Source organism: Mobula birostris, chromosome 6 (assembly GCF_030028105.1).
Source record: "Mobula birostris isolate sMobBir1 chromosome 6, sMobBir1.hap1, whole genome shotgun sequence".
Lineage (NCBI taxonomy): Eukaryota > Metazoa > Chordata > Chondrichthyes > Myliobatiformes > Myliobatidae > Mobula > Mobula birostris.
Window position 1 is genome coordinate 61,862,960 of NC_092375.1, and position 144,179 is coordinate 62,007,138.

The following is a 144,179-nucleotide window of genomic DNA, read 5'->3' on the forward strand; positions in this document are numbered from 1 at the left end:
CTACAACAGATTCGATCTTGTTGGTTCTTCACGCAACCCTGGACCATCTGGACAGCAAAGTAGCAAACATCAGGGTGCTCGTTATCAATTACATCTCGGCATTTACCACTACTTTCCCCTCAAAACTAATCAGTAAATTCCAAGACATGTGCTTCAATATCCCCTTGTACAATTAGATCCTGGATTTCCTCTCTTGTAGACCCCTGTCAGTTTGGATTGGCAAAAACATCTCCTCCACAATCTCTATCAGCACAGGAGCAGCACAGGGTATGTATTCTTAGACCCCTGCTCTACTCGATTTACACCTATGACTGTGTGGCTAAGGACTGCTCCAACACCATATGCAAGTTTGCTGATGACTCCACTGTTGTGGACTATATCAAAGGGGATGATGAATCAGTATACAGGAGGGAGATTGAAAACTTGGCTGGGTGGTGTAATAACAACCTCTCACTCAATGTCAATAAGACCAAGGAACTGATTGTAGGCTTCAGGAGAGGGAAACCAGAGGTCCATGAGCCAGTAACCATCGGCAGATCAGAGGTGGAAAGGGTCAGTAACTATAAAATCCTGGGTGTCACTATTGCAGAGGACCTGTCCTGGACCCATCATATAAATATTATTGCGAAGAAAGCACAACAGTACCTCTACTTCCTCAGGAGTCTGCAGAGGTTTAGTATATTACTGAAAACCTTGGCAAACTTCTATAGGAGTTTGGTGGAAAGTGTGCTGACTGGCCACGTTATGGCCTGGTATGGGAACACCAATGCCTTTGAGCAGAAAATCTTACAAAAGGTAGTGGATTCGGCTCAGTATATCATGGGTAAAATGTTCCCAACCTTTGAACACATCCACATGAAATGTTGCCATAGAAAAGCAGCATCCATCCTCAAAGATCCTCACCACCCAGGCTATGCTCTTTTCTCACTGCTGCCATCAGGTAGAAGGGACAGGAGTCCCAGGACTCACACCACCATGTTCAAGAACAGTTACTACCCCTCAATCATCAGCCCCTTGAACTAAACTAGATAACTACACTCATTTAGAACTTTATTTCATGCTCATTACTTACTGCAATTTATCTATAACCGCATTTGCACAGTTTGTTTACAGGTTACAGTTACTGTTCTATAGATTTGCTAAGTATGCTGATAGAAAAAGAATCTCAGGGTTGTATGTGGTGACATGGATGTACTCAGATAATAAATTTTACTTTGACCTTTTGAACTTCGAAGTAAGAAACAGAGAAGTGATAGCTGGAAGAGGTAAAGGACTGAAGACAAATTAATCTACAAGAAGAGGACAGTGGACCATGAATGTTTCAAAGGTTTCAAAGGTACATTTAATGTCAGAGAAATGCATACAATATACATGCTTTTTCTTCACAACCATCCATGAAAACAGAGGAATGCCTCCAAAGAATGAATGACAGTTAAATGTTAGAACCCCAAAGTGCCCCACCAGCTCCCCCCTCCTGTGAGTAAGCGGCAGCAAGCAACGATCCCCCCTTTCTCCACTGGCAAAAAAAATGCATCAGCAACCGCCACTGAGCACTCAAGTGTGAACAAAGCAACAGCAAAGACACGGACTTGCAGTTACCTCAAAGACTACATTGTCACACGGTATTCGACATACCATAGGCTCTCTCCCTCCCTAATATGGGAGAAAGAGGTGTCTCCGTTTCACAGTGAGAGGGGAGACATAATAAACAAATCACTTGTTTACGATGTTAAATGTCCGTTGTGTCACTCTTTCTAAGTACTGTGCCCAAAGATCTTGGGTCTCTGGGCACACAGCCTTAGATCTTCCATCTCCCACAACACATCGATCTGCCAGGACACTGACCTTCAATCCGCGCGTCTCCAGAGCCACGAGATCTTGGCCTCTGAAGACGAGCTGAACTCTTAGGCCGAGCCCTTGGTGTGTCGAATAACGGCCAATCATGAAACCTCGACGGCGGGTCCCGTTCCCACAGAGAACCTTAGACAGCATGTAACTCCAGGTCAGGGTCTTCAAAAGAACACTGAAAGGGAAAAATAGAGATATTAAAGATAGAAATAGAGCTGCTTCCGAAGATGCAAGCAAAGGAGTTGCCATTAGGTGACATTAACCCCCTAAGCTTCTCAAGTTTTGTACATCTTCCTCAAGATTTCCAGCATTTGCAGCATCTCTTGCGCCTACAATGTCTATTTAATTTGGTTTTAGTTTGACAATATTGTTTGAGTGAGTAAAGTTGAATTTGCTACCAATAAAATGCTTTTCTTCTGTACAGATAACATTGCTACCTTTAAATTTCAAATGAGCCACAGATCAGGCAGTCAAACTGAATCTTGCACTCTGTTCACAGCTGGACAAACTTGTCTCTTTTCGCACAAAACTGATTTTTCAGAGGAATTAATATGCTAGGGCCTGAAGCTAAAATGTATAGCATTGCGGGAAAATATCTATTGAATCAAGGTATAGCTGAGAGAAGATTTTAATCTACTCCACCTACTGGAAGTTGAACTGGGATGACTTAAAAATGGAATATATCATCTTGCTGCTCTTTGTTTTAATAGCCAAGTGCAAATAAAGGTCGGAGGCATCCCCATGAAGCAAGTTTCAAATTTATGCAGACTTATATTAATGAGATGAAAGAAAAAATATTCTCTATGCAGGAAATCTCAAATGAAAATAGAGAATGTTGAAAATGCTCGACAAGCAAGACACCAATTGTGAAAAGAGGAGTAGAGTTAATGGTTGATGATTTATCTTTACAAACTACTGGGTATTTCTAACATTTTTCTATTTTTACATCAGTGCGCTGGATATTGCCTGCACTTGACTTCATTCTTCCTTGGAACTGACAGCAACTTCCAGAATTCTGCTTCTGCATTGTTCAGAATAGGAAGTACAAAGCTGTTGTCAATAATTCAGATCAACCAAGAGAAATCAATGGATAGATGGACCTATCAAATACTTGCAAACTAGTCTTCTTGTAAAATATCCTGAAATGTTATCTTTGCCTGTATTAGGCATAAATTAATTTTTAATGGTGTATTGCTTCAAAAATAGTGTTTTGTAGACCCCCTGGCTTTCGCATCTAACCTTTAATATAAGTTGGTCATTTCCAGGTAATATTTTAAATGATAAATGATCTTAAATAATAAATAATATTGATTATTTTATTGTCTGATTTTTTTGATATTTTAGCTTCTACCATGTGTTTGCTCTAAAAATGATTTGGTGCTTTGTAAAATGTTTAACATATTAGCTAGAAATTACACTGAATTTCTTTCTGCTTTGTATCAGTGCAGTTAGATGCATGAAATCTTTTGAACTGATAGCCGTCAATAAATGATGTCAAGAAAGAACAAGTCTTCACCACAAAAACAGCTGGCATTTTGCTTCTGCTTTGTGTTAGTCAATGCCAACTGATTTTGCATTGACACCAATATTCAAGGCTTCAGTTCGTGCCGCAGTTCCATCAGAGTTTATCCTTTATCAGAGATTTATGTTCGTAATCTAGGCTGACAATCCTGAGTGAGCGCTGCAATATTTGAGGATTTTACCATTGAGATAATAAACCAAGCCATTGCTTGCCAGTTCAAATAAACGTTAAGCCTTCGTTCGGGGAAGAGCAGGAAGTCCTCCTTGACAACATTTACTCAATCAATAGAATTAAAACCTGATACAATAGCCGTTTCGTTGCGCAGTAGAACTTTCCTATTATAAAATAGCTGCTCTATTTTTGACTGTGTTAGAGATGGCAGATCACTTTGAGATGGTTTAACGTGATGGAGAGAAATTCATATTTCATTTTAGGAGCTAAACTGTGCAGGAGTATCAGCTGCTGATTTATTCATCTTTTCGACATTAAATTTGATGGAGTTGAATGTGTGGGAGAGTTTATAATCAGTGGCCAAACACTTGTACACATTTATTACTATAAACAAAAGTTATTTTTAAGCAATATTTTATTAATAAACATATTAATTCATTTTTATTGATGCTGTCTCATCTTTATAATTTTATGCATCATTACATTTGACTACAAATATATATGGCTCTCACAAAGCTTATCAAAAATACCATGCATTGTTTAACCAGGCAATATTTATGTTTACATTAAGTTTTGGAAGGGACTGTTGAGGAGTATATAATGGGTATTAGCACAGGGAGAACAAACTGCAAAAAAAAAACTTCTATTCACAAAGCCAAGCTGTCAGAAGGACAGATAGACTGAAATGGGCATTGCAGCATCTGACTTAGCAGTGGAAGAACAAGAAGTGTCCATATGTTGTCCAGTCATGACTGTCAAGAAATAGTGAAAATTAATGCCAAGAAAATGAACAGAGAAGCCAGAGAATGTCTTACACTGCAGGGGTTACTCATAATGATCACCTCTTGGCATATTAACATTCAGGTCAGAAACTGTGTGTGAGTGTGAAAAGTAACTGCTCATGAAGTACAATTTGTATCAAAGGGCAAATACTTGAAATTCATCAAGATTTTCATCATAATTTCAGAGTTTTGCTCCAAAATCTTTGGCATCTTCATGCGGACACTTAAGCAGCATGTGAGGCTCTTCATTCCTTTCTGGTTTAAAATGATCAAAAATGCAAGGGAAAGGAAATGACAACCTTGTAGTTTATCACTCTGACATTTTGAACCACATTTTCAAGTTTGATGCAATATGCAATCTGTTTATGCATTTTGCTTGATTATTTAGCACAGATTTATTGGAAATTACATAACTATTTTCATACAGAATTATAAGAAATATTCATATTCCAATTATCTTCTGATGTATTTTGTATAATGTCCATAAGGTCTAATTCTAATGACCGTTCTCAATACAGTGAGTGAAAAAGGCAGGTTTAATGAAATACTGATGCTGCTGAAGGATCAAGTTTGAGCCAAATGGGCAATGTTCCATACTTCAACAGCTCAAAATTATGCCAGTTGTTCCTTTGCAGAATATCACACATATTTGTCTGGTTTCACCCTGAGGGAATTGAACAAAACTTACACATATACTGCCATTTATAACCTCAAGTTTTCTCAAAGCACTTCATAAACAATCCAATACTTGCAAAATGTACTTATGTATGTAAGACATAATTGGTGTCAAAATGGTTGTTGTGATGTGTCTAGTGTGGTAGTGTAGTGGGTAGTACTTGTCACTCTCACTTTCAGTTTCCACTGCTGGCTAGCAGTCTCACGAAAAGGAGAGCTGAATGTGTAAGTCTCTCCCTGCCAGTACCTAGTCTCTCCAACAGCAAGCCTCATGTAGTGCCTCCTCTCTGGCGACACAAGGAAACTGAACTCCTTTCAGATTCAGGCTGAAGTACAGAGGATTAGGAGGAGGTCTGGCCCCTGCACACATAACACACAGGCCTACTGTTGTGTGGACACACCTTGGTGCTTGTGACCAGATCACCAGCTATGGGTAAGTAGTCCCACTCCCTTGTGGGCAGCCTCAGGAGAGACAAAGGCTACGGGAGTAAACTCAGACAGCAAATCCAGAGTGAAGCCCCTAAGGCGGTTGGACATCATTGAACATCCTTCTGGCAGCTCCTGCAGCTAAGCCAAATGTATTGCTTCATAAGCTTTCCTTTGGACCACACTGGTGAGGCTGAGAGGAGGATCTTGACAACTGGGCATCTCAGGATCTCCATGCTTTCTGCCCAGGCTTGTGATGACCATCATCATCACCCATTGTCCTTCGAGACAGATGGATGCCAACAAACCAACCAACCAACCATGTAAGGCAAACGACACAGTGGCAACATTCCACAAACCACACCAGGATGAATGACAAAATCTTGGTCTAACTTTGAAATTTCTCACCAACACACACCTTATTTATCAGGGTAGCTTCAATTGCTAACAACATTCTTTCTGCAAATATCATTGCCTGATCTAACCAGAATCTGATTTTTTGAGTTGTCAAGTCCTGCTATTCACCCTGCACTTTCATGTGTTTGCTAAAACGTATATGTTTTTGGATTTTGATATCATTATTCACTGATCCCCTTGTTACATAGAGCTGTGTAACTGGCTGGGAAGCTGTGAACTTGCTTCATGGTACTTATACATCAGTATATGGATGCATAAAATACCATTTCGTTGTATTGCTCCACAAAAAATTGAGGTGAAATTCTATCCTCCATTTGAAATGCTGGTCCTTTTTTGTGGCTTAAACTTCCACAATGATATTAGTTTTGATCCAGTAATGATGAAGAAAAGGCAGCACATATCTGAGTCAGTTTGTTGAGTGACTTGGTGAGGGGTATATTCTTAGAAATTTTGGTTTCCATAATATTTTATAAATAAACCATCTTGGAGATATTTAGTACATAAATAAATATCTGTGGAATTGCCTCTGAGTGATTTGCACCACTCACTCTGAGCCTTGTTATTCCAAGTCCACATTCACTCTCCTGGTGGTCAATGTGTTTCATCTTTGCTGCAGCAGCCATTGAAAATTAACTGGAGTACGCATACATCAATCCACGCACAAACATGCTACAGTTAAGAGGAGCTAAATCTAGATGGAATCATATGATGGTCGGACTATTCAAACACTTGAATCAGACTAAAGTTAATGGAAATGCAAATTTTTCTGAAAGGAAAGTGTGAAAACATATCGATCCAAATTGTCCCACTTCCCAAACGGGTCATGTTATAAGGACTCCTGTTCTATTAAAGTGAAAAACCAAGAACAGCATAATTTGTTTGCAGCCTCAGGAACAATTGGCTCTGGTGGCAGCTTCACCTTAACAGCAACTGTAACATGTATTGAATCTGGGAGAATTGCCCTTATATTCATTGCAAACAGATGCTCATAGCATGGGTGACGAAGCTTTCAACATGGATGATTGAATCTATTTGGCATGGCATAAAATATACCCCCTCTGGCTGTCAAACACACAGATATTAAGGAGATATCCATTATGTTGGTAGCAGCATACTATTGAACACCTCCATGAATGCAAATCTTCAAAGACGCCACTAGCATAATATACATCATTAGCAAGACCATAAGAAAAAGTAGTATAATATCATGAGGATAGGATTTAAATATTTAACTTTCCTAGTTTTACTATGCAACTTTACCATCTCTTCTCATTAAACTTTATACCAAGAACTAGTAACACCCAGACTGATGCTATTTCTAGATTTCCTTTTCCAAGAATGTTAATAATGCTTCCAATCCTCAGAGGCTGCTATAAATGAGATCGTAACTATTGGTTACTGGGACACATGTCTTCAGGCTTTGTGTTTTTTATATTCTCACAAATTACTGGTTGCTCACAGGATAAGGCCCAGAGCACATAGAGTGACAGTGAGACATGTTTGCAGCATTAGTCAGATGCATTAATTAGATCCTGAAGTTTACATGTCGCACATCTGTAAACATGCAATGTGGTTCTGACTCTGTACCATAAATTCACAAAGCTCATTTTTAATCACTTTTAATCTCTTTTTCAATTGGGGGAAACTAACTTTATAACTAATAGTTTTATGGGAAAATGTGATTTTTCAGAAGTGTTCTTTATGGAAATATAGTTTTGTTAGTAATGATTTGAAAGAGCACACACTGCAATGCATCTGAGATAACTTTTCTATTGATATTCCTTGAGTAGCAAAGACAACAGTTAACCAATAAAAATATCCAAATAGTCTTTAATCCAGCACTGGAGTATTCAGTATAAGTGAAATACAGCTTAATGACCATTGTGGAAATTTGAGATTATTGATTAATCCCTATATGGCTATCCTGTCCTGTCTCTGTTATGTTGACCCACTCTACCACAGCTTCATTTCACTTACACTTAAATTCGCATCCATGCCTTCAGCATCTCTAAACTTAATTCATCCAATGTGCTAGTCGATGCGCTCCTCATTCACCCTTCTGTAATTTAGAGGACATCTAAACTTCGTGCCACTCACTTAGCTTGTTAATCATTATTAAGTAAATACCAAATAATATCTCTATCTTTTTTTGAATTGCTGCATAGACTTATTCTTTTGTTGTAATGTCCTCTAGTCCTGCAACCTGCTTGAGATATTGGCACTCTTCCAAGTCTATCTTTGGATTAAACCCATGTTTAATTGTTCCATCACTATGGTTATGCCTTTGGTTCGCAAGACTTTACTTTCAAAACTTTTCAAATGTGTCTGCTGAGCTGATTTGTTACTTTGAAGCTAGAATTAGAGATTCCTGTTACCTACTGTCACATCGATTTGATTCATCATTTTTTAAAATTTCGAAATTAATTTCTGTATTTATGCATTATTCCCCTTTTCACTGCTGCCACACTGCCATGCAGAGAGGCTGCCTTACAACTTGCAAGAACCCTGATTGCATGAGACTGCTGTTCCTTTGGGATGGCTTCTTGCCCTCAGGAAGCTGCAGAGTGGTATGGATATCACTGCAATGGAAGAAACATATATGCAGTCATCAAAATCAATCTGCCTTGATCTCCTGTACATGTGAAGGCAGATGTGTAGGTCACGTTACAAATTATTGGAGACTGCCTGAGGAGATCTGCCCTTTTTATTGCTTTGTCAGATAGTGATATTTAGAACTTTGTTATCTTCTGAATGTGCTCGTTAAGACAATGCATAAAGCATCAAAACTGATAGAAGCTGCACACTCCGACTTCTGTTGCAATTATTTCTACCGGAGGTGATAAAATTTACCACTGCCTTGAACTTTAGTGCAATTGGCTCCTTTTAAGTTGCACCAGGTGAAGTATGACATATCAGACAGTCTGCAGAGTTAATGGGTTATTGGATTTTTCCACAGAGAGCAATCAGCAGAAGGAGCAGCCTCAGCACTTTTCCGAGTATTATAGTTGAGAGTGTGTGGGGCCTAATCGGTAGAATCTATTAGACCATATTAGATCCTTTCTACAATGCTTTGGACTTCATGAATATGAAAAAAAGGATTCTCGTCAGTGTTGATCAGCTCTGTAGCATATTGTGCAATGGTTGTAATGGAATGATGCTAGATATTCTAAAGTTTGTGATAATGCATTAACCTGCAGCAGCTAACAGCCCATCAGCAATTTAATGTGACATGAATATGAATTCTCAGAGAGTATGGTGTACCAGTCTTAATTTATTAGTTTAAGTGAACAGGTTGTGGTTGTATAATGAGGCAAATTCCCCAAGTGGCTGATTACCATACCGCAGCAAAGAATGTAAAACTTCAATTCGGTCGGTATCCATCTGCACAAAAAAAAATTAATAGTTATTTTAGATGTATTTCTAGATCATTATCAAATATATTTGTGTACCAGCATCAGAGCTTTGCTGAAATGAAAGGCCAGGAGCATCCAGTAATCATATTAACTACAGTGCCTTGAAAAAGTATCCAGCCTCCAACCCTTTGTTCACATAAATGAGTATTACAACCAGGGATTTTGATTAATTTAACTGAGAATTTTTATTTGTGAATCATATGCTCCTTTTTTCACAGTAGAGCCCAAAAAACAGGAAAATTGTATAGCATGAAAATCTAAAAAATCAAAAACTGAAATGTCTGCAGTTCAAAAGTATTCATCCCCCTTTGCTCAGAGCTTAGTTGAACCACCTCTCGCAGGTATTACAGCCTTGACTTTTTTGGATAAGTCTACATAAGCTTTGCACAACACGATGGAGTAAGATTTGCCCATTACTCCTTGAAAAATTGCTCAAGCTGTGCCAGGTTACTTAGGGAGTGGCAGTGAACAGCAATTTTGAGGACTTGCCAGAGATGTCCGATCAGATTAAGGTCAGGACTCTGACCGAACCACTCAAGGACATCAATTTTCATGGTTGCTCTGGCAGTGTGTTTTGGGTCACTTTCCTGCTGTAAGATGAAATTCCTCCCCAGTTTAAGCTTTCTGGCAGAGGCTAGCAGGTTTTTATCCAGAAATCTCTGTATTTAACAGCATTCATCTTCCCATCAATCCTGACCAGATTTCCAGTCCCTGCTGCTGAAAAGCATCCTGATAACATGATGTTACCTCCATACTTTACAGTAGGGACGGTTTTACCTGACAGATGCGCAGTATTAGATTTACGTCACGTGTACCACTTAGTGTTGAGACCAACAAGTTCCACTTCAGTCTCATCCAACCTCAAGGCTTCTTCCCACATATATATGGTAGCTTCTAAGTAACTCTTTGCAATATACTTACAGGCAAAGATTTTTTTTTTAGCCAGGGCTTCTTCATTGCCACTCTTCCATAAGTACCCTTTTTGTGCAAGGCCTTGGAGATTGTGGAGCCATGAACTTCATCTCCAGCCTCTGACTCATGCAGTTCACTCAAAGTGACTGTTGGCGTCACAGTAACCCTCCTTAAAAGTGTCATTTTTCTCTGGTGACTAAGTTTAGAGGGACAGTTCAACCTAGACAGTGTGGCTATGGTTTCATATTTTTTCCACTTTTTCACAATGGACTGTGCACTGAGCTCCAAGGTACGTTCAGTGCCTTGTACCCTTCCCCAGATTTGCATTTCTCTATTATCATTTCCCTAATGTCTTAAATGCATTTTTGCCTTCATTTTTGTTTGGCTTTTTGAAAATCTACCATACTGTTGGACCTTACAGAGAGAAGGGGCATTTATTTCTATGAGCTCATTGAAAACAGATGATCCTCCAATTACCAACACCAACAAATTGGATGAGTTTGTAAGATAGTATTGCACCTGAGGAAAGCTGGCATAGTAATTACAAAGGGGATAAATACTTTTTCACCTTACATTTTTGATTTTTAATTTTTAGTGAATTGTTGGCCATTTTAGAATTTTTATTGATTTAACATAATACATAATGTTTTGTACAGTAGCTCAAATTTACATTTAGAAAAGGAGACAGTAAAATGTGAAAATAGTTGTGGGGGCTGAGTACTTTTTAAGACAATGTAGCTAGCTTTTCATCTTCAGCAAAAGATGCAATCACATACATTTTCTACACAAGTTTCGAATGCAACTCTAATAACTTATTTCCTCGATAAAACTTAGAAATGCAGAATTTATTTAGTTATTTAAATCTTACATCCATCCCACAATGTGAGGGAGGAAAAATATTTGCATTATAACTCTATTGCAATGGATTTAAAAGTCTAATGGCTTGTAGAAGGAAGCTCTCCAGTAGCTTGTTGGTCCTGGCTTTAATGCTGTGGTAGTGTTTACCATATGTAAGCAGCTGAAACAGTTTATGGTTGGGGTGACTGGTGACCTGATGATTTTCCAGGCCTTCTTTCTGCATCTGCTGCTGTAAATGTCCTCAGTGGAGGGAAGTTCACATCCACATATATGATGGGCTGTCCGTACCTCTCTCTGCAGTGCCCAGCAATCAAGGTTGGTACCGTTAGCCTAATAGGCAGTGATACAGCCAGTCAGTATGCTCTCAATGGTGTCCCTGCAGAACGTCTTGAGGATTTGGGAAACCAAGCCGAACTTCTTTAGTCACCTGAGGTGGAATTGAATTAAATTGACTTTATTACTTACATCCTTCATATACATGAGGAGTAAAAATCTTTATGTTACATCTCTGTCTAATTGTGCAATGTGAAATGTGCAATTTATAGTAATTTGTAATAAATAGTATAACAACAGGATAGTCAATATAACATAGGAATATAATTGCATCAGCATGAATTAATCAGTTTGATGGCCTGGTGGAAGCAGCTGTCCTGAAGCCTTTTGGTCCTGGCTTTTATGCTGCGATACTGTTTCTCGGATGGTAACAGCAGGAACAGTTTGTAGTCGGGGTGACTTGGGTCCCCAATGATCTTTCGGGCCCTTTTTACACACCTGTCTTTGTAAATGTCCTGAATAGTGGGAAGTTCACATCTACAGATGCACTGGGCTGTCCGCACCACTCTCTGCAGAGTCCTGCGATTGAGGGAAGTATAGTTCCCATACCGGGCAGTGATGCAGCAAGGATGCCTTCAATGGTGTCCCTGTAGAAAGTCCTTAGGATTTGGGGGTCCATACCAAACTTCTTCAACCGTCTGAGGTGAAAGTGGCATTGTTATGTTTTTTCACCAAACAACCAGTATGAAAAGACCATGTGAGAACCTCAGTGATGTGTGTGCTGGGGAATTTAAAACTGTTCACCCACTCAGCACCAGAACCATTGATGTCAATAGGGGTTAGCCTGTCTCCATTCCTCCTGTAGTCCACAATCAGCTCCTTTGTTTTTGTGACATTGAGGGAGAGGTTATTTTCTTGACACCACTGTGTCAGGGTGATGACTTCTTCTTTGTAGGCTGCCTCGTTATTATTTGAAATTAGGCCAATCAATGTAGTATCGTCAGCAAATGTAATTAGCAGATTGGAGCTGCCGGTGGTGACACAGTTATGGGTATACAGAGAGTAAAGGAGGGGTCTTAGTACACAACTCTGAGGGGCACCCGTGTTGAGAGTCAGAGGGTCAGAGGTGAGGGAGCCCACTCTACCACCTGCTGGCAATCTGACAGGAAGTCCAGGATCCAGCTACACAAGGCAGAGTGAAGGCTGAGGTCTCTGAGCTTCTTGTTGAGCCTGGAGGGAATTATGGTGTTGAATGCTGAACTCTAGTCCAAGAACAGCATTCTCACATAAGCATCCCTTCTCTCCAGATTTGTCTGGATGATGTATAGAGCTGCGGCTACTGTGTCGTCTGTTGATCGGTTGTGTCAGTAGGTGAATTGTAGGAGGTCCAGTGTGGGGGTAGCCTGCAGATGTTGTCTTTGATTAGCCTCTCAAAGCATTTGTTTATTATTGAGATGAGTGCAACAGGACGCCAGTCGTTCAGACATGTTACCTTGATCTTTTTAGATACAGGGACAATGGTGGATGCTTTGAAGCTGGAGGGGACTCTACACTGGAAGACGCTGTTGTGTTTTTCTTGCCACGAATTCGGTGTGTACAATCCAGGTGAGATCATCGGTGATGTGTATATTGAGGAACTTGAAACTACTCACCCTCTCAACTGCAGACTATTGATGTTGATTGGGGTGAGCTTGTCTCCGTTCCTCCTGTAATCCACAATCCGCCTTTTTGTTTTTTGGCCATTGAGGGAGAGGTTGTTATCCTGGCACTATTGTGTCAGGGTGTCAACCTCTCCTATGTAGGCTCTCTCATTGCCGCTAGAAATAAGGCCAATCAAAGTTGTGTCATCTGCGAATTTGATCAGCAGATTGGAGTTGTGTGTGGCAGTACAGTCATGGGAGTAAAGGGAGTAAAGAAGGGGACGCAGAACACAACCCTGGAGGGCACTCGTGTTAAGAGTCAGAGGGGCAGAGATGAGGGAGCCCATCCTTACTACCTGTCAGCGATCCGATAAAAAGTCTAGAATCCAGCTGCACAAGGCAGGGTGAGCTTCCTGTAAAGTCTGGAGGGAATTATGGTGTTAAATGCTGAACTGTGGTCCAGGAATGGCATTCTAATGTAAGCATCCATCTTCTCTAGTTGAGTGAGGATGGTGTGTAGTGCTGTGGCTATAGCATCATTGGTAGACCAGTTCTGTTGGTAGGTGAATTGTAGGGGGTCCAGTGTGGGGAGGTAGCATGCTGCAGAGGTAGTCCTAGACCAGCCTCCCAAAGCATTTGCTTTTAATTGAGGTGAGTGTGACAGGGCGTCATTTGTCCAGGCATGCTACCTTGGTTTTCTTAGGTACAGGGACAATGAGAGATGTTTTGAAACAGGAGGGAACTACAGAGAGAGAGAGGGAGAGATCGAAAACTTGGCATTATATGAACTTGTGTCTTTTGCTTTCACTATCATGCTATCTTTTCTTGGCCCTTGAGGGAGAAGGAGGTGAGGTGGTTGCTGTTCAATTCACCAAAAGACCCTTAGATAAGCTTCCTGTAATGACTAATAAACTGATATCACACTCACCTGGTATCTACCTTTGTCCTGGATTAGCATGGGTCATTTGAGTGGGGCAGCAGGATGGCGTAGATTTGGAGAATCCATGTTTAACTGCTTCCTTAAGCCATGTGAACTGAACTGATTGAGATGTACAATACTCTGACATATAGGGAAACATGAGTTTCCCAGCACTTGGCAATGCTTCAAGATGAAGGTTGGTAAATTAGGATAGAGATGAAGTTCTCCGTAACTTCCGCAACCTCCAATGGGATCCCACCACCAGGCACATCTTTCCCTCCCCCCCTTTCTGCTTTCCGCAGGGATCGCTCCCTACTCGACTCCCTTGTCTATTCATCCCCCCCATCCCTCCCCACCGATCTCCCTCCTGGCTCTTATCCTTGTAAGCAGAACAAGTGCTATACCTGCCCTTACACTTCCTCCCTTACCACCATTCAGGGCCCCAGACAGTCCTTCCAGGTGAGCCGACACTTCACCTGTGAGTCGGCTGGGGTGATATACTGCGTCTGGTGCTCCTGATGCAGCTTTCTATATATTGGCGAGACCCGACGCAGGCTGGGAGACAGTTTCGCTGAACGCCTATGCTGTGTCTGCCAGAGAATGCAGGATCTCCCAGTGGCCACACATTTTAATTCCATGTCCCATTCCCATTCTGATATGTCTATCCATGGTCTCCTCTACTGTAAAGATGAAGCCACACTCAGGTTGGAGGAACAACACCTTATATTCTGTCTGGGTAGCTCCAACCTGATGGCATGAATATTGATTTCTCTAACTTCTGTTAATGCCCCTCCTCCCCTTCTTACCCCATTATTTATTTATTATTCTCCCCCTGTTTTTTCTCTCTCTGTCCCTCTCACAATCACTGCTTGCCTGCTCTCTATCTTCCTCTGGGCTCTCTCCGCCCTCCTTTCTCCCTAGGCCTCCCATCCCATGATCCTCCCCCATCTCCAGCCTCATATCCTTTTTGCCTATCAACTTTCCAGCTCTTAGCTTCATCCCTCCCCCTCCTTTCTTCTCCTATCATTTCGGATCTTCCCTTCCCCCTCCCACTTTCAAATCTCTTACTATCTCTTCTTTCAATTAGTCCTGACGAAGGGTCTTGGCCCGAATCGTCGACTGTACTTCTTCCTATAGATGCTGCCTGGCCTGTTGCATTCCACCAGCATTTCGTGTGTGTTGCTTGAATTTCCAGCATCTGCAGATTTTCTTGTGTTAAAGATGAAGATTATTTTCTTAACTTAGAGGATTGTAAATCTTGACTCTTCTCTTCCCTGAACTCAGCTACTGAGTGCATCTAAGAGTGGGGTGTAGAATTCAGAACACAAAGCTGGGTTAGGGGATATAGAGAATCCACAGGTAAGTGGACAAGGTCCAGGATAAGCATACTCTTATGAAAATTAGAGCCAGGACAATGGGTCATGTGGTTCACGCCTCCTATTTCTTGTATTCTTAAATTCATGTTTCTGCCAAATCATGTTGATGGCCAGTGACTTATCAATGGACATTATATATCAGAAATAAGGGCCCTGAAGCATTCCCTCTAGAGATAGCTTCAAACACTTGTCTAGTGTTATGTGTTCAGACAGGACAGAGTTACAAACGTGGGAGCTCACACCTATAATATCAAACTGTAGATTATGCTTATAAATCTCTGCGCCAGCCTCAGTGCAGGTAACTTGACAAGATTGCTGTACTCCAGGAGGAGGGGTCATTACTATGGTCAGAGGCGCCCCCCCTGCCACTACAGAGCCTGACAGAATTGACATCAGCCTTTGAAAGCAGTAAATCCAAGGTATCTTCAAAACTAGAATCCCTCCATTCATGGTTGGTAACATGTATAACATCATTAATAAGGTTGATGTAAAAGTTTCATGAGCTAACAGCTCACAAATATTTTGAGATTGCAGAGCACTTTTTCATACATATCAAGTTTGAAATTGGCTTAAACGGTCAAGATGTTGTGTTTAATGTTTGTAGGTGCTCAGGGTACTAATTCTGCAGTAAGGCTTGTTGTCTGTAGGGATACAAAATAGGGAGCTCCTTTAACAGTGAAGGCTATGTTGCAATATGCAGGTAGAAGGTTAACAACTGATGGGCACGTCCCATGTTAATTGCAGATTTCCCAGCCAAAACTTCTCACTTGCTGCTCATCATCTTCTTCCAGCTGATATCATTATTGTATCCAACTTACAGGAAATTGCTTTAAATCACTACAAGCAAAAAGAAGAATAATCTGAGCAGTAATAAAACCCAATAAAACAGTTGCCTTTTCTCGTATAGTGTGTCCCTGATGGCCTTCTATCATGAAAGATTATAGGATGTGAAAAAAAATGGGAGAAAGCTTACTAGACCATGCTGCATCACCTTAGTTGCCATAAGAGAATTAGCTTGCTGGATATATTAAACTCTGGAAAGAATGAACTGAAATGTGTGACGAAAGAAGTGGACCGTGTCATTGGGATAGCTAATTTGAAATTAATCAGTTAAGTCAATAAGGGAACATTTGCACATCATGAAGGATAGTTGGGTGTAAAGAAGTTTTACTTCTCCCTCCATTTTGGGGTAAGTTCATAGTTCATCTAGTGAGTTCAAAGGGGAGTTAGTCAACTTCTAAAATAAGTTTAACATTTCTATGTACAGTTAATATATAGGATGTTGAGAAATGTAACCTACAGCTTGGTTGCTAATGTTTCCTTGAATTTGTTAATAATTGCATTTGGGTGTTGGAGAATTTCTCTGTATTGTACTTTTTCTTGACCTGAAGCTTTTTAAAATTGTTTCTTTTTGATTCTCCCATCAAACTACAAGGTTGCTGGTGAGGGTCTTGTTTAGTTGCTACAAACTGAATTGACCAGAATTGATGAATCAGTTGAATATATTCATTTTATCCGTTTGCAATATTAATGCTTTTAGTAATGTTGAGTTCCATTTGCATCCACCAAAGGAAGTGAAGGCAAGAATGTCTGTGCAATGATTTATTTGAAAGGTGGCACTTTGGGATCAGGCAGAAATTTAGGTTGTTTGTAAATGACTGTAATTATCTTTTTCACTGCTGTATCATATTTACATGTCACATGAGATATTCAAATCGAAAAGGAGACAGATCGCAATGTCAATTAGCAGCTGTACTTAAAATATGCTTCACTGGACAGACTGTAGAATATAAATAAAATGAATATTTGTATGCTATTTTATCTCATTAAATAGAAATAGGACTATTGAACACCACAGTAATATGATAAACACTGCATTAAGAAAAAATTAGTCAACTTTCTTCATGACTGATGAAATAATTCAAGCTAATAAAAGACGACTATGCACTCTATCACTAGTAATCACTTTGTTTTGAACTTTACAGCATTTTACTTGCAGTACATATCTTCAGTGTATGATGGAGCTGTTTATCAGCAGATCCCCTATCGCAGTTTTAGTTTGATATGTACGAAATGTTAATTACAGTGTTTCTGCCACAGTTCAGTCACACGCACTTTTAATTGTGCAATTTACATACAATTAAAATACCACAGCTGTTGGTATGCTGTAATCTTTCTAGAAGGTTGTATTTTGGAACTTCCAGTTAAATGTCTACTTGCACATATGACAGTTATATAACTGCATAGTATAACAGTATATTAAATAATTACATAACTGAAGTGTATTCTTCTGATGAATAAAGTGAAAATCACATTTTGACTGTGGAGTAAGTGCAGGTGACAAGCAAATATTCAATGTAGGGTAGTGGGAAATTAATGCTATTTAGGAGAAAAATGTCACTGCAAAGAGATAGGACAGAGTATGATGTAATACCCTTTCAGTACACTGGTGAAGGTCACTGCAATAGAAAAAAAATCAAATCAACTACAATCTTTGTACTTTTTCTTCAAACCATGTCGTTTGTCCATAAGTTTTAGAGCTCACTGCATAAACGTCTCCAGAGTTCCTGAATTGCCTCAAAATATGACAATACATTAATATCATCCTGCCTAAGGGTCTCAGTCCATAATGTCGACTGCATTTTTTTCCCGTAGACGCTGCCTGGCCTGCTGAATTCCTCAGGCATTCTGTGTGTGTTGCTTGGATTTCCAGCATCTGCAGATTTTCTCTTGTTTGTAACATTAATACGATTAGTTTTCTTCTTGATATTTATTTGACTTGGTGCATTTGTGATTTACAGTATATTTCTCTTTAAGAAATTTACATACCTACTATTTTTAACAAGTATTAAAGCAAGCAAACTCTTCTGTAGTACAATAGGATAATGACTTTGTTATATTAAGGATTAATTTAAGTCTTTCCCCTGTGGTGTTGCTTCTGAGGAGAAGTAATAAAAAAAACTGCACAACTCATGTTTTATCTTTCTCACTATTTTCTTCACTGCTGCTTTTTTTCTCTTTTTTTCTGAATGCTCTTCAGGCACTGTTCTCTTTGTGCAGTCTATCTGTCTATTCTTTTGCCGTACATCTCCCAGTTTCTGTGAATATAAAACTTGATTGTATGCATTTATTGCTGTACTGAATTTCAATTGTTCATCTGTTTTGAAGCACAGAGCACTGAGAAACTTGATAGGGGATGGTTTGATTCCCGAGTGGGAAATGAGCTGAATGGAAGGGCAATTTGCTGTGACATTACGGAGGAATGGCTGGAAGGTTTCAACCATAAACATTGTGTTTAACGTTACCTAGTTCATCTAGAATGCTAAATACAACAATGACATCACCTCTTAACTCTTCTGATTTCAGTGAGAACGTACTCAATTTATGCAATCACTCTAAATAAACTAATTTACCAATTCCCACATGTTATGCATATTGTCAAAATAGTTAATTTATTGGTTCTGTGATCTGGAACAGGAAACTATGCACATACCAATAATTTTTTTAATTGTGAGGATTATCCTTACATTTTGACCCATTCCTAACTTTATAATCTTATTTTGTTTTAATCATTTCTACTAAACACTTGTTGTTAAAGCTTCTATGGTGGCAACTAGTATTTTGTTTCTTTTTTCGTTTAATTAATAGTGTTTTCCTGCATATTTTTTTCCCCATCCAGGACACTACTGGCTTTTCTGTAGACATTTATCAGCAGGGGAGCTCCTTACAGAGGTGCAGCTCCTGAAACCATGATGATCTTCATTTTAAATTTCTAACCATCATTGCCTATTTCAGTGTCTGAGTAAGATGTCTTTTGAGGCACAGGATTCAGAAAAGCAAAATCATTTTCTGTTCAGATCTTACCATCTGCAACAGAAGGGCAAGATTTTTGGCCAGTCACAAGCAGGTCCTTGGAAGCATGAACTGGGTCAAAAGAAAAATGTGGCTTTTTCAAACCAATATGATCCTGAACAAGTCTAGATTCGCAATGAAACCTATTAGTTGACTATTAGCAAATATTCCATCTCAGTAGGTGATACAGGAGATTCACCAGATGCTGGAAATCTTGAGCAACACACACATAATGCTGGAGGAATTCACCAGGTCAGGATGCATCTATGGGAGGAAGTAAACAACAACATTTTGGGCTGAGACCCTTCATCAAGACTGGAAAGGAAGGGGGCAGAAGCCAGAATAAGAAGGTAGGAGGAAGGTGATTAGTACAAGTGGGTAGGTGATGAGTGAGTCAAGTCTGCATGAGTACATGGTCAAAGAGCTGAAGAGTAGCAGAAATCACAGAGGTGGAGCAGTGAAAGAGGTTCTCACAGAACTCCCTTTGAAGAGAGGAGGAAAACTTCTTCAGAGTAGCATACCTTGGAGATTTTGCAGTACAGCAGCAAAACAGAGGTACATGAGATTCTGCAGATGCTAGAAATCAAGAGCAACACACCCGATAATCTCTCTATGTACAGTATATCCTATTAGCCCTATATATCTGTTCAAGAGAAGGTGGAAGTTAAGATCAACAAACTACACATTAGTACTTACCTTGGAAAGTGGCCTTAAACAATGCTATTTCTGAATGGTGAGAAATTGAGGAATGCCAAAGTTCAAAGAGGTGTGAGGTCCTTGTATGCCAGTCAGTGAAGGTCATCATGTAGGTGAAATAGGTAACTATGAGGGCAAATTGTGGCTAGAGCAGGAAGATTTGTGATGTTTCTTCTCATACGTTCCTTCTAAGCAGAGAAGATCTGAGAAAGATCCTGCTGATTTCTGCTGTCTAGGGAACAATTAAAATATGGTAAAATTCCTTTGGAAAAAATGAATTTGATGTGCACAGTGCTTGTGCTACCGTAGAAAACAGCTTTGCAGAAACAGATACATCAAAAATAAGGCAAGGGAAGCAACCCCAATGTTTGGGTTGATGCAGGTTATGCTGGGAGATTGGGTTGGATGGGTTAATGAAGTGCAATTGTGGGGAAGAATATGCAGATCTGATTAGGAGTTTAAATTTTATCTTTCTAAGTGCACTGTTAAAGCTGCACACACATTTTACTCGTCAATTTCCTTACAGGTTTTACTTCAATTTAGTTTTCTGAACAAGTAACAAAGATATCTAATTGAAGTTGCAAGGTCTGCCTTACCATAACAATAGGAACCTACTGTGCATTTAACTCATGACTGAATGGCAAGTCAATCTGCCTTTCTCATAGGTTGAAGTCAAAGGAAAGATCACCTCTGACCAGAAGCCATTTGAACTAAAGACTCTTTGCTTACCTTGACACACTTTATTGCCATCAACAGATCTCATGAATATTGCAAGTGTGTAAGAGCACAGTTTCAAACTGTGCACGTCATTTTAAGGGGTCACATGATAAGAGCTCCTTAACTTGATCTCTAAACAGATATATGAGAAAAGCTTTGCGTTAGATTTCTTCCAATATTCCCACATTGTCATGAGCTCATCTCAGATTATTGTACCTTCTCAGGAAAAGGTCTGCTAAACATTTCCTCTCCCTATAATATATATTAAAAAAAACAAATGAAATCACGGGGAATTTGGTTAAAGATGCATTCTACGCTCTTTTCCATGGCAAAATTCCTATGCAGTATTTTAAGCAGGAAAAAAAATTAATTGAACCATATATAATTGTCCTCCATTCTGTGCCTCATTAGATTTTGTGTTCCTTAGTCTGTTTTGCTGAAGGCCAAATATTTTGGGAAAATGTTTCCTTTGCTACAAGTGAATTGGAAGTAGGGGTTTCCAGTGAAATAATCAGCATGGCATTTTCCTATATATAGGATGCATGTTTTTCTTGCCAGTTGGAGACCTGGAATTGCGATGGGCAGAGTTACAGTGTATAGCACAAAGTCATGCCATTGGCCAATCCATTCTTGTCAATCATCAGGTACACTAATCTCATTTTACTCTCCCCATGATCCCATTAACATCTCACAACTACGCACTAGGGGCAACTTGCAGTGGTCAATTAACCCGCCAACCTACGCATCCTTGGCATGCGAGTGGAAAAAGGGGCACTCGGGAGAAACCCATATGGTCACAGGGAGAACATGCAACTTCAAAGCAGACTACACTGAGGTCAGGGCCGAATCATGTTGCTAGAACTGTAATGCAGCAGGTGTGCCCACGGTGCTCTCCCAAATGTGCAGATGTACTCTGAATCTTCCGAGCATCAATTGTTATAGCATCCAAAGAGCCTACATAGATGACTGATTCTGTGCCAGCTCTTTGTAGAACAATCCTGTCAGCCCTATTTACTTGCTCTCCCCATAGCATTACACTGCCTGCCCCTGGTTGTTCACAATATCTCTACGACGTAACAATAGCTCTTAGTTATATATATATATATATATATATATACACACACACCACCCTGCTGTGTCCACAGTCTATGGCAAAATAATATTCAGAATAAATAGAGAAATAGATAGGAAATTCAAAAATATTGTTTAATTGAGATTTGTGGACTATGCACGGGACATACAGCATATGACCAAGTACATTATGTAGGAATGTATTTTTGTTTTAACATGTACCAATTGCCTTCTTCTTTTACAAGAAAAGGGAGATTGAAAGTAGTTGAACAAGATTTACAAACTTACAAGCATAATCATTAAACCGAGTTTTGAATTTTCTTTGATGTAGCTACCTGCACTTTGGCTGCTTGAATTTATTCTGGAAATCCTGGGGTAATTGATGTAGCATCTATCTCTGTGTCCAGAAAGGTATCTCTTGAATCTCTCCAATTTTATACTAAATCAGAAAATGCAGGATTTGCTTCAGCCCCATTTCACTAATATTTTGGACTCAGTCTTTTAAATCCTTACTCTTATGATAACCAAGCATCTTTACAATTTCTTCAATCTCCAACTCCTCTTTTGGTTCCAGCACACAAATCTCCTCATGTAATTAGAACCTTTTTCCTTTAGAGCATGTTAAGATGCTTGTTTTGCTTCATCAGTCTTTCTTTCAGCTTCCCTTCCTGATTCATCTGTATCAGGTTGAAATACTGTATATTCTGAGTCTTCCGCAGGGGTACATTCTGTTATGGAACGTGGATCTAATCTGTGTCATAGAACCTGCATGTCACATCATCACAGTACAACCTGATTTGGTTTGCATGAATTGCTTCTTTCACTGCATGGACAGATCTCTCCAATTCTCCATTTAAGGATGGATGATAAGAAAGTATGAGGCTATCTTCATTATCTGTTAAAATTGAGATGGCTAGAATCGTAGACCATAATCTAAAACAATTTTCTTGTGAAGATTAATGATCATAACATAAATTTGAATGATGGAAGTACTCGGCAGGTCAGATAGTGCCTGCAGGGAGATAGAGGAAACAGTTAATGTTTTAGGTTGATCAACTTTGATCTGAACAAGGAAAAGGGAAACAGGCACTTAAGGTGTTGAAATGGAAGACCGATGGACAGAGCAAAGGTAATGTCTGTGGTAAGACTGCCACATTACCATGACAATGCTTTTTCTCCAAATATACATAGCATTGGTTTCTATCCTTTACATTTGTCTGAAGGTTCAGCAAAGGATAAGATCCAGACAGCCATGAGCAAAATATTGCAGATGCTGAAATTCTGAAATGGAAATGGAAAGTGCTGAAAATATTCAACAGTCCAGGCAGTATCTGTGAGGAGGGAAATAGAGTTAAATTTTCAGGTTGATGATGTTTCATTTGATTTTAATTCCAAAATCCAGCTAATTTTGCATAGGTGATCATGCCACAACCCCCAACCCCAACAAATAATTTGTTTTACAACACATAACAGGCAACAGAATTTTGGAACCACTTAACTTTACCATTTCGAGTTCAGAGTCCCAATAGGAATGCATACAATAAGCACAGCTTTCAGCAGTGAAACTTACAGCATCACATACCATCATAACAGCCATCGGTACATTATTTGGATTCCTTTATAAAAATACAATGAGTAGTGATCAGTATTAAAAGTTATGATAATTTTTTATATGTTTTGGTTCTCAAAATGTTATTACCTCTTTATCAACACACACAAAGTGCTGGAAGAACTCAGCATGTGAGTCAGTATTTATGGTGGGAATAAACAGTTGATATTTCGAACCACAACCGTTCATCAGGACTGGAAAGGAAGGGGACAGAGACCAAAATAAGAAAGTAGGGGATGGGAACGAATACAAGCTAGCAGGTGAAATCAGGTGAGAGACAAAGTGGGTGGGTGGGAGGAGAGGGATGAAGTAAGATCCTGAGAGGTGATAGGTGGAAAAGGTAAAGGGCTGAAGAAAAGGGAATCTGATAGGAGAGGGCAGTAGACCATGGAAGAAAGGGAAGGAGGAGGGGCACCAGAGGGAGATGATGGTCAAATGAGGAGAAGAGAAGGGGTGAGGAGGGAACCATAATGGGAATGGATAAAAAAGAGAGAGCAGAGTGAAGAAATTACCCGAAGTTAAAGAAATTGATGTTTATGCCATCAGGTTGAAGGCTATTGAGATGGACTATGAGGTGTTGCTATTCCAGTCTGAGAGTGGCCTCATCATTGCACAAGAGGAGATCATGGATTTATATCTAAGAATGGGAAAGGGAAGTCAAATTGAAATTGGTGTTCACCAGGAGATCTCACCTTTTGCGGTGGATGAGCGAAGGTGCTCGACGAAGTGGCCCTCCAATCTAGGGTCTCATAGGCCTGACAGACTTGCAGGTGAAGTGTTGCCTCACTGTTTGCGACCCTGAATTTTGGTCAGGCATGAAGTGTATTGGCAGATGTGGCACTTGTCCCACTTGCCAGGAGGAAGATCAGTAGGGAAGGATGAGTGGACAAGAGAGTCAGATAGTGAGTGATCCCTGCAGAAAAAGGAATGTTGGAGGGGGGGGTGAAAATATGCATAGTGTTAAGATCCTATTGTAGATGGCGGAAGTTATGGAGAACGATGCGCTGCATACAGAAGCTCGTGGGCTAGTAGGAAGGCATATGATTAGTTATCCTCAAATAACTTTTGCCTTCTTTATCCCTGTGGTTACACTAACTCTCAGCTGCTGTGCTTAATCCATCAAAACAACTTTTCTCAGTGTAAACCTAGTACTCATGCTCTGCTATATCATGGAAAGTTGGAAAAGGAAGTGTTAACTCTTCCCCAGGAAGTGTTTCTCCAACTAACTCACTTTTTAGCCTTGAGCGGATGTTGCTAAGATAATTGCTTCCCTTTTTAATTACAGTTTGTATCAGTTTCGGCTTCATAGATGTTTGAAGTCACATCAAACACGAGCTCTAGATAACTCTAAATTATTCTGGCATGGAGCATGACATCATAATATGTACACTCAAATATTAGATCTTGTGCATTTATTGATTGATTCGCTCATCTGTCAAACTGTACACTAACTTGTTCAGTTTTCAAGTCAAGAAGGTGTCAAAATTGTATGTTGAGTCAGATTCCTCACAAGTAAGATATGAGCAAAAGATAAAGGAGTGAAAGAAGCCTGTGGGTCGAGCAGCATCTATGAAGGCAAAGGGATGGTTGACGTTTCAGGTTGAGACCCTGCATCGGGACGGGGGATGCAGAGGGAAGATAGCCAGTCCACAGAACTGAGAGGGAGGGTGAGAGAGGCTGATAGATGATCAGTGGAACCAAATGAGGGGTTGGGTAGGGATGATGGACAGAGAGGAGCCAGATAAATAGAAGGACAAAGGAGTGTTAAAATAGACCTCATTGGTAAGAGGTGGAAAACCAATCAGGAAAATTTAAGGCAGATGGAGTCAGGTGAGGGAGGGGAGAGACAAAGCTTATAGGTAGAAGCAGGTAGAAGAGGGATGATTGGTAGCTGGAACCAGATTGAGGAGGGGAAAGACAAGGTAAGCCACATTCAGGTGAATGGATATGTGGATGATGGGCAGATGGAACCAGCTGTGTGTGTGTAGAGGGGAGAGTGGGGTGGGGGGTAATGAGTCTTGGTAATGAGATGGGAGACAAGATCGAGAAAGAGGTGTGTGTGAAGAGATAGAAAACGTTCTGAATTTATAACTTCTTATGACATCATTAGGTGCTATATTGAAGTGATACTGCAACTTTTTTTTTCAAGTCATTGAATGAAACATATTTGGTGTGGTACCTGGAGCTGCTTACGTATCCATGGTAATCTCCATTGGCAAGATGTCTTCTTTCAATGCTATTTGGCTTTGTTTTGAGAAGACAAACATTTACCCTCATCCTGAGAACGTTGCAATCTTTTCTGCTAAAGAACTAAAAGTCCAGTGCACTTTATCATCAACAGAACATTCCCTACCTGGCTGGATAGAATCTGAGACATTTTCTCCTTAACAGTTTACAAGGCTGAGAGTTGATGATATACATGCCCTAGTCTTTACTTGTCTTGTGGCTGAGCCTGAAACAAGTCACATTGGTTTGTGTTGAACGACATACTGCATCTGCAAAGCAGACAGCATTATGAAGGACCCCACGCACCCCTCATACAAACTCTTCTCCCTCCTGCCACCTGGCAAGAGCCACCGAAGCATTCGGGCTCTCACGACCAGACTATGTGACAGTTTCTTCCCCCAAGCCATCAGACTCCTCAATACCCAGAGCCTGGACTGACACCAACCTACTGCCCTCTACTGTGCTTATTGTCTTACTTATTATTCATTGAAATGCCTGCACTGTTTTGTGCACTTTATGCAGTCCTGGGTAGGTCTGTAGTCTAGTGTAGTTTTTGGGTTGTTTTACATAGTTCGGTGTAGTTTTTGTGTTGTTTTACGTAGTTCGGTGTAGTTTTTGTGTTGTTTCATGTAACGCCATGGTCCTGAAAAACTTTGTTTCATTTTTACTGTGTACTGTACCAGCAGTTATGGTCGAAATGACGATAAAAAGTGACTTGACTTGACTTGACTTGACTTGAAGTTCCTATGATGAAGTCATCATAAGTTTTTAGACCCATCCTTCCACCATGAATATATGGCTGCTCGGTGTACTCTGAGCAGCTCCAATTCTTCTCCATTCTTTCCTTATCTCTATTGTAATTTATATGGCCCTATGGGTGCCTGATCTAAAATAGTGCACTACTCTCTTGCGGGAAGTTACAAATAACAGAAAAAAGTTGACTCTTGTTCTTCTCTGTGAAGCATTTCTCCAATGAAGTCACCTTTCATCATTGAGCAGATGTGGCCCTGAGCCTCATCCCAATCTGAGCTGCAGGATGTTCAAAGTAACAGGTGGGAAATTGAAAGGGCATGAAAAGATGGGTCTGGTTTTCCCCAAACTGCACACAAACAATATACAATCACATGATTAAACACACCATGTCACAAATATTACACAGTACAACAATTTTCTTCATAATCATTATGATCTAGTTACTATGGAAACCACTGAGTTAAAATTTAAAGAATTTGGTGACTTGAAAACACTAAAATTGTGATATAGAAAGTCTATTTTAAAAGGTTGAACATTTCCATCTTGGGTCTCCAGTGAGTCACTATGGTAGGATGAATAGTCCACATTCAGATGATTGGCAGCTAGTGATATGAAAAACCTAGTTTACTTGGATTACCAAAAATAGTCTGTGAATAACATCATGTACAGCTGGAAGCTAATTTCCTTAAATCAGCTTCCTTTGAGCATATAAAGTAAAAATGATTTCATGGTAAAGCTGTAGAAAGAATGAGTAATTTTCACTGATAGATCATGGAAGATTCAAGCACGATTTAATTTAACAGCATCATCCTTTTGAAATACACCACTGCCCCTATTCTGATATACTACTGCCCCATGCAACCACCTTGATTTCTGAAAGATGAAACATTTATCAGAAATAATATGGCAGTAACTTTTTCCTTCAATGTGATCTTGCCTCAGCTTTTCATATTTCAACTCGCCTCTATAATGGCTAACAGTTGTGAGGTGGCTTTATTGAAGCACATTCCTTTTAAAGGGACCATTGTGCTCTGATTATATAATGTCTTTTACTTACACTATTGCATTCTTTGAAAGGTAGTTCTGAATAAAGGGCTTACCACTTGTGTTGAAGCCACTGGGTGTGTGGGAGTGAGTTACAATGGAGCAAAACAGCTAAAACATTCAGAAGACATAAAGGCTAATTCTGTGGCCATACTTTCTGTACTTCCATATACAGTATATCTACTCTAATTACTGCTAGTCTGAATGGATCAGTTTTGATCTGTTCATTTAATTTGCATAATTTAAGTGGGTAGAGCATCCTATGATATTTGCATGTACGAGTCCTGGAAAGGAAGGGGTACAGTAAATTTTTAATTGAGGCTGCATTATTTTTTGTTGTTTGCAAATTGATCTTCATGGTCAGGATGGTTGGAGAACCTCTCAAAATTTGATCAATGCAACAAAGTCATAGTCATAGTCATACTTTATTGATCCCGGGGGAAATTGGTTTTCGTTACAGTTGCACCATAAATAATAAATAGTAATAAAACCATAAATAGCTAAATAGTGATATGTAAATTTTGCAGTAAATTATGAAGCAAGTCCAGGACCAGCCTATTGGCTCAGGGTGTCTGACCCTCCAGGGAGGAGTTGTAAAGTTTGATGGCCACAGGCAGGAATGACTTCCTATGACGCTCTGTGTTGCATCTCTGGCTGAATGTACTCCTGTGCCCACCCAGTACATTATGTAGTGGATGGGAGACATTGTCCAAGATGGCATGCAATTTAGACAGCATCCTCTTTTCAGACACCACCATGAGAGAGTCCAGTTCCATTCCCACAACATCACTGGCCTTACGAATGAGTTAGTTGACTCTGTTGGTGTCTGCTGCCCCAGCACACAACAGCAAACACGATAGCACTGGCCACCACAGACTCGTAGAACATCCTCAGCATCATCTGGCAGATGTTAAAGGACCTCAGTCTCCTCAGGAAATAGAGACGGCTCTGACCCTTCTTGTAGACAGCCTCAGTGTTCTTTGACCAGTCCAGTTTATTGTCAATTCGTATCCCCAGGTATTTGTAATCCTCCACCATGTCCACACTGACCCGCTGGATGGAAACAGGGGTCACCGGTACCTTAGCTCTCCTCAGGTCTACCACCAGCTCCTTAGTCTTCTTCACATTAAGAGAAACTGGATAAAGAATAGTTTTGCTTTTGGAATAGATGAATAGTTTTCACATACATAGTGTTGTGGAAAAAAAGCAGAAAGATGGTTATCAGTCAGCACAGATTAGACGAGTGATTAGTAGGTGCAATTGGAAAAGAATTGAAGAGTGACACACCAGAGAACGATAATGGGTGTCAAGTTAAATGGTACTTCCAGTTTGATTACGTGTAGCAGCACTATGGTTACAAGCCCACGTTTGAGTGGTGGAGGAGAGACAGTAGAGGAATTCTCCCAATGATAATTGGCTTACTTTCAATCTGTTAAGGCTTCCCTACTACTGATAGGCTTGGTTCAAGATTATTGTAATGCTGAAGATAGCAGATGTAAGGAAGCTTGAAATTTGGAAAGTGTATAAAAGCACAGGACAGTACAATACAGAAAAGGCCCTTTGGCCCTCAATGCCTGTGCCAGCTGTCATGCCAATTTAAACTGCACATTTTTTGCACTTCTTTGTACTTTATGTGCATCAGCTTGCACATATCTTTTGATTGCAGTATAATGCCACAATATGGAGACTCCTTGCAAGGTGCTCTCTGCATTTTTGTTCGTTATTTCTATTATAATCTTCCTACTCTTTTAATGTCTAAATTCTATGTCTCTAAGAATTACTAATAATGTTCTTTTAAATCTACTGACAGGTCTGCCAATCTTCCAACTGCCTGGAGTGACTGATCTATCGACTTGACTCCAGGACTCACATGGAAGTGAGCAGCAAGATCTACCATGGGGCTTGTCCATGTGGATGCCTGTGCAGGGTGAAGAGCCAACCCACAGACTCCCAGATCCCACAGCTGAGGACCTACCAAACTGAAGACCCAACCAGCTGGAGAGCCTGTGCAGACCTCCAAGGTCTGATTTACACTGAGACCCCTCCCATGGAGGCATCAGGAGCTGAGTCCTGAGGTTCAATGTCAGGCTCCCCTAGGTGCCCCTAATACCCCAGAAGGGGTAGCCCACTCCTCTTCACCAACTTACCATCTTCTAGTCCAGGCGAATCCACTCCAGGTCTTCCTAGTCTGATACTTACCTTCCAGTCCAGGTGGCTCCACTCCAGGACTTCCAGAATCGACCAGAAGCAGCCGTTTACCTTGGAAGTATGGTAAGAGAGCTGGGCTGCAGGTGAGGCTGAAATAGTGTCGGTTCAAGTCACTGCTCCACAGCACACTTTTACATAATGTGCAGGCCACTGAGAACAAAGGTCAGCCTCACTCTTAGTTTATCAACTATCAACGAGAACGGAGGAATTGCTGTGAGCTATGTCTCACTGAAGCGTGGCTTACACCTTCTTCACCTGACTGTGCCGTGCAACTTGAAGGCTTTGTGATTCATCAGATGCACTATACAGCATCCTTGGGCAAAGTTAGAGGCAGAGGAGCCTGCTTCCTAATCATCTCCACATAGTGTTCATATGTGATGGTCCTGGTAAGTTCCCACTCATCCACCTGGGAATATCTAATGGTGAAATGTTACCCATACTTCCTGCCACAGGACTTCACTTCTGCTATCCAGATGGAAGGATGTCTACATCCCACCTGTGGACATGAAGCCTGCACGCAATTACCTATACTCCGTGGTCACTAACCTCTTCATCATTACCGCTGACTTCAACAAGACCATCTTCAAGAGTGTGTTACCCAAGCACTACCCCTGTCCCACCACAGACCCCAACCATCCTTGGAATTGCTACACAGCAATCAAAGATACCTGATGAGCCACCAGCACCACCCCATGCCCCACATCCCTACCCACTGACCACTTTGGTAAATCAGACCACTAGCCTGTGCTCCTTTTCCTTGCATACAAACAGAGATTGGAACATGAGGATCCAGCACAGGAAGTTGCACAACACTAGACTGAGGAAACAAGTGAGCTTCTATGCTTTGAGTCAGTAGACTTATCCATAGGTAAAGACTCAGCACTTGGCTTATATGAATATATCCCCGCTGTTACCGATTTTATCAGAAAATGTGTTGAGGACTGTATCCAAAGAGGACGATTCAAGTGCTCTCAAGCTGAAAACCATGAATAAACTAGGAGATCCACTCTCTCTGAAGGCTAGCACTGAGGCATTTAAATCAAGTGGCACTATCCTGTGCTAGAAATTGAGATACAACCTCCATAAAGTTATCGAGGATGCCAAAAGGCAATACTCATCAAAATATGAGTTCTTGGTCAGCTGTCTCTTGTGGCAAGCTCACGTGCGATAAAAGGCTACAAGAGGAAGCCAGACAGCACTGCCAATGACAACACATCCCTTCCTGATGATCTACACATTCTAGACACGTTTTGAAGCAAAGGAGACTGGAATGTCACTACTTACCCCAACATTCTCCATTGCACTTGAACGCTGATGACATAAGATTAGACTTCTGGAGAGTGAAGCCATGGAAAGCATTTGACCCGGAAAATGTCCTCAGCTATGTCCTTAGATACAGCACAGACATTTTTAACCTTCCCTGCTTCAGTCTGAGTTTCCCATCATCTTTAAGAATGCCACTATTAGCTTGCTGCCTGAAAAAAACAAAGTAGAGTGCTTTGATAATTAACACTTGATGGCTCAGATCTGTGTTACTCTTCTTCAAGAATCTGTCTACCCTGATAAGTTTATCTCCCATTCTCTTTTATTTAATATTTCCAACAAACAATGACAAAGAAATGGCTCACTAGAAGATTAGCTCAAAAGCTAGCTACTACTACTGAAGGCAGCCGTGTAGAGATAAGGATAGTTGTTTTTGCTGTGTCAGCAATTGATGAATACAGATTTCTAGAATGTCAATCTTTCAATATGTCCTCTAACCTCTGTCTTCAGCAGTTGGAGTAGGTTTAGGACTGATCTGATAACTCTTTCATTCCCGGAATCATTCTTGTGAACGTCCTCTGAATCCTCTCTAATGTTAGCACATCCTTTCTTAGATAAAGGGCCGAACACTGCTCACAAAACTTTAAGTGAGGCCTCATCAGTGCCTTATAAAGCCTTAGCGTTGCATCCTTGCTTTTACATTCCTGTCTTCTCAGAACTAGATGCTAACACTGCATTTGCCTTCCTCACCACTAACTCAACCTGCAAGTTAACCTTTAGGGAACCCTGCATGAGGATTTCCAAGTCCCTTTGTACCTCCAATTTTTGAATTTTCTCCCCATTTAGAAAAAAGTTTGCATCTTTATACTTTCTACCAAATTGCATGATCACACACTCAACTACAGTATATTCCATCTGTCACTTCTTTGCCCATTCTTCCACTCGGTCTATGTCCTTCTACAAACTACCTGCTTCCTCAACACTACCTGCCCCTTTACTTGTCTTTATATCATCTGTAACCTTGTCCTCAAAGCCATCAATTCTGTCATTCAAATCATTGGCATATAGCATAAAAAGTAGCAGTCCCAACACTGACCCCTACTGAGCACCATTTGTCACCAGCAGCCAACCTGAAAAAGCTCCCTTTTTCCCAATCCTTAACTCCTGCCAATCAGCTAATCCTTTATCCATACAATGCTAGTATTTTTACCTGTAATACAATGGGCTCTTTACTTTGTTAAGCAGCCTCATGTGTGGCACCTTGCCAAAGGCCTTCTGAAAATCCAAGTACACATATTCCACCGATTCTCTTTTTCTAGCCCGTTTGTTATTTCGTCAAAGAATTCCAACAGATTTGTCGGGTAAGGTTTTCCCCTAAGGGAACTATGTTGACTATGGCCTATTCTATCAAGTGCTTCCAAGTACCCTGAGACCTCATCCTTAACGATCAACTCCAACATCTTCCCAACCACTGAGGTCAGGCTAACTGGCCTATAGTTTCCATAGAAACCATAGAAACTACAGCACAGAAACAGGCCTTTTGGCCCTTCTTGGCTGTGCCGAACCATTTTCTGCCTAGTCCCACTGACCTGCACATGGACCATATCCCTCCATACACCTCCCATCCATGTATCTGTCCAATTTATTCTTAAATGTTAAAAAAGAACCCGCATTTACCACCTCATCTGGAAGCTCATTCCATACTCCCACCACTCTCTGTGTGAAGAAGCCCCCCCTAATGTTCCGTTTAAACTTTTCCCCCCTCACCCTTAACCCATGTCCTCTGGTTTTTTTCTCCCCTTGCCTCAGTGGAAAAAGCCTGCTTGCATTCACTCCATCTATACCCATCATAATTTTATATACCTCTATCAAAGCTCCCCTCATTCTTCTACGCTCCAGGGAATAAAGTCCTAACCTATTCAACCTTTCTCTGTAACTGAGTTTCTCAAGTCCTGGCAACATCCTTGTAAACCTTCTCTGCACTCTTTCAACTTTATTTATATCCTTCCTGTAATTTGGTGACCAAAACTGAACACAATACTCCAGTCTCGGCCTCACCAATGCCTTATACAACCTCATCATAACATTCCAGCTCTTATACTCAATACTTTGATTAATAAAGGACAATGTACCAAAAGCTCTTTTTACGACCCTATCTACTTGTGACGCCACTTTTAGGGAATCTTGTATCTGTATTCCCAGATCCCTCTGTTCTACTGCACGCCTCAGTGCCTTACCATTAATCCTGTATGTTCTACCTTGGTTTGTCCTTCCAACGTGCAATACCTCACACTTGTCTGTATTAAACTCCATCTGCCATTTTTCAGCCCATTTTTCCAGCTGGTCCAAGTCCCTCTGCAGGCTCTGAAAACCTTCCTCACTGTCTACTACACCTCCAATCTTTGTATCATCAGCAAATTTGCTGATCCAATTTACCACATTATCATCCAGATCATTGATATAGATGACAAATAACAATGGACCCAGCACTGATCCCTGTGGCACACCACTAGTCATAGGCCTCCACTCGGAGAAGCAATTCTCTACCACCAGTCTTTGGCTTCTTCCATTGAGCCAATGTCTAATCCAATTTACCACCTCTCCATGTATACCTAGCGACTGAATTTTCCTAACTAGCCTCCCATGCAGGACCTTGTCAAAGGCCTTACTGAAATCCATGTACACAATATCCACTGCCTTCCCTTCATCCACTTTCCTGGTAACCTCCTCGAAAAACTCCAATAGATGGTCAAACATGACCTACCACGCACAAAGCCATGTTGACTCTCCCTAATAAGCCCCTGTCTATCCAAATGCTTGTAGATTCTGTCTCTTAGTACTCCCTCCAACAACTTACCTACCACCGACGTTAAACTCACCGGCCTATAATTTCCAGGGTTACTTTTCGATCCTTTTTTAAACAACGGAACAACATGAGCCACTCTCCAATCCTCCGGCACCTCACCCGTAGACAGCGACATTTTAAATATTTCTGCCAGGGCCCCCGCAATTTCAACAGTAGTCTCCTTCAAGGTCCGAGGGAACACCCTGTCAGGTCCCGGGGATTTATCCACTTTAATTTTCCTCAAGACAGCAAGCATCTCCTCCTTTTCAATCTGTACAGTTTCCATGATCTCACTGCTTGATTCCCTCAATTCCATAGACTTCATGCCAGTTTCTTTAGTAAATACAGATGCAAAAATCCTGTTTAAGATCTCCTTCTGCCTCCCTCCCTTCTTGAAGAGTGGAGTGACATTTGCAATTTTCCAGTCCTCCAAAACTATTCCATAATTTATTAATTCTTGAAAGATTATTGATAATGCCTCCACAATCTCTTCAGCTATCACTTTCAGAACCCTGGTTTGTAGTCCATCTGGTCCAGACGACTTATCTCTCTTCAGACCTTTCGGGTTCCCAAACACATTCTCCCTAGTAATATCAACTGCACTTACTTTTGCCCCCTGACACTATAGAACTTCCAGCATACTATTAGTGTATAATAGTGTATATAAGACTGATGCAAAATGCTTATTCACTTCGTCCGCCACTTCCTTGTCCCCACTATTATCTCTACAGCATCATTTTCCAGTAGTCTGATATCTACTCTCATCTCTCTTTTACTCTTTGTATATCTGAAAAACTTTTGGTATCCTATTCAATATTATTGGCTAGCTTACCTTCATCTTCACCCTCCTTATAGTTTTTTTTTATTTGCCTTCTGTTGGTTTTCAAATGCTTCCCAATCCTCTACCTTCCCGCGAATTTTTGCTCTATTTTTGCCCTCTCTTTTGATTCTATGTTGTCTTTGACTTCCTTTGTCAAACACAATTGTGTCTTTCTGCCTTTAGAATACTTCTTTGGGATGCACCTTCTGAATTGCTCCCAGAAACTTCAGCCGCCACTGTTCTGCCATTATCTCTGCTAATGACCCTTCCAATTAACTTTGGCCAACTCCTCCTCTCCTCTCTAAACTCCCTTATTCCATTGTAATACTGATACATCTGACTTTAGTTTCTCCCTCTCAAATTACAGGGTGCTATTACTACTACTACATCGACTCAGGCCTAGGGGGCCGGCATCGGGCACGATGACGAACTCTCCACTTCTCCCTCTCCCTCATCAGTGTGTTCAGTTCATCTACATTAGCCGCGCCGCTGTCTTCTAGGAGCGTGTTGACCATAGTCTTGGGAGGGCACCCAGGGTTCATCCTCCCATGCTTGAGTTCCCATATGATGACTAGGCTGGCAGGTAGCTCGGGGTGGCGTAGACAGTGCCCCGCTAGTTGCAGTCTTTTCGCCTCACTTTTAGTGGAGAGCATCGGTAGATTGGTATAGAGCTCAATGTTCGTCATGTGCTGTTGCCAACTTGCATCAAGAGCCACCCAGAGCATTCGTGTATAGCAACCATCTAGAGACTTTCGCATCGTCTTGGTGAGTGTCCACATCTCGCATCCGTACGTGAGAGTGGACTCTATGACTGCTATGAAAATCCTCTTTTTAAGCCCTCTGGTCAGGTTCGACTTCCAGATTTCCTTCAAGTCGTTCATGGCCCTCCACGCCAGTGCCTTCTGTATCTTTATGTCCTTCGCCGAACTCATCATTCTTGACCCGAGGTACTTGTAGTCAAAGTCTTTCTTAATGGTATCATTCTCTACGGTCTTCTTGCAGGGTGAATTCTATTGTAACATGATCCATGCCTCCCAAGGCCTCCTTACCTTAAGCTCGCTTATCAAATCTGGCTTATTACACAACACCCAATCCAGAACATCCTTTCCCCGAGTGGGTTCAATTCTAAACTGCTTTAAAAAGCCATCTCATATTCATTCTATGAACCCTCTCTCGGGATCCAGCACCAACTTGATTTTTCCTGCACATTCTACCTGTATATTGAAATCTCCCATGTCTATCGTAACATTGCCCTTATTACATGCCTTCTCTATCCGTTGTTGAATTAATATCCCACAAACTGGCTACTGTTTGAAGGGCCTGTCTATAACTCCCATCAGGATCTTTCTACCCTTGCAATTTCTTAACTCTGCTCACAAGGATTCTACATCTTCCAATCCTGTGTCAATCCTTTGTAAGGATTTGATTTCTTTTTTTTATCAACAGAGCCATACGTGCCCCTCTGCCTCCCTGACTGACTTTTCAATACAATTTGTATCCTTGGACGTTAAGCTCCCAACTATAATCTTCTTTCAGCCATGACTCAGTGATCCCCACAGCATCATACCTGCCAAACTTCTAACTATGCTGCAAGATTATCTACGTTTTTCTGTATACTTCATGCATTCAATATAACACCTTCAGTCCTATATTCATCATCCTTTTCGATATTATCCCAATGTAACACTGTAACACATGCCACTGATAGCAATTTTGTTCTATCATTCACCTGGCCTACCTGACAGTCTCACTACATACTCTGTCTGCCTGTATACCGACTACACAATCCTCTGCCCCATCATTCCGGTTCCCAGTCCATTGCCAAATTAGGTTAATCCATTCCCAATTGCTCTAACAAAATAGCCCTCGAGGATTCAGGTATAACCTCTCCCTTTTGTATAAGTCATACCCTCCCTGGAAGAGATCCCAGTGATGCTGAAACCTGAAGCCCTGCCCCCTGCCAGTTCCTCAGCCATGTATTCATTTACCAAATCATCCTATTCTTACCCTCACTAGTGCGTGGCACAGGTAACAATCCAGAAATTACTACCCTTGAGGTTCCTCTTTTCAGTTTTCTACCTAACTCCCTAAATTCTCTCTTCAGGACCTCCTCCCTTTCCCTAGCAATATCACTGGTGTCAAATTGATTTCCGGTTTTCTCTCTCTGGTGCTCTGAAAGCAAAACAGCTGGTCCACTATGAATCAATTTCCTCCCCAGAGCTCCATGCATATTAGGTATCTTCAAGGTTGTTCTAAAGTAATCAGGTACTTTTGTTATGAATGAGTGCAGCTGTACTTTCTAAGTTCTTCATTAGGAATGCATTGGGTTCTTAAGCAGTTCCAAAAGAACAGGTAAGCAGGACAATGCACATCCTGTATTAAATGGAAGTCTGCATTTAATCCTGAACTGCACTCAGAAAAGCAATAACATATTTTGTTATTGCAATCAGAAGACTGGTAACATCAATTTAAGTTAGTTAGTTGAAAATAAGGCTGATCACAGTTTGGGCATGCTGATATTCTGTCATAATTGTCTAATGAAGTAAAACTTCACACAACTTTTATTCTTTAGCAGATTATAACATAAAAATGATTTGTGAAGTTAAGCTGGAATACAGCACACATCTGTTTTCCCTTCACTTCTTGAGAATGTAAAATTGCTTTGAATTTGCACTTGTAATGGCTTCTGTCTCGTAACTGTTTCTAAAATAGATCCTGGCCCTGACGATTGTCTAATGAAATATCAGCCCCTGAACTTTTTGGACCATTAAAATAAACAATGTCTTTGTTTCATGATTCTTTACAAATAATAGTTCAATGGTGAGGCAAGCAGTGTGGAGGGTTATTGATAATTCCAAAACATTCTCTGTTTTTCTTGTCACTATCAAATATTGGGAGCAGACAAATTCTTAACCAACTTGGGAAAACGGTTTTAAAGCACTGACCTCCTGCATAAAAAGTAGAAGTAAATTGAATCACTTTAAGTAAGGATGCAGAAATGACAGTGCACAGGTAACCTGTATCTGATTCAAATTCACACAGTAATTGTTTGGTATGCACAATTGCTCTCTTCTTCCACTGACGTGCTACAGAAATGTGTGCAACATGTGGAATAGTTCAGCAGAAGACTAAAGGAATATTTGGAGCAGAGCTTGGAGTCATCCTTTATTGCAGCAAAGTCACAGACTCTGTAATAGTGTCATTGCTGAGCTATCCATGTCTGCTAAAAACCGACTATTCATAAATTCTAGAGATTCTGCAGATTCTGGAACTCTTGAGCAGCACACGCAAAATGCCGGAGAAACTTAAAGTACCAAAGTTCAAAGTAAATTTATTATCAAAGTACATACATAAATGTCATCATATACTATCTTGAGATTCATTTGCTTGCAGGCATTCACAGTAAAACAAAGAAATACAGTAGAAACAATGAAAAACTACACACAAATAAACACTGACAAATGGCCAATGTGCAAAACAAGACAAATTGTGCAAATAAATAAATAAATAAACGAACGAATGAATGACTGAATGATATTGAAAACATGAGTTATAGAATCCTTGATAGTGAGTCCATAGGTTGTGAAAGCAGTTCAATGTTGAGGTGAATGAAGTTATCCATGCTGGTTCAGAAGCCTGATGTTTGGAAGGGTAATAAACGTTCCTGAACCTGTTGGTGTGGGATCTAAGACTCCTGTACCTCCTTCCCGATGGCAGCAGTGAGAAGACAGCATGGCCTGGAAGGAGGGGATCCTTGAAGATGGGTGATGGATGCCACTTTCTTGTGGTAGTGCTCCTTGTAGATGTACTCTGTGATAGGGAAGGCTTTGTAGACGTCTCTGTTCTTGGACATTGGTGTTTCCATCCCAGGCTGTAATGCAACCGGTCAGGATACTCTACACTGTACACCTATAGAAGTCTGTCAAAGTTTAGGTGACACGCTGACTCTAAGCAAGCTTCAAAGAGAGTAGAGGGACTGTTGTGCCTTCCTTGTAATGACACTCCTGTACTGGTCCAAGGACAGATCCTCGACAAAGATAAGATCAAGGAATTTAAAGTTACTGACCCTCTCTACCTCTGACCCCTAATGAGGACAGGCTCATGGTCCATGGTTTCTTCCTTCTGTAGTCAATAATCAGCTCTTTGGTTTTGCTGACATTGAGTGAAAGATTGTCGTCAAGGAACGATTCAACTGGATTTTGAATCTCTCTCCTGTATGCTGATTCGTCACCGCCTTTGATCTGGCCAACAGTCAGCACATTTAAATATGGCTTTAGAGCTGTACTTGGACTCGTAGCCATATGTATAAAGCAGGGGCTAAGCACACAACACACATAAAAGTTGCTGGTGAGCACAGCAGGCCAGGCAGCATCTGTAGGAAGAGGTGCAGTCGACGTTTCAGGCCAAGACCCTTCGTCAGGACTAACTGAAGGAAGAGTGAGTAAGAGATTTGAAAGTTGGAGGGGGAGGGGGAGATCCAAAATGATAGGAGAAGACAGGAGGGGAAGGGATAGAGCCAAGAGCTGGACAGGTGATAGGCAAAAGGGGATACGAGAGGATCATGGGACAGGAAGTCTGGGAAGAAAGACAAGGGGGGGGGGACCCAGAGGATGGGCAAGAGGTATATTCAGAGGGACAGCGGGAGAAAAAGGAGAGTGAGAGAAAGAATGTGTGCATAAAAATAAGTAACAGATGGGGTACGAGGGGGAGGTGGGGCCTTAGCGGAAGTTAGAGAAGTCGATGTTCATGCCATCAGGTTGAAGGCTACCCAGACGGTACCCCTGGTCCTCACCTACCACCCCACCAGGAATAGGGTTCCCCTGGTCCTCACCTACCATCCCACCAGCCTCCGGGTCCAACATATTATTCTCCGTAACTTCCGCCACCTCCAACGGGATCCCACCACTAAGCACATCTTTCCCTCCCCCCTTCTCTCTGCATTCCGCAGGGATCGCTCCCCACGCAACTCCCTTGTCCATTCGTCCCCCCCATCCCTCCCCACTGATCTCCCTCCTGGCACTTATCCGTGTAAGCGGAACAAGTGCTACACATGCCCTTACACTTCCTCCCTTACCACCATTCAGGGCCCCAAACAGTCCTTCCAGGTGAGGCAACACTTCACCTGTGAGTCGACTGGGGTGATATACTGCGTCCGGTGCTCCCGATGTGGCCTTTTATATATTGGCGAGACCCGACGCAGACTGGGAGACCGCTTTGCTGAACATCTACGCTCTGTCCGCCAGGGAAAGCAGGATCTCCCAGTGGCCACATATTTTAATTCCACATCCCATTCCCATTCTGACATGTCTATCCACGGCCTCCTCTACTGTAAAGATGAAGCCACACTCAGGTTGGAGGAACAACACCTTATATTCCATCTGGGTAGCCTCCAACCTGATGGCATGAACATCGACTTCTCTAACTTCCGCTAAGGCCCCACCTCCCCCTCGTACCCCATCTGTTACTTATTTTTATGCACACATTCTTTCTCTCATCTCCTTTTTCTCCCACTGTCCCTCTGAATATACCTCTTGCCCATCCTCTGGGTCCCCCCCCCCCCCGTCTTTCTTCCCGGACCTCCTGTCCCATGATCCTCTCGTATCCCCTTTTGCCTATCACTTGTCCAGCTCTTGGCTCTATCCCTCCCTCTCCTGTCTTCTCCTATCATTTTGGATCTCCCCCTCCCCCTCCAACCTTCAAATCCCTTACTCACTCTTCCTTCAGTTAGTCCTGACGAAGGGTCTCGGCCCGAAACGTCGACTGTACCTCTTCCTACAGATGTTGCTTGGCCTGCTGCGTTCACCAGCAACTTTGATGTGTGTTGCTTGAATTTCCAGCATCTGCAGAATTCCTGTTGTTAAGCACGCAGCCTTGTTGTGCACCTGTGTTGATCTTGAGTGTGGTGGTGATGTTGTTGACATCTGTATTGACTGGGATCTGCGAGTGAGGATGTCAAGGATTCAGTTGCACAAAGAGGTATTGAGGTGGCATGGTAGTGTAGGTTAGCACAACGCTTTACAGTACTGGAGACCAGGGTTCAATTCCTGCCACTGCCTTTAAAGAGTTTTTGTACGATCTCCCTGTGACAACGTGGGTTTCCTCCTGGTGCTCCGGTTTCCTCCCACAGTTCAAAGACGTACCGGTTTGTAGGTTAATTGGTGATGGTGAATTTTCCCATGATTGGGCTCGGATTAAACAGGGGGAATTACTGTGCTGTAGCTCAATAAATTAATAAATAAATCAGAATCAGAATCAGGTTTATTGTCACCGGCATGTGACATGAAATTTGTTAACTTAGCAGCCACAGTTCAATGCAATACATAATCTAGCAGGGAAAATAATAATAATAATAAGAAGAAAATCAATTACAGTATACATATATTGAATAGATTTAAAATAATGTGCAAGAACAGAAATACTGTATATGGAAAAAAAAGTGAGGTAGTGTCCAAAGATTCAATGTCCATTCAGGAATCGGATGGCAGAGGCTGTTCCTGAATCGCTGAGTGTGTGCCTTCAGGCTTCATACCTCCAACCTGATGGTAAAAGTGAGAAAAGGGTGCTGGAGGTCCTTAATAATGGATGCTGCCTTTCTGAGACACCGCTCCCTGAAGATGTCCTGGGTACATTGTAGGCTAGTACCCAACTTGGAGCTGACTAGATTTACAACCTTCTGCAGCTTCTTTTAGTCCTGTGCAGTAGCCCCTCCATACCAAACAGTGATGCAGCCTGTCAGAATGCTCTCCATGGTACAACTATAGAAGTTTCTGAGTGTATTTGTTGACATGCCAAATCTCTTCAAACTCCTAATAAAGTATAGCCGATTTCCTTCCTTCTTTAGAGCTACATCGATATGTTGGGAACAAGTTAGATCCTCAGAGATCTTGACACCGAGGAACTTGAAACTGCTCACTCTCTCCACTTCTGATCCCTCTATGAGGATTGGTATGTGTTCCTTCATCTTACCCTTCCTGAAGTCCTCAATCAGCTCTTTGGTCTTACTGATGTTGAGGGCCAGGTTGTTGCTGTGGCATCACTCCACTAGTTAGCATATCTCACTCCTGTACGCCCTCTCGTCAACACCTGAGATTCTACCAACAATGGAAGTATTGTGAGCAAATTTATAGATAGTATTTGAGCTATGCCTAGCCACACAGTCATGTGTATATAGAGAGTAGAGCAGTGGGCTAAGCACACACCCCTGAGGTGCGCCAGCTTTGATCGTCACCAAGGAGGATATGTTATCACCAATCCACACGGCATGTGGTATTCCGGTTAGGAAGTCAAGGAACCAATTGCAGAGGGAGGTACAGAGGCCCAGGTTCTGCAATTTGTCAATCAGGATTGTGGGAATGATGGTATTAAATGCTGAGCTATAGTCGATGAACAGCATCCTGATGTAGGTGTTTGTGTTGTCCAGGTGGTCTGAAGCCATGTGAAGAGCCATTGAGATTGCCTCTGTCATTGTCCTATTGTGGCGATGGGCAAATTGCAATGGGTCCAGGTCCTTGCTGAGGCAGGAGTTCAGTCTAGTCATGACCAACCTCTCAAACCATTTCATCACTGTCGATGTGAGTGCTACCAGGCAATAGTCATTAAGGCAGCCCACATTATTCTTCTTAGGCACTGGTATAATTGTTGCCTTTTTGAAGCAAGTGGGAATTTCCACCCATAGCAGTGAGAGGTTGAAAATGTCCTTGAATATTTCTGCTAGTTGGTTAGTACAGGTTTTCAGAGTCTTACCAGGTACTCCATTGGGATCTTCCACCTTGCGAGGGTTCACTCTTTTTAAAGTCAGCCTAACATCCGCCACTGAGATGGAGATCACAGGGTCATTAGGCGCAGCAGAGATCTTCACAGCTGTAGTTGTGTTCTCCCTTTCAAAGCAGGCATAGAAGACATTGAGTTCATCTGGTAGAGAAGCATCGCTGCCATTCATGCTATTGGGTTTCGCTTTGTAGGAAGTAATGTCTTGCAGACCCTGCCAGAGTTGCTGTGCATCCGATGTTGCCTCTAACCTCATTTGAAGATGTTTCTTCACCCCTGAACTTAGCCCTCTGCAGATCATACCTGGTTTTCTGGTATATGCCTGGGTCGTCAGACTTGAATGCCACAGATCTAGCCTGCAGCAGACAACGTACCCCCTGGGTCATTCACAGCTTTTGGTTTGGGAATGTACAGTAAGTCTGTGGGCACACACTCATCCACACAGGTTTTAATGAAGTCGGTAACAACTGCAGCATACTCATCCAGGTTTGAAGATGAATCCCTGAATACAGTCCAGTCCACCGATTCAAATCAGTCCTGTAGGCGCTCCTGTGCTTCCCTTGTCCATACCTTCTTGGTCCTCACTGCTGGTGCTGCAGCCTTCAGTCTCAGCCTATACTCAGGGAGTAGAAGTACAGCTAGGTGATCAGATTTCCCGAAGTGAGGGCGTGGAATAACACGGTAGGCATTCTTGATGGTGGTGTAGCAATGGTCCGGTGTGTAGTTTTCTCTGGTATTGCAAGTGATCTGTTGATAGTAGTTGCTTACTCATTTTTTTCAGACTGGCCTGGTTAAACTCTCCCAAAACGATGGTGAAGGGGTTAGGGTGTGCTGTTTCATGCATATTGATCCCATTGCTCAGATCATCTGGAGCCTGCTTGACGTTGGCCTGAGGTGGAATGTAAACTGCTACCAGAATGACTGCAGACAACTCCCGTGGTAGGTGAAAAGGACAGCACTTTACTGCTGGGTATTCCAGGTCTGGTGATCATGGAGCTTATTGAAGAGTTTTGAGGGAATGATAGTGTTGAATGCTGAATGTAATCAGCGAAGAGCATCCTGATGTATGTATCTTCATTGTAAAGGGATTCCAGAGCTGAGTAAAGAGCCAATGAAATGGCTTCACCTGTTGACTTGTGGTGGTAGGCAAAATGGAGCAGATCCAAGTCACTCCTCAGGCATAATTGCATATGTTTCATAACCAGTCTCTCAAGGCACTTCATCATAGTGGGTGAACAGTAAGTGCTACTGGAAAATAGTCATTGAGGGAGGTTACCACATACTTTTGAGCATCAGTATGATTGAGTCCTGCTTGAAGCAGTTGGGTTCGTCAGACTACTGAAGGCAGTGGTTGAAGATGCCAGTAAACACTCCAGCCAGTTGGTTAATACAGGTCTTCAGTACTCCAGGTACACTGTCTGGGCCAGATGTATTTTGCTGGTTCACCTTCCTGAAGGATGCTCTCATGTTGTCCTCAGACACTGAAACCACATGGCCACCAGGACTCTGAAATCACAGGGTCATCACAAGATTCCTCGATATTCTGTCAGTAAAGGTCAGCTTATCTGAGAGTGAAAGGTTTTTGACATTTATATTGCTTGGTTTTGCTTTGTAGAGGATGATGGCATTCAAGCCTTGCCACACCTGTTTGGCATCCTTCTGTGCTTCAAGCTGGGTCTAGAATTGTCACTTTACATGTGAGATGGCTTTCTGGAGGTCATACTGGGACCATTTGCACTTTCCTAGCCCTGAACAAAATCTTTTTCAGATTGTGGATTGCATATTTTGTGCAGGTCTTCTGGTTGGTGAAGACCAAATAATTTTGTGGCGACCGACTCGTCCATGAGTGTCTCTATAAAATCTGTGGTAACTGTGGCATATTCATTCAAGTCTCTGATGAGACCTTGAACATCGCCCAGTTCAAAGAAATCTTGTGGTGTTCCTCTGCCTCATGTAAATACAGTGGTCGAGCTTCCTTCAGTGATTCAAATCTGGTCTGGAATTGCTACTTTGCACGTGAGATTACTTTCTAGAGGTTGTGTCTGAACCTCTTGTAATTTAATTAGTCATCAGACCTGAACACCACTGATCTTACCCTCAGCAGATTGCGGATCTCTTGTTTCATTGAGGGCTTCGGTTGGGGAACACTCTGAATGATTTTGTGGGCGGGGGGTGGGGGGAAGGACACTTGTCTATGACTATCTTTACAATGCCCATGACAACCGTGACATATTTGATATTTGTTCAGATCCTCTTATGAGTCCTTGATCATGGCCCACCCCACTGACTCGAAGCAATCCTGCAGCCATTTTTCTGCCTCCTGCATCTACCTCTTTGTTGTCCGCACCTCTAGAACCTTGCTCTTTAGCACCTGTCTGGATTCAGCTGGGGGAAGACAGCCACATGATCAGATTCCATGAAATGCAGTCAAGGGATGGAACTGTAGGCATTCTTGATAGTGGAGTAGCAGTGGTCAAGTATGTTGGGTCATCTGATGCTGCAGGTGGTGTGCTAATTGTAATTGAACAGAGATTTCTTCAGGCTAGACCGATTGAAGTCCAAATAAGGATGTGAAAGGCATCAGGCTAGGCTGTTCGTTGTTTGTTAATGATGACACAAGTCATGAATTGTCAGCAAGTCAAGCAGGATCTATGAAGGAAAATGAACGGTTGATGTTTCAGACCAAGACCCTTCATCAGGACTGGAAAGGAAGGGGGAAAAGCCAGAATGAGAATGTGGGGGAGGGAAGGTGTACAAGTTTGCATGTGATAGGTGAGACCAAGTGAGAGGGAAGGTGGGTGGTGGGGGGAGTGGGGGAGATGAAGTAAGAAACTGGGAGGCGAAAAGTGGAAGAAGTAGAGTTAAAGAGAAATGAATCTAATAGGAGAGGACAGTGGACCACTGAAGGAAGGGGAGGAGAAAACAACAAGGGGGTGATGGGCAGGTGTGGAGAAGAGAAGGGGAGAGAGTGTAACCAGAACAGGGAATGAAAAGAAAAGAAGGGTGACTGATTACCAGAAGTTAGAGAAATCAATGTTCATGCCATCATGTTGGAGGCTACCCAGACAGAATACGAGGAGTTGCTTCTACAGCGTGTGTTCAATCTCCTTGTGGTAGTAGAGGAGGTCCAGGACAAACAGTAGTGCTCCTCTAGTGTATTATTTCACTAACCACTGGTCTGCTTTATTGCATTTATGTGGCAGTATGACTCTCAATATATATATATGCCAGCCTACACGTGCATCAGATGTGCACATGTGCAACATGCGTTGGCATGTGGCCAAGTGGTTAAGGCATTCGCCTAGTGATCTGAAGGTCGCTAGCTTGAGCCTTGGCTGAGGCAGCATGTTGTGTCCTTGAACAAGGCACTTAATCACACATTGCTCTGCGATGACACCGGTGCCAAGCTGTATGGGTCCTAATGCCCTTCCCTTGGGCAACGTTGGTGGCGTGGAGAGGGGAGACTTTTAGCATGGGCAACTGCTGGTCTTCCATACAACCTTGCCCAGGCCTGCACTCTGGAAACTTTCCAAGGTGCGAATCCATGGTCTCATGAGACTAGCGGATGCCTATATAAAGACATGTGCATCAGAGTCAGGAGCTGTGCCATGAGCAGAAGGCCTTTGCTTGTCCAATTGCCACCATTCAGTTTGCTAAGGGAGAGTTAAAATACAGATGGTGAACTGCAGAATGAAGACAATGGCAATCACCTGCTCTTAGTCACATACAGGCTGGAGAGCGAAGGAATGGAATGGATTTCAGCGGATGACTGAGCTAAGGTGCAGCACCGGCAGTTCATGATACTTTGTACCACAAGGAAGCCAGCAATACTTGCAAAGTTGTGAACCTGCTCTGCTGGGTTCTGGCAAGGGAAAATGAATTATTGTTGGCTCCCTTTGGAGAGACAACACCAGTAACCTCCACTGGAACTGTGGGTGATATCTTCAAGATTCTATAAGGAGGAACGACTGCGCAGGCGCGTTGACATCGGTGAGTTAGACCAGCTGGAGGAGCATAAAAAGAAAACAGTTTTATAGAATGGGTGACAGAGTAGAGGGATACAGAATAGGAGGGATTTGGCCCAATGGGGCTTCAGTGATAACGGGTCGAGGCGAGGTAAGTTTCTTATGAAGGATAGGAACAGGAAGTATGTCTGCGAGGCCAGTGTTCTGTACTGGGTATCAGATATGGGATGTCCAGGAGACTCCCAGCCTCCCAGACGGCCACATCTGTGCCAGGTGCGTCGAGCTGCAGCTCCTTAGGGACCGGGTGAGGGAACTGGAGATGCAGCTCGATGACCTTCGTCTGGTCAGGGAAAGTGAGGAGGTGATAGAGAGGAGCTATAGGCAGGTAGTCACACCCGGGCCTCGGGAGACAGATAAGTGGGTAACAGTCAGGAGAGGGAAGGGAAAGAGTCAGATACTAGAGAGTACCCGTGTGGCTGTTCCCCTTAACAATAAGTACTCCTGTTTGAGTACTGTTGGTGGTGGGGACAACCTACCTGGGGGAAGCAACAGTCTCTTGCACAGAGGCTGACCCTGTGGCTCAGAAGGGTAGGGAAGGGAAGAGGATGGTAGCAGTGATAGGGGACTCTATAGTTAGGGGGTCAGACAGGCGATTCTGTGGACGCAGATGGTAGTTTGCTTCCTAGGTGCCAGGGTCTGGGATGTTTCTGATTGTGTCTACGACATCCTGAAGTGGGAAGATGAACAGCAAGAGGTCATGGAATGTATTGGTACCAACAACATAGGTAGGAAAAGGGAGGAGGTCCTGAAAACAGACTACAGAAAGTTAGGAAGGAATTTGAGAAGCAGGACCTTAAAGGTAGTAATCTCAGGATTACTGCCTGTGCCACATGACAGTGAGTATAGGAGTAGAATGAGGTGGAGGATAAATGTGTGGCTGAGGGATTGCAGTAGGGGGCAAGGATTCAGATTTCTGGATCATTGGGACCTTTTTTGGGTCACGAGTAACCTGTGCAAAAAGGACAGGTTGCACTTGAATCCCAGGGGACCAATATCCTTGACAGGGAGGTTTGCTAAGTCTATTGGGGAGAGTTTAAACTAGAATTGTTAGAGGGTGGGAACTGAACTGAAGAGACAGAGGAAGGGGCGGGCGGTTGGCTCACAAATCGAGAAAGCTTGGAAACAGTGCGAGAGGGAGGATAGGCAGGTGATAGAGAAGGGATATGCTCTGTAGTGTTCTCGTGCAGTGTGTTGAAACTCTGACTAAACACCAAGTTAAACCGGAGCCAATGAAGACAGAGTCGTAGTAAGGTTAACCATTTACTGTTCACACTTCCACATTAACATTGTAGGGTGAAAACTGTTGATAAAAATACAAGCAAATACAGCGTCTGTTTCATTCTGGAGACCACGCGTGCTCTCTTCTTTTAGCGAGTGTCTCCAGCCGCCCCGAGTAGCGGGCGAGGGGGATCGCGTCAAACCACCACTGGGCTCCAGCCCACCCCACGCGTTTGAAATTGAAAAGCCGGCACGTGTGCGGCCCTAACCACCGCTTCCTTAACAGAAACTGCATTAATATTTTTACTTCAAATACATTCTTATGAATTTACGGCATTGCTTATGTAATGTTTCTTTGTGGGTAGAAATGGAGCTCTTCACGATCATGCTGCATGCATGGCATCTGCCTTTACACATAGTCATAGCCATAGTCATAGTCATACTTTATTGATCCCGGTGGAAATTGGTTTTCGTTACAGTTGCACCATAAATAATAAATAGTAATAAAACCATAAATAGTTAAATAATGATATGTAAATTATGCCAGTAAATTATGAAATAAGTCCAGGACCAACCTATTGGCTCAAGCTGTCTGACCCCCCAAGGGAGGAGTTGTAAGGTTTGATGGCCACAGGCAGGAATGACTTCCTATGACGCTCTGTGTTGCATCTCCGTGGAGATGTGTTACACCTTCCCGAACCGGAGTTACACACAAGACGCGGTGATGTCATCACATGCTGCGATATACCATAGACAATGAATTTACCTTTGTTATACTGTAATATAATTATCAACCTTTAACTTTAACTAGAACATAGTTACAAACAAATCATTTAAAACGTAGACCAAAGTCAAATAAATGCCTTAAGGGCAACACACACTCAGACTGATGGTTTGAGATGTGTCTATTTTAATGCAAGGAGTATCATGAACAAAGTGGATGAACTTAGAGTGTGGATCAGTATTTGGAGCTATGACGTTGTGGCCATTACAGAGACTTGGATGGCTCAGGGGCAGGAATGGCTACTTAAGAGTACCAGGCTTTAGATGTTTTAGAAACGACAGGGAGGGAGGCAAAAGAAGTGGGGGCGTGGTACTTTTGAGCAGAGAGAGTGTCACGGCTGCAGAAAAGGAGGAAGTCATGGAGGGATTGTCTACTGAGTCCCTGGGTGGAAGTTAGGAATAGGAAGGGGTCAATAACTCTACTGGGTGTTTTTTAAAGACCAGCCAATAGTAACAGAGACACCGAGGAGCAGATAGGGAGACAGATTCTGAAAAGATGTAATAATGACAGAGTTGTCATGGTGGGAGAGTTTAACTTCCCCAATATTGATTAGTATCTCCCTGGAGCAAGGGGTTTAGATGGGTTGGAGTTTGTTAGGTTTGTTCAGGAAGGTTTCCTGACACAATATGTAGATAAGCCTACAAGAAGAGAGGCTGTACTTGATTTGGTATTGGGAAATGAACCTGGTCAGGTGTCAGGTCTCCCAGTGGGAGAGCATTTTGGAGATAGTGATCGCAATTCTATCTCCTTTACCATAGCGTTGGAGTGGGATAAGAACAGACAATTTAGTAAAGTATTTAATTGGAGTAAGGGGAAATGTGAAGCTATCAGGCAGGAACTTTGAAGCATAAATTGGGAACAGATGTTCTCAGGGAAATGTACAGCAAAAATGTGGCAAATGTTCAGGGGATATTTGTGTGGGGTTCTGAATAGGTACATTCCAATGAGACAGGGAAAGGATGGTAGAGTACAGGAACTGTGGTGTACAACAGCTGTTGAAATTCTAGTCAAGAAGAAAAGAAGAGCTTATGAAAGTTTTAAAATACTAGGTAATGATAGAGATCTAAAAGATTATAAGGCTAGCAGGAAGGAGTTTAAGAATGAAATTATGAGAGCCAGAAGGGGACATGAGAAGGCTTTGGTGAGCAGGATTAAGTAAAACCCCAAGGCTTTCAACAAGTATGTGAAGAGCAGGTGGATAAAACGTGAGAGAATAGGACCAATCAAGTGTGACAGTGGAAAAGTGTGTATGGAACTGGAGGAGATAGCAGAGGTACTTAATGGATACTTTGCCTCGGTATTCACTATGGAAAAGAACCTTGGCAATTGTAGGAATGACTTACAGCGGACTGAAAAATGTGAGCATATAGACATTAAGAAAGAGGATGTGCTGGAGCTTTCGGAAAGTATTATGTTGGATAAGTCTCTGGTATAGGACCAGATGTACCCAAGGCTACAGTGGGAGGTGAGGGAGGAGATTGCTGAGCCCCTGGCAATGATCTTTGCCTCATTAATGGGGATGGGAGAGGTTCCAGAGACTTGGAGGGTTGCAGATGTTGTTCCCTTATTCAAGAAAGGGAGTAGAGATAGTCTAGGAAATTACAGAACCACTGAGTCTTGCTTCAGTGGTTAGTAAGTTGATGGAGAAAATCCTGAGAGGCAGGATTTATGAAAATTTGGAGACACATAATATGGTTAGGAAAGTCAGCATGGCTTTATTAAAGGCAGGTCGTGCCTTACGAGCCTGATTGAATTTTCTGAGGATGTGACAACACTTTTCTGAAGGTGGAGCAGTAGTTGTAGTGTATATGGGTTTCAGCAAGGCATTTGATAAGGTAGCCCATGCAAGGCTTATTGAGAAAGTAAGGAGGCATGGGATCCAAGAGGATCTTGCTTTGTGGATCAAGAATTGGCTTGCAAAGGCAAGGAGTGGTTGTAGATGGACTATATCCTGCATGGAGGTTGGTGACCAGTGGCGTGCCTCAGGGACCTGTTCTGGGACCTCTTCTCTTTGTGATTTTCATAAATGACTTGGATGAGGAAGTGGAGGGATGGGTTAGTAAATTTGCTGATGACTCAAAGGTTGAGGGTATTGTGGAGAGTGTGGAGGGCTGGCAGAGGTTACAATGGAACATTGAAAGGATGCAAAACTGGGCTGAAAAGTGACAGATGGAGTTCAACCCAGATAAGTGTGAGGTGGTTCATTTTGGTAGGTCAAATCTGATGGCAGAATATGTTATTAATGGTAAGACTCTTTGAAGTGTGGAAAATCAGGAGGATCTTGTGGTCCTTAGGACACTCAGAGCTGTTGCGAAGGCTGACTGTGTGGTTAAGAAGGCGTACAGTGCATTGGCTTTCATCTACTGTGGGATTGAGTTCAAGAGCTGAGAGGTAATGTTACAGCTGTAAAGAACCCTGGTCAGACCCCACTCGGAGTACTGTGCTCAGTTCTGGTCATCTCACTACAGGAAGGATGTGGAAACTTTAGAAAGGGTGCGGAGGAGACTTACAAGGATGTTGCCTGGATAGGGGAGCATGCCTTATGAGAATGGTTTGAGTGAACTTGGTCTTTTCTCCTTGGAGCGATGGAGGATGAGAGCTGACCTGATAGAGGTGTATGAGATGATGAGAGGCATTGATTGTATGGATAGTCGGAGGCTTTTTTCCAGGACTGAAATGGTTAACACAAGAGGGCACAGTTTTAACCTGCTTGGAAGTAGGTACGGAGGGGATGTCAGGGGTAAGTTTTTCATGCAGAGAGTGGTGAGTGCGCGGAATGGGCTGCCGGCGACAGTGGTGGAGGCGGATACAATAGGGTCTTTTAAGAGACTCCTGGATAGGTACATGGAGCTTAGAAAAATAGAGGGCTATAAAATAGAGGGCTACTAATTACGCTAGGTAATTTCGAAAGTAAATACATGTTCGGCATGGCATTGTGGGCCAAAGGGCCTGTATTGTGCTGTAGGTTTTCTATGTTTCTATGGGACTGACTTACATAGGTTCATGGCCATGCTCTTACTGATGACCACTGGCAATATGGCCCTCATCTTGCTCTGGAGTTGCAGCTGGGATGGAAAAGTTGCCTGATTTTGGGGAAAGTGTGTCTCTCAGCCCTGGCAGAAACCTATGATCTGTTTTCTCAAATTTCATGACTACAGAAGTGGGTAAAGTGCAGAGGCTGTTCCTCTGATGAAATGCCAACAGCAGTTACCTGATTCACTATGGCAGTGGCTGGTTAAAAGCAAGTTGATCCTGGTGCAACTGTCTGGATGATGTTGCTGAAGAGAAGATTCTCATGTTATTTAATATTTTATGTTCCAACTGCAACCTGACAACAGCTCTTGAATCCAAGGATCATATCAAACTGCATTTTGTCTGCAAACAGGAATGCAGCAGTTTGGCTCACAGGGTATGTATCCGTGATACGTTCAGTGATTCATGTGTTCCATCATCTCTACACCTGAATGTTCACAATGATTAATTATTTCACCAAACACCACCTGAATTGTTTATCATGCACACATATGCTGGGAAACAAGTTTGCAATAATTGCTGTTTGGAGATCCCTGATCTTTTGACTTACCAGATTCTTCATGTTCTTTTGCTCATTCAGGCAATATAAAGTGGTTCTTTATCAAGTCAGCTGCACACTTGGGTAAAGGGCTCTGCTCCAAAATGTATTCTCTTCTCAAAAAGCACCAAGATTATTTGAACGCAACTTTTATTGACTGAGAACTATCCTTGAACAAAACATTTCACAGTAGTCACTTTTAGCCTCCATTTCATAAAATGACCTGTGGACAGCACCCAGATCAGAGATAGATCTCTCAGAAGAAGGGAGTTTACTGTGTCACACCATTTTCACACTAGCAATTCCTTCCAGAGCACCCCAGGCAACATTCGCCACTTCAAGCAGTCTGCATTTCACACACGCACCAAGCATATGTCAAATGCTATATTTGTAAGAGGCAACACATTCATCATTTCCTCTGTGAAAGTGGAATCATTTAAACAGGGTGTAGAGCTTTCACCTGATGCAAGATTCCATTGTGTGATGGTCATGATACTTGGCACCAACATGGGTTTCTCTTTTTTTTCTGATGACTGGTGACCAGGCCAACATTTATCACTCATTTATCACAGAGACAGAATAACAGGCTACCATCATCTTGTTTTTTTTTTGTTGAGACCTGCTATTTGCAAATTGCCTTATAGGTTCCCTGCAGAACCATGGTGACCACATTTTAAAAATAATGCAGTGGCTGTAAAGAACTTTTGTGTGTAAAAACAAAAATCGGTCCTTATTTATGCACCATGTTTAATGATAGTGCTCTGCTACATCTGTAACTATGGTTAGTCCTGATGCAGTTCTACCAATGTTAGGTGTAATCTCTGCTATGGTTACCACAGATCATTGCTTTCTGAGGTGGAGCCAGTTGTCACTTGAGCAAGTTATCTGATGATACAATACTGACTTTTGTCCTGATTGATACTATGTGATGGCATGATCCCAGGAATGCAAGGATTAACTCATGAGGAGTGTTTGATGGCTCTGGGCCTGTACTCACTGGAGTTTAGAAGGAATAGGGGATTCTCACTGAAACCTACCCAATATTGAAAGGCCTAGACCAATAAGATGTGGAGAGAATGTTTACAGTAATGAGAAAGTCTTGGCTCAGAAGACACAGACTCAGATTCTGCCCCTTTAGAACAGTGACGGGGAGGAACTTCTTTAGCCGGGGATGATGAATATGGGAATTCATTGCCAGAGATGGCTGTGGAGGCCAAGTTATTTGGTATAGTCAAGGTGGAGATTGATAGGTTCTTGATTAGTAAGGGTGTCAAAGATTATGGATAGAAAGCAGGAAAATGGGGTTGAGAGGGGAAATAAATCAGCCATGAGTAAATGGCAGAGCAACTTGATGGGCCCAGGTGTCTAACTCTGTTCCTGTGTCTTATAGTCTTAAGGTCTTATAATTTGAGGGAAACCATAAGGTTCCCATACGTTTGGCAACCAAAGATACCAGCAAAGCTTGTTCACAATTTGATAATGTTATACAATTATTCTCTTTGGGTTTGGTGTTTCTGAACTTTTGAGCTATTAAGCCTACATTCCCAAGAATTTTGTTGACAACTCTCCAATAGTTAAGTCAGACACAGGATTTGTCTCACTGCGCTTCAAATTACTTGAACATAACTATGCAAAAGTGTAATATTCTCTGCATGAAAGTGCTAGAAAATTATTTAATAACAAAAATGTCAGTATATCCTTGGCATTCTCTTTCCTTTTTTCTGGTTTTCTTTGCTCCATCTTTATAGTCAAGCCTTCTACTGCCTTGTCTCTCTCTAATTCTCTCCTTTTACATCTTTACTTCTTAAATTCTTTCTCTTTTCAATGTTCATTAAAGCCTTCAACTAATCAAAATTTTGGACACCTCTTCTAATTCTTCTGAAAATATCTCACGATCAGATTTTTTCTGATATTGTGTCCATGAGGTACATTGCAATATTGGAAGTTCCATAGAGTATATGTGGAACTTATTGCAACGTAAGAAGTTCTTTAGAATCTTTCTTCAACTCACTAATGCCATCTTTGACCAGGCAAAAAGCATACATGTTTGCATTTGTTGTGCAGCTGCACGTGAACTGTCAGTTCCTCAGTAGTGACTGAAACATAGAAAATCATTGTGCTTTTTTCACATTGATTCCTTTTTGCTATGAATCTACATTATTGGGAGGAACAGTGCCGGCATCACTAGTCCCAAAGTGATAGAACACGTTTCAACTCCATCACTTTTTGTTTACGTCTTTATTATCTCATTTCATAAGAGCAAATATTTCATTGTGAAATTTTGTTTAAATGCTAAGTAATTTTACGTTGTTCTAGAGCAGAGGCTCGTAACTTTTTTTATGTCATGGACCCCTTTGGCAGTCAGGTAAAGCCTATGGACCCCTTCATAGAATAATGTATTAAATATATAAAATAAAATACCTGTGGTTACAAAAGAAACCAATTACATTGACATTCAGTTATAAAAAATATTTTTAAAAATTGTGATAGAGTAATATATGTGCTTTATGAACACATTAAGTAACAAGACTGCATATTTAAAATATCGAGAAGTTAAAATTAAATTTTATTTAATTAAAGACACATCAGTGTATGAAGGTTTTTGTTCCTCAGCTTGAATAAGAACATTAAACTCTGTGTTGTCTTTGACAAAGCAACACATGTCATCTTGAATATCCAACTGATTTTGACTCACAAAATATGAATTCTTTGATGGCGTCAGCATGTGCACAATAAACAAAACCAAAGAGCTGACTACATTGAGAGATGGCTGTAGTTTCATCCAGTTGCATACCTAATGGGAATTGTGAGGCTGCCAATTTCTCGATGACCTGCTTCAAAATGTTAAAAGAAATATCAACTATTCTAGAATATATCAAATTATTTGATAAGGGAATCACTTACAGTTTTTTTTCCTCTGCTCTAGTCAACAAACCTGCTCAATCATTCCCAGTACACATGGCTTTACTAAAGTCTCTCCAACAGTGTAGGGCTTCTTTTGTTTGGCAATCTGGAAAGCAACTTTATAGGTTGCTTCAAGAAAAGGTTTTTATGAAATGGCAAATCTAAGCTTTGGAAGAGTCCCATCATTTTTGAATTGAACTTTCTTTGCATGAAGAAAACCCACATCTTTAGATGCATTTTCAGGGTGGACAGACGTAAGGTACTCTTTCAGTTTTGCTGGCTTCGTATTTCCATTTGCAATAATTTTTCAGCACAAAAAACTCAGTGGCTTTTGTGTCATGTCACATTCATTAATGCAAGTGAAAGCATATAGTACACAGTTTTCATTATATGTCCTTTTCTATGACATTTCTACTTAAATTGGGTCTGCAAAAATATAAAGAAAGCTAAATAAAAAAAATTGTTTCAATTGATATTTTTTGAAACAATATTTTTGTATGTTTTTAAGTAATCTGTTTGATAAATCTGCAAAGAAATATGTAATCTGTATGATAATTAAGAGAATTGTAAGCTATTCAAGAAAGTTGTATGCCAAGTAAGTAAAATCAGGCTTTACAATTTATGCAAAGTTTTAACACTTTTAATGGCTTTTAGATACTCTGATAGGCACAAGGATTACAGCGGTAGCTCAGTCATCCTGTCTTCCCTGATATTCTGCTATTGTTGGGCTTGGAGTCACATGATATTACAAAGGCCCCGCTTCCTTACAGAGAGTTAAAATTCTCATTTGAACTGTCCAGTTTTGCAAAACTTTAACAAACAATAAAAATGATTCACCTCCTTCTACACATTGACCAACAAGCAATTGTAGATAGTGAATAATGGAGAGCAACGGAGATGTCTGGGTCACAAACGTGGGAACATGTGACTGCACTGTTAGGTGGCTGAACGTCTACTAGGCACAGGCCTGCCTGATAGTTGACCAGTGATGTTGCACAAGTGTCTGTAGACAGGAAGACTGTCCAGCGGTCAGTCTAGCGGTGGGACAAATAACTATCATAATTTTAAGGTAGTGTTTTTGTAAATGACGTTTTGAGATATTTGTATCAACTGTTAGGTGATATGAAAATATGTGATTTCTATTGGTGATAAAGTCACAGGTACTGCTAATACTACTGTGGTTTGTTGCCTACATTCATTATTGAAGGAAATGCCTAATTTCAGTTACAGGTTAGTGAAAACAAAAATGTAAATTTTTCCCATCCAAGTTCATGAACCCCCTGGAATCTATCCACAGACTCCTTCCCCCCGCCCCCACCCACCTCCCCCAAAAGGTCTGTGAAGTCCGGGTTAAGAACTCCTGCTCTAGAACATAGAGTTACACTTGAACACTGTCAAGGCTTGTTTTCAAAAAGCAAACTTAATTATTTTAAAGTTACAAAATATAATTCGTTAACAATTCATGATTGGTTAATGTCAAGCGTTTCAAGTCCGACTGACACTATGTTTTAAAATATGCTAATAAAGAGAAGAGCTCAGTAGGAAATCGACTGATTTTTCGAAAAACATTAGCAAATAGCTGTGAATTTAGACTATAGACGCAGTAGTGAGTTAACAGGTATCTTTAAGAAATCCTCAGCAGTAGGCCTGAGAATTGGAGGAAAAAGAATCTGTTGCTAACCCAGATAAAGAAAATAAATGAGATATTTCCAGAAATAACAGGACTAACAATCTCTACAAGTAAACTGCTGGATTTTTCTTCTATCAATCAAAGTTAACTTTAAACCAATTTTTAGTTTCAGTGTAACACTTCAAACTTTTGTGCCAGAAGTTGCAGGAATTAAACCACACAGACAACACAAATGAGGCTCTGATGATTCAGCTAACATCCTGCAGAGTAGATGCAATTGACTCCTGTCCTTCAATTAACCTTACACATTGTGGGACCAGTGAAAATCTCCTGGAATAACAAATTAGCTCATATAAAGACTATGGTCATGAAGTAACAAGAAAATGCAGACTCTAAATCAGTCAGTAAGTTCTTCCATCACTTTACAAAAGTCTTCAAAGGAAGATTGTGAAGCCATGGAAATCATAATGCCTTGAGGTGGATATTGCTGTGTGCTCTGAATTTGATAAGGCGTCTTTGAATACCTCAAACCCAATATTCAAATGACCAACCCTCCAAAGGAGTTCTATTAAATTTCTGAATTATATTTCTTCTCATGGAAATGGAATATAGGAATTTTGGCCCAAGTTTATTTCACTAATAAAGTCAAAAGTATAAGTTTTTTTTTGCAAAGATAACTACATAAAAATGCGAGAGAGATTAGAAAGCTAAAAGAGTATAGAAGCAACAAGGTGACCAAAGAAAGAAAATGGAATTCCTATTTAATAACTCTTCCCACATATCAACCAAAACATCCAGAATAAGCCTCAAAAATTTTATTGTGGCCAAAAGTGACCGGCACATGTGACCACGTAACCTGTACATGAGGTACAGGGGCCTGAAGATGTACACAAAATGTCTTAGAAGCAGCTTCTTCTCCTCCTCCTTCATCAGGTTTCTGAATGGTTCATGAACCCATGGACATTACCTCCCTATCTTGCTCTAGTTTTGGAACATTGGTTTATTTTTTATATATTCTTAGAATTTATTTCTGCCACAGAGCAACAAATTTCATGCCATCAGTGATAATAAACCCAAATATGACTCTGATTATAGGGACATGTGAAAATCATGCTGGATGGTCATCGTTGTTGGTCAAGTATGCAGAACTTGTACTCACTTTGTTTATCAGTACATACCTATTAGCAGAATATCCGCAACAGAAGCAGATGGCTGAGGAGATGAGTGCTAGGAGCTGCACTGCCTGGAGGTGGCTTAAGCAACAAAGAAAATCTAACAACTTAACGATAAATGTAAGGTACGAATTTTGAGTACCAATACAATTACTTACCAGGAACCTACACCATCTCAATTATTGAAAAGAAATTCTAAATTGAAACATTGATTTTTATTGGGGGGGGCATGAAGTAGCAGGCAATTGACATGGGAAAGAAGTGATTTTTGATACATATTAGAATAGATTAGATTAGATTCAACTTTATTGTCATTGTGCCAAGTACAGATACAAAGCCAATGAAATGCAATCAGCATCTGATCAGAAGTGCAAAAGAATAGTATTATTTACAAAATAACTGCAAATAAAAAGTAAGTGCTACAGCACACAAATATAAACGTACTGAGACAGTCCAATATGGGTGCAGTACTGTATAGCGCTGTGATGTGAGGTTCACCAGGGTCACAGCCTCAGGGAAGAAGCTGTTCCTGAGCCTGTTGGTGCGGGAGCAGAGGCTTCTGTAGTGCCTACTGGATGGGAGGAGAGTAAAAAGTCCATGTTAGGGTGAGATGTATCCTTGATAATTCTTTTCGCCCTGCCCAGGCAGTGTTTATGGTAGATGTTCTCAAAAGTGGGCAATTGGGTGCCAATAATCCTCTGGGCAGTTTTCACCACCCGCTGGAGTGCTTTGCGGTCTGATACAGGACAATTGCCATACCACATTGAGATACAGTTGGTGAGGATGCTCTCAATGGTACAGCGGTAAAAGTCTGTCAGTATCCTGGGACAGAGGTGAGCTTTCTTGATGCTCCGCAGGAAATAAAGGCGCTGTTGCACTTTTTTGATCAGGATGGAGGAGTTCAGGGACCAGGTGAGATCATCGGAAATGTGGACACCAAGGAATTTGAAGCTTGATACATGCTCCACTACAGCTCCGTTGATGTAGATGGGGACATGAGTGTGGCTCCTAGCATGCCTGAAGTCCACAATAATCTCCTTGGTCTTCTGGGTGTTAAGGACCAAGTTGTTATCGGCACACCACACGGCCAGGTGCTGGATCTCGTCCCTGTTGGCCGTCTCTTCATCCCATCTGATCAGGCCAACAACCATGGTGTTGTCTGCAAACTTGATTATGGAGTTAGAACCATGTACAGGAACGCAGTCACAGGTGAAAAGGGAGTACAGAAAAGGGCTCAGCACAGAGCCTTGAGGTACGCTAGTGTTCAGGGTGAGAGTAGAGGAGGAGAGGTTGTCTAACTTAACTGATTAGGGTCTGTTAGTCAAAAAGTCCAAGGTCCATTTGCAGAGGGATGAGCTGATGCCAAGCTGGCAAAGTTTGGCAATCAGCTGGGAGGGGATCACAGTATTGAATGCCGATCTAAAGTCAATGAACAGCATTCTGACGTAAAAGTTGGAGCTGTCTAGGTGGGTCAGGGCAGAATGAAGTGCCGTTGTGATGACATCCTCTATAGACCTGTTTGTGCGGTAGGTAAATTGATGAGAGTACAGGGTAGTGGGCAGACATGATTTTTGCAGTGATGGGGGTGAGTGCAACTGGGCGGAAGTCATTCGGGCCTGTGGCAGTGGAATGCTTCGGCACTGGCACGATGCTGGCAATCTTGAAGCTTGTGGGGACAACTGCCTGGTCCAGGGACAGATTGAAAATGTCCATGAAGACCTTGGCCAACTGCCCTGCACAGACTCTGAGCACACGGCCAGGTATTCCATCTGGACCAGCTGCCTTCCATATATTCACCCTGCTCAGGGTGGCGCAAACATTGGAGGTGGAAAGTGAGAGAGGCAGTTCACTAGGTGGAAGATCCGCTTTGAGGGTGACCTCCTTGTTCCCTCGCTTCATGAACAGTGACTGTTTAAATGTACAGTATCTTTCCATACTTTGGTCTTCTTAATTATAATTAGACTGCTAGATCTCAGAGGATTTAGAGGTCTAGTTATAATTAAGAAACATGGAAACATAGAAAATCTACAGCACAATACAAGCCCTTTGGCCGCAAAGCTGTGCCAAATATGGTCCTTTCCTTAGAAATTACCTAGGGTTACCTATAGCTCTCTATTTTTCTGATCTCCATGTACTATCAGGAGTCTCTTAAAAGACCCTATCGTATTCACTTCCACCACCGTTGCCAGCAGCTCATTCCATGCACTCGCCACTCTTTCCGTAAAAAAACTTACCCCTGATATCTCTTCTGTACCTACTTCCAAGAACCTTAAAACTGTGCACTCTCGTGCTAGCCATTTCAGCCCTGGGAAAAAAGCCTCCTACTATCCACACAATCAATGCCTTTCATCATCTCATCCTCCGTCACTCCAAAGAAAAAAGGCCGAGTTCACTCAACCTATTCTCATAAGGCAGGCTCTCCAATCCAGACAACATCATTGTAAATCTTTGCACCGTTTCTATAGTTTCCACATCCTTCCTGTAGTGAGGCAACTAGAAATGAGCACAGTACTCCAAGTGGGGTCTGACCAGGGTCCTATATAGCTGCAACATTACCTTTCAGCTCCTAAACTCAATCCCACAATTGATGAAGGCCAATGCACTGTATGCTTTCTTAACCACAGAGTCAACCTTCGCAACAACTTTGAGTGTCCTATGGATGTGGACCCCAAGATCCCTCTGATTCTCCACACTGCCAAGAGTCTTACCATTAATACTATATTCTGTCATCACATATGACCTAACAAAATGAACCATCTCACACTTAACGAGGTTGAAAACTGTCTGCCACTTCTCAGCCCGGTTTTGCATCCTGTCAATGTCCTGCTGTAACCTCTGACAGCCCTCCACACTATCCACAACACACCCAACCTTTGTGTTGTCAGCAAATTACTAACTTATCACTCTATTTCTTCATCCAGGTCATCTATAAAAATCATGAAGAGTAGGGGTCCCAGAACAGATCCCTGAGGCACACCACTGGTTATTGACCTTCATGCAGAATATGACCTGTCTACAACCATTCTTTGCCTTCTGTGGGCAAGCCAGTTCTGGATCCACAAAGCAATGTCCCCTTGGATCCCATGCCTCCTTACTTTCTCAATATGCCTTGCATGGGGTACCTTGTCAAATGCCTTGCTGAAATCTATATACACTACCTGAAATCTATATACACTACATCTACTGCTCTACCTTCATCAGTGTGTTTGATCACATCCTCAAAATATTCAATCTGGCTTGTAAGGCATGACCTGCCTTTGACAAAGCCATGCTGACTATTCCTAATCATATTATGCCTCTCCAGATGTTCATAAAACCTGCCTCTCAGGAGCTTCTCCATCAACTTACCAACCACTGATGTAAGACTCACTGGTCTATAACTTCCTGGACTATCTCTACTCCCTCTCCTGATTAATGGAACAACATCTGCAACCCTCCAATCCCCTGGAACCTCTCCCATACCCATTGATGATGCAAAGATCATCGCCAGAGCCTCAGCCATCTCCATACTCACCTCCCGGACTAGCCTGGGGTACATCTCGTCCGACATAGAGACTTATCCAACTTGATGCTTTCCAAAGGCTCCAGCAGATCCTCTTTCTTAATATCTACATGCTCAGGCATCCCTACAATCGCCAAGATCCTTTTCTGTAATGAATACTGCAGCAAAGTATTCATTAAGAACCTCTGCTCTCTCCTCTGGTTCCCGACACACTTTTGTCACACTTGATTGGTCCTATCCTCTCACGTCTTATCCTCTTGCTCTTAACATACTTGGAGAATGCCTTGGGGTTTTCTCTAATCTTGTGTGCCAAGGCCTTCTTATGGCCCCTTCTGGCTCTCCTAATTTCTTTCTTATGCTCCTTCCTGCTAGTCTTATAATCTTCTAGATCTCTATCATGACCTAGTTTTTTGAACCTTTCATAAGCTCTTCTTTTCTTCTTGACTAGATTTACAACAGCCTTTGTACACCATGGTTCCTGTACCCTACCATCCTTTCCCTGTCTCATTGGAACGTACCTATGCAGAACTCCCTGCAAATATCCCCTGAACATTTGCCACATATCTTCTGTACATTTCCCTGAGAACATCTGTTCCCAATTTATGCTTCCAAGTTCCTGCCTGATAGCCTCATATTTCCCCTTACTCTAATTAAATGCTTTCCTAACTTGTCTGTTCCTATCCCTCTCCAATGCTATGGTAAAGGAGATAGAATTGTGATCACTATCTCCAAAATGCTCTCCCACTGAGAGATCTGACACCTGACCAGTTTTATTTCCCAATACCAGATCAAGTACAGCCTCTCCTCTTGTAGGCTTATCTACATATTGTGTCAAGAAACCTTCTTGAAACTCCAAACTCCACCCCATCTAAACCCCTTGCTCTAGGGACAAGCCAATCAATATTTGGGAAATTAAAAATCTCACACCACGACAACCCTGTTATTATTACATCTTTCCAGAATCTGTCTCCCTATCTGATTCTTGATGTCCCTGTTACTAATGGGTGGACTATAATAAACACCCAGTAGAGTTATTGACCCCTTCCTGTCCCTAACCTCCACCCACAGAGACTCCATAGACAATTTCTCCATGTCTTCCTCCTTTTCTGCAGCTGTGACACTATCTCTGCTCAACAGTGCCACGACTCACCTCTTTTGCCTCCCTCCCTGTCCTTTCTGAAACATCTGAAGCCTGACACTCTAAGTAGCCATTCCTGTCCCTGAGCCATCCAAGTCTTTGTAATGGCCACAACATCATAGCTCCAAATACTGATCCACACTAAGCTCATCAGCTTTGTTCATAATACTCCTTGCATTAAAATAGACACATCTCAAACCATCGGTCTGAGTGCGTCTCTTCTCTATCACCTGCCTATCCTCCCTTTCGCACTGACTCCAAGCTTTCTCTATTTGTGAGCGAACCGCCTCTTCCTCCATCTCATCAGTTTGGTTCCCACCCTCCAGCTACCCTAGTTTAGACTCTTCCCAATTGCCTTAGCAAACCTCCCCACCAGGATATTGATCTTCCTCGGAATCAAGTGCAAACCGTCCTTTTTTATATGTCACACCTGCGCCAAAAGAGGTCCCAATGATCCAGAAATCTGAATCCCTGCCCCCGCTCCAATCCCTCAGCCACACATTTATCCTCCACCTCACTCTGTTCCTATACTCGCTGTCACGTGGCATAGGTAGTAATCCCGAGATGACTATTTTTGTGGTCCTGCTTCTTAACTTCCTTCCTAACACCCCGTAGTCTGCTTTCAGGATGTTCTCCCTTTTCCTGCGGATGTCATTGGTACCAATATGTACCACATCTTCTGACTGTCCTCCTTTCCACTTCAGGAAAGTGTGGACACGATCAGAAACATCCTGGACCCTGGAACCTGGGAGGTAAACGACTATCCGTGCTTCTTTCCTGCGTCCACAGAATCGCCCGTCTGACCCCCTAAATATAGAGTCCCTACCACTGCTGCCATCCTCTTCCTTTTCTTACCCTTCTGAGCCACAGGGCCAGACTCTGTGCCAAAGGCATGGCCACTGTTTCTTCCCCCAGGTAGGCTGCTTCCCCCCCACCCACAGTACCAAGCAGGAGTACTTATTGTCAAGGGGTACAGCCACAAGGGTGCTCTCTAGCCTCTGACTCCTGCCCTTCCCTCTCCTGACTGTTACCCACTTACCTGTATCCCCAGGCCCAGGTGTGACTACTTGCCTGTAGCTCCTACCTATCACCTCCTCGCTTTCCCTGACTAGACAAAGGTCATCAAAGTGCATCTCCAGTTCCCTAACACAGTCCCTAAGGAGCTGAAGCTGGACACACCTGGCGCAGACGTGGCCGTCCAGGAGGCTGGGAGTCTCCCGGACTTCCCACATCTGACACCGAGCAAAGAACATCGACCTCACACACAGTATTCCTGTCTGTATTTTACACAGACAACCTACTTCACCTCGACCCGTTATTGCCGAAGCCTCATCGAGCCAAAGCCTTCCTACTCTGTCTCCCTCTACTCCATCATCCGCTTCTTCAATGCTTGGTCTATAAGGTGTCTCCTTTTAGACTCTACCCGCTGTTCTCACTGGCTGACGTCCACACGCTTGCACAGTCGTGCCCCAATCAAACCGCTGAAGAAATAACCAAAGTAAGACTGATTTGCAAGGTACTTTACTGATATGAGACAATGAACATTATTTTACAATTTCCCAGTTCTCCAAATATTGAACTTCCTTAGGAACACCATCAGCATAGGGCAGGACTATCATTGGAGGAACAATGTTACTTTTGTTTTGGTTAGCCTTTGGGAAAATTGTTGAAAAAAACTTGAATTAAAATTGAAGTGATTTAGAATCATGGAGTCATAGAACACTACAGCACAGAAACAGCCCTTCAGCCCATCTAAGAGAGCCTGGTCTTAAATGTTTAAATCGTTCTGCATCCACCACTTGCACTGGCAGCCCAACACCACCCTCTGAGTGAAGATCCCCTTCATGTTCCCCTTAAATATTTCACCTTTCACCCTTAACCTATGGCCTCTAGTTGTAGACTCATCCAACCTCAGCAGAAAAAGCATGCTTGCATTTAACCTATCTATATCCCTCATAATTTCGTATACCTCTATCAAATCTCCTCTCACCCTCCTACGTTCTAGGGAATAAAATCCTCACCCACTCCACCTTTCCCTATAGCTCAGGTCTTCAACTCCCAACAACATCCTTGTAAATTTTCTCTGCACTCTTTCAATCTCATTTACATCTGTCCTGTAAGTAGGTGACAAAAAGTGCACACAATTCTTCAAATTAGACCTCAAAAACTCTTATGCAATTTCAACATAACATTACACCTCCTGTACTCAATACGTTGATTTCAGAACAGCAATGTGCCAAAAGCTTTCTTTATGACCCTATTTATCTGTGATGCCACTTTCAAGGAATTGTGGATCTGTATTTATAGATCTCTCAGTTCTACTACACTTCTCAGTGCCCTACTGCTCACTGGGTAAGACCTACCTGGGCTGGTCCTACAAAAGTGCAACACCTCACGCTTGTCCATCCTCCCATGTGGAATCTTATCAAAGGCCTTGCTAAAGTCCATGCAGACAACATCCACTGCTTTCCACTCATCAGCTTTCCTGGTAACTTCATTAAAAACAATCTTTAAGATTGGTTAGACTTGATTTACCATGCACAAAGCTATGTTGACTATCCTTAATCAGTCCCAGTCTATCCAAATACTTAAATATCTTTCCCCTTAGAACACCTTCCAATAGCTTTCCCACTACTGATGTCAGGTTCACCAGCCTTTAGTTTCCTGTCTTATTCATAGAGCCCTTCGGAAACAATGGAACAACATTTGCTATCTTCCAATCCTCCAGCACCTCACCTGTGGCTAAGGATGTTTTACTATCTCTGCTAGGGCTCCTGCAATTTCTGAACCTACCTCCCACAGGGTCTGAGGAAACATGTTACCAGGCACTGGGGATTTATCCACCCTAATTTGCCTCAAAACAGCAAACACCTCCTCTTCAATAATTTGTATAAGGTCCATGACCTCACTGCTGACTTGCCTCACTTCTATAGACTCTGTGTCCATCTCCCAAGTAAATACACATGCAAAAATAATCCATTTAAGATCTCCCCCATCTCCTTCATCTCTGCTCATAGATTACCACTCTGATTTTCCAGAGGAGCAATTATGCCCTTTGCTGAACTTTTGCCTTTAGTATATCTGTAGCTTCTCCTTCACCTTGTTTGCTAGAGCAACCTCATCCCTTCATTTAGCCCTCCTGATTACCTTCTTGTGTTCTCTTGCATTTCTTATACTCTTCAAGTAACCAGGGCCTCAATATCTCTCAAAAACCAAGTTTCCATAATTCTATTATCCTTGCCTTTTATTCTGACAGGAGCATACAAATCCTGTACTCTCAAAATTTTACAATTGAAGGCTTCCCATTTACCAAGCATACATTTATGAGAAAACAAGCTATCTCGATCTACACTTGCCAGATCCTTTTTGATACCATCAAAACTTGATACCTCCAATTTAGAATCTCAACTTGAGGACCAGACCTACACTTTTCTATGATTGTTTTGAAACAAATGGCATTATGACCACTAGATAAAGTGTTCCCCTGCACAAACTTCTGTCACCTGCTCTGTCTCATTCCCTAATAGGAGATCTGGTATCGCATTCTGTCTAGTTGGGTCTTCTACGAGCTCATTAAAGAAATTTTCCTGAATGCATTTGACAAACGCTTTCCCATTCTGCCCTTTTGCAGTATGGAAACACCTGTCAATATCTGGGAAGTTAAAATCACCAATAAAAACAACTTTATGCTTTTTGCAACAGTCTGCGATCTCTCTACGAATTTGCTTCTCTAAATCCTGCGGATTGTTGGGTATTCTATAATATAATCCTGTTGACGTCATAATGTTTCTTATTGCTCAGTTTCAAGTAGACCCAGTTATCAGGGAGACTGTGGTGTCCCAAAGTTCCCACATCTTACACAAGGGACGTATCATTAACTCTGGACTCTGCACTAGCTAAGTACTAACAGAAAAGGAAATTACTGAAAGCTTACTTAGAGCCTGTGTCTGTGCTTGCCCAAGTCTATTCTCACCTAAGCCTGTTGAGCCAAAGCTGGATCATTCTAATACTGCCTCACAATGGCTGCTCCTCTTACACCTCCTTTCGTTTCATTGGCTCAAACAGTGACTCACTCCTGGCAGGACTTGCAGCTTCCAAGTGACTCCCGCCCGGCAAAATGTTGCCCTCTCACTCACTACTTCAAACAGTGATCTACTTTAACTGGAAACATGAAGTGTCTTTTGAATTAAGACCACAAGACCAAAACACATAGGAGCAAAATTAGGCCATCAGTCCATCAAATCTGCTCTGCTATTCTATCATGACTAATTTATTATCCTTCTCAGCCCCATTCTCCTGCCTTCTCCACATAACCTTTGGGTATTCTATAATATAATCCCATTAGACAGTCTGGCTAATCAAAACCTATCAACTTTGGCTTTAAATATATTTGATAATTTGGCCACCACATCTTTCTGTGGCAATGAATTCCACAAATTCACTACCCTCTGAGATTTTCTCCATCTCTGTTCTAAATCCACACTCGTTTATTCTGAGACTGTGCACTTTGGTCCTAGACTCACCCACTCCTTTCCACACCCTCTGTCTGGGCCTTTCAATATTCAATAGGTTTCAATGAGATCCTGCGCCCCCCCCCTCCAATTCTTTTAAATTTAGCAAGTACAGGCCCAGAACCATCAAGTGCTCCTCCCACATTAACCCTTTCATTCCCGGGTTCATTCTTGTGAACCTCCTCAGTCTGTCTCCAAGCCAGCACATCTTTTCTGAGATGAGGGGCCCAAAGCTGCTCACAATACTCCAAGTGTGGTGTGACTAGTGACTTATAAAGCCTCAGCATTACATCCTTGCTCTTATATCCTAGTCCTCTTGAAATGAATGCTAACATTGCATTTGCCTTCCTTACCACTGACTCAGCCTGCAAGTTAACCTTTAGGGAACCCTGCACAGGGACTCCCAAGTACCTTTGTACCTCTGATTCTTGAATTTTATGCACCATTAGAAAATAGTCTCTATGCCTTTATTCCTTCTACCAAAGTGTATGACCATACACTTCCCTACGCTATATTTCATCTACCAGTTCTTTGCCCATTCTCCTAAGGTTCTCTCTAAGTCCTTCTGCAGATTCCTGCTTCCTCAATGCTACCCCACTTACCTTTGTCCCTCCACCTACCTTTGTATCATCCACAAACTTGGCCACAAAGCCATCAATTCTGTAATCCAAATCATGGACATGTAACATGAAAATACGTAGTAACAGAAGCTAGAATAATCAAGGAAGCCAAATTATTCTCAGTGGTTTCTTCACATTTCTCAAAAAAAAACAAAAAAGATATTTAACTCATGTAAGAAAGAAAAAGAACTGGGAAGTAATTCACCTGTGAGAGTTCAAGACAAATAGTTTTCCTACTCGGAGTCCAACAGTTTATTAACCTGTTTCTAAAAAGTGAAACTAATGTGTAGGGCTGAGGTCGAGCTTCAGCTCAGAACAGAGGCTGATCTTATTCTGAACATGATCCTGCAGCCAGCTCCAATCTGAGACTCATGTTATATCTGATCTGAGATCATTAGCATTACCTGAGTCCATCTGGGTCTAACCATAACTAGCTTTCTAGACTTGAAATGTCCTAATTCTATTCAATCATGTTGTGACCATTTAACTAAATCACTTAATTAGAAAGAAGAATCAGAAGGATTGAATGAAAGAAAAGTTGATATCTCAGAATGAATTTAGAATGCACAAATGCTTTGCCTCAGTTTAACAATTCAATGCCTGATGCTCCTGTAATGTTGAAGCAGGTTTGCGGTTTTGGTCAGTGACATCAAAAACAGACTGTGAATAGGCATATTAATCATTTACCATAGAAACCACAGAAACTGCAGCACAGTATCTGCAAACAGTAGAAAATTCAGCCAAACATTCATGTACCCCCAAGTTACACAAAGTTGAATATCTAACGAATAGATACTTAGTTAAGAGTGCATGTGAAGCATACCTTCAAGAGTTCTGCTCAGTTTGCCTTAAACAAAGGAAGAGAGAACAAAGCTCCAACGTGCTACGCTTTATACCCAGGATATCTGAAACTCGGCAGTATTGTAGGTAGCCAAACAATGGGAAGAGCAGCTGTAGTTTCTAAACTAACTAATCATGATGGAAGCAATTTTCCAAGAGCAAGATAAGCCATGCATATTACCTCTCGAAAGTTGCGACACTGATGATCTGACGTGCAGATTAGTATGACCCTCGTGAACTGCCTACTAAGCTACATATAAAGCACAATAGTACAATACCCACTACTGTAAACCCAATACTCACCTCCTGGTATACTGCAATAGTCCACCAGCCTCCCTGTGTCCCAATGGCCAACAGCCCCGCCCCAGAGCGTAATAACCAATGAGACAGTTTCCCACCGACACTTATACACCGACATGATCAACCAGGTAAATGATATTCCCCAACCCGTCAGGAATGTAAATACAACATTCTTGACCAATAACAGTACAAGTACTATCTTCCTTTGTGAGCAGGTAAACTAAGGCAATCAAAATCAGTTCCTGGGACAGTCTGGTGTACCATGATGAAAAAGGCTATAATTCAAAACCTTCCTTCCTTTGTAATAGCATGGGAAACAAGTAACAAAACACAAGAAACAATGATTTCAAGTTCCCTGGTCCCCATTATCTTATTTTCACAATGGATGTCCAGTCCCTATACCTCTCCATCGCCCACCAGGAAGGCTTAAAGCTCTCCTTTCCTTTCTGGACACCAGACCCAAGCAGTTCCCCTCCGCCATCACTCTCCCCCTGTTATCAGGTTTGGATATGGCCCAAGTGCGAAATGAGAGACACTGAATCGGGTCGATAGTTCACAAACTTTAATGTGAACAGTGTTAAAAGGAAAATAAAACAATAAACGCTAGGCCAAATAGAGCCATCAACTAAAACTCTCAAATGGAAAACGAAGCCTACACTGTGGCTGAAAAGAACATCTAAACATTAAACAAATACCGCTCGTCTTCAGAGTCAGTTGACTTGACAGTCCAATTTCTCAGGGAAGGCCGAAAGCAAACAGGCAGCGAAGCATTGCTGTGCTCTGTCCAAGTTTCGACAAGCACGGTGACGACAAGTATGGAGTTAAATACTATTACAATTAAATAATAATTAGCTGACACATGCATATTTACAAGTGCAATTGCCAGATCTACTGCGCCGCCAAATCCATAGTTGTGACACCTCCAACTAGCGGAAATTGTCCTCTGTTAATAATTTCTCCTTTGGCTTCTCCCACTTCTTTCAGACAAAAGGTGCAGCCATGGGCACTCGCATGGGTCTCTGCTATGCCTGCCTGTTTGTCAGCCACATGGAACAGTCTATGTTCCAAGCCTACATTGACGGCGTCCCCCACTTTTCTTATGCTACATTGACAACTGCATTGGTGCTGCTTCCTGCACCAATGCAGAGCTCATCTACTTCATTAATTTTGTCTCCAAACTTCCACCCTGGCCTCAAATTTACCTGGTTCATTTCTGGCACCTCCCTCCCCTTCCTTGACCTCTCTGCCTCTATCTCTGGAGACTGCTTATTTACTGATGTCTATTATAAACTAATAGACTCTCACAGCTACCTTGACTATAACTCTTCCCACCCTGTTACTTGTAAAAACGCCATCCCCTTCTCTCAATACCCCTGTCTCTGCTGCATCTGCTCTCATGATGAGGCTTTTCATTCCAGAACAAAAGAGATGCCCTCCTCCTTCCTAGAAAGGAGTCTCTAAAAGTCTCTAAACTAACCAACCCATCACAACAGAAGCAACTATTGACAAGCAGAGTAAGTCACACCCCCCACAGGACAGCTATGAGGAGTTGAAGAGAGATATTTTTCCCCTGGAGCTAGAGGGAGGAACTACTGTTCAATGCAGTGCAGAATACCAGGTACAGTAGTCATTCTAGAGACTCCACTGGCCTGTAGTCCAGGTTGGTTTCAGATATGACCAGGCATTTGAAGTACATTATCAGTTTGGCAATTCCTTGCTTAAAGACACATGTGATTTTCATCTTATACACTATAGAGTTTTCAAAACTTTGGTTGACATTCTCATATACAGCCATGCTTTAGTGTCCCTTGTCCAACCAGCTCTCAGGTCTGCCTGCAGATCCATAAGAAAGAAAACTGAAACTAGTGATTGTGTCAAGTATTGGTGCCATTTCATAATCGCTAAGAAAACTTCTCAACAAAAGTGAAATATGGAATGTTCTTAAAGGGAATGTAATAATATAAGAATAATATAATTAGGGAGAGAAGGGTAAGATAAAAGTAAAACACATAATTGGAAATTCCATTGGACAGTTTGGGTTCTCTTGGTATTCATCTTAACTTTAGCTGCCTTCACCTCTCACCTTTCCGGCCACTTAAAACATTTATCATTCTAGCAGTTTGGGTGAAAGAGCATCAACCTCAAGGCTAGGTCTGTGGCATTTAAACCAGTGATCTAGAACTATACAAGAAGTCCAGGTACGGCCAACAGAAGGCAAAAAGCAATTCTGATTGAGGTTAGAAACGGAATTAGATGCAGCTCCGTCAGAGTTTGCAAAACAAAATCTAACTTTATGAAAGTCTGTGATGCTTCACTCCCAAAAAACCTCAATGCCTTTTATGCATGCTTAGAGAAGGAAAACAAAACAACACTTGTGCAATTCTCTACAGCATCTGGTGACATTGTGATCTCTGTCTCAGAGGCTGACGTCAGAATGAATTTCAAGAGGGTGAACCCTTGCAGGATGTTAGGCCCTGCTGGTGTACCTGGGGGGGGGGCAGGCTCTAAAAACCTGTGCCAACCAACTGGGAGGAGTGTTTAATGACATCTTCAATCTCTCACTGCTGCAGATGGAGATTCCCACCTCCTTCAAAAGGGTGACAATCATACCAGTGCCCATGAAGAGCAGGGCAACCTGTCTCAATGACTGTTGCCCAGTGGCACTCACATCTACTGTAAAGTGCTTTGAGAGGATGGTCATGGCTGGAATCAATTCTGGCCTAAGTGAGAATTTACCTGCCACAATTTGCCTATTGCCACAGTAGTCTATAGTGGATGCAATCTCACTGCCTCTGCACTTGAATTGGCCTTGAATCACCTGGACAATATCAATACCTATGTCAGGCTGATGCTCAGCATTCAACACAATCATACCCTCAAATCTAATTAACACGCTCAAAAACCTGGACCTCTGTACCTCCCTCTGCAACTGGATCCTTGACTTCTTCACTGGAAGAGTACAGTCTGTGCAGGTCAGAAATAACATCTCCTTCTTACTGACAATCAACACTGGCACACCTCGATGATGTGTGCTTAGCTCACTGCTCTACTCTCTCTATGCCCACGACTGAGTGGCTAGGCAGAGCTCAAACACCATCTATAAATTTGCCGATGACACAACTGTTGTTTGCAGAATTTCAGATGGTGATGAGAAGGTGTAAAGGAGTGAGATAGATCAGCCGATTTAGTGATGTCACAGCAACAGCCTCGCACTCAATGTCATTAAGACCAAGGAATTGATTATGGACTTCAGGAAGGAGAAGTTGAGGAAACACGCACCTATCCTCATTGAGGGATCAGAAAGGGTGAGCAGTTTCAAGTTCCAGGGCCTCAACATCTCTGATGATCTATTCTGGGCCCAACATATTGGCACAATTTTAAAAAATGGCACAATAGCGACTATTTTGCATTACCCGCAGATTTCTATAAATGGAAGGAGAATGAGGAGGAGGAGGAGAAGATGGTGGCGCAACACAGTGCGCGCGGCCACTTTGGTGGTGATTCCTGTTATTTGTCAAGTAGGGGACGGTGCACAATTCTGATTTGATGGAGACAGCCATGAGAGTACAGAGGAACGTCTGGAGAAACTTCTAAAATGCCCGCTTCGCTGCCGCTATTACTGTGTGGTTTGGAATCTCCGGAGGAGAAGGCCCCGAATCCTCGGCTTTGCTTGTTTCGGCGGCCGGGCGAGGTCGAAGGTGCTCGGCAGAGGATGGCGCTCGGGAGGCTGTATCGGAGGGGCTGGTCGGAGGCTCGAAATTTTCGGACGGATGGACTCAGTGTCGCTGTAGTTGGATGCTTCCAATGCATTGGCAGTTGTCGGTACCTGGAGGTTTATGGCAGGGAGTTTCTCCCTTTGCCGCCTGCTATCGGGGACTCGGGAATCGATCGACTCGGGACTTTGAGACTTTTTTTTACCGTGCCCATGGTCTATTCCTTATCAAATTATGGTATTGCTTTGCACTACTGTAACTATATGTTATAATTATGTGGTTCTGTCAGTGTTAGTCTTTGGTTTGTTCTGTTTTTATGTGATATCACTCTGGAGGAACATTGTACCATTTTTTAATGCATGCATGCATTTCCAAATGACAATAAACGAGGACTGAGGGTTCTCATAACCTAATGTACTGGGAGAGCATTCTAATGGGTTGCATCACTGTCTGGTAGGGAGGGACCACTGCACAGAATCATAAAAAGCTGCAGAAAGTTGTAAACTCTGCCAGCTGCATCATGGGCTGTGATCATTAGCCTCCCTTGCATCCAGGTCACCTTCAAAAAGTGATGCCTCAGAAAGGCAGCCTCCGCCATTAAGGACCTCCCATCCACCCAGGACATGCCCTCTTCTCACTGTTACCATCATGGAGGAGGTTTAGAAGACACACACTAAATGTTTCAGGAACAGCTTCTTCCCCTCTGCCATCAGTTTTATGAATGGACAATGAAACCATGAAACACTACCTCAGTATTTTTTTCTGTTTTTGCACTACTTATTTAATTTTAATTTCTTTTTTCATATATTTCTCATTATAAACTATAGTTTTTATTATGTATCTGAATGTAACAAATTTCATGACATATTGTATGCCAGTGATAATAAAACTGATCCTGATTCTGATTTCCTAACTACAAATACTGATTGATTCACGGAATATGCTGAACATCTTGAGCTTTATTTTAATCAAAGTTTGATCAGATGAAACACTACGTCTTTTCCTAGTGACTTTGGAGCACATACTGCATTAACCTGTTTGTCTATCAGCTGCCTGTTCATGCAGCAGAACACCTCGGGTTTTGCAAGTTCTCATGGAAACTCACGGATTGCAGTCAATGAAATACATTAATTGTGGGAAGCTGCCTTGTGATTTTAAACTGAGTTCTTGCTTGTTAAAATGAAAGTAATTAAATTATATTATCAACAACCCAAGCCAGAAAATATCAAAGGGCTGTTTTAAGCACTGGAATTTAGTTGATCATAGCTAGATTCTTTCTCTTTGACAGTGTCTTGGTTTAATAACTACTGGTAATGTGTGGCTGTCAAATTCAATGGTCTTATTTTCTGAAAAACCTCAACTTTACTATCACAGCTGTTTCAGAAATTCAAAGGAGCTGAGTCTCTGTCCATAAAACCTACTATACATGCAGAATATTCTGTAAAATAAACCATTTGCTGTTCATTATCTCTGGCTTTGTACTGTTCCTAATGGTCATCTGGCTCCTTACCCGGGCTTCCGTCTAAACCACTGTCCCTCTTGACTGTGGGTTTCAATATCTCTAAGTGAAGGGATTAAATGCTGATCACACCTGCCGGGTGTAGCTGTACGAGAGCAGCTGTGAGCATTCGAAGCAGTAACTTTCCTTGCATTGGTGTAGGAAGGACTGTGGGTGCTGGAACCTGGTGTGTAAAACAATCTGCCAGAGAAACGCAGAGGGTCAAGCAGCATCTGCAGAGGAAAAGAAATTGTTGATGTTTGGCTCAAGGCCCTGCTTCAGGTTCAGGTCCCAATACAGTTTGATCCGTTGAGTTCCTCTAACTGCTTCATTGAATTGCTCTTCGGTTTTGGTATCACATTTCAATGAACTTATATACAGTAAGTTATATCAATTTTCTACTTTCCATTACTGGCCCATTTGCAGGTGATCTACAGGTGATTTTAGTTTCAATACATTCAGATTAGATTCATATTCCTTTAGCACATGTATATACAAACATAAAGTGAAATATGTTATCAATCAACACATCAAAGGCTGTGATGGGGCCTGCTCTCAAACGTTGACATACATTCCAGCACAAACATAGCATTTTCAAAATGCACAGCAGAACAACACAGAGCACAACAAGTGATGAAAGAGCAGCAAATCAAGCACGTTCCTTGGGTCTCAAGATTCTTGTACCTAGAGCCTACCCACCCCACCACCCTTGTCGGTCTGCTAGAATGACATCTGACCACATCCACGTTGCTGACTTTCAAGTATGCAGCATTTGCTTAGACCCTGGCCTGTCCTCTGAGCTTCCCCACAATCCTCTCCCTAAACTGTAACCTAATACCTAACTCCATCCTCTGTCTGCAAAAACAAAAAAAAAGTATTAAAAAAGGTGGGAGCTATTCAAGCGGGTCATCAAGTTCAACGTACACCTGGATGTTGATTCGCTGAAGGCTGCTTCCATTATAAGACCACAAGACCACAAGATATCAGAGTAGAATTAGGCCATATGGCCCATTGAGTCCGCTCTACCATTTCATCATGGCAGGTTCACTTTCTCTCTCAGCCCCAATCTTCTGCCTTCTCTCTGTATCCCTTCATGCCCTGGCTAATCAAGAATCTATCAACCTCAGCCTTCATATACCCAATGATTTGGCCTCCATGACACCTACGGCAATGAATTCCACAGATTCACCACTCTCTGACTGAAAAATATTCCTTCTCATCTCTGTTCTACAGGACACCACTCTGTTCTGAGGCTTTGTCCTCCAGTGTTAGCACCACCATAGGAAACATTCTCTCCGCATCCACTCTATCGAGGCCTTTCAACATTTGATAGGTTTCAATGAGGTCAACCCTCATTCTTCTGAATTCCAGTCAGTACAGGCCCAGACCCATCAACCGCTCTCCGTATGATAAGCCATTCTATCCTGCAATAACTTTCATGAACCTCCTTTGAACTCACTCCAGTTTCAGCACATCCTTTCTAAGATAAGGGGCCCAAAACTGTTCACAATACTCCAAGTGAGGCCTGACCAGTGCTTTATAAACTCTCACCATGACATCCTTGCTTTCATGTTACAGTCTTCTTGAAATGAATGCTAACGTCGCATTTGCTTTCCTCACCACCAACTCAACCTGCAAACGAACCTTTATGCAATCTGCAGAAGGACTCCCAAGTCCCTTTGCTCCTCAGATTTTTGAATTTCTCTTCATTTAGAAAATACCCCACTCTTTTATTTATTCTACCAAAATGCATGAACATACGCTTCCTGACACTATATTCCATCTGTCACTTCTTTGCTCATTCTACTAGTCTGTCTGAGACCTCCTGTAGCCTCCCTACTTCCTCAAAATGACCTATCCCTCCACCTATCTTCGTATTGTCTGCAAACTTTGCCTCAAAGCCATCAATTTCATCATCGAGGTCATTGACATATACTGTAAAAAGAAGTTGTCTCAACACTGACTTTGTGAAACAACACTAGTCACCAGCAGCAACCAGAAAAGTCTCCATTTATTCCCACTCTTTGCCTCCTGCCAATTGCCCACTGCTTTATCTATGCTAGTATCTTCCCTGTAATGCCAATGGTATCATGGGCTCTTCACTTGTTAAGCAGCCTCATGTGTGGCAGTTTGTCAAAGGCCTTCTGAAAATCCATGTGCACAGTCTCCACTGATTCTCCTTTATTATTTCTTGTTTGTTATTTCTTCAAAGAATTCCAACAGATTTGTCAGGCAAGATTTTCCCCAGAGGAAATTGTATTGACTATATCCTATTTTATCATGTGCCTCCAAGCACCCCAAAATCACATCCTTAACAATCAACTCCAACATTTTCCTAGTCACTGAGATCAGACTAACTGGTCTTTAATTTCCTTTCTTCTGCCTCCCTCCCTTTTTGAAGAGTGGATTTAGATCTTCAATTTTCTATTCCTCCAGAACACTTTTCTACTTCAACCATTTATCCACTTCGACACTTACATTCTCCATCAATGCTAAAATTATGCACTTAATTACAAACCTCAAAGCATAATAGAATTAATATCTGGAAATGGTAACATAAATTAGCCTGAATCCCATTCTCAGCTCTTACCTTAATATGCACTGTCAGTGAACAAACTGTAGATCAAAACTTCAGATCCAATAACACTTCTTTGGATGACCACCAGCCAGAGCTAATTCTGTAAAAGAAAATCAGATTTATTCTTATTGTATGGGAATGAAATATAGACAAGCTCAAACTCAAGTATATTGTCATTTGACTGTCAATATGTACAACCAAATGAAACAACTTTCCTCTGGACCATAGTGCACCCACAAAACATATATCACACATAGCAACATATATCACACATAGGACATAAACCAGAATATACCATAAATAAGTTAATAAGATATAATTCAAAATGCTGCACAGGTAAACAGTAAACAACTTGCTATCCTAGTGATGAGACCTCAGTGGTGGCAGGGTATTCATTAGCCTCACAGCCTGAGTGAAGAAGCTGTTACCAAGTCTGGCAGTCCTTGATCTGATGTTTCTGTACCTCCTTCCTGATGGTCCTGGGTTATAGAAATTGTGAGATGGGTGGTAGGGATCCTCAGCAATGTTCTAGGTCTTTCATCTGCAACACTCCCGGTAAATGTAACAAATGTAGGGAGGGAGACCTCGATGATCCTCTCAGCCATTTTTACTGTCTTTTGTAGGGTCTTTCTGTCCGAAGCCTTGCAGCTTCTGTACCACACAATGATATAGCTGGACAGTACATTCTTGATGGTGCTCCTGTAAAAAGTTCTTAGAATGGAGGGCAGGGAGCTTTCTTGACTAGTGAGGAGGTGTTGTAGGTCCAGGTTATATCATCCATTTTGTGCACACCAAAGAACTTGGAGCTCTTTACTTTCTCCATGGCAGAGCCGTTGATTGCCACTACCACTGAAAATGGCACAGTGGCCACTGGAAAGTCTATTTCACAGTTTTATTGAGAAATGTGATGTCAGGTTGCTCCAATAATGATCTAAAGAAGTTGAAGGTTTGGACAAAATAAATAAATTTAATTGATGTGTCATAAAAAGGGCATTCAGACACAAATATCAGTGCCTGGTTAAAGTTACAAACAATCCTCTATCTTAGTCTGAAATTTTACACTGGGTCAGTATTCTCAGTCCTCCATTTGTATATGGATAAAACAAGTTTAGCAACACTAAAGATGATAATTTGTACTTTGAAAGTGTCCTCTTTCTGATACATTATTTTGAAGTTCTTCACAGAAAATTTACTGATGAAAGGCTTAGTCGAAAAGACAGGTTTTGAGGATCATTATTTGATAAAAGTGGGTAGAAAGTTGGAGATACATCTCCATCAAAGAAGGTGTAAGGTGCTCCTTCCCTCTGCTAGCTCACAGGTCACGCTTGATCAAGGTATAGCATCAGTTTAGCCCTCTGATCAGAGTCACATGAAGCTATGGGAGCAGATGGTGGATGGTCGTATGAGCAGCTCGTGCACATCACAAGTCCGGGTTATGTGACCACTGATGCCAGACAGACAATGGGGTCACCCATCTTGTAAAGTCACTGAACAGGAGAAGGGAATGGCAAACCACTTCTGTAGAAAAAATTTCCAAGGAAAATCATGGTCATACAACATGGCACATAATGATAATGATGCTGATTTGAAAAATAAAGAGTTGGAGAGGCTGAGGTTGAATCTTGGAGCTCTGGGTTCTTGGCAGCAGTAGGCTTAGCATCAATAGTAATTTTATTAAATTTATGGAAAATTAAATGGCCAGAATGGCCAGCTGGTGGTGTTGTGGCATCAGCGCCGGGCTTTGGAGCGAAGGCTCCTGAGTTCGAACCCAGCCGGCTCCCTTGCAGGCTTTTCATCAGTGCTAGGTTGAGCGTCGAGCGAGCAACTTGGCTTCATAAAAATAAGAAAGCCTGCTATAAAAAGCCGTCATGACAGTGTCCCAGTGACTGCACTCAGAGTTAAGGGCTAAACAAAAAATGGCCAGAATAGAACGTGCACGAGTAATGCGCAAAGTTTTGGGGTTGGAGATGGTTATTGGGAGAAAAAGAGGTGGTTACACCCAGAGTGCAGGCTTCAGATAGTAGATGGGTGATCACCAGGAGAAATGAGGGGATAAGCAGTCAGTGCAGTATTCCTCTCTGGGATTCCCCTCATCAACAAGTATACCCCTCGGATATCGCTGGGGGGCGGGTGGAATGACCTACCAGGGCACAGCAGCAGCAGCCAGGCCAGTGGCACTGTGGCCATCTCTGAGGCTCAGCAAGGAAGGGTAAAGTCAGGTGGCGTGATAGTAATAGGAGATTTGATAGTTGGGAGGATGGACAGGAGATTCTGTGACTGCCAGGTGGATGTCAGGAGGATGTGTTGCCTCCCAGGCGTTAGGGTCCAGGATGTCTCAGAAAGGCTGCAGAAGATTCTCAAGAGTGAGCTTGAGCAGCTAAAGATAATACCAATGACATAAGAATGAAGGAGGAAGAGATCGTGCATAGTGAGTATAGAGAGTTAGGGAAGAGGCTGAAGAGCAGGGCCTCAAAGGTTGTAATCTCTGGATTACTCCCAGTATAACTTGCTAACCAGAACAGCAAAAAGCTGGTAGTACAGATGAATAAATGGTTGAGGAACTGATGCAGAGGGCAGGGTTTCAGATTTCTGGATCATTTGGATCTCTTTTCGGAATGGTATAAGCTGTACAGAAAGGGTGGGTTAAATCTGAGATGTGCAATGCCCTTGCAGTCAGATTTGGTAGAGTTGTGGTGGAGGATTTAATCAAATTTGGCGGCAGGTGGATGGCAACCGGAGTGATAGGGCTGTGGATGGGGCAGCTGGTATACAAGCCAAAGTAGTCGAGGCAGACTATGAGGAAGGACAGGCAGATGATAGGGCAAAATTTCAGTCAGTGTGATGAGCTGAAGTGTAACATGGGCGCAAAAATAAAAAGGGTGATGAATACAGGACAGAAGATGCATATAGTATATGGAATGAGGTAAATAATCTTGTTACATCTGAGGATAAACACTGTATCTAAAGGCCAGGCAGGTAGGCAGAGTGGTGGGTTGGCTCTGTTGGTTAAAAAAAAGGAAATCAAATCCTTAGAGTGAGGAGACATAGGATCGGAAGATGTAGAAATCCTGTGGGTAGAGTTAAGAAGCTGCAAGGGTAAAAAGACCCTGATGGGAATTATATACAGGCTTCTGGACAGAAGCCAGGGTGTGGAATATAAGCTACAATGGGAAATAGAGAAAGTATGTAAAAAAAGAAATGGCACGATAGTCATGGGGACTTTAAATATGCAGGTCAATTAGAAAAATCAGGTTGCTGCTGAATCCCAAGGGGGAATTTGTAGAATGCCTATGAGATAGCTTTTTTAGAGCAGCTTTTGGTTGAGCCCATTAGGAGAAAGGCAATTCGAGATTGGGTGTTGTGTAATGAAATAGATTTGATGAAGGAGCTTAAAATAAAGGCATCCTGTGAGGCAGTGATCATAATATGATAGAATTCACCGTGTAATTTGAGGGAGAGAAGATAAAGTCAGATGTATCAGGAATGAAAACAGAGCAGTAATGGCTGGAGTTTCCAGGGCAATTCGGGAGACGCAGAATAGACACATTCCAAAGATGAAGTGATATTCTAAATGAAGTGATGAGACAACTGTGGCTGATAAGGGAAGCCAAAGAGTGTATGAAAGAAAAAGAGAGGGTATATAATATAGCAAAAATTAACGGGAAGTTAAAGGATTGGGAAAATTTAAAAACCAAGAGAAGGCAACTGAATAAGCTATAAGGAGAAAAGAGATAAAGTTGGCCAATAATATAAAAGTGGATAATTTTCAAAAGTCTTAAGAGTGAAAAAAGTGAAGCAAGCGTGGACATTGGAACACTAGAAATTGACACTAGAGAGGTAGTAATGGGGGAAAAAGAAATGGCAAACAAAATTAATAATTATTTTGCATCAGTCTTCACTGTGGAAGACAGAGGTAGTATGCCAGATATTCGAGAGTATCAGGGCGAAGAAGTGAGTGTAGTTGCTGTTACCAAGGAGAGGGTGCTTGGGAAGCTGAAAGGTCTGAAGGTAGATAAGTCACCCGGATCAGATGGACTACAACCCAGAGTTCTAAGAGAGATAGCTAAAGAGATTGTGAAGGCATTAGTAGCGATATTTCAAGAAGCACTAGATTCTGGAATAGTGTCCAGATTATGGGGAGAAGGCAAGAGAATGGGGTTGAGCAGGATAATAAATCAACCATGATGGAATGATGAAGATGATTCAATGGGCAGAATTGCCTGATTCTGTGCCTACGTCTTAAGACCAGATATGGAATTGAATAAAAGGACGAGAAATTAAATATTAAGATACTCAGTAATTAGAGACCAATATGGGCATGAAAGGCGAATGGAACAAGGCACAAAATTAAAAATAAATGGAATTTTATATGACATCCTGTTTACAGAGACTTCAAAAAGGATGCATGAAAGTGTGATCAAGTCAGGAATCTCAGCTAACAAAGCTGCAAATAGGGGCTTCAACAGCAGAAAATTGAGAATGGGTGAAGCAATATTAGAGAAGTTTAAATTATTAGTGATGGGCATGAGTACAATACAAAGTTCATCTTTGAGTTAGATGTAAGTCCAAGGTTCTGAACAATTCATCAGCTTCAGACAGATGCCAAGTGGAACATAAGTTGCGATGAAGTCAATTCTTTAGTTGGTATAAATAGCCTCTCTACTACTCCTGGGTGTAGGATAGGCTATCTGATATTTCAGTGTTAGTGGAATGTCAAGAGAGATCATGCACTGAGGTAATAATTTCTTGGAGAAAATCAGAGATACTTTTATTGATTTATTTATATTTACAATGGCACACCCATGGGACAAGAAGCTATGAAAAGTGCTTCTCTGTCCAAAATGTCTGCTGAGATAAGAATGAACCCTAATTAGTTTATTTGGATCATGGAAGTACCTCTGTGTTGAATTATTCTTATTTGGTTAAATATTCACTTGATTCTGCAAGACATTAATATTCAGATCACAATGCAGGATGGATTTGGAGTTACGTGAACTTGTGTGCAAGTACCATAAGATGAAGATTGATTGAGGAACAGTAAAACAAAGGAACTGAATTTATCCCTTTTTTGTGCTGCAGCAACAGACTGAGAAAATCTAAATGGATTGCAGCATATTTTATAGAAATAATTTCACTCATGCAAACGCGGTATCATCATCACCAGTCTGTTATTATTTCCCCTTTATCATCACAGCTGGTGAGCAATGACTGCAGCTTGAGTGTTATACAAGATGAAGACATTAATTTAACAAAAGATTCCAAAAGGAGAAGGAAGTTACTGAAGAATTTGCTAAATATTTTACAGCAAGGCAAAGGCCATTTGGAAAAAAAAATCTTTCTGAAGTTAAAGTAGATGCGGCCTTAAAAATATTGATATTTAAATAACAAGAATGAAGTTTATGTGGGAGATAATAATGAACAGGAGTTCAAAGTGTGCTTTGGAGATAAATGGAGAACGGTATTTGAAATGCAACGCAGGCCAAAAAATTCCTTCACGGCATTTTATATGGGGTTAAAATAGTGGCGTAGAATACATTAAAGCTGTAAAAAGAGAGACACATACTGATATGAGTTTCACGGCATAGAGTTGGTTTGGTTTCCATATATGAGACAACTGTACCTGACAGATAGCGTCAAAGACAACATAAAAGCAGAAGAGAGGGCACACAATATAGCAAAAATTAGTAGGAAGCTAGAGGATTGGGAAGTTTTTGAAAAACCAACAGAGGCAACTAAAAGCAATGAGAGAGAAGATGAAATATTACAGTAATCTAGCAAATAATATTAAAGAGTGTACCAAAAGTTTTTTCAGATACACTGTATAGAGAAGAAAAGAGAGGCAAGAGTGGACATCAGGTCACTGAAAAATGACATTGGAGAGAGTAATGAAGAAAAAAGAGAAATGGCAGTCAAACTGAATAAGTATTTTGTATTATTCTTTGTTGTGGATGACACCAGCAGCATGCCAGAAATTCAAGAGTGGACTGTACTCCAGGGTTCTGAAAGAGGTAGCTGAAGGGATTGTGGAGGTTTTGGTAGTGATCTTTTAAGAATCACAAGGCTTTGGAATGGTTCCAGAGGACTGGGAAATTGCAAATGTCATTCCACTCTTTAAGAAGTGAGGAGGCAAAAAACTGGAAATTATGGGACAGTTAGCCTGGCTTCAGTGGTTGACAAGACGTTACAGTCCATTAATAAACATGGGGTTTCAGGATACTTGGAGGTGTATAATAAAATAAGTTGAAGTCAGCAAGGTTTTCTTCAGGGGAAATCTTGTCTGACAAATCCGTTGGGAGTCCAAGGTTCAAAGGTTCAAACATTCATTTTATTACCAAAGTATGTATGCAGAAAGTCGTTGAGGGAAAACACATCACCCAACCCCTTCACAAGAAAAAGAAACAGAAACAGAATTCACAAGCACCAAACTCCCTCCAAACCCCTCTCTCTCACAAAAACTAACAGCTCACCCACCTAGGCATGGCAGCTAAAACATCAAACCCTAACTCCAAAGCCCCTCCCATGCAAAAAAAACAACAATAACATCAAACCCTCAGCCTCTCTCACACAAAAAAATCTAAAAGATTGCTCGCACATAAAAACACCAACAAGTCTCAAATCCCCAACCGCTCCCTCGCCCAAGAACAAGTACATGCCAATCAGCAACAAAAAACACAGCAAAGCTGAAGGAGACCAATATAAACTATAGTCCACACCAATAATCACATATGACTCGGAATTTTGAAATAGCCTCCTTTGAAAAAATAATAGGCAGGATGGAAACAGAAGAGTCAGTAGATGTTGTTTATTTTCAGAAGGCCTTTAACAAGGTGTCGCACATGAATCTGCTGGACAAGATAAGTGTCCATGGTATTACAGTCGAGATACTGGCATGGACCGAGGATTAGCTCACTGGCAGAAGGCAAAGAATGAATATACAAGGGTCCTTTTCTGGTTGGCTTCCAGTGACTAGTGGTGATGCTGGGTCTACTACTACCTGCACATTATATGTTAATGATCTTGATGGTGGAATTGATCACCTTGTGGCCTTGCTTATGGATGTTACAGAGGTGCAGGGGCATGAAACATTAAGGAATCATAGGCTACGTCCACTCTAGACCGGATAAATCCTTAACCAAAGCGTTTTCTGTTCATTTTGACCCTCTGTCCACATTGAAACGGCGTTTTCCTCCCCCAAAAACAGAGCTTTTCTAAAATGCTTTCCAGAGTGCGTAAATCTGAAAACGCAGGTTGGGCAGTGTAGTGTGTACGGGGTAACCGGAGCTTTTTAAAAACGCTGTCATGACGTGCCGGAACAGATGGTGGTGGCAGCGCAGTATTTCATTGTTTTCCACTGCTCTGCTGACTTTGTAGTCGTTTGTAACTCGCAGAAGCAGCTCAACTTCATCATCTGTCCAAATGAAGAAGTCCGGTCTGCTTTTTCCAGTGGAGGTTTTCTTTGTATTCCTTGAAGACATTGTTGAAACTTTCTTTTCCTGTTGTTGTAGGTACTCTAGTTTTTGACCAATGGAAATAGCACAACGCCGCCGCGGAAACGGAAATAGTATATCGTTTCCTCTTCGCTTGTTTTCTGTAGATGCGTCCTGCGCATGCCCAGTAGGAGGAGATTAGGAGATTCGCCCAAATACCCATTTTAATGTGGATGGAGGTATTTTCAAAAACACCTGGTATGGATGCCTAGTGTTTTTACGTGATCCGGCGTTTTCAAAATTATCCGGTCTAGTGTGGAGAGAGCCATAGAGTCTACAGAGGAATTGGACAGATTTAGAGAATGGGTAAAGAAGTGGCAGATACCATATAGGTCAGGGAAGTAGTGAGGAAGGCAAATGCAATGTTAACATTCGTTTCCAGGAGACGAGACAATGAAAGCAAGTGTGTAATGTTGAGGTTCATTCAGGCACTGGTTCGACTACATTTGAAGTAGTGTGAGCAGTTCTGGGCCTCATAACCAAGAAGGGATGTGCTGGCATTGGAGAGCATTTGGAGCAGGCTTTTGAGAATGATCCTGGGAATTAAAGGGTTAATGTATGAGGAGCATTTGATGGCTCTGGGCCTGTACTCACTGGAGTTTGGAAGAATAAGGGGCGATCTCATTGAAAGGCCTAGATAAAATGGACATGGAGAGGATGTTTCCTGTAGTGGGACAGCCTAGGAGAAGGGGGCAGAGCCTCACAATAGAAGGACATCCTTTTAGAACAGTGATAAGGGTGGTGAATCTGTGGAAATTATTGCCATAGATTGCTGTGGAAGCGATATCATTAGAATATTTACAACAGTGGTTGATAGGTTCCTGATTAGTCAGGGTGTAAAAGATTCTTGATTAGTCAGGGAGAAGGCTGAAGAATAGGCTGAGAGGGATAATAAATCAGCCATGGTGTAAAGACAGAGCAGTCTCAATGGGCTAATTGGACTAATTCTGCTCCTATATTTTATACACTTTTGCTGCCACCTTGAAATTGATTTGGGGAACAATGTGTTATTGAATTTAGCCTAATACCAGCTAATTTTTTAAAGTGTACTTAAAAGGTTCTGCAAAACCACTGTTACCTCCCCCAAAAGGCATGTCTTTGTCAGTGAGTCTGAACAATGAGTATCAGTAATTGTCAACTGAGTGTGTAACATCAAATCCATACATCGATTTCATCTGATGTTGTAACAGCTATGGATGAAATGTTAGCCTGCAGTGCCTCAGTGAGTCAGAATAATTCAATGAGTCGGAAATACATCTGCAGTGATGAAGTGTTTAAAGAAGTTGGTGATGAAGCATATTAACTCCACCCTGAGAAGTGACTTAGATCTGCTCCAATTTTCCTTGCAGAGCAACAAGTCCACAGTAGATGCCATCTCATTAACCCTTCACTCAATCCTGGAACACCTGGACTGCAAAAATACATATATCAGGATGTTCTTTATCAATTACAGCTCAGCATCAAATATTATCATCCCCACAACCTAATCAATAAGCTCCTAGACCATGGAAAATATCACCTTGTGCAATTGGATCCTTGATTTCCTCACTTGCAGACCGCAGTCAGTTAGGTTTGGAAACAACATCTCCACTGTGATCTACATCAGGACAAGTGCCCCACAAGACTATGAGCTTAGCCCCCTGCTTTACTTGCTTTACACTTAAGGACAGTTTCAATGCCATATTTGAGTTTGTTGATGACACCGCTGTTGTAGGCGTTGAAGGGGGTGATGAATCAGTGTATAGAAGGCAAATGGGAAATCTGGCTGAGGGGTACCACAACAACAATCTCTTACTGAATGTCAGTAAGACCAAGGAGCTGATTATTGACTTCACAGGAAGGAAACCAGAGGTCCATGAGCCAGTCTTCATTGGGGATTAGAGGTGGAGAGGGTCAGCAACTTTAAATTCCTCGGTGTTAATACTTCTGAAGACTTATCCTTGGCCCAGTATATAAGTGCAATTATGAAGAAAACATGGCAGTGCCCCTATTTCTTTAGGTGTTTGAGAAGATTGGGCATGACATCTAAAACTTTGACAAACTTCTCTAAGTGTGTAGTGGAAAGTATATTGACTGGCCGCAACACAGGCTGATATGGAAGCACCAATGTCCTTGAATGGAAAATCCCACAAAAAGTAGTGGATACTGTTATGTTGTGTAACTTCAAAACATTGAACTAATTCAAAGGCAGACATGGGAGTCTGAAATGTGTGAATCTAACTCCATGATTACTCTAAGTGAGCATGCACATATCACGTGGTAGCATAAAGATGTTTGCAATCCATGTATTTATGCATATAATACGTAATGAATTATTTAAATAGACAAGAGTGCCTCATCAAACAATATATATATATATATATATATATATATATATATATATATACAAGAATACTCAAATATTACTGAAATACATAACGCTCCTCCCTGCTTAGCTACAAACTCCAACTCAATATAGAATACATCTCAACCATATATACAGTATACTATATAATACAACTACTACATTACATACAGACATCCACAGTATCATAAATTTTAAATTGTTCCATTCTGGCCGAAAGATTTCATTGTTGTGGAGGCTTTCTTACTCTTGTGAGACGTGTGGCTGTGAAAACAATTCCACGTTCTGGGGCCTCCTCTGAGGTGGTTGTAGGAGTTGATTCTGAGTCTGCAAGACATGGTTCTGAGAGTTCTGGACATCTTTCTTCTCCTTCCTTTTTCTTCTTCTAACTTGCACATATTGATCTTGGAAGGTGCATTTTGTTCACTGGAGTATTCTCTTATTAATCCTTCTATTACTCCCTTTACAATCGGATCTCTCCTCTTGGTTTCCACATCCACAACATCATCTGACAAATCCTCTGCTTTCATATCTCCACTGGCTCCTTTCTCTTTGGCCTTCCATTCAACTAGATGAGCTTTGGTCTTTGCATCCACCTATACAATCTGCCTTTTGTCTTCCACTTGAAGTTCATGTAACGTACGTAGAGTAGATTCTGGTTCTTTATAGTGACAAAAAGCAAATTCTTGAAACTTTCCTGAAGCTCCTTGAATTCTCTTCCACCTTAAAGCCAAACCACATTTCACAAGTAACTGCCTGATTAACATATCACAAACTTTCTCAGATATGTTATCTGCTAAAACCATTGTAATCGGACCACCGATTCTGACACTTTCATGATTCCTTTGAGCAGCATGGTCCTTCCTTGGTTCAATATGTTTTCCAACCAGAGGCACAGAGGTTGGCACTAACATCTTTTTGTCCTCTGTTGGGCAATGGTTCATAGTGTTTGGCATTGAGACAGTTGTTGTATCATCCAGTACCTCTCTTAATTTTCTTTCAGTTGACTTTATCGTAGGGGATGTGGTATGCAAACTGTGGATGGATCTCCAATCATATCCCCACAATGCTGGTCCTCCTGTTTTTACCACATACAAGCTCAATGTGGCTTGTTGGTTGTTGTATTTCACTGTTAAGGAGTTATCTTTTCCTCACTGTAAGTTCTTAGTTGAATATCTGCAGGCTTCAGTTTAGTATGTTTGAAATGCTGTCCAAACTCATATTGTGGAATGACTGAAACAGCTGAACTAGTCTGCAGTTCCATTTTAATTAATTTGTCCTTCACTTCAGGTGTAAGCCATATTGCTTGTCTATTTCTAACTTTCACACTGTAAATCTCAAGACTGCACAATCCTGTGTCACTCTCTTTATTATCAGGTTTTTCATCACAGCTTGCAGATTAGTGCTCTTTTTGAAACTGTACCTTGACTTTTTATCTTTTTCTCTTCCCTGTGCAGTTCATTTATATTTGTCTGCCCAACATGTTCTTTGTATGTGCCCTACTTTGTTGTGTTTTCTGGTTTGGTATACGTGAGCCCTGCCAGAACAGTAACACAATTTGCTTGGCCAGGCTGATTTCTATTTAAATGCTACAATTTTGTTCACATTCACTTCCATTCCTGACTCCAAGTCAATTGCACCTTCGTCTGTTGTTTCCATTGATACTCTAATTTCAACTGCTCTTTTAAATGTAAGGTGTCCTTCAGTTAGGAGCTGTTTTTGAATGATTTCTTGTAAGATTCCACACACTGAATAATCTTTCAGTGCATTATTAAGCCCATCACTGAACTGACAATACTCGGGCAATCTCTTCAATTCGGCCATGTATGCTGAAACAGACTCCCCTTCCTTTTTAATTTTGCTTATGGAACCTAAGGCAATCTGCAATCAACAATAGTTTTGGTTCTAAATGTTGTTGCATTACCTCACAATGTCCCAAAGCTCAATTCTGCAGATTTAGTTGACGTAGTTAAACTTTGAAGCAAACTATATGCCTTTAAACTCAATGCACTTAGCAATATTGGTATTTGTTCCTTATTGGCAAATTTATTTGCTTCAAAATATTCTTCAATTTGTTCACTATATAAAATTCAGTTATCTGCTGAGTAATCGAACGTGTCTATCTTTTCGATGTAGTCAACCATTTCTGCTGTTCTTTTTGAGAGTATTATTGCCAGGTACACACTCCTTATGGACCTGTGAATTCTTCTGTTTTCTGACTATTAAAACAAAGCTTGATTGTGTCTTCTTTTCAGAAGAACACGTGTTGCACTGCTTTTTAAAAACTCGCTCATTTCTACACTGTTGGACCATGTTTTTACTTACTGTTCCTCACTGTGTTTTTTTTTAGTTTGAATATCTTGCTGCGCTTTAACAGATTGATTGCTGGCTTGGTTTCATTTTCAAAATAACTCACTGCCCATGTTATGTTTTGCAAATTCAAACCGTTGTACTAATTTAAAGGAAGACTTGGGACTGGAAATGTGTGAGTCTAACATGATGCTGTATGCAATTCATGTATTTATGCATATAATCCATAATAAATTATTTAAACAAGCATCCTGAATCAAACTATATATACACACACAGAAGATTACTCAAATATTATTGAAATATTAAATGCTCAACAGATTATGCAGATTATGGCCCAGTCCATCACAGGTAAAGCCCTACCCACCATTCAGCACATCTTCATGAAATGCTGTTGGGGAAAAGCAGTATCCATCATCAGCGCTCCCCACCACCCAGGGGATACTCTTTTCTTGCTGCTGCCATCAGGAAGAAGATACAGGAGCCTCAGGACTCATAGCACCACATTCAAGAATAGTTACTACCCTTTAACCATCAGGCTCTTGAACCAAGAGAACTGTTCTTCAATCATTCTTCACTGTGAACGACATTAGCAGTATGGTGGGAGTTCCAGGTGTCAGGGGTCATAAAGTTTATGAAGTTACCATAACCAGAGAGAAGGTTCTTGAGAAACTAAAAGGTCTGAAGGTCAGATAAGTCACCAGGGCTAGATGGTGTACATCCTAAGGGTTCTGAAAATGGTGGCTGATGAGATTGTGGAGGCATTAGTAATGATCTTTCAAGAATCAATAGATTCTGGAGTGGTTCTGGAAGACTGAAAAATTGCAAATGTCACTCCACTCTTCAACACGAAGGAGAGGCAGAAGAAAGGAAACTATAGGCCAATTAGTCTGACCTTAGTGGTTGGGAAGATGTTGGGGTCAATTATTAAGGATGTCTCAGGGTACTTGGAGACACATGATAAAATAGACGATCGTCACCATGGTTTTCTCCAGGGAAAATCTTGCCTGACAAATCTGTTGGAATTCTTTGAAGAAATAACAAGCAGGATAGACAAGGGAGAATCAGCTGATGTCATGTACTTGGATTTTCAGAAGGCTTTTGACAAGGTGCAACTCATGAGGCTGCTTAACAAGCTTTGAGCCCATGGTGTTAGGGAAAGATTCCAGAACAGATAAAGCAGTGGCTGATTGGCAGGAGGCAATGGGAGGGGATAAAGGGAGCCTTTTCTGATTGGCTGCTGGTGACTAGAGGTGTTCTGTGATGGGACTAATTCTTTTTACATTATATGTCAATGATTTGAATGATGGAATTGATGGCTTTGTTGCAAAGTTTGCAGATGATATGAAGATGGGGGGAGGGGCAGGTAGTTTCGAGGAAGTAGAGAGATTACAGAAGAATTTAGACAGATTAGGAGACTATTTTCTCAATGGAGAGAAAATACAAAAAACGGAGTTGCAAAGGGATGTGGGAGTCCTTGTGTAGGATTCCCTAAAGGCTAATTTGCAGGTTAAGTCTGGTGAGGAAGGCAAATGCAATGTTAACATTCATTTCAAGAGGACTAAAATATAAAAGCAAGGATGTAATGTTGAAACTTTACAAAACATTGGTGAGGCCTCCTTTGGAGTATTGTGAGCAGTTTTGGACCCCTTATCTTAGAAAGGATGTGCTGAAACTGCAGAGGATATAAAGGAGATTCACAAAATTTATTCCAGAATTGAATGATTTGTCATATGAAGAACGTTTGATGGTTCTGGGCCTATATTCACTAGAATTCAGAAGAGTGAGGGGTGACCTCATTGAAACCTATTAAATGGTGAAATGGCCTTGATAGAGGGGATGTGGAGAGGATATTTCCTATGGTGGAAGAGTCTAAGACCAGAGGACACAGCCTCATAATGGAGAGACATCCTTTTAGAACGTAGATGAGGAGGAATTTCTTAGGCCAGTGAGTGGTGAATTTGTGGAATTCTTTGCCACCGGCAGCTGTGGAGGCCAAGTCTTTATGCATATTTAAAGCAGAGGTTTATAGATTCTTGACTGGTCAGGGCATGAAGGGATATGGGGAGAAAGCAAGAGATTGGAGCTGAGAGGAAAATTGGATCAACCATGACAAAATGGCAGAGCAGACCCAAAGGGCCAAATGGCCTAATTCTGCTCCTATATCTTATCTTATGGTCAAAGGTGATAACTTCATTTGCCCCATCACTGAAGTGTTCCCACAACCAATGGACTCACCTTCACGTAATCTTCATTTCATGTTCTCCATATTTATTGCTTATTTCTTCTTCTTATTATTATTGCTTGCCTTTTGTGTTTGCACAGTATGTTCTCTTTTGCACACTGGTTAAATGCCCAAGTTGGTGTGTCTTTCATTGGTTCCTTTATGGTTATTATTCTATAGATTTATTGTGTATGCCTGCAGGAATGTGAGCATGGATACAGGATGATGTTGATATGCTTATGTTGAATGACAAAATAAACATGATTTACTCCTGTTCCATGTTCCAGAAAACAACTATAACACTTCTTAGAGTGAACGATGCAGATAAGCAAATAGCAGGTAACAGCAGCCCAATGCTCTACTCTCTGTATACACATGTCTGTGTGGCTAGGCATAGCTCAAATACCATCTGCTAATTCAACTACGATACAACCATTGTTAGTAGAATTTCAGGTGGTACAGGAGTGAGATATGCCAACTAGTGGAATGGTGCTTCAGCAACAACCTGGCACTCAATGGCAGTAAGACGAAAGAGCTGATTGTGGACTTCAGAAAGGGTAAGACAAAGGAACACATACCAATCTAAATAGAGGGATCAGAAGTGGAGAGAGTGAGCAGCTTCAAGTTCCCGGGTGTCAAGATCTTTGAGGATCTAACCTGGTCCCAACATATCAATGTAGTTATAAAGAAGGTAAGACAGTGGTTATACTTTATTAGGGGTTTGAAACGATTTGGCATGTCAACAAATACACTCAAAAACTTCTATAGTTGTACCGTGGAGAGCATTCTGACAGGCTGCATCACGGTCTGGTTTGGAGGGGTTACTGCACAGAACTGAAAGAAGCTGCAGAAGGTTGTAAATCTAGTCAGCTCCATCTTGGGCACTAGCCAAGACATCTTTAGGAAGTGGTGTCTCAGAAAAGCAGCGTCCATTATTAAAGACCTCCAGCACCCAGGGCATGCCCTTTTCTCACTGTTGCCATCAGGTAGGAAATACAGAAACCTGAAGGCACACACTCAGCGATTCAGGAACAGCTTCTTCCCCTCTGCTATCTGATTCCTAATTGGACTTTGAAGCTTTGGACACTACCTCACTTTTTTAATATACAGTATTTCTGTTTTTGCACATTTTTAAATAATCTATTCAATATAAGTAACTGATTTACTTGTTTACATATTATTATGTTTTATTTTACTTATTATTATTTTTTTCTCTCTCTCTGCTAGATTATGTATTGCATTGAACTGCTGCTGCTAAGTTAACAAATTTCATGTCACATGCTGGTGATAATAAACCTGATTCTGATTCTGATATTGAGACTCAGGCTCCGGGCCGTTTATGCATTGAGTGAATATGACCAGTAGCAGTTCTATATACTGTATTTCAGGAGCATCCATCGTAATGCAAGCAAAGGGAGTCCCTATTCAACAACTGATCCCCTTCGATATTCTCAGGGTAGTTCTTTTTATTCTAATGATTTTAAAGGTTAGCTTTCTTTGTCACATGCACAACAAATCATCGAAACATCAGTAGAATGTGTCATTTCGCATCAATGACCAACACAGTCTGAAGTTGGTACAGGGGCTTCCAGTGCCAACATAGCTTGCCCACGACTCACTAACCTTAACCGTATGTCTTTGGAATACGCAAGAAAACTGGAGCACAAAGAGGAAACCCATGCAGTCGTGAAGTCAATATACAAACCCCTCATAGACAACGATGAGAAGCGGACTCTGATCGGTGATCATTGTCTCTGCATAGAGATTGTACCAATCGCTATGATACTATGGAGCTCTACTTTCAAGGGACATGTAGCTTGTAGGCTGAGCCCCACATGTAATTGCCATTGCTCACTGTCCTTGACAGGGTAGTAGTGAGCTGTCCTCTTGAACTGCTGCAATCATGGAAGTGTGGGTATACCCGCAGTGCCATTAGAGAGAAAGAGTTCAAAAGTTTTTGATTCGGTGACAGTGAAGGAATAGAGATATATTTCCAAGTTGGCATGGTGTGTGGCTTGGAAGGCAACTTCCAAGCATTGGTGTTTTTACAACACAGTCATTGTGTGGCAATTACATGAACACATCCCCCAAGTAATCCTTCCACATATATGAACAGATCTCAATATGCAACAAGGACAGCACACGCACAGACTTCATACTGATATGTACATGAACGTGGAATTTTCCCAGGTCTGAAATGGCTAGCATGAGAGGGCACAGTTTTAAGGGGCTTGGAAGCAGGTACAAAGGAAATATCAGAGGTAAGTTTTTTATGCAGAAAGTGGTGAGTGCTTGGAATGGGCTGCCTGCAACGGTGGTGGAGGTGGATACGATAGGGTCTTTTAAGAGACTCCTGGACAGGTACATGGAGTTCAGAAAAATAGTGGGCTATGGGTAACCCTAGGTAATTTCTCAGGTAAGGACATGTTCGGCACAGCTTTGTGGGCCGAAAGGCCTGTATTGTGCTGTAGGTTTTCTATGTTTCTATGTTTCTATGGATATGCACATGGCACATACGGTACATGGATGTACATATGTGCACATGTCCATGACCATTCACATACTGTACATACGTACATTATATATTGTCACATACCTCGTGACGGGGTAAAGAACTAGCAGAAATAGAAAACACTTTAGAGTCTGGTATTGCTATTAACTAATGGTACTTATTAGTAACTACGCAATACAGTATTAAAATTCAGATATATCAAACAGGTTAGCAATGATTTTATATATATATATATATATATATGTGTGTGGAAATGTAAAAACCAAGCTTCTTCAAGCCTAGGGGTAAATAAATACAGTCTTATGGTGATGAGTAAAGTTCAGTTCAGTTCGTGGTATTGAGTCAAGTAGTAGTGGAGAGAGAGAGAGAGAGGTTTGAGTCTTCAGGTGAGCTGATGCCATTGATCTTCCCGTTGTCCTCCGAAATCCTTTAGAAGTCACCGAATGTGACCACAACAAAGGGGACCGTTCTTCTGTGGTGGAATTATCAACCCAGGTGAGGGTTGACACCTGAATAACTTCCCACTGGTCTCACCTTTTCCACACTGCAAGAGCCACTGATCGATTCTCCAGATCAATCCTCCAAAAACCCACCTTTCTGTGGGCACAACAAAGCTCATCCAGTGTCCAAAACCATGTGTCCATAAGTCTATCAGCTGACCATCTATTTATCTCACCATGCTGAACAAAACACCAGCTGTCCATCAAGTAGCTCCTCCCTTCTCTCTCTGTAAGAACACAAAAGCTGGCAGCATCCTTACAGAAGTGTAATCACGCTGCAAAGAAACCATAACACCATCTCCAAGCAGGCTTCACCTCTCTCTCTCTCTTAATAACAAGGTGTTTGTGTTGCACAGTTCTCTCTCCCTCCTTTTAAAGGTATTGTCCATAAAAAATATGACCCCTCGGGGTACATAACAATATTATGTTGTTGTACTTTGTAAAGACCACTGCTTTACTAAAAATGTTGGTTAAGGACTTAATTAAAATTCAATTGCAGTAACAGGCTTCGGGGAATAGAATGCTCAAACTAAGCATACTTTGACAAAGACTGATGAAAAGTCTCCAATCATTCATTCATATGCTAACTTCAAAACTGACTCTGGAGGGGCTGATCATGAAAGTACCTCAGTGGATGGGAATCCTACAAAGGTCCCAGGAAGGCAAAAAAAAAACAACTATTTACTATGCAGCTGAGATGTCTTAAAATAAAAGCTGGGAATTACATAAACAAATGGATTCTGCAATTGTTCTCCAACAGATTACAAAGCATTGTAATGAATACACAAATATATTTTAAAATACTTCTGCAAATTGTAATTAAGAATAGGCAATTAACAGTTTCCTGCTAGGAATGCTGACTGTTTTAAGGAAAATGCATTTGAAAACCTGTCTTCTTCTGACACATTGGCAGGGTTGATTCAGGGATATTTCCCTTGGCTGAAGAGTCAGAAACCAGCAATCACAGTTTTAAGATAAATACTGACCATTTAGAACTGGGATAAGTAGATTTATTAACAGAATGGACTTGGCTTTTGGTATTTTTGTGGGTATTATTCCACATGGTAGGCATATTTGTTGCTATTTTTGTTATTCTTTTTATATACTTATGGTTCACTCCATTATAAACAAGGAATTAAATATTCAATTTAATTGTCTCATTGTTTGACTGAATTGTTACTTCTATAGTTTTTGGGCATCAGCAAAGTTAGACTAAGTGATCATTTCAGACATAAAGATTGACAATACAAGGAATAAACTCTTGCTCTCTCACATTCTCACTCTCACTCACTAGATTATACATTCAATGTAATTCTGAATCGTACCTTAATAATTCCACTTATTTGATATGTATTTCATACATGTACTTGGTCTTAAAATCAATGTCCGGCACTGGGTGCACACTTGACCTTTTGATCATGGGAAGTCTGAAGTGTTCGTAGGGGAGGATCGGATGACAGGTTGGCATAAAGGAGACAAGGAGAAATGCAGAACTCATTTGGCCCCTGGCTGGAATGAACAACACCCATTCACAAACACAGCAATGAGATGCAGAAGGAGGATACTGGAAACAGACTACATGCTGCCTTGCACAGGAAACTTGCAGTAGCTTGTTAAGAGGCCTCAGGAGTTCAATGTTCTAATATGCAAAATGCATAAAGTGTAACTTCCTGTGAATACCTAGCAAGAGAATTCCTGAAATTTAAACTGTCAACTGAGCCATCCAAGGCCACGTTAGGGAAGATGTCCTTGGATGACAGAGGTGGGAGGAAAGGGAATGGTGGGAAGAATTTGCAGAGCAACAACAAATTCCCAATACTGAAGCAATTTTGCAGGGAGAAGGAATCAAAAGCAGAAGACTCCTATACATTCAGGAAAAAGGCAATCTGAACATTCCTGAATAAAGAACAAAATGGATTGGGGGATCTTCACTGCCAGGTTCCCTGGGAATGACCCAGCAAGGTCAGACCATTAAAGTAAAGAATGGGAGCATCTTCAACATATTCACGCTTTGACCTTAGCCTGTTAATATAGGCGAGGCCAAAACACCTTGTGCATCATATAATCATATGTTCACAATGGAAGATCAAAACAGGCACAACAATCATGGGATGCATGCAAGTTGACTCCATACTGACACATCCAGTGTCCACTATCACTTCCAAAGAGGTTGCAACAGTTTTCTCCAGTGTCCTTTGGACAGTGTAGCTATAGCTAATCAAATTTAATGCCCAGGTTTCTCACAAAATTCCATCATTTGACATATATTAAAGATTATGCATATGCAGCAGAACATTCAGTCCTAGAGTTTGCATTTCATTTAGAGTTATTAAGATCATTAGCCAGTGCCTGTAGATTGCACAACACCATACTCAGAGGAACAGGGTTATGCACTGACTGGTTGGACTCCAGCAGGTGAGTCTTTCAGATACTTGCCACAAGATGTATAATGGAATAAAGCATAAACTTGTCTCTTCAATTATCAGATCCACTTAAGATCAAGAAAGGAATGCAATACTATTCATATGTAAAAATGAAAAATACACCTTCAGATCTTAGAAGTGTCAAGAAGTCAGAGATGTGCAAAATTCATAGAAAAAACATGATGATATGGATATTGTTACCACATCTAATAGAACTTATACAGTACTGTTTCAGCTAATATTATTTTGCTGACATTAGTAGAGTTTGCCTGTTCCATTCTATACAGAAGATAGTACTAGAATCAAAATCAGAACCAGGTTTAATATAAACAGCGTATGTCATGAAATTTGTTGTCTTGTGGCAGCAGTACATTGCAAAACATAGTAATAAATCTATAACTTATGATAAGAAGTAGATATAAAAATAAATTAAATAAGGAGTTCAAACAAGAGAGGGAAACATACTGAGGTAGTGGTCATGGGTTCATTGTCCATTCAGAAATCTGATGGCAGAGCAGAAGAAGCTGTTCCTGAAACCTTGAGTGTGTGTCATCAGGCTCCTGTACTTCCTCCATGATGGCAGCAATAGAAGAGGGCAGGTCCTGGGTGATAGAGGTCCCTAGTGATGGATGCCACCTTTTTGGGGCATCACCATTTGAAAGTGTCCTGGATGCTGATGAGGCTAGTGCCCATGATGGAGCTGACAGAATTTGGAACTTACTGCAGTTTTTTCCAATCCTGTGCAGTGGCCCCTCCATACCAGATGATGATGCAACCAGCTAGAATATTCTCCATGGTACATTTATGCAAATTTGCAAGTGACTTTGGAGACATGCCAATTCTCCTCAAACTCCTAATGAAAAATAGCTGCTGTTGTGCCTTCTTTGTAATTGCATCAATATGTTGGGTCCAGGTCAGATCCTCAGAGATGTGAGATTCAGGTACTTGAAAATGCTCACCCTTTGCACTTCTGATCCCTTGATGGGGGCTGGCTGTGTTGCTAATATTAGCAATGTTTTGGTTCAGGCCACGAACACTGATAAGTTCGTTCACCCCTAGTGTACTACATATGCAAATGTAACAATTATTCAAAGATTCTGGCTTTCCCTTTGTCAAGCAGAAGATTTGTTGCTGCTGCAGCCAAGCTTTGCTATGTTTCTGCAATGTATTCACATTCCATTCATTGTACTTAATGAGGCACCATCAGTTATTTCACCATTACTAATGTCCATGTTGTGAAGCTTCTTTCAAAATCCTTTCAATCGATGGTAAAACGTGCCTCTGGTGTTTCTTCTCAGTGTGCAATGTCATGCATTATTAAACAAACAAATGCCTTTGAATGGCACTTGGAATTCCGTATGCTCTTCAACAAGCAAATATTTTTAAACAACTTTATTAGATTAGTTTATGACATTTGCATTAAATATACAGTGCAAGAACAGACCATTCAGTCTATGTAGTAATTGAATCTCCTACCACACGCCCAACTTCATTGACGTATATCAGGATGATTTTCCATCATTTTCTTCTTTATATGCTTATCTAGCACCTCAATGTCCTCTTTATTACTTCAAACTTACTTATTGAATTTTTGGTTCATGTTAATGGCTTTGCAATAGAAACATCACAAAGGCAATGGGTCAGCCTTTGAGTTTTCAGATGATTCATTGATCTTGTGTTTTTTTTGTCTTTTCAGCCTCTTAAATTTGCATTGAGTCTTGATGCATTTTATGCATGGAGAAGCATTAAGGACAGATACTTATTTTTTTTTGTTGAAGCATGAAGCATGCACAGCAGTAATCAGCCTAGAGTGGGAGATAGAACTGCATATCACTGAAATATGAGAAGTCAGATAAGGAAGAGGCCATTTGGCCCTGCCTTTCAGTGTGATTTTGCCTGATTGTTAATCTCAATAATGTATTCCTGCTTTCTGTTCATGCATTTATTTGTGCCTAAAAATCCACAGCTCTTCACAACTCTAAGTAACAGATAACTCCATTGATTCACCACTGAGTGGGTGAAGAAATGACTCAGCAGCTCAGTGAGAATGGGATTACCTGTATCCTGAGACTGTAATTCCTGCTTCCAGACCCCTTCCAGAGGAAACATTTTCCCTGAACTCAACCTGCCAAGCCCTGTCAGAGTTGTGGATGTTTTAATGTGGTCATCTCTCATCATCCTCCCAAACTCTTGGAAATAAAGGTTTACCACACGCTGTTCATCTGATTTACCATTCAAGGAATCAGGATAATGAATCCTAAAATACTCCCTGTATGACAAGCATATTGCATTCTCAAGGAAGAAGGTGAAAATGGTTTGCAGTGCTCCAGATACTGCACACAATATTCTAGGAATCACACTGCTGGAAAATGGAAATATACTCATGAACTAAAAGGCATCAGAAGTTATGGAGAGAAGGCAGGAGATTGGGTCTGAGAGGGAAAATAAATCATTCAAACAGCAGAGCAGACTCAATGGCACAATGACCTAATTCTACATCAATGTCTCATGATGTTACGGATTGACTTGGGGCTATGGTTCAGATGTGTATGATTCTTATTCAAGGGTCTGAAGTTGGGACTGCAAAGGAAGTGTAATATACCATGAAATAAACACTCAACAGGCCAGGGTTTGGAGAGCATATCTGAGATCCATGTCTCATATTAACAACCTTTCTCTGCAAAAACCTGTTTAATTTTCCAAGTTCTGAAGAAAAAACACTGACCCAGACAGGTTGCTTTACATTCTCTATAGATTCTACCTGATCTGCTGTGTAATTTTTTTCCTATTTGCTGTTCCATGGTATTTTGATTTTCTACAATTACAGTATTTCTTTATCAATGTAATGTAATCTTCTGTTCCAAAGAACAGATATTCATTTTGAAGTCCAAGTACTAAACTAACGAATTGGATGGGGTGTAATGGATTAAGTCGATTTGATAGTATGATGGCCTCTCTAACCAACAACTAATGTGTGACACCATTTTTCTTTGCTCCCTGGTGGGAAGTTAAAAATATGTAAAGGAAAACCTTCCTTGAAATCTGCAAGGATCAAGTTCCGACAGTAGTTTGAGTAGAAAACTAAAGCGAGACAAATTTGATCAGTAGATTCTTCTCTAACCTTTCTGTCTCTGTGTGGTCAAGACATGCAATAACTTTGGCCAGGCTGATCTTTTTTAGAGAATAGTAAAGCCTTCAAATGACACATTTAAAAGAAATGTTAACTGATCGATACCGCAGATTCAAACTCAGGTTTAATTATCTTTCAACCATACATGAATACAGTGAAACAAACCAGTGTTCCTCCAGGGCCAAGGTACAAAACACAGCACCAGCAGTCACACACAGCACAAGGCACATACAGCACATAGAAGATAGCAGTAAACATACAAGCACACAAAACAAAATATAGCCCAAGTCCTGCAGATTGATGATTATAAGCAAGAATAAGCCCTCAGCAGTCTGCAGACGAAGGCATGCATGTAATCCACTAAGTTTTCCACCGAGTGAACTCTGAAGGGAAGCTCTGATGGAAGGGGCCTGTCCCCCAAACTGGCATGGGTGGCACACCACAGCGACTCTTTTCCTTTGCAGTAGGAACTGGCGAGCCCATGGCATGAGGCCTACCTGCACTCTAACCAAAGCCACGCAGCTTCCCCACCATCTTTTTTCCAATAATCTATTAAACCGGACTTGCAGTAGTCTACATTACTAACATCCAACAAGGTTTTGCGATCACAAGATAAACATCCAAGACAATCACCAAGGCAATTCCAATGTCTTTCTATATTCAGCAGCAACATGGTCTGCACCAAGCCCAGCTCCTCCAGCTACCTCACTATCAAGCAACTCGCTGATGGGGTAGACTTGCAGCACGTGAGGTTCTTAATGTCCAGCATGGTCTGGCAATCATAAAAGAAACATTTAAAAACAACAAAAACATTTTTGGTTGGCCCCAGAGAGGCTGCTGTGACTGACTGTGCCGCCATATTAGCAGAATGCCACCTCGCTAGAAGTTGGAAATAAGATTTTAAAAACCCTCAGCAGGAGGCAGCTTTTGTTGACTTTTAGATCAATAATTTTTCACTGTATCTGGAAGAAGTGAGAAATGTAACAGATTTTATCTACGCACAGCTGAAAGGGAGCTCAGAATCTCTCCAGCCTTCTACTCTGTTATAGAATAGAAGGCAGGAGGTGTTACATGTTGAAAGGGGTGATGGCAAAAGGCAAAACCAATCGTGACTCTATGAGCGCAAACACAAGGAAATCTGCAGATGCTGGAATTTCAAGCAACACACATAAAAGTTGCTGGTGAACACAGCAGGCCAGTCAGCATTCCTGTTTGACAAAGGGTCTTGGCCCAAAACGTCGACTGTACCTCTTCCTAGAGATGTTGCCTGGCCTACTGCGTTCACCAACAACTTTTATGTGTGTTGCATGACTATATGAGCAGGAGATGGGTCTGCAGGAAATTTGACAGCAAATCCATTACCACCAACTACTTTTTAAAAGCTGGAGATTGTGGCTATAATCAGAAACTGATGAAAATTAAAGTCTGAGGAACATGGGTCAAATGCTATCAAATGGGATTGGCTTTGTTGGCTGTCTTAGTTGGTTTGGATGAGATGGGCTAGAGGGTCTCTTTCTGCTGTAAAATTAATTAGATTTATATAGGAGCAATATAGGAGGGCAGGGATTGACAAGCTGAACTGGAAGAATACAAATAACAGGCCAGCAGAAATTCAGTACCCCCATTCGAATGGAGGATCCTTGAAAGCAATCAGCTAGCTTGTGTCCGTATTTTCCTATGTTGAGGAGGCAGCATTGTGAACAGCAAACTCAGCTCACTGAACTAAAAGAAGATATGTAATTTTTTTTCACTCGGATGTAATTGTTTGTGCCTTGAGTGGTGGGGAAGAGGGAGGTACAAAAGCATGGGATGCATATCCTCACAGACTAGGTGGGAACTCTGTAAATGGGTGAGAGAACAGAGTTGGTGAAAAGAAGTAAGACAGAGTGTTATGGAGGAGAATTCGTTTGGAATATTGAAAGAGTGTTGGCATCTCTCTGTAGGTGGCAGAAACAGTACAGAATAAAGGTGACAGGAAGAAGATAGGGTAAGAAGAAGCCTATCATTGTAGTGGGCGAGAGACAAAAGATTGTGAGTAGAAGCACAGAAGCTTCCTAATAAAAGGTTAAGTATATGTCAGAGTTCTTGATGAACAATTACGGATTACCTGACAGGCATACTCTTTTGACACTGATTCTTGAAAGAGGCACAAAGATCTCATCTCCTCGGTCTACTGAAGGACAAGTTACATAGAAGATTTTCCATGGTAAAATTTTGCCTTTTTCTTCCTTCTGTTTTTTCTTGATTTCTCACCTGCCACCTGTACCATTTCACTTTCACAAAGAGCTTACCAGCTCGGAGAAAGAATAGATTCCTCAATGCACTCAGTCATGGGATCCTAAAACCAACATAAAACCCGAACTGCAAATAGTTAATTCCCGGATTTAATCTGCAAATATCCAAGTCTAAGTTCCTTGATCTTAGGCCAAGGTTTATGTTCCTTCCATTGTCTAGTTTGCTACAATAACAATTTGCAGAGAAAGGCAAATGTGCAAATTATGCTATGGAAACATTTGGTGTAGTAATAGAGTTATTGAAAAGTACAGCATAGAAACAGGCCCTTCAGTCATCTGGTCTGTGCCAAACCATTTAAACTGCCTACTCCCATCAACCTGCACTGGCACCATAGCCCCACATAACCCCATCCATGTACCTATCCAAACTTCACTTGAAATTAAGCTCAAATGCACCACTTGTGCTGGCAATTTGTTCCATATTTTTACAACCCTCTGAGTGAAGAAGTTTCTTCACATGTTCCCCTTAAAATTTTCACTTTTCATCCTTGACCCATGACCTCTGGTTATAGCACAAACAGGAGAAAATCTGCAGATGCTGGAATTGCAAGCAACACACACAAAGTTCTGGAGGAACTTAGTAGACCAGGCAACATCTATGGAAAACAGTAAACCGTTGACATTTCAGGCGGAGATCCTGTAGTCTCACCCATTCTAAGAAGAAAAAGCCTGCTTGCACTTACCTTATCCATACTCCTCATGATTTTGTATACCTCTATCAAACCTCCTCTCAATATTCTATGTTCCAAGGAATAAAATCCTAATCTATTCAATCTTTGCTTATAACCCAGGTCTTCCAGACCTGGCAACAACTTTTCTCTACTCTTTCAACCTTATTTACATCTTTCCTGTATGTAGGTAGGTGACTAAAACTACACATAATACTCTAAATTAGGCCTCACCAATGTATTATACAACTTCAGCACAACATCCCATTTCCTGTACACAATAGTTTGATTTATGAAGGCCAATGTGTCCCAAGGGTTCTTTACAATCCTATCTACCTGTGATGCCACTTTCAATAAATTATAGACCAATATTTGCATATCCCTTTGTTCTATCACACTCCTCAGTGCCCTAACCTTCACTGTGTAAGCCCTACCACAGTTGGTCCTACTGAAAGGCAGCACCTTACTCTTGTCTGCATTAAGATCCATCTGTCATCTTTCAGCCCATTTTTCCAGCTGGTCCAGATCCTGCTGCAAGCCATGATAGCCTTCCTCACTGTCCACTACACCCCCAGTCTTGGTATCATCTGCAAATTTGCTGATCCAGTTATCCACATTATCATCCAGATAGATGATATGGATGACATACCACAATGGAACCAGCACTGGTTCCTCCAACACTCTGGTATTCACAGGGCTCCAGTCAGAGATGCAACCCTCTACAAACCACCCTCTGGTTTCTCCCACAATTTGCTACGTCATCTTGAATGCCAAGTGACTGAACCTTCATGACCAACCTTCCATGTGAGACCTTTTTAAATGCTTTTCTAAAGTTGACGTAGACAGCATCCACCACCATGACTTCATCATCTTTCCTGGTAACTTCCTCGAAAAACTCTATAAGATTGGTTAATCTTGATCTGCCATGCTGACTATCCTTAATCAATCCACATCTATCCGAATACTCTTTTTTTTTTAATTTTATTTTTATTTGGATAAGGAATTCACAAATATCATGTACTTTTTCACACATATAACCTTTTCCATTTTTTTATATGTATAAAACTACAATTATTTATACATTCTTAAGTACACATTGAGATGATATAAAAGGAAAATAAACATTTAAATAGATAATTATGTACTGTGGTTAAGAAAAATGGTAATAATAGTTTCCATATAACCCTTCTGGACCATTTCCACTGGTCCAAAATGTTGTATATAAGCCTAAGTATACCCTACAATAACTTTCCCACTACTGATGTCAGGCTTACCAGCTTTAAAGTTCCTGGTTTATTTTTAGAGCTTTTCTTGAACAGTGGAACAACATTGGCTATCCTCCAATCCTCTGGTGCCTCACTTGTCGCTATGGATGATTTAAATATCTCTGCTAGGGTCCTGGCAATTTATGCGCTTGGTTCCCCCAGGGTCCAAGGCAATGCCTTGTCAGGCCTTGGGGACTTAACCTCCATGATTTGCCTCAGAACAGCAAACACTTCTTCATCTGTAATCTGTATGGTGTTCATGAAATTGATTCCACTTAGCTTCACTTTTATAGACTCTATGTCCATCTCCTAAATAAATACAGATGAAAGAAAATTATTAAGATCTCCCCTGTCTCTTTTGGCTCCACACAAGGATTAGCAATCCAATCTTCCAGAGGACCAATTTTGTCCCTGACAATCCTTTTGCTCTTAACATATCCATAGAATACTTTAGGATTCTCCTTCACTTGGCTGCTAGGGCAACCTCATGCCTTCTTTTAGCCCTCCTGATTTCTTACGTGTTCTCTTGCATTACTTATACTCCATAAGCACCTTATTTGTTCCTACCTGCCTATACCTGCTATGCACCTTCTTTTTTTCTTAACTGGGTCCACCATATATTTTTAAAACCAAGGTTATCTACACCTGTTATCTTTGCCTTTTATTCTGACAGGCACGTACAAGCATTATACTCTCAAAATTTCACTTTGAAAGGCTCCCACTAACCAAGTACACTTTTGCCAGAAAACAGCCTATCCCAATCCACACTTGCCAGATCATTTCTGATGCCATCAAAAGTGGCCTTTCTCAAATTTAGAATCTCAACCCATGGACCAGACCTTTTGCATAGTTACTTTGTGATCACTAGATGCAAAGTGTTCCCCTGCACAAACTTCTGACACCTGCCCTGTCTCATTCCTGAAATAACAGATCAAGTGTCGCACAATTTCTAATTGTGACCTCTATGTACTGATTGAGGAAACTTTTCAGAACACATTTGAAAAACTCTATCCCATTTAGTCCTTTTACAGTATGGGAGTCCTGGTCAATACATGGGAAGTTAAAATCAGCTACTATAACAACCTTATGTTTCTTGTCTGCGATTTCTCTGCAAGTTTGTTCTTCTAAATTCCTCAGACTGTTGAGTGGTCTGTAATATACTGTAGCCCTATTAATGTGGTTAATTTAATTTATTTATGTCCTTTTATTTCAATAGATGCTAATATCTTATGTTGATTTAAGACTACTGGCAAAATGGTTGACAGTGAAATATATTAACAAACGTTTGATTATTTGCTGGCTTTGGTGTATTTTTATTGTTATTTGCAGAGATACTGTTAACAGGTACAACTGCAGTTTGTTTTGCTGTGAGTAGCTTCAATTTGCAATGATATGAATGTGATGTCATAATAACACAAGCATCTGCATTAAGATCTTGTCATAAGTGAATATAAGTTTTAAGTTCTTATTGAGCTTACTCATATTTTCTGTTTGAAGGTAAGTTTAGGTGTAAGTTGAAAATCTTTTGACTTAACAAAAGATATTTCAAGAAAATCAGAAATGCTGCAAGAACTTAGCCAACGAAGTAACTGTGGAAAAGTGAAACCAGCCAACATACATCTAGAGCGTCTTGAGAGCGATCTTGTGCAGCATAGCTGGATGAATATGATTAGATATTCCATTTTCAGCCTAATACAGCTGAGAATCACAACTGCATCCGACCTCTGTACAGTTAATAAAGAAGTCTTAAAGCGATTGCAAAATCTATCGCTGCTAAAAACCAATGGAAACAACGCGAATTGTGGTTGTACTTCTTGCCAGACTCCTTGTAGGAATTATGGATGCTGGTCAGGCATACAGGTGCATTTAAGAAAATGGGGGTTTTGACTTGCAATACAAACTATCTTGCGGACAAATGTACAGCCTCTAGTAAATAAATTCAAAGATCTCAGAGCTAGGGTTCTGTATTAGGACCACTTGCATCCTTTGTTTCATGGAATCCTGGTTAACCCCTTCCGTACCAGATGCAGTGATTCAGATTGGCAGATTCACTGTATACCATCAGGATAGCACTGTTGAGTCTCTCAAAAGCAGAGGTGGAGGTGTATCCCTCATGATCAATTCCTCTTGTTGCACAAATGTGTCAGTGATGTCTCAGTTCTGCTCACCAGACCGGGAATATCTCACAATGAAGTGTTGGCCATTTTACCTGCCGTGGGAGATTTCAGCAATTATTTTGGTAGCTGTGTACGTTCCACCTCAGGCCAGTGTCAAACAGGAATGGGATTAACATGCATGAAACAGCACACCCTGATGCCTTCACCATCATTTTGGTGGATTTTAACCAGGCTAGTTTGATAAGTCACTAGATAATTACCATCAATAAATCACTTGTAGTACCAGAGGAAGCAACATACTGGGCCGCTGTTATACCACCATCAAGAATGCCTACTGTGCTATTCCATGACCTCACTTCGGGAAGTCTGATCACCTGGCTGTACTTCTACTCCCTGAGTATAGGCAGAGACTGAAGACTGCAGCACTAGTAGTGAGGACCAAGAAGGTATGGACAAGGGAATCTGCAGTTGTTACCAACTTCATTAAAACATGTATGGATAAGTGTGTGCCTACAAAAACTTCCTGTACATTCCCAAACCAAAAGCCGTGGATGAACCAGAGGTTCATCATCTGCTGAGGGCTAGATTAGTGGCATTTAAGCCTGGTGACCCAGGTCTGTGCAAGAAAACAGTTATGATTTACGGAGGGCTATTTCAAGAGTGAAGAGACAATTCCAATGAGGTTGGAGGCAACATTGAATGCATGACAACTCTGACAAGGATTTGCAGGACATTACTTCCTACAAAGCAAAACCCAATAGCATGAATGGCAGCAATGCTTCACTACCAGATGAACTCAACGCTTTCTATGCCCACTTTGAAAGGCAGAATATAACTACAGCTGTGCAGATCCCTGCTGCACCTGGTGACCCTGTGATCTCTGTCTTGCAGGCTGATGTCAGGTTGTCTTTCAGGAGGGTGAACACTGCAAGGTAGCAAGCTCCAATGGAGTACCTAATAAGGCTCTGAAAACTGGTGCCCACCACCTGGCAGGAGTATTCAAGGACATTTTCAACATCCCGCTACTACAGTTGGAAGTACCCACCTATTTCAAAAATGCAACAATTATACCAGTATTGTGAGCTGTTTTAATGACTATCGTCCAAAAGCACTCAGATCTAAGGTGATGAAATGCTTTGAGAAGTTGGTTACGAATGGAATCAACTCCTGCTTCAGCAAGGACCTGGACCCACTGTAATTTGCCTATTGCCACAATAAGTCTATGGCAGACACAATCTCAACGGCTCTTCACATGGCTTTAGATCACCTGTACAGTGCAAACACCTATGTCAGGATGCTGTCCATTGTCTAAAGCTCAGCATTTAACACCATCATCCCCACAGTCCTGAGTAATAAGCTACAAAACCTGGGTCTCTATACCTCCCTCTTCAATTGGATCCTCGACTTCCTAACCAGAGGACAACAATCTGCGTGGATTGATAATAATATCTCCTCTTCACTGATGATCAACATAGGCAAACCTCAGGGATGTGTACTCAGCCCACTGGTCCATTCCTTCTACAACCACAACTGTGTGGCTAGGTACAGCTCAAATTCCATCTATAAATTCTACACCCATGACTGTATAGCTAGGTACAGCTCAAATACTATCTACAAATTTGCTGATGATGCAAACATTGTTGGTGGAATCTCAGATGGAGATGAGAGGGCGGACAGGAGCGAGGTATACCAGCTAGTTGAATGGTATTGCAGCAACAACCTTGCACCCAATGTCAGAAAGGCGAAAGAGTTGATCGTAGACTTCAGGAAGGGTAGGATGAGGGAACATGAACTAATCCTCATAGAGGGATCAGAAGTGGAGAGAGTGAGCAACATCAAGTTCCTGGGTGTCAAGATCTCTGAGACAGCTCATTGGAAGTTTGAAGAGATTTGGTTTGTCACATATAATACTCAACAAATTCTATAGATGTACGTTGGAGAGCATTCTGACAGGATGCATCACTGTCTAGTACAGGGGTGAGGGGGGTGGAGGCCTACTGCATAGGATCAAAAGAAGCTACAGAATGTTGTTAAGTTAGTCAGCTCCATCTTGGGTATTAGCCTCCATAGTATCTGAAACATTTTCACAAAGCAGTGCCTCAGAAAGGCGATGCCCATTGTTAAGGACCCCCATCACCCAACGCATGCCCTCGTCTCATTGTAACTGTCAGGAAGGAAGTACAGAAGCTTGAAGACACACAGACAACAATTCAGGAATAGCTTCTTCCCTCTTCCATATGATTCCTAAATAGATATTGAACCTAAGAACACTACTTCATTTTAAAAAATATTTATTATTTATGTTCTTGCACTATTTTAATCTATTTAATATGCATATAAATGCACACACTGCAATTGATTTACTCATTCTTTCTATATTATCATGTATTGTATTGTACTGCTGCTACTATTTTAACAAATTTCACAAAACCTGCTGGTGATAATAAACCTGATTCTGATGTCAGGCCGTGATTTTTCCTCACAAGAGGGGAGTAGAAATTGGCTGCAAAAATGACGAAATTTTCAAGTTCTCTATAGGTGCAGGATATGATATCAAATGTAGTCATCAACGTCTCAAGGAAAGATAGAGGAGTGGTCCTAAATCATCCTAGAAACAGGACTGTTCCAGATATCCAATAAAAATACAGGCATAGCTGGAGCCAGTGTGAATTACGTGGCCATGCCATTGATCTGGAGAAAGTGAATGGTATTAACAGTGAAGTTTTGAGTGTCAGGACATGCTCCATCAATAGGAAGAGTGGGTTGGTGGAGGGAAACAGTTTGGGCTTCCACTTGAGGAAGAAACGAAAGGACCTCAGATCTTAAACAAGAGAAACCCTGCAGATGCTGGAAATCTGAGCAACACACACAAAATGCTGGAGGAAGCAGGCCTGGCAGCATCTGTGGAAAAAAGCACATTGACGTTTAAGAACCAAAGCATTTCAGCAGGGCTGCAACCATCTTGCTGAAGAGTTTCAGCCTGAAACGTCGACTGTACTTTTTTCCATCGATGCTGCCTGGCCTGCTGAGTTCCTCCAGCACTTTGTGTGTGTTGCTTAGAATGCAGTCGTCCTGATATGGGATGGATATCAAAAGGGATTGAATATCAGAAGGCCTTTGACAAGGTGCTGCATATGAGTTTGTGAAAGAAGAATAGTGCACATTGTATTAGAGGAAAAATATTAGCATGGTTAAAACATTGGCTAACTAGCAGGAGGCAAAGAATGGGAATAAAGGGGGACTTTCTTGTTGGCTGCCGGAGACTAGTGTTTTTCCGCAGGGGTCAGTGTTGGGGACCAATACTTTTCACGTTATACGTCAATGATTTGGATGATACGTATTACTGTTATATGTATTACTGTTCACAACAGGGGGATGGGAACGAGTGCAGAGAGACAGAGGGGTGTAAAGTGAGGGTAGAAGCAAAAAGTAGTAAGGAGAAAAGTAAATGTGGCAGGCCGACAAATCCAGGGCAAGCATTAAAAAGGGCCACTTTTCAACATAATTGTATAAGGGCTAAGAGAGTTGTAAAAGAGCACCTGAAGGCTTTGTGTGTCAATGCAAGGAGCATTCGTAACAAGGTGGATGAATTGAAAGTGCAGATTGTTATTAATGATTATGATATAGTTGGGATCACAGAGACATGACTCCAGGGTGACCAAGGATGGGAGCTCAACATTCAGGGATGCTCAATATTCAGGAGGGATAGACATGAAAGAAAAGGAGGTGGGGTGGTGTTGCTGGTTAAAGAGGAGATGAACGCAATAGAAAGGAAGGACATAAGCCGGGAAGATGTGGAATCGATATGGGTAGAGCTGCGTAACACTAAGGGGCAGAAAACACTGGTGGGAGTTGTGTACAGGCCACCTAACAGTAGTAGTGAGGTCAGAGATGGTATTAAACAGGAAATTAGAAATGTGTGCAATAAAGGAACAGCAGTTATAATGGGTGACTTCAATCTACATGTAGATTGGGTGAACCAAATTGGTAAAGGTGCTGAGGAAGAGGATTTCGTGGAATGTATGCGGGATGGTTTTCTGAACTAACGTGTCGAGGAACCAAGTAGAGAGCAGGCCATTCTAGACTGGGTATTGAGCAATGAGGAAGGGTTAGTTAGCACCTTGTTGTGCGAGGCCCCTTGGGTAAGAGTGACCATAATATGGTGGAATTCTTCATTAAGATGGAAAGTGACATAGTTAATTCAGAAACAAAGGTTCTGAACTTAAAGAGGGGTAACTTTGAAGGTATGAGACGTGAATTAGCTAAGATAGACTGGCAAATGACACTTAAAGGATTGACGGTGGATATGCAATGGCAAGCATTTAAAGATTGCATGGATGAACTACAACAATTGTTCATCCCAGTTTGGCAAAAGAATAAATCAAGGAAGGTAGTGCACCCGTGGCTGACAAGAGAAATTAGGGATAGTATCAATTCCAAAGAAGAAGCATGCAAATTAGCCAGAAAAAGTGGCTCACCTGAGGACTGGGAGAAATTCAGAGTCCAGCAGAGGAGGACAAAGGGCTTAATTAGGAAGGGGAAAAAAGATTATGAGAGAAAACTGGCAGGGAACATAAAAACTGACTGTAAAAGCTTTTATAGATATGTAAAAAGGAAAAGACTGGTAAAGACAAATGTAGGTCCCCTACAGACAGAAACAGGTGAATTGATTATGGGGAGCAAGGACATGGCAGACCAATTGAATAATTACTTTGGTTCTGTCTTCACTAAGGAGGACATAAATAATCTTCCAGAAATAGTAGGGGATAGAGGGTCCAGTGAGATGGAGGAACTGAGCAAAATACATGTTAGTAGGGAAGTGGTGTTAGGTAAATTGAAGGGATTAAAGGCAGATAAATCCCCAGGGCCAGATGGTCTGCATCCCAGAGTGCTTAAGGAAGTAGCCCAAGAAATAGTGGATGCATTAGTGATAATTTTTCAAAACTCGTTAGATTCTGGACTAGTTCCTGAGGATTGGAGGGTGGCTAATGTAACCCCACTTTTTAAAAAAGGAGGGAGAGAGAAACCGGGGAATTATAGACCGGTTAGCCTAACGTCGGTGGTGGGGAAACTGCTGGAGTCAGTTAGCAAAGATGTGATAACAGCACATTTGGAAAGTGGTGAAATCATTGGACAAAGTCAGCATGGATTTGTGAAAGGAAAATCATGTCTGACGAATCTCATAGAATTTTTTGAGGATGTAACTAGTAGAGTGGATAGGGGAGAACCAGTGGATATGGTATATTTGGATTTTCAAAAGGCTTTTGACAAGGTCCCACATAGGAGATTAGTGTGCAAACTTAAAGCACACGGTATTGGGGGTAAGGTATTGATGTGGATAGAGAATTGGTTGGCAGACAGGAAGCAAAGAATGGGAATAAACGGGACCTTTTCAGAATGGCAGGCAGTGACTAGTGGGGTACCGCAAGGCTCAGTGCTGGGACCCGAGTTGTTTACAATATATATTAATGACTAGGATGAGGGAATTAAATGCAGCATCTCCAAGTTTGCGGATGACACGAAGCTGGGTGGCAGTGTTAGCTGTGAGGAGGATGCTAAGAGGATGCAGAGTGACTTGGATAGGTTGGGTGAGTGGGCAAATTCATGGCAGATGCAATTTAATGTGGATAAATGTGAAGTTATCCACTTTGGTGGCAAAAATAGGAAAACAGATTATCATCTGAATGGTGGCCGATTAGGAAAAGGGGAGGTGCAACGAGACCTGGGTGTCATTATACACCAGTCATTGAAAGTGAGCATGCATGTACAGCAAACGGTGAAAAAGGCAAATGGTATGCTGGCATTTATAGTGAGAAGATTCGACTACAGGAGCAGGGAGGTACTACTGCAGTTGTACAAGGCCTTGGTGAGACCACACCTGGAGTATTGTGCGCAGTTTTGGTCCCCTAATCTGAGGAAAGACATCCTTGCCATAGAGGGAGTAAAAAGAAGGTTCACCAGATTGATTCCTGGGATGGCAGGACTTTCATATGAAGAAAGACTGGATGAACTGGGCTTGTACTCATTGGAATTTAGAAGATTGAGGGGGGATCTGATTGAAACGTATAAAATCCTAAAGGGATTGGACAGGCTAGATGCGGTAAGATTGTTCCCGATGTTGGGGAAATCCAGAACGAGATGTCACAGTTTGAGGATAAAGGGGAAGCCTTTTAGGACCGAGATTGGGAAAAACTTCTTCACACAGAGAGTGGTGAATCTGTGGAATTCTCTGCCACAGGAAACAGTTGAGGCCAGTTCATTGGCTATATTTAAGAGGGAGTTAGATATGGCCCTTGTGGCTACGGGGATCAGGGGGTATGGAGGGAAGGCTGGGGCAGGGTTCTGAGTTGGATGATCAGCCATGATCATAATAAATGGCGGTGCAGGCTCAAAGGGCCGAATGGCCTACTCCTGCACCTATTTTCTATGTTTCTATGATGGAATTGATGACTGTGGCCGTGATTGCAGATGATATGAAGATAGGTGGAAGGGCAGATAGTGCTGAGGAAGCACGGAGTCTGCAGAAGGACATCGATTAAGAGAATGGGAAAAGAAATAGCTGGCAGAATATAGTGTAGGGAATTATGTGGTCATGCACTTTGGTAGAAGGAATAAAGGCAAGGCATAGACTATTTTATAAATAGGGAGAAAATTCAGAAATCAGAGTTGAAAAGGGATTTGGGAACCCACATGTAGGATTCCTTAAAGCAGGGGTCCCCAACCTTTTTTGCATTGCGGACTGATTTAATATTGACAATATTCTTGCGGACCAGCCAACCGGGGGGTGGGGTTCCCAACGGACAAAAGTAGCAGTCAAATGCGTTGTTTCCCCAGAAAGACTACAATGACCATGAAGCCTTGCGCGTGTACCAGTGCGCATGCGCGACGTGACCTGCCGATTCCCCCCACCAGCAAATCCTTTTTGGCGATTCTGTTCGTGGGGGTGGGTGTTAATCACTACAGGAATATAGGCGATAAGTGGGTAATACACTCAATTTTGTTTCTAAAAGGGTTTATCTAACGAATTTAATATTAAACACACAGTGCATATTTTCCTCGCATGAATATAGTGATAAGTCAATTATCAGGGGAGCTTGAAGTAAGTGTTGAACAAACTTCCAGTAGAAGTGGTAGAGGCAGGTTCGATATTATCATTTAAAGAAAAATTGGATAGGTATATGGACAGGAAAGGAATGGAGGATTGTGGGCTGAGTGCAGGTCGGCGGGACTAGGTGAGAGTAGCGTTCGGCACGGACTAGAAGAGCCGAGATCACCTGTTTCCGTGCTGTAATTGTTATATGGTCATTTATAAATCAATAGCATCATAATATTTTTAGTAATATTTGGATATTAAACGCACAGCACATATTTTCCCTGTATAAATATGTAAAATCATTGCAACACACCAATATCGCTGAATCAGTGGGAGCCCTGGGCTTGTTTCCCTGCAACAACACCGTCCTATTGAGGGGTGATGGGAGACAACGATACTCGAATGGGTTCCTTATGTCCAGTTTATTCCGCAGTTTAGTTTTCGTTGCATTCATTGCAGAAAACTCCGCTTCGCAAAAAAATGTTGGAAATGGAAGCAACGTTTTCAGTGCTTTCGTGGCTATCTCAGGATATTTAGCCTTGACTTTGATCCAAAATGCCAACAGAGATGTTATGTCAAACATACTTTTCAGCCCGTCATCATTTGCAAGCTCGAGGAGTTGATCTTCCTCCCACCCTGACACGGATGACGTGCGGGACATGACCTCGCGTGTGTAATGGCTGATCAGTGGCCGTGACAGGGAATGAGGAAAGGTGCAGCCGACTCATATCGCCAAATCATATCGTTTCCTCGCGGCCAGGTAGCGCATGCTCTGCGGCCCGGTACCGGTCCGCGGCCTTGTGGTTGGGGACCGCTGCCTTAAAGGCTAACCTGCAGGTTGATTTGGTAGTAAAGAAGGCAAATGGAATGTTAGCATATATTTTCAGAGGACTAGAATATAAAAGCAAGGATGTAAGTTTGAGCCTTTATAGGGCATTGGTCAGACCACAATTGGAGTATTGTGTGCAGTTTTGAGTCCCTTATCTAAGGAACAAAGTGCTGCCATTGGCAGGGTCCAGAGGATGTACACAAAAATAATCCCAAGAATGAAAGTATAAGGGGTGTCTGATGACTCTGGACCTGTACTTGCTTGAGTTTAAAGGGGGGGATCTCAAAGAAACCTATCAAATAATGAAAGGCCTAGATAAAGTGGATGTGGAGAGGATGTTTCCTATAGTGGGGGAGACTAGGACCAGATGCCACAGGCTCAGAATAGAAAGACATCCCTTTAGAACAGTGGTCCCCAACTACCGGGCCGCGAGGAAATGATAAGATTTGGCGATATGAGCCGGCTGCACCTTTCCTCATTCCCTACGCACGCGAGGTCATGACCCGCGCGTCATCCGTGTCAGGGTGGGAAGAAGATCAACTCCTCGAACTTGCAAATGACGACGGGCTGAAAAGTATGTTTGACATAACATCTCTGTTGGCATTTTGGATCAAAGTCAAGGCTAAATATCCTGAGATAGCCACGAAAGCACTGAAAACATTGCTTTCATTTCCAACATTTTTCTGCGAAGCGGAGTTTTCTGCAATGAATGCAACGAAAACTAAACTGCGGAATAGACTGGACATAAGGAACCCATTCGAGTATCGTTGACTCCCATCACCCCTCAATAGGACGGTGTTGTTGCAGGGAAACAAGCCCAGGGCTCCCACTGATTCAGCGATATTGGTGTGTTGCAATGATTTTATATATTCATACGGGGAAAATATGTGCTGTATGTTTAATATCCAAATATTACTAAAAATGTTATGACGCTATTGACTTATAAGTGACTGTATAACAATTACGGCACGGAAACAGGCGATCTCGGCCCTTCTAGTCCGTGCCGAACGCTACTCTCACCTAGTCCCGCCGACCTGCACTCAGCCCATAACCTTCCATTCCTTTCCTGTCCATACACCTATACAATTTTTCTTTAAATGATAATATCGAACCTGCCTCTACCACTTCTACTGGAAGCTTGTTCAACACTTACTTCAAGCTCCCCTGATAATTGACTTATCACTATATTCATGCGAGGAAAATATGCGCTGTGTGTTTAATATTAAATTCGTTAGATAAACCCTTTTAGAAACAAAATTGAGTGTATTACCCACTTATCACCTATATTCGAGTAGTGATTAACACCCACCCCCACGAACAGAATCGCCAAAAAGGATTTGCTGGTGGGGGGAATCGGCAGGTCACGTCGCGCATGCGCACTGGTACACGTGCAAGGCTTCATGGTCATTGTAGTCTTTCTGGGGAAACAACGCATTTGACTGCTACTGTTGTCTGTTGGCAACCCCACCCTCCCCGGTCGGCCGGTCCGCAAGAATATTGTCAATATTAAACCAGTCCGCAATGCAAAAAAGGTTGGGGACGCCTGCTTTAGAATGGAGATGAAACGGAATTTCTTTAGGCAGTAGGTGGTGAATCTGTGGAACTCATTGCCACAGAAGTCTGTGGAGGCTAAGTCAATAGGACATCTTAAAGCCGAGGTTCATAGGCTCTTGGTTAGTAAGGGTGTCAAAGGTCACAGGGAGAAAGCATTGAGAAGGAAAATAAACCAGCCGTGATTGAATGGTGGAACAGACTCAATGGGCCAAATGGTACAATTCTGCTCCCATGTATTATGGACTTTTAGTCTAATATCAATGGTTAAGATGGATCATTGGGACTTGGGAATTGGAAATTGTCACAGTGACAGAGGGCATCCAAAGTTTAATGTGTGTAAGTGAGAATGGACTGGATAACGGAACAAAATTGGGTCAAGGTAGAAAAAATATGTTTGTTAGGGCAGTAGTAGATGAAACACTAGATCTAATGGGATAGAACTCTTTGTGCATCTTGGGTTGGAAGTGAAAACAGGTATTGCAGGATTGGTGCAGTACAGGGATAGAAACCATGGAGGGAAGACTTCTTGGTGAAATGAGATCTTTGACAGTCTGGGAGATGATGGCTTGAGGGAATGGTGAAAACTAAGCAAGGGTTGGAGCTGGAGACAGTGGAAAATGAAGAGGGAGAAAGCTGAAGAGGGATATTGGTTCCTTCATAAATGAAAAAAAAGGTGTTTGTTACAGCAACAGATGCCGTGAAGAATACAGTGGAGCTTTGGGCCATGGCAGCTCGAAAACAGAATCGGTTGGTACTGTCGGAATGAGAAGATAAAATCTTGTACGTGCAGATGCATCGCACTGAGTGTAGATCTCAGGATACAGGTAGACCACTGCCTTGAGAAATGATGGATGTATGAACATATGTCTGAGCCTGGGTGCATCCAAATTATGAAGGGTAAAACTGGAGGTGAAACCTGGATTGAACGAGGTGGAGCCATCATTTGCTGAGGAAATAAATATGGCTCTGGAAGTGTGTTTTGGTTAAAGACAAGAAGAAAATTAGAAACTACTGAGGGTGAACATTGTGAGATGAAAATCCTATCAGAGAGAGGAGAGGACAACTTCTTCAGAAGTTGGTTGTCCTTCCTCAGACAGCTTCTTCAAGATAAGTTTGTGTTTTGCATTCCTTTTGAAGCTTCTCTTCCAGAAATGTTTGCTTTGAAGATGCTATTTAAGACTACAGATGCAGTTCTGAGGAAGTGTCTCTGACCCAGACCAGTGACTGGAACACCCCGGGGAATGTTGCTGCCCATTATTGGATGGGGAGTCCACAACAGGGTTAGTGGTAACATGACAATGTGGGTGCATGGGGTTGGTGTGATGTTGAGTGTCCAGATTTTTCAAGCAAGGTGGTAGATGCTCACCAATTCTGGGAGGGTAGAGTTGATTCCAGTCCTGATGAAACATGCTGTTCATGAGCACTTGATCATGCAGGGAGAAAGGCAGAGAAAAGGATTTGGCTTGTGATGTTGGTATTCACAGTTGGGAATTAGTTAAGCTTGGTAAGATTTGGGGCCACATTTTGGCTTCTGTTGCCCACAATCTGTTGTGTAAATCTTTTACCTTTTTAGCAGCACAGTCCTTCATTTCATTCAGCTGTCATGTTTTACAGAATTATCAAAGCCCAGAAGTTAAGCTGAATCTAGGGAAAGCAGCCTCATCAGAATATCTTATTGACCCACCCACCTTCCAAGCTCAGGCTGTTGACAATTCACCATTGTCACAATTTAAACTAGAAATGGACAAGTTGGAGCTGGGAAATGACCTTATTTTAAAGAATATATCTCACCTCATATGAATTGAAGGACTAAGATTTGCCCTCTCTTTGCCCCATTTAGAGGATAAAACAGTTAAAACTTGAAACAGTAGAAGGCGTAAGAAAGTGGCAAATGGAATTTAATACAGGCATAATGTATGGGGAGATGCAATTAGACAAAGACATATCAAATAAAAGGCAGAATATTGAACAACATGGAAGAGCAGATGGGCCTTGGAATATATTGTATGTCCATAGATCCTCACACACTGTAAGGCAGATCAATAAGATGATTAAATAGGCAAATGGAATGCATTCTTTTATTTGCCAATGCATTGAATTATAAGGAGGGAGTTTATTCTAAAATTATTCAGCACACAGTAAAACCTGAACCATAGCCTGAATCCAACAGACAGTTCTTGTTACGACTTTACAGACAAAATGCAATTCCACTCAAAAGGAGACTCGAGGATGTGACAATGACTAGAAAATTGTAGCCACGAGTAAAGACTAATTGTTTTATTTGGCAACAGAGGTTGCTATGAGGGTACTTGACTGAAACAAAACATAATAAAGATATACTATAAATAAAGCAGGAAAGAAGGACCCATTTCCTTAGCAGAGTAGTTAAGTAAAAAAAACACCGATTTTAAGTATCTGATAGAAGGATTAGGAGCGGAGAACTTTTGAAAAACCTGATGGTGTTAGTAGTTTGGAGCTTGCCACCTGAAAGAGAGGGGCAGGCAAAAACCTCTTTGTAGCTAAAGAGAACGTGGGTGTGCACTTGATTATTTTTTAATTTAATTTTTCTTTCCTTGTTGTTGCACAGTTAGGACAGAGAGGATACCAGACAGGAGAGTGAAATGCTCCTCTTGCGGGATGTGGGGTGGCAGGGCAACCTCCAGTGTCCCTGATGACTGCAATGAATAAGATGCATCCAGCTGCAGCTTCTTTCAGACCATGTTGAAAAAAGCTGGAGCTGGGTGAACTCCAGAGCATTTGGGAGACTGGGGGGCTGGTCGACTGACAGTACAGGGAAGGAGTTAGGCACAATGTGCAAGACAGAGGTAGCTGGGTAATCACCTGCTGGAATAAAGGCAACAGGCAGCCAGTGCGGAATACCCCTGTTGCCATTCCCCTCAACAATAGGTAACTCGCTTTGGATACTGCTGGGGGAGGATTACTTAGCAGAGGAAAGCCACAGTGGTCAGGTCTCTGGCGTAAGAATGGCATTGCCAGGTGGCATGTTGCCTTCCAGATGCGAAGGTCAGGGGCATCTTGGATTGAGTCCACAGCATTTTTAAATGGGAGGATGAGCAGTCAGAGGCTGTGGTTCATCACGGTTCCAATGGCATGGGTAGGAAGGGTGACAATGTCTTGCAATGTGAGTTCAGGGAGTTCATTGCTAAGTAAAAGGACAAGACCTACAGGGATGTGATCTCAGGATTGCTACCCACGCCACATGCCCTAGTGAGGCTAGAAAAAAGATCATACAGTTTAACACATGGCTAAGGAGATGGTGCAGACGAAGGACTCAGATCTTTGGATCACTGGGCTCTCTTCCAGGGAAGATGGGACCTGTACAGACAGGATGGTTTGCATCTGAACCAGAGGTGGACTAATATCCTTGTGGGAGGGTTTGCAAGTGTTACATGGGAGATAGTAAATTTGAGCTGCAGGAGGAGAGAAGCCAAAGCACCAAATCAGATAGTGGAGTAGCTGTGGGGAAGGATGTTGTTAAGCCTGCATACAAAGTTATGAATTGAAAAGTTGAGCACAGTGGGACTAACATTCTGAGTTATACATAGTCCAAAGCAAGGTATATTGTAAGAAAGGCGAATGATCTTCATACTTTACTTTATACTTTATAGTCGCCAAACAATTGATACTAGAACGTACAATCATCACAGCGATATTTGATTCTGCGCTTCCCGCTCCCTGGATTACAAATTGATAGCAAATATTACAAAATAAAATTATAAATCATAAATAGAAAATTTAGAAAAATGGAAAGTAAGGTAGTGCAAAAAAACTGAGAGGCAGGTCCGGATATTTGGAGGGTACGGCCCATCTTAGGGCATGGATCAGCAAGTTGAATTATAACATTATGGTCATTCGTGAGACGTTGTTTTGGATAGGCTAGGGCTGGAAGCTCAATGTTCTGGGGTTCCAATGTTTTAGATGTGATAAAGCAGGAGTGATTAAAGAGGGAGGGGAGACATTACTAGTCAGGGAAAATGCAACGGCAGTGCTGGAAAGCTTATCTACTCTGGGTATATAGGTGGAACTGAGGAATAAGAAAGTGTGGACCACATTAATGTAGGGATAAGATGAGCGGCCATTTTGAGAGTGGGCCATTGTTAGAGTGGGGAGAATTTGTCTCAATAAGCTTCAGCATAGTAAGTTTCTGGTAAGTCCTTTCTTCAGCGTTCTTCATCAGTTAGTGCAGAATGGCTCCGGGGCAGTGTCGTGTTCTTTGTCTGAGAGGTGGAAATTCTGGGAGACCTCCAGCCTCCTGGTTAACCACATCTGCACCAGGTGCACTGAGCTGCAGCACCTCAGAGAATGTGTTAAGGAATGGGAGAGAGAGAAAAAAAGCTGTAGGTAGAGTTTTTTTGCCCCTTTATATTTTCTCAGTTAGAACAGTAGAGATGCCATACAGGATTATGGAACCGTTCTCTTGAAGGATGTGGGAAGACAGGGAATGCACTTGTGAGAAGTGCATTCAGCTGCAGGTTCTAACAATTTGTGTTAAGAAGATGGGGCTAGAACTGGATGAACTCTAGATCATTCGGGAGGCTGAGGGTGTGTTATATAGGACATATAGAGAGATAGTTACACCCAAGGTGCAGGACACAGGAAACTGGGTGACAGTTGGGGGCAGGGGGAAGGGATTAAACAGCCAATGCAGGGCACCCCTGATGAGGGCTGGACCCCTCAACAACAGGTGTACTAGTTTGGATACTGTGGGGGGGAGAGATGAACTAGCAGAGGAAAGTCACAATGGTCGAGTCTCTGGCATTCAGTCTGACTCTATGATTGAGAAAAGAAGGGTGGAGAAGAGACAAGTTGTGGTAATAGGGGATTTGTTAGGGGAACAGAAATGAGGTTCTGTGGGTGAGAATGAGATTCCCAGATGGTACGTTGCTTCCTGGGTGCCAGGGTACGTGACTTCTCAGATCGGGTCCTCAGCATTCTTAAGTGGGAGGGTTAACAACCAGAGGTCATGGTTCGTGTATTGTAGGTACCAATGACATAGGTAAGAATAGTGACGAGGTTCTGCAAAGGGAGTTCAGGGAGTTAGGTGCTAAATTAAAGGGAAGAACCCCCAGGGTTGTGATATCAGGATTTCTACCCATGCTACATGTTAGTGAGGCCAGAAATAGGAATATCATACAGTTTAACACATGACTAAAGAGTTAGTGTAGGATAGAGGGCAAAAGACATTGGTTCATTGGGCTCTCTTCCAGGGAAGGTCGGACCTATATAGAAGAGATAGTTTGCACCTGGATTGGAAGGGGAATAATACCCTAGAGTTGCAGGGGGATGGGAACCAGAATGCCAGAACAGTTAGTGGAGATATTCTGGAGACAGATGTTGGTAAGGCCTCCAATAAAGTCAGGAATCAAAAGGTTGAACATGGTGCGACTACTTGAGCAACACAAGAAGTACTATACTGTAGGAAAGGCAGATGAGCATGGATCAGCCCATGGAATTATGATATTGTAGCCATCAGTGAGACTTGGCTGCAGAAGGGGAAGGACTGGCAGCTGAACATTCTGAGGTTTTGTTGTGTTAGACGTGACAAAGCAGGAAAGATTAAAGGAGGAGGGGTGGTGTTACTAGTCAGGGAAAATGTCACAGCAGTGCTCTGTCAGGACAGACTGGAGAACTCGACTAGTGAGGTGTTATGGGTGGAACTGAAAAGTAAGAAAGGTATGACCATGTTAATGGAGCTATATTACAGACTACCCAACAATCCAAGGGATTTAGGGGAGCAAATTTGCAGAGACATCGCAGACTGTTGCAAGAAACATAAGGTTATTATAGCAGGTGATTTTAACTTTCCACATATTGACTGGGACTCCCATACTGTAAAAGGACTAGATGGGATAGACCTTGTCAGATGTGTTCAGGAAAGTTTCCTTAATTAGTATGTCAAAGTCCCAATGAGAGAATGTGCAATACTTGATCTGCTATTATGGAATGAGACAGGGCAGGTGGCAGAAGTTTGTGTAGGTGAACACTTTGCATCTAGTGATTACAATTCCATTAGTTTCAAACTAAATATGCAAAAAGATAGGTCTGGTCCATGAGTTGAGATTCTAAATTGGAGAAAGGCCAATTTTGATGATATCAGAAATGATCTAGCAAGTGTGGATTGGGACAGGCTGTTTCTGGTAAAGGTGAACTTGGTAGGTGGGAGGCTTTCAAATATGAAATTTTGAGAGTACCAAGTTTGTATATGCCTGTCAGAATAAAAGGTAAAGATAACAAGTGTAGGCAACATCAGTTTTCAAGAGATATTGAGGCCCTGGTTTTGAAAAAAAAAAATGAGGTGCTTAGCAGGTATACCCAGGCAAGGGCAAACAAGATGCTTATGGATAATAGGAAGAGAACACTTAAGAAAGAAATCAAGAGGGCTAAAAAAGACATGAAGTTGCCCTAGCAGACAAGTGAAGTAGGATCCTAAGGGATTCTACAGATATGTTAAAACCAAAAGGATTGCAAAGGGACAAAATTGGTTCTCCGGAAGATCAGAATGGTAATCCATGTGTGGAGCCAAATGAGATAGGGGAGATTTTAAATAATTTTTTTGCACCTGTATTTATTTAGGAGATGGACACAGAGTCTATAAGAGTGAGGCAAAGTGGCATCAACTTCATGGACTCTATACAGATTACAGAGGAGGAGCTGTTTGCCGTCCTGAGGATAAGTTCCCAAGGCCTGACAAGGCATTCCCATGGACCCTGGGGAAAGCAAGTGCAGAAATTGCTGGGGCCCTAGCAGAGATATTTAAATCATCCTTAGCGACAGGAGAAGTACCAGGGGATTAGAAGTTAGCCAATGTTGTTCCACTGTTTAAGAAAGGCTCTAAACGTAATCCAAGAAAATATAGGCCAGTGAGACTGACATCAGTTGTGGGAAAGTTATTAGAAACTATTCTGAGGGACTGGGTATATAAGTATTTGGATAGATGTGGACTGATTAAGGATAGTCAGCATGGCTTCCTGCATGGTAGGTCAAATCTAACCAAACTTATATAGTTTTTCGAGGAATTTGCCAGGAAAGTGGATGAAGGCAAGGCAGCAAAATGGACTTTAGCAAGGCATTTGAGAAGATCCCACATGGGAGGTTGATCAAGAAGGTTCAGTCGCTCATCATTCAAGATGAGGTAATAAATTGGATTGGATATTGTCTTTGTGGGAGAAACCAGAGTGATAGTGGATGGTAGGACCAACCTGGGTAGACCTTACCCAGTGAACAGTAGAGCATTGAAGAGTGTGGTAGACAAAGGGATCAGTGAATATAGGTGAATAATTCATTGAAAGTGGCGTCACAGGTAGATAGGGTCAGAAAGAAAGCTTTTGGTACATTGGCTTTCATAAATCAATGTATTGAGTACAGGAGATGAGATGTTTATTTGAAGTTGTACGAAAGGTTGGTGAGGCCTAATTTGGAGTATTGTGTGTAGTTTTGATCACCTACCTACAGGAAAGATGTAGATAAGTTTGAAAGAATGCAGAGAAAATTCACAAGGATATTGCGGGCTTGGAGGACCTGAGTTATAAGGAGAGATTGAATAAGTTAGGACTTCATTCCTTGGAACATGGAAGATTGAGAGGAGATTTGAAAGAGGTATACAAAATTATGAAGTGTATAAGTAGGGTAAATAGAAGCCAGCATTTTCGACTGAGATTGGGTGGGATTACAAGCAGAGGTCATGGGTTAAGGCTGAAAGATGAAAAGTGTGGGGGGAACATGAGGGAAACATCTTCACTCCGAGGGTCATGAGAGTGTGGAATGAGCAGCCAGCACAATGGTGCATGTGAGTTTGATTTTAATATTTAAGAGGTTTGGATAGGTACATGGATGGCAGGGATGTGGAGGGCTATGGTCCCAGTGCAGATCGATGGGTGTAGGCAGTTTAAATGGATTTGGCATGAAGTAGATGGGCCAAAGGGCCTGTTACTGTGTTGTCTTTTTCTATGACTCTGTGAGTCATAAAAGTTGGCACGTGGCCAAGAGGTTAAGGCATTCGTCTAGTGATCTGAAGGCCGTTAGTTTGAGCCTTGGCTGAAACAGTGTGTTGCATCCTTGAGCAAGGCACTTAACTACACATTGCTCTGCGACAACACTGGTGCCAAGCTGTATGGGTCCTAGTGCCCTTCCCTTAGACAACATCGGTGGCGTGGAGAGGGGAGACTTGCAGCATGGGCAACTGCCGGTCTTCCATACAAACTTGCCCAAGCCTGCGCTCTGGAAACCTTCCAAAGCGCAAATCCATGGTCTCACGAGACTAACGGATGCCTAAGATGAGTCAAAGGAGCTGCAGCTCAATGATGTTTGGTTCGTACAGGAAACCGAGGAGGTGATAGATAGGAGCTGCAAGGAGGTCATCACCCCTAAGTTGCAGAGTCAGGTACCTGGGTGACTATCAGGAGATGGAAAGGGAATAGGCAACTATTGCAGAGTACCACTGTGGTTGTTCCCCTCAATAATAAGTACAGGTATACTATTTTGGATGTTATTGAGGGGGATGAGCTATCAGGGGAGCCACAGCTATCAGGTCTCTGGTACTGAGTCTGGCTCAGTGGCTCAGAAAGGATAGGGGGAGGTGAGGAGCACAGTCGTGTTAGGAGATTCCATAGTTAGAGGAGCAGACACGAGATACTGCGGTCATGAGCAAGACACTTGGATGGTATTTTGCTGCCCAGATGCCAGAATCAGGGACGTCTCAGATCAGGTCCACAGCATTCTAAATGGAGAGGGTGAGTAGTCAGAAGTCTTGGTACATATTGGCTACAATGACACACTGTACGTAGGAAAATTGAGGAGATCCTGAAGAGAGAATTTAGGGAGTTGGGTAGGAAGCTGAAAAGCAGGACTTCCAAGGTGGTAACCTTTGGACTGCTGCCTGTGTCACCTGCCAGTGAGGGTAATAATCGCGTGATTTGGCAAGTGGGTTGGTGGTCTTCTTTTATTTTAATGGGCTTTATTGGGTTTCTTTGTTTTGTTGCTGCCCGTAAGAAGACAAATCTCAAGGTTGTATAATGAATGGATACTTTGACTTTGACCTGATTTTGACTTTGAATGTGTGGCTGAGGAATTGGTGCAGCAGGAGGACTTCGGATTTCTGGATCATTAGGATCCCTTCTGGTGAAGGTATGACCAGTAAAAAATGAATCGGTTACACCTGAACTCGAGGGGGACCAAGATTGCTGGAGATGTTGAGGAGGGTTTAAATTTAATTGGCACGGGAATGGGAATCAGAGTGATCGGGCTCAAGATGGGGCAGTTGGTATACAACTATGAAATTGTGGGCATCACTGAGGCATGAATAAAAGAAGATTATAGTTGGAAGCTTAACATCCAAGGATACACATTGTATCAAAAGGACAGGCAGGTAGGCAGAGGTGGTGGCACGGCTCTGTTAGTAAAAAATGAAATCAAATCCTTAGAAAGAGGTGCCATAGGATCAGAAGACGTAGAATCCGCGTGGATAAAGTTAAGAAACTGCAAAGGTAAAATAGATCTTGCTGGGAGTTACATAAAGGTCTCTGATCTGTTGCCAGGATGTGGGCTAAAATTTACGATGGGAGATAGAAAATGCATATCAACAGGGCATTATTACAATAATCATGGGTGATTTCAATATGCAGGTAGATTCGGAAAATCAGTTCGGTGCTGGATCCCAAGAGAGAGAATTTGTTGAATGCCCATGAGATGACTTTTTAGAGCAGCTTCCGCTTGAGGCCACGAGAGGAATGTCTATTCTGGAATGGGTCTTGTGTAATGGACAAGATTTGATTAGGGAACTTAAGGTAAAATGAACCCTTAGGGGGCATTGATCATAATATGATAGAATTCACCCTGTAATTTGAGAGGGAGAAGCTAAAGTCAGATGATTCAATATTACGGTGGAGCAAAGGGAATTAAAGAGGCATGAGGGAAGAGCTGAACAATGTTGATTGGAAGGGGACACTAGCAAGGATAACAGCAAAGCAGCAATAGCAGGTGTTTCTAGGAGCAATTTGGAATCGCAGGATTGGTACGTCCCAACGAAGAAGAAGTATTCTAAAGGCAGGATGACACAACCATGGCTGATAAAGGAAGAAAAAGCCACATAAATGCAAAAGAGAGGGCATACAAAATAGCAAAAATTAATCGGAAGTTGGAGAATTGGGAAGCTTTTAAAAGCCAACAGAAGGCAATTAAAAAGTCATAAGAAGGGAAAAGATGAAGTACAAAGGTAAGCTAGCCAATAATATAAATAATGATTCCCAAAGGATTTCTTTCAGATATGTAAAGAGTAAAGAGAGGCGAGAGTAAATATTGGACCATTGGAAAATGACGTTGGAGATGTAGTAATGACTGATGAGGAAATGGTGGAGGAACTAAATAAATATTTTGCCATTAATTCAGGAGTGTCAGAGACAGAAATGAATGCAATTGCAATTACTATGGAGAAAGTACGTGGGTTGCTGAATGGTCTGAAGGTGGGTGTCACCTACAGCAGATGTACTACACTCCAGAATTTTGAAAGAAGTGGCTAGGGTTATTATGGAGGCATTGGTGATGTTTTTTCAAGGATGATTAGATTCTGGCATTGTTCCGGAGGGCTGGAAAATTGCAAATGTTACTCCAAGAAGGGAGGGAGGCAGTAGAAAAGAAATTATAGGTCTGTTAGTCTGACCTCAGTGGTTGGGAAGATGTTGGAGTTGATTGTTAAGGATGAGGTCTCAAGGAACTTGGAGGCACATGATAAAATTGGCCAAAGTGAGCCTGCCAGGACTTGAGGACCAGAGTTATAGGGGAAAGGCTGAATAGATTAGTGCTTTATTCCCCGGAGTGTCGGAGAATGAGGGAAGATGTGATAGAGATATACAAACCTATGAGAGGTACAGATAGAGTAAATGCAAGCAGGCTTTTTCCACTGAGGTTGGGTGAGACTGGAACTAGAGGTGATAAGTTACGTGTAAAAGGCAAAATGCTTAAGTGGAAATGAGGGGGAGCTCCTCAGTCAGAGAGTTGTGCGAGTATTGAATGAGCTGCTGGTTGAACTAGTGGATGCTTGCTCGGCCTCAACATTTAAGAGAGATTTGGATAGGTACATGGATGGGAGGGGTATGGAGGGCTGTGGTCTGGGTGCAGGTCGATGGGACTAGGCAGATTAATAGTTTAGCCTGGATTAAATGGGCTGAAGGGTATTTTTCTGCGCTGTAGTGCTCTATGACTCTATGTAATTTCAATAGGACAGTGTCATGGTGTCCCACTCCTAATGATTGATTTCACCAGCCACAAAGTATCTGATGGAAATTAAATTGTGTACAGTTTTAGACTGATTCTCATTTTAGTTAATCCATAATTATGTTATCCATAATGTCATAACTCCAGAATGATCCCTAACAGGCCCTATACAATTTAAATGACCAAAATAAAGCCAGAATATATTCCATTTCAAACTATTCCAGAATCTCACCTCAAAAGAGTTTGGTGCATTCTTAGGTAGGATTTTTACCTTCTGATTATCTTTTGCACTGTTTATGGGAGTCTGTTTAGTTCCCATTTTAAAGAAAACTTAGTTAGGAAATTTAACAATCCATGAACATAAGATATTCTGCAGATGCTGGAAATCCAGGGCAACACACACAATTTGCTGGAGTAATTCAGCAGCAGCTTCGGAGGGGAATAAACAGTCAATATGTTGGGCCAAGACCCTTCATCAGGACTGTCTAGCTCTAGCCTTTTAAATCAAAACGTGTGAAAGGAAAAGATGTTGTATCAACAACCCTGGAAATCAGCCTAATAAATTTCTTTATCACTGAATGTAGATCAATCAGTTTACCTTATTTACTCTTGCTGAAAAAGCACAACTGTGATGTCGCATGACAAGTGAAATAGTTATGTAAACATATATTATTGCTACCCTTTCTAATTGGGATTTGTACAACTTTTTTCACTCTACCTTTCTGATTATTACTTAAACAGAATCTAATTTTAAAACGCTCATGTGCTTAAACAGAAGAAACAAAGAAAAAGACAAAATACTTGAAAGACTTCTGGACTTTAAAATAGAAAGAGCTGTCAATGGAAAAAATCCTTTGTTTAATGGAATGCTGAAACAAAATATTATTATTGGCTGGTGGATTATGGAAATTTAAAAATTCTCATTGAAGTTTTTAAAAGTAACTAACTTACAAATAGTTAGACTAAAACACCTAAATGACATTGATATACATAAGGATAATTAACTAACTTGAATTTGATAGCTACAATATTTGAAATAACTAATAATATCTGCATAGAAATACATCAGATGTAGTTGTGCTACCCAATGGATGTAGTACTTATAAGGTGTGGAGTGAGGCTCTCTTATGAATGTTGAAATCAGTCAATAAAGATAAGTGGAAATATTTAGCTGGAAAAATAAAATTCCCCCCCCACCCAAAATGTGCATCATTCAATGAGTAACAATTTAGTTAACTAGATTTTAATCAAATAAAATAACCATTAACCTTGTTCCTTACAAAGTTTTGCTTATTATTTCAACTAATACACTATTAGATTGAGAAGGGTAATTGCATTTTCTGAATCAGTAACTAGGTGGAATTAAATAATTAAGCACTTTCAGTTCCAATTAAATATCACCTTAATATCAGGTTTATTCTAAAATGTAATTTATTACAAGCATAAAGGTTCCAAAATTAAAATGAGGTTTGGTTTTTAATTACTTTATATGTTCAATCCATTGCGTGACTTCTCAGTATCATTTTAACATTACTTAAAATTATTTTTATAAATTGATGAACATTTAATCTAACTTTCTATATTCAATTTCTGCCACAGGCAGGTCCTATATTAATTACCTATTACAATTGCTCTTAAATTTTGGTGATCTACCTTTTTGGACTGTTGAAAACTTCCTGATGACAGTTCCCTTGCAGTACTGTTGGGAAGCGAGTTCTCGGATTTAGACCAACTAACAATAAAGGATTGGTACTGATTTCAATCATCAGTATACATACACTGTTTCTTTGGCCTTCTTTGAGGCTGTGGACTTGGGATGTGCTTTTGACGTAGCCTGGATTACTCACTGCAATGGATTTTGTAGATGGTACTCATTGCAGCTACTGACTGCAGATGGTGGAGGAAATGAATATTCAAAATGGTTGATGGAATGCCAGTCAAGTAGGCTGCTATTTCCTGGATGGTGTCAAGTTCCTTCAGCGCTGTTGGCACAAAATTCAAGTTATTCTATCATGCTCTTGACTGTGCTTTGTAGATGATAGAAGGACTTTGAAGAACCTGGAGGTAAATCATTCATTGTACGATACCCAGGCTCTGACCTACACTTGTTGGCATAGTACTTATATGGCAGGTAGCGTTGAACTTCTGCTCAATGATGATCACTTTGCAGATACTGATAGTAGGCACCTCAGTAATGGCATTGCCACTGAATATGATTGAGTAGGTGGTTAGACTCCTTGTTGGAGATTTTATTGTCTGCTTCAGGTGGGTACAATATGTTTGGACAAAGGCCTGAATGCTTCTGGCAAAACACAAATAGGCACAGTTGAGAAGGTTGCTGGTGAGTATTACTGTGTCCTCGTAGCACTGGTTTTGACAGCTTCCAACATCTTGCCAATGATTGGGAAGAGAGTGATCGGGCAGTGATTAGCAAGATTGGATCTGTCCTGCTTTGGTGAACAGGACATAGCTGGAGAATTTTCCACATTAGTTCATGAATGCCAATATCTGACAGTAAAGGCTCTGCTAGTTGAGGGAATCAAGTCTACAACTGAGGCATTGCCTCATTCTATCCTATTCTTTTTCTTTTCAAATCTTTTTATTGTATATATATAGGAAAAATAACATGAGTGCATCGAAGTAACAACACTTACAATGCCTCAAAAAAACCATCATCTTAAAGATTGAAAACAAAATTTTGTGATAACAAACAAAAACCTACTGAGCAGAAAAGTGAGAAAAAAAAAGCGAACCCATTAGGTGTACAACCCCGGAGTCATGCGTCATACAAAAAGCTTCTAAAAATAAACATCAAACCGCCAGCAAGGAAAGAAAATATACTAAAAGAATTTACAATTAGATCGTGGAAAAATTATGTCAATTAACTCAAATGGTAATAACGAGCAAATGAGCCTCATCTTTTCTCAAAATCAAATAAAGGTTCAAAGGTTCGACTTCTAATTTTCTCCAAACTAAGACATAGCATCACTTGAGAGAACTATTGTGACAAAGTGGGAGCTGATGTATCCTTCCACTTCAACAAAATGGCCCTCCTAGCTATCAATGTAACAAGTGCAATAACATGTTGGTCAAACATAGAAATACCATGAATATTTTGAGGAACTATTCCAAAAAGCACAGTTAATTTATTAGGTTGTAAATTAATTTTAAGTGCTTTAGAAATTGTTGAGAAAACCGACTTCCAGAACTGTTCCAATGTAGAACAAGACCAAAACATATGTGTCAGTGTAGCTATCTCAGTTTTACATCTATCACAATGACTATCAACATTAGGAAACATTTTAGAAAGTCTCTCCTTTGTCAAATGATAAGGATGTACAATTTTAAATTGAGTCAATGAATGGCTAGCACAAATTGAAGGAGAGTTAACCAACTTCAATATCCGCATCCAATCCGCCGTCATAAAAGTCAAATTAAGTTCCTTTTCCCAATCCTGTTTAATCTTAGACAAAGGATGCTTATCCCATTATAATAGTAAATTATAAATTCTTCCAATAGAACCCTTAATCAAAGGATTCATACTCATAATAGTATCTAACAGGTCAGCCTCCAATATGTAAGGGAAATTACTTAAATATTTTTGTAAAAAATGTCTAACTTGAAGGTATTGCAGAAAGTGTGAGTATGAAAAAGAATATTTATCAATTAATTGTTCAAAGGACATCAATCTATCTTCTTTAAATAAATCCATAAAAGAATTAATACCTTTATTTTTCCAAAGTAGAAAAATTGGATCACTCAAAGAAGGCTTAAGAAAGTAATTTTGGTAAATTAAACTACAAAGTTTAAATTTTTTAAGATTAAAATAATTGCGGAACTGGAGCCAAATTTGTAAAGAATACTTAATCACAGGATATAGATTTAAATTAACAGCTTTACCTAATTGCATAGGTAAAGGAGCCCCCAATACCAAGGTTAAATAAAACTGTTTTACAACTTTTAGTTCCAGGTCTACCCAAATTTGCCGATCACTCTTATCAATCCAGTATAAACAAAAAGACATATATCGCAGAGTAACAGCCCAATAATACATTCTAAAATTAGGCAAAGCAAGACCTCCATCCTTTTTCAATTTTTGTAAATGACGTTTACTAATTCTTGGTCTTTTATTATTCCAAATAAAAGATAAAATAATAGAATCAATCCGATCAAAAAACTTCCTAGTCAAAAAAACAGGAATATTCTGAAATAAATATAAAAATTTCGGTAGAATCATCATTTTAACTGTATGTATACGACCAATAAGTGAAAATGTAAGTGGACTCCATCTACTAAATAAATACTTCATAGAGTCTACTAAGGGAACAAAATTAGCTTTATAAAGATCCTTATATTCTTTAGTGATTATAATACCTAAATATCTAAAAGAGTCTGAAACTTTAAAAGGAGTATTATCACATATAGAAACAGAATCATTTAAAGGAAACAATTCACTTTTACTAAAATTAATCTTATATCCTGAAAAACCTCTGAATTCAATCCTATTCCTTTAGCCTGTTGTCTCAGCCAAGTGTTGACATCATGTAGAGGGAATTGAAGTGGTTGGAGACAGGCTTCTGTGAGAGTGGGAATCTCAGGAGAAAGCCACCAATGAATTGACATGTGAAAAATACCAATGCTGTAGATTTTATTAAGTAAATTACAAGTGGTTTAATACTATGTCGGAAATGCATAGAAAAAGATGGATGATAGGAATATTTTGATAAGTAAGTAATGCTTCCCAGTGGATTTAATCTCTAATTGATTCCTTGCCATTGTAGCAAAAATGTAACAACTTCATAGATGAGTTTGAAATTTATGTAATCATTGTAAGAGAAGTAATCAACACAATAAACTGTATACAAAAGATCTTCAAAGCATCTATAGATACAGAGTGTAAATGCTGTCTATAATCCTTGTTCAAGAAAGGATAATAGGATAACCTTAGCAAGTTCGATTTAATCTCAGTGGTAATTTAAGTTTTAGAAACAGTAATTAGAGACAAAATTAATAAAAATAGGCACGTTGATAGATTAAACAAAGTCAGGGTAGACTTGTTAAAGATATAACTAGTTTGATACAGCATTTGATACAGAATAGAAAGGGCTGATGAGGGAAGTATGGTTGATGTGCATGTAGACTTTTAAAAATACAAAACATTTTCACTTGCGGTCTTGTCTTCAAAACCAGAACCAAAGAAACCGGAAATGTGGAGATATAATCGATTAAGTGACTAGAAACAGACAACAGAGTGAAATGTTGTTCTTTAGGCCAAGATTAGTGGACTTGAACTATCATGGCAAAAGGTAATAAATTGAAATACATAGCTAATTGATTATAGAACAGAGTCAAGGGCTGAAGATCCTACTCTTATTCTTGTGTTTTATTTTAGTCATTTTTATCCCCAATTGTAGTTGCCTCATCTTAAACAATTGGTAACTTGTTTGACAAATGTCTTAGATCTAACAAAGATATCTACCTTATGCATCATTGAATACATTATGCTTCTTTGTTTCCAAGAAAATATTTCAAGTTTTATTCAAGGACTTCACCAAAATTGATACTTTATAGAGTGCTGCATGGTCAGAGGCACTACCACTGGAAGAGACATTAAACTGAAACTCTGTCTTTTGAATTGACGCAGACTGGGAGAGGGCTTTGCTGAAGACGCAGACTGGGAGACCGCTTTGCTGAACACCTACGCTCTGTCCGCCAGAGAAAGCAAGATCTCCCAGTGGCCACACATTTTAATTCCACATCCCATTCCCATTCTGACATGTCTATCCACGGCCTCCTCTACTGTAAAGATGAAGCCACACTCAGGTTGGAGGAACAACACCTTATATTCCGTCTGGGTAGCCTCCAACCTGATGGCATGAACATCGACTTCTCTAACTTCCGCTAATGCCCCACCTCCCCCTCGTACCCCATCCGTTATTTATTTTTATACACACATTCTTTCTCTCACTCTCCTTTTTCTCCCTCTGTCCCTCTGACTATACCCCTTGCCCATCCTCTGGTTCCCCCCTCCCCCTTTTCCTTCTCCCTAGGCCTCCTGTCCCAGGATCCTCTCATATCCCTTTTGCCAATCACCTGTCCAGCTCTTGGCTCCATCCCTCCCCCTCCTGTCTTCTCCTATCATTTTGGATCTCCCCCTCCCCCTCCCACTTTCAAATCTCTTACTAACTCTTCCTTCAGTTAGTCCTGACGAAGGGTCTCGGCCTGAAACGTTGAGTGTACCTCTTCCTAGAGATGCTGCCTGGCCTGCTGCGTTCACCAGCAACTTTGATGTGTGTTGCTCTGCCTTTTTAGATAGATTTGAATGAGCCTATGATATTTGAAGAAGAATAAGGTGCTCTCCTGATGAATCTGCTTTGCTCATTTTTGCTCATTCAACTTCAAATAAATGTTTTTGTGCCACATGACCTTAGAGCAGATTTGAGTAAAATAACAAATTATTGCGAGTAATGTGAATCTTTTTTCCCATTTTAGAACAGGCCTTTTTACTAGCCTCTCTGGAATCTTGCCCAAAACAGAGAACAAGGTATTTATTATCTGAATTGGGGTTATAAATCTGTTTTGGACTTTGTTTACAAGAAATGTGTACAAATGTAAGGCACATTGCTGATCAGATTATCTGGGGGCAATGGAAAGCCAGACAGCCTTAAATCTTTCTTGTAAAAGTTAGGATAATTTATGCTGTTTTTGTGAATTCTGGTTATATGATGCTATGTACCAGAGATGCTGCTGCAAGCAGGCCTTTCATTGCACTTATGTATTTGACAATAAACTCAAATTTGATTTTATAGCCACCATAAGAGGCTTCCACAAAAAGGGGGTAGGTATTTATTTTAAGTCACTTCAAGGCCATGCAACTCTGGCCAACTGTTAATCTGTGTCCAGTTTCTCAGCCCCTCATCTCATTGCTTTGTGTTGCAGCCGGCAAATTTTCTAGCAGGTATTCCCCTATCCACCTGGCACCACAATATAGGCAAGGATTCAAACTTGTACATGGGTTAAAGCCGGTAACTTGCTCAAGCTAACCTTAAGTTAGTACACACATTATTTTCACTGGCTGAGGAAAATTAACAGAGGTTGAAATTCATCTTTGGTCACCTGTCCTAAATGTCTAATAAAGCAGCAGCTGTTTATCGAAGTCTGTTTCTGGACCTGGGGTTTTGGAAGCTTTGGATGTGGACTTTGTCTTCCTGACATGACAGCCTGGCTCAGAGGCAACAACAAGGATAATGTTGAGATTTCAAAGTCAAGCTGCTTATAAGACTGAAAATACATGCTTCACTGAGCAAGTGCCATACTCTCAGAACACGTCTAACCAACCTACGTAATCTTTTGGAGAGCGAGTTGCTAAAATGCTATGAAATATTGTTTGAGCTTTGGTATTCTCAGCCAGTGTTGTACAGATCTGAACTACTAAAGCAGCAACTTGAATTTCTCAATAACATTTTGGTGTGCTGTTGCATGACCTATACAATAAGAGCATAGTACTATAAGACATAGCAGCAAAATTAGACCATTTGGCCCTTCGAGACTGCTCTGTCATTCCATCATAGCTGAATTATTATCTCTCTTAATTACATTCTCCTACCTTCTTCCCATAACCTTTGATGTCCCAACTAAATCAAAAACCTATCCACCTTGCTTTAAATATATTCACTGACACGACTTCCACAGTTGTCTGTGGCAATGAATGCCACTGATTTACTACCCTCCGGCTAAAGGAATTCCTCCTCTTGTCTGTTCTAAATGGACACCCCTCTATTCTGAGGATGTGCCCTCTGGTCCTAGATGTCCCCACTATAGGAAAAATATACTCTATCCAGACCTTTCAATACTCAATAGGCTTCAGTGATATCCCACCTCCCCTCCATGTTCTTCTAAACTCTAGTGAGTACAGGCCCAAAGTCATCAAACACTCTTCATATGTTAAACCTTTCGTTCCTGGAATCATTCTTTTGAAACACCTCTGGATGCTCTCCAATGTCAGCATATGCTTTCTTAGATAGGAGCCTGAGACTGCTCAAAAACTCCAAGTGTGATCAGACCAATGCCTTATAAATCCTCAGCATTGCATACCTGCTCATATATTCTAGCCCTCTCAGAATGAATGCTAACATTGCACTTGCCTTACTCACTAGTGACTCAACCTGCAAATTAACCTTTAGGGAATCCTGCATGAAGACTCCCAAGTCACTTTGCACCTCAGATTTTTGAAATTTCTCTCCATTTAGAAAACAGTCTACGCATTTATTTCTCCTACTAAAGTGCACGACCACACACTTCCCTACACTATGTTGCATTGGCTACTCTTTCTGTCTAAGTCCTTCTGCAGGCTCCTTGCTTCCTCAAAATTGCCAACCATTTCACTTATTTTCATGTCATCTGCAAACCTACCCACAAAGCCATCAATTCCACCATACAAGTCATTGAATGATAACATGGAAAGAAGTGGTCCCAACACCAACCACTGTGGAACACCACTAGTCACCCGCAGCCAAACAGAAAAAGGCTCTTTTTATTACCTTGTTTTGCCTCCTGCCCATCAGCCAATCTTCTTTACATGCTAGAACCGTTCCTGTAATATCGAGGGCTCTTATCTTCTTAAACAGTGTCATGAGTGGCACCTTGTCAAAGGTCTTCTGAAAATCCAAGAAAACAATATCCACTCACTCTGTTTGGCAATCCTGCCATATTAGTCAGGCAAGATTTCCCTGAAGGAAACCATGCTGATATTGTCCTAGTTTATCATGTGCCTCCAAGTACCCCAAAACCTCATCATTAATAATGGACTCTAACATCTTCCCAACCACTGAAGTCTGGTTAACTGGCTTGTAATTTCTATTCTTCTGCCTCTCTCCCTTCTTAAAGAGTAGAGTGACATTTGCCATTTTTCTGTCCTCTGGAGCCTAGTGAATCTTGAAAGATCATTACCAATGCCTCCAAAATCTTGGCTAATTTTTTCAGAACCTTAGAGTGTACTCCATCTGGACAGGTAACTTATCTACCTTCAGACCTACAGATTCCCAAGCACCTTCTCCTTAGAAATAGTAACTTCACTCACTTCTGTCCCCTGATACTCTTGAAATTTCTGGCATACTGCTAGCTCCTTCCATAGTGAAGACTGACACAAAAAAACTTATTAAGTTTGTCCGCCTTTTCTTTTTCCCTTATTACCACCTCTCCAGAGTCATTTTCCAGTGGCCTGATGTCCACTTTGTCCTCTCTTTTTTTCATATATATATATGTCTGAAAAATCTATATATATGTCTGAAAAATCTTTTGGTATTCTATTTTCTTGTTATTGGCTAGCTTACCTTCATATATCATCTTTTCTCTCATAGTGGCTTTTGTAGTTGTCTTCTGTAGGTTTTTAAAAGCTTCCCAATCTTCGTATTTCCCAACAATTTTTGCTCTATTATATACCTTCTCTTTTGACTTCCCTTGTCAGACAAGGTTACCTCATCCTCCCTTTAAAATACTTCTTCATCTTTGGGTTGAAGAAGATGGTTAGATTAGATTACAGTACAAAACATTGACTGTACATTTCTCTCCACAGATGCTGCCTGACCTGCTGAGTTTCTTCAGTTTTTTGTGTGTTATTTCATTTTGCTTTCCATCAGCCATCTGTAAGTGTACACTTGACTTCTGTAGGAAGCCAGAACACATGTATAACCGGTTCTCCAGTAAACTGCTAGTAGGTCACTCATGTTCTGCATTTCACCACACATGACCATGCTATGGTGCTCCCTTCTAAATTCATATTTGTCAGTGATGGCATGACCCTCTGTGTCTCTATGCCTGTCTCTGGATATCTGCTGCTACTTCCATATGATCACAAACTCTTCCCTTGCATTGCCAAAGGGAACTATATCCCTAAGTATAGTGTCCTTTCTGTTAAGTATCTGGTGAGCAGGTAAACTGTGAAATCTACAGTAGATTTGGGCATCAGTGCTAAGAGATTCAAAAGAGATTCAAGGTTATTTAATATTATTTCCTATATACAAGTGTAAAGGAGAATTAAATAATTGTTACAGCAGAACTGATGGAGCACAAAAACACAATAAGAAATAGAACACAATAACAAAAAAACATAATAATATAAATACATATGTTTATATACCACATGTATATTGATTGTATGTACATAAAGTGACATTAGATACAGGAGTGTCTGTACATAAGGTGACTTTCAACTGCTGGCCATTTTCTGGCATCTTTCTGTATATTTGCCCTTGATGGTGGGAGGGCTAGCACCAGTGATGCATCGGGCAGTTTCGACTGCCCACTGTAGAGTCTTCTGACCGCATCAGTGCAATTTCCATATCATGCAGTGATACAGCATGTTAGGATGCCAGGGAACTCAGACCAGTCCTCATCGAGGAATTGGAAGTGGAAAGGCTGAGAGTTTTAGGTTCCTGGATGTCAACATCTCTGAGCATCTATCCTAGGCCCTCTTTGTAATCGATGCAATTACAAAGAAGGCACAATAATGTGTATGTTTCGTTAGGAGTTTGAGGAGAACTGCCATGTCACCAAAGACACTCGCAAATTTCTACAGAGATACCGTCAAGAGCATTCTAACTGGCGTTTGAATTCAAGAGCAGGGAGGTTATGCTGCAACTATATAGGGTACTGGTGAGGCCGCACCTGGAGTACTGTGTGCATTTCTGGTCTCCATACTTGAGGAAGGATATACTGGCTTTGGAGGCAGTGCGGAGGAGGTTCACCAGGTTGATTCCAGGGATGAAGGGGTTAACCTATGAGGAGAGACTGAGTGGTCTGGGACTATACTCTCTGGAATTCAGAAGAATGAGAGGGGATCTTAGAGAAACATACAAAATTTTGAAAGGGATAGAAGTAGGAAAGTTGTTTCCATTGGTAGGTGAGACTAGAACTAGGGGACGTTTACTCAAGATTCAGGGGAGAAGATATAGGATGGAGATGAGGAGAAACTGTTTTTCCCAGTGAGTGATGAATCTGTGGAATTCTCTGCCCAGGGAAGCAGTTGGGGCTTCTTCACTAAATATATTTAAGATACAGTTAGTAGGTTTTTACATAGTAAGGGAATTAAGGGCTATGGGAAAAAGGCAGGTAGATGGAGCTGAATTTACGGACAGATCAGCCATGATCTTATTAAATGGCGGGGCAGGGTCAATGGGCCGGATGGCCTACTCCTGCTCCTATTTCTTATGTTCTTATGTTCTTATTTGGTATGCTGCACAGGACTGAAAAAGCTGCAGAAGGTTGTAAATTCAACCAGCTCCATTATGGATACTAGCCTCCTCAGCATCCAGAACACTTTCAAAATGTGATGCCTCAAAAAGGTTCCATTCATCTCCAAGGATCCCCATCACCCAGGACATGCCCTAGGGAACTTATTGCTATGAGTGGCTGTGGAGACCACGACATTGGGTGTATTTAAGGCAGAGATAGATGGGTTCTTGATTAGCCAGGGCATCAAAGGGAATGGGGAAGAGGCAGGGGAGTGGGGCTGACTAGAAGAATTGGATCAGCCCATGATTAAATGGTGGAGCAGACTCGATGGGCCAAGTGGCCTACTTCTGCTCCTATATCTTATGGCCTTATGCCTTCTTCTCATTGCTACGATCGAGGAGGATGTACAGGACCCTGAAGACACACATTCAAGCTGTTTCAGGAATGTTTCACTCAGCATATCCCCTCCACCATCAGTTTTCTGAATAGACTCTGTGAATACTTCCTCAGTATTTTTTCTCTCTTTTTGCACTACTTATTTATTTTCTTTACATGTACTTTTTATTACCTGTTATTGCAATGTACTGTTGTTACAAAATAGCTAATTTCACAACACGTTCCAGTGATATCAAATCCTATTCTGATTCTGTTATCTATTGTGCATCTGTAGAAGTTGTGGAAGGGTGGGATGGAGCATCTGAACATTAGATATGAGCATTATTACAGTGAATGTTGGGGAAAGTGTGTGACAGGGACATAGTGAACTGATCAATGACCCATTCCAGTCATGCGCTTGGTAGGATGTGATATTTTGGCAGATGCTTTCACTGATTATTTGTGCAAAGTAATTGAAATTCTTGTGGATTCTTCATTCAGGCTCTTGACTTATCACACTAATTTATTGGCATCTGTCTAGTGAATAATCTGACATGACTAATTTTGCACCTTAAAGGCTTGGAGTCTACTTTTCCCCATGCCATACCACTCTTCAGAGCCTTCACAAAACAGCCAGCATAATCAAAGACCCTACACATCCCACACATTCTCTCTCCTCCCTTCTCCCATCCGACAGAAGATACAAAAACTGAAAGCACATATCACCTAGCTCATGGATGGCTTCTATCCCACTGTTATAACACCATAAGACTATAAGACCATAAGATATAGGAGCAGAATTAGGCCCATCGAGTCCACTTTGTCATTTCATCATGGCTGATCCAATTTTCCTCTCAGCTCCAATCTCCTTTCATACCCTGATCAATTAAGAATCTGTCAACCTTAAATATACATAAAGACTTGGCCTCCACATCTGCCTGTGGCTAAGAATTCCACAGATTCATCACTCTCTGGCTAAAGAAATTCCTCCTCATCTCCGTTCTAAAAGGACACCCCTCTGTTCTGAGGCTGTGTCCTCTAGTCTTAGACTCTCCCACCATAGGAAACATCCTCTTCACACCCACTCTATCGAGATCTTTCAGAGTTATCAGACTAGACTCTTGAGCGGACCTCTTGCACAATAAGATGGACACAACCTCACAATCTATCTTGTTTTGATCTTGCACTCTTTTGGTAGATTTACACTTCCTTCTGCATTGTTACTGTTTTGCATTAGTCTTGCTCAATGTACTGTGTAATGCTTTGATCTGCATAAATGGATTTTCACTGTATCTCAGTACATCTGATAAGATTAAATCAATACCAATACTAATACAAGCACCTGCTGCATCCCCATTTCATCTCTACTTAAGGAGGCGTTGGTTAGCTTTAACAGCTTTAACTAGAGGCAAACGCTCATGAGTACTGCAGTTCAACAGCATACGTAGAACTGGCTGGATCTTCTGAATGAGGAAGCTTCATAAAATTGACCTGATGCTTGCCTTATAATATAAAGATGGAATTTCATTTCTCAACAAAATTCATGAGCTTGATTTAGCACCCAATTCCTTAAGATTAATTTTGCAAAACGTTGTGTGATCATGACCCCTACATACTCTGCCAAAGAAATGGAATCTTCTTATTAATCATTTATGGGAAGTTTTCAAAATTTAGATGAGAAAGGAGTGTAACTTCCCATGCGAGATATGCATTGCTAATCACCCCTTAATTTCTCAGATGTACTGTTTGTTATCCTGGTGGAAACACAACAGCTAATGTGTCAACCACAAACTCTCACAGATAACAATGTGACAATGATAAAATAATCTATTTTAGTGTTGTTGGTGGAATGATAAATTTTGATTCAGACACTATGGGAACTTACTTGCGTTGTTCAAAATGTAGCTAAGCATGTCCACTACAGAAAACGATATCAATGTCAAAATCTTCTGATTCAGGGGCACTAATGCTACTCCTGTGGCAAGCTAGGAATTAGATGAGGGTAGGTAATCACCTCATCCATACCACTTCAGGAAACTGATATTCTAGACAATAAATTGTACGAACATGACATAGGAAGCTTTAACTTGACTGCATTTCATGCCCCTATTCCATGTAGGAATTTGAAACTGCTTTACGACGCAAATGTTAAGTTTGTCGGTGATTCTGTTGGCTGGATACATCTTGTATATATGCTCTGCTGTAATTTGTGGCTCTTTCAGCTGTCATGAGTCAGTGCTAAAATGGGTATCTCTAGTTTCCTAGCAACGATCTTTTTGCTGTTGTTTCTCTGTTAAATAATCTTGGCTTAGAAATTACATTAAAGAGATTTTCTGATATTAATTTGGAAAGTGGTCATTCTGTTGAATGATCAGTCCCAATGTAAAATGTGTTGCTTTTTGGTAGCTATTAGTGTTCCTAAGGTTGTCAAGCCAAGGAGTGGTAGTGGGGACAAGCTCCCACTACCTAAAAGTGCTCCTCATGGCATGCGACTCAAATAGCCTCTGACAACCAAGTCCAACTCCTGGCCTTCTCGTGTGGCTTAGCCTCTAAGCCTGGCTGAACTGTTTCTATTGACAGCAGAAGGGGCGAAGGCGGGTCCTGGCACCTTAAAACCAATGCTTTGGGTAGATGGAGCTCGTCAGCCTGGAAAGGCAGTCAATCTAAGAGAGGGAAAACTCTGATTTCAAACCTCCACTGCCTTGCTGCCATACCCACTTATGGGAAAGGCTTCAGGAGTAAACCCTGAGGACAAATCCGGAGCTGGAGTCCCTAAGGCATTCTGGCAACTCCTGCGCCGACACTGGTGCCAAGTTGTTCAACCTGATCTAACTTAGGTCAGTTAGAAGAGTGGGCTGAACGATGGCAGATGGAGTTTAATGCTGATAAGTGTGAGGTGCTACAGTTTGGTAGGACTAATCAAAATAGGACATACATGGTAAATGGTAGGGCATTGAGGAATGCAGTAGAACAGAGTGATCTAAGAATAATGTTGCATAATTCCCTGAAGGTGGAATCTCATGTGGATAGGGTGGTGAAGAAAGCTTTTGGTATGCTGGCCTTTATTTGAGTATAGGAGTTGGGATGTAATGTTAAAATTGTACAAGGCACTGGTGAGGCCAAATTTGGAGTATTGTGTATAGTTCTGGTCACTGAATTATAGGAAAGATATCAACTAAATAGAGAGAGTACAGAGGAGATTTACTAGAATGTTACCTGGGTTTCAGCACCTAAGTTACAGGGAAAGGTTGAACAAGTTAGGTCTTTATTCTTTGGAAAGTAGAAGGTTGAGGGGGGACTTGATAGAGGTATTTAAAATTATGAGGAGGATAGACAAAGTTAACGTGGATAGGCTTTTTCCATCGAAAGTAGGGGAGATTCAAACAAGAGGACATGAGTGGAGAGTTAAGGGGCAAAAGTTTAGGGGTAACACAAGGAGGAACTTCTTTACTCAGAGAGTGGTAGCTGTGTGGAACAAGCTTCCAGCAGAAGTGGTTGAGGCAGGTTCGATGTTGTCATTAAAAAAAAATTGGATAGGTATATGGACAGGAAAGGAATGGAGGGGTATGGGCTGAGTGCAGGTCGGTGGGACTAGGTGAGAGTAAGTGTTGGGCACGGATTAGAAGGACCAAGATGGCCTGTTTCCGTGCTGTAATTGTTATATGGTTATATATGGTTATAAGTTGTATCGGCCCTTGCCCTTCCCTTGGACAACATCAGTGGCGTGGAGAGGGGAGACTTGCTGCATGGTCTTACAACTGCTGGTCTTACACAAAACCTTACCCAGGCCTGAGCCCTGGAAACCTTCCAGGCACAGATTCATGGTCTCACGAGACTAACGGATGCTACCACCAGTGTTCGATAACTATCCTGGTGGCCACCTGGCTTCTAAAGTCAATTGCAGCCTCCTGATTAATAAAATAGCTTCTTTCATTTTCATGGAGGACTTGGGAGTGGCCACTTAAACTGCATTTCGTGCAGGCAATTAAATTGTTTGTCCTGCAAAGCAGTGGAAACATTTGCTGAATAATATTTTTGGTGAATTCAAATTTTAAAGTAAATTTATTTTGAAAGTACCTATATGTCACCATATACAGCCCTGAGATTTGTTTTCTTGCAAGACATACTCAGTAAATTCAAGAACCACAATAGAATAAATGAAAGACTGTATCCAACAGGGCAGATAAACAACCAATGAGCAAAAGACAACAGACTGTGCAATCACAAAAGACAAAAATAAACAAATAATAAACAAACAAACAAATAAATAAGCAATGAAGATCGAGAACATGAGATGAAGAGTCCTTGAAAGTGAGTCCATGGGTTGTGGGAATAGTTCAGTTATGGGGCAAATGAAGTTGAGTGAAATTATCCCCACTGATTCAAGAGGGATAATAACTGTTCCTGAATCTGGTGGTGAGAGTCCTGAGGCTCCTGTAACAACTTCCTGATGGCAGCAGTGAGAAGAGCTGGACAGCGCCCAGTCAGTGGGTGGGAGCACGCGGAGAGAGCTACGTTTTCACTTCGGCTCTCACTCAAGATTAAAAAGGTAGCACTTTGTGGCAGTTTTATGGAGTTGGACTGTGCCCAATCAGTGAGGAAGATTCTTTAGAAAGAGTGAATAAAAATAAGGCAGGGGCAATCAGAATGGCCATTGCTGTGAGTCAGCAAGTGTTGGAGTGGCTTTGGCTAATCAGGTTTAGGTGAGGTCAGGCTTGGCTCTTTTTTACTCTTCATTCCTCATCTGTTAGGGCACAGGTACTGTTGTGTATTTAATATTTTAGTAATATTTGAGTAATCTTGTACATACATTGTTTAAGCATTATTGTTCATTTAAATAATTCATTATGGGTTATATGTAAACATACACTAATTGCATATGTCATCAGGCATCCATATGATACGTGCCCATCTCGCTTAAGGTAAAGACTAAGTTACACCCGCAGTTTGGACTCCTGTGTCTTCCTTTGAATTAGTTTAATGCTTTTAAGTAACAAAACATCACTTTGGAGATGAGTTATTTTTAAAATGAACCCGAGACAGCTACCATCCTGTTAAAATGCAACAAGACATTCAAACTATAAAAAAGGTGAGTAAAAATGCAGCCCAACACTTGCAGAAGTATCAATTTTTTAAAAAAGGCCATAAAGGGAAGAATTTGGGGTTCATAAAGAATGAGTACTGGGTGATAATAATAAAAAAAGCAGTAACGATTGGCTGCATCGGAAAGATTGACCAGTTTGATTACACAACAGGTAAATGGCTCATGTATTCTGAGCTACTGGAACGGTATTTTGAAGCAAAAGAAATAACCAATGAGAAATGAGTACCAATGTTGCTAAGTGCATTGGGTTTGAAGGCATACAGTTGTTTCAAAGTTTGACTGCTCCAACCCAACCTGCAGAAATTAGATTTCCTGATATTGTCAAAGTAATGCAGGAGCACTTAGAACCGAAGCCACTGTTGATTGCAGCTACTTTAGGTTGCATAAGTGGCACGAAAAGGAAGGGGATTCCATTTCAGTATACATGGCTCAACTGAAGAGATTATCTGAGCATTGTCAGTTCAGTAGTGGGCTTAATGATGCACTGAGAGATCATTTAGTCTTAAAAGACTGTCCAAACTGAAGCACAACTCACATTCAAAAGAGAAGTGGAAATCACTGTTTCAATGGAAACCGCAGACAGAGACACAATTGAGTTGCAGTCGGGAATGAAAGTGAACGTGAACAAAATCACATCGTCTGAACAGAAACTGACATGGCTGAATAAATTGTTGTTGCTGTTGTGGCAAGGGTTCAAATACACCAAGCAAATTAGATTTAAAAGTGAAGCTTGTAGAAAATGCAACAAAGTAGGACTTGTACAAAGAGCTTGTTGAGCAGACAAAAGTAAACTGACTGCTCAGGGAAGAGAAAAAAATAAAAAGTTAAGTTGCAGTTTAAAAAGAGCACTCATCTGCCTGCTGTTGATGAAAAATCTGATAATGATGAGAGTGACACAGGACTGAGTAGCTTTGAGATTTATAATTTGAAAACTAACAACAGTCAAGCAATATGGCTCATTCCAGCAGTCAATGGCACATTAATTAAAATAGAATTAGACACTGGTCAGCTGTTTCAGTTATTCCACAAAATTAGTTTGAAAGGCATTTTATAGATACCAATCTGAAGCCTGCAGATATCCAATGAAGAACCTATATTGGAGAAAAGACAACTCCTATGGGAATGACATTCATGTCTGTGAAATCCAGCAATCAACAAGCCACACTGAGCTTATATGTGGTAAAAACAGGAAGACCAGCATTTTGGGGCTGTGACTGGCTGAGACCACTATATCTTATTCGGAGATCCATCCATTATTTGCATACTACTTTCCCTGTGATGAAGCTAACTGAAAGTGAATTAAGAAAGGTACTGGATGATGCCACAACTGTCACCATGCTGAACACCATGAAATGTTGCCCAACAGAGGACAAACAGGTTTT